Source organism: Oncorhynchus mykiss, chromosome 28, assembly GCF_057628025.1.
Source record: "Oncorhynchus mykiss isolate SJ-2025 chromosome 28, ASM5762802v1, whole genome shotgun sequence".
Lineage (NCBI taxonomy): Eukaryota > Metazoa > Chordata > Actinopteri > Salmoniformes > Salmonidae > Oncorhynchus > Oncorhynchus mykiss.
In genome coordinates, this window is record NC_143049.1 from 8,783,807 (window position 1) to 8,927,985 (window position 144,179).

The 144,179-nt window shown below is 44.4% G+C and overlaps 3 protein-coding genes and 2 long non-coding RNA genes across 11 annotated transcripts in view; 2 read left to right on the plus strand and 3 right to left on the minus strand.

Moving 5' to 3' along the window:
• Positions 1-3,587: 3,587 nt before the first annotated feature.
• On the minus strand, positions 3,588-106,081 carry LOC110508438 (receptor-type tyrosine-protein phosphatase S). Its single transcript, XM_090225701.1, has 37 exons — positions 105,555-106,081; positions 91,675-91,758; positions 84,399-84,611; positions 81,027-81,172; positions 80,554-80,695; positions 54,790-54,978; positions 42,618-42,728; positions 38,773-38,787; positions 37,056-37,325; positions 36,438-36,817; positions 35,709-35,910; positions 35,301-35,437; positions 34,598-34,742; positions 32,088-32,408; positions 28,185-28,378; positions 27,832-27,858; positions 27,422-27,539; positions 26,597-27,238; positions 25,209-25,303; positions 24,768-25,021; positions 24,576-24,663; positions 24,201-24,416; positions 23,771-23,928; positions 23,364-23,378; positions 22,972-23,084; positions 18,923-19,020; positions 18,503-18,638; positions 15,831-16,006; positions 15,036-15,155; positions 11,235-11,389; positions 10,708-10,993; positions 10,315-10,493; positions 9,999-10,125; positions 9,778-9,903; positions 8,732-8,886; positions 4,826-4,961; positions 3,588-4,027 (listed from the first exon to the last, which is right to left on the minus strand). Exons 3-37 carry the CDS (start codon positions 84,535-84,537, stop codon positions 3,959-3,961), a joined length of 5,880 nt encoding a protein of 1,959 aa, XP_090081827.1. The 5' UTR covers positions 84,538-84,611; positions 91,675-91,758; positions 105,555-106,081; the 3' UTR covers positions 3,588-3,958.
• LOC149970703 (uncharacterized) lies at positions 50,346-59,630 on the plus strand. Of its 2 annotated transcripts, none has more exons than XR_016492928.1 (3): positions 50,346-50,485; positions 50,854-50,915; positions 59,617-59,630. It is a non-coding gene; the product is annotated as an uncharacterized LOC149970703 (long non-coding RNA). The 2 variants fall into 2 exon arrangements; XR_016492929.1 differs by lacking the exon at positions 59,617-59,630 and adding an exon at positions 52,252-52,275.
• An 8,116-nt stretch (positions 106,082-114,197) lies between the features above and the next one.
• LOC110508442 (protein fem-1 homolog A) lies at positions 114,198-118,953 on the minus strand. The gene has a single exon (XM_021588959.3). The coding sequence runs from the start codon at positions 117,809-117,811 to the stop codon at positions 115,958-115,960; it is 1,854 nt and encodes a 617-aa protein (XP_021444634.1). The 5' UTR covers positions 117,812-118,953; the 3' UTR covers positions 114,198-115,957.
• The window catches only part of LOC110508443 (CUGBP Elav-like family member 5), a 51,136-nt gene continuing 25,909 nt past the window's right edge, over positions 118,953-144,179 (minus strand). Inside the window, exons 4-12 of one of the 4 annotated variants that reach the window (XM_021588962.3) lie at positions 137,077-137,205; positions 128,147-128,226; positions 127,890-128,039; positions 127,607-127,757; positions 124,783-124,989; positions 124,465-124,548; positions 124,128-124,271; positions 123,887-124,029; positions 118,953-123,643 (exon numbers count right to left, since the gene is read on the minus strand). In XM_021588962.3, coding sequence (XP_021444637.1) covers positions 123,902-124,029; positions 124,128-124,271; positions 124,465-124,548; positions 124,783-124,989; positions 127,607-127,757; positions 127,890-128,039; positions 128,147-128,226; positions 137,077-137,205 — 1,073 coding nt within the window. In that variant the 3' untranslated portion in view covers positions 118,953-123,643; positions 123,887-123,901. Of the gene's footprint in view, positions 123,706-123,886; positions 124,030-124,127; positions 124,272-124,458; positions 124,549-124,782; positions 124,990-127,606; positions 127,758-127,889; positions 128,040-128,146; positions 128,227-137,076; positions 137,206-144,179 lie in introns of all 4 variants that reach the window. The other 3 variants (XM_021588964.3, XM_021588960.3, XM_021588961.3) reach the window with 3 other exon arrangements.
• The window catches only part of LOC149970704 (uncharacterized), a 193,236-nt gene continuing 180,649 nt past the window's right edge, over positions 131,593-144,179 (plus strand). For 2 of the 3 annotated variants that reach the window (XR_016492932.1, XR_016492931.1), the window contains exons 1-2: positions 131,593-131,930; positions 132,299-132,360. This is a non-coding gene — a long non-coding RNA (uncharacterized LOC149970704). Of the gene's footprint in view, positions 131,931-132,298; positions 132,361-132,939; positions 133,007-144,179 lie in introns of those variants that run through there. The other variant, XR_016492930.1, reaches the window with a different exon arrangement.

A 144,179-nucleotide genomic window follows, 5' to 3' on the forward strand; every position in this document is an offset into this window, starting at 1 on the left:
CAGTTGGGGCGGCATGTAGCCTACATGTTGGGGCTCACCTTTACCAGTTGGGGCGGCATGTAGCCTACATGTTGGGGCGGCAGGTAGCCTAGTGGTTAGAGTGTTGGGCCAGTAACAGAAAGGTTGCTGGATTGAATCCCCGAGCTGACAAGGTAAACATCGGTTGTTCTGCCCCTGAACAAGGCAGTTAACCCACTGTTCCCCGGTAGGCCGTCATTGTAAATAAGAATTTGTTTCTTAACTGACTTGCCTAGTAAAATAAATTGAAATGTTCTTTCTAGATAGGTAGTTGGACACCACCTAGTGGAGAAAGATACACTTCACACCTTTCTTCTTGAAATGTATCTCATCACAAAGGCTTCCTCCCTTGCTTCTGCTGTGTTATCTTCCTATACTTTTACAGTGTATAATTTGCAGCCAGTTGTCAGACAATCACAAACAATGACAGAGGAACCAAATGACTCATTATGCTGTATCTTCAATCATCCTGCTTTTAATACAAAGTCAACATACAATACTATCTACAACCAGGGTTTTAAAGAAAATAACAGTTACTAGGTAACAGGATATATGTGATGCCATAGAAACTGGCCCTTACTTGATGTCACATGTTTAGTCTGTGGGTCTTTCATTTCAGGTATATTTATATTTTAATCATTAAAATGTTAAGTCACACCAGATAAACTTTTGGACCCAACTTAAATTTCATATTCGGATAACTGAATTGTTAAATACTTTCCCCACCATTTGTCCCAAAATGCTATCATATACTCCTTCGAGCTATAGTAGCACACTATAATTGAACAGTGTAGCATAGACTTTCAACAACTACTGTACTTTCCTCGACCGTTTAAACTCTCTATCTATGCCGCCGTATTGGCGATCGGATCGTACCACTTTAGCTATGATAATGGGGGTGGGGGGAGTCACTGAACTGGAACTAGGTCTGGCTCTAAGTATCTATCTATGAGGACATCAGTATCAAATAGCACTCTACACAGAGTGCTGTACACATTGTACTAAAGCAAATAAAAAAGACAATTAAAAAAACATTGACGATATCATACAGTAAAATTGGCTTGCCAAGTAAACAACATCTCATTGGTTATATTCGGTTATTTTCCCAAATAAAACTATGAATAAACAAATCAACCAATAGTAAAAAATCAAGTCTTAATAACAGTAACAAAATAGAATGATAATAAATATTAAAAAATCATATCAAATAAATATTTGACAAAGTCAACAATAACAATAAGGCTCTTTTTTAAAATAATACATAATTATGCGTGTTGTACTGTATGTACGCCTTATGCTCAGGCCTATGTACTATAAAGAACTCTATACGTCAGACGGTATGTACAGCTCAAGTTCATGTACGATAAACCATACTGTGCTCTACAATCACGACGTATCTGGGGAAGCAGATTATAGTACATCAAATCAATAAGAGAAGAGGACAACATCTCAAGGGATGGTGGGGAATGTCGGAGTGGACTTGAGGTGAAAGCATCGGGTTGTGTCGTTCGTTTTTTTTTTTTGTCTGCACAGTAAGACTACGAGCAGAGAGAAACCGGAGCGAAGATGTAAAGAGCCACTGAGCCGAGGGAGAGACTGAGAGGAAGAGAGTGGGTTGAGTTTGAGTTCAAACCTCTTTCTTCTACTCTCAACCCGTTGGGATTTACATTGTTTAACAAGCAAAACTAATTTCATCCAAAGCAACTCGCGGTTAACACACATATTCAGTACCATATACGTAGCCCCAAGCAGGAATTGAACCCACAACCTTAATGCTGTCATAACCCAGCTCCAACCCACTGAGCCATCAGGACCATTCCAATGTATAGTGACAATTCAAATAGGTGTTCAAATAGGTTCAATAGGTATAAGCTTCAAATAGGTGTTCAAATAGGTTCAATAGGTATAAGCTTCAAATAGGTGTTCAAATAGGTTCAATAGGTATAAGCTTCAAATAGGTGTTCAAATAGGTTCAATAGGTATAAGCTTCAAATAGGTGTTCAAATAGGTTCAATAGGTATAAGCTTCAAATAGGTGTTCAAATAGGTTCAATAGGTATAAGCTTCAAATAGGTGTTCAAATAGGTTCAATAGGTATAAGCTTCAAATAGGTGTTCAAATAGGTTCAATAGGTATAAGCTTCAAATAGGTGTTCAAATAGGTTCAATAGGTATAAGCTTCAAATAGGTGTTCAAATAGGTTCAATAGGTATAAGCTTCAAATAGGTGTTCAAATAGGTTCAATAGGTATAAGCTTCAAATAGGTGTTCAAATAGGTTCAATAGGTATAAGCTTCAAATAGGTGTTCAAATAGGTTCAATAGGTATAAGCTTCAAATAGGTGTTCAAATAGGTTCAATAGGTATAAGCTTCAAATAGGTGTTCAAATAGGTTCAATAGGTATAAGCTTCAAATAGGTGTTCAAATAGGTTCAATAGGTATAAGCTTCAAATAGGTGTTCAAATAGGTTCAATAGGTATAAGCTTCAAATAGGTGTTCAAATAGGTTCAATAGGTATAAGCTTCAAATAGGTGTTCAAATAGGTTCAATAGGTATAAGCTTCAAATAGGTGTTCAAATAGGTTCAATAGGTATAAGCTTCAAATAGGTGTAAGCTACATCATGACACTCAATGCTTAGCTCAGGTACATGGGATACAGCCTAAGCTGCAGAGAACCAACCAGGTGAAACATAAGGCAAAGACACCGAACCACAATGAATAGGATCCTTACAATTGTTTCTGCAGAAGCTGGAAATTGACCCCAAAAAAATACCATTATTTGAAATTCTGTTCATTCATCGAAATGGCCCTCCAAGAAAAATATAGACAACATTCAATTCATACATGGAACCTCTTGAATGACTAGCTGGGATTGACATGGAATTGCCTAATCTGTGTTTAACCTTTACTGTCATTAGGTTATGAAATATGATGTCAGCAATAGCAAGTAAGCATGGATGACTAAACATTGACTTGTAATAATATTGATCCCCACTTGGAGTAGGGTGAAGTTGCCCCCAGACACTGATCAAGGTCAATTTAGCTTTTTCAACCAAATGGTTTAGGTTACAATTTAAGGATGGTAAACTGATTCTAGATCTGTGAGTTTACTGCTCATGTATTGTAAGCTGGATGTACAGATAGTAGGGCACCATTCCTCCTCATCAGAGGTCAAAGTACATTTTCCATCTGCCCAGGAACAGCGTGGTTTCTCTTGGCACTGTGGGTAGGAGAGTCTGGCGTCCAATCACGGACATGCAGCTCAAACCGTCCCTCTAGTCCTACTTTGATGTCTAGGACTAGGTTTAGTCCTCTGTCTAAAACTGTGCTCAGGTTAAGCCAGGACTAGCTCTGGCAGCAACAGACACCAGAATGCAGAACGACAGACACATGAAAACGTTCACCTTTGCACTTTCACACCTCGTACACTTAACCCATAGATAGAAAGATAATAACACAAAAACCCATTTAGGGTGCAGCAAATATCCAGGCTTTTTGTGTCCTTGTATTTTTTTACACACACATATCACAACTCCTGTTTCTGAAGCAGTTTTTGTTTTTCACTGGTTTCATTTTTGAAATAGCTGACCACAACACACACAGGTATTATAAGTCCTCCACATTTTGAACACTGAGGTAAGAAGAATAAGCAGGATTACACATGTAGTAGTCTGTCTCCGACTCCCAACACACCCTTTCCAGGTCTTTCCTGAGAGCGCAGGTTTTCTTTGACATTCATCTCGTTGTTGTTGTTGTTGTTGTTTTGTTTGTAGCTGATGTTCTTGTAATAATTACTCCTTGTTAGTAGTGTCGTCCCTCAGGTGGGATTTAAGGTTCATTGTTTTGTCGTTTTCCAGCCTGCTTCTCTCGTTGGTTGTTCCTTGTTTCTCTGTGGACCTCTATCTGAGCAGAAGGAAGGAGGGATGACAGTTCCTCTCCTCTCTTAGGTTGCATAGTGGTCAAAACTCCCCAGGTACTCCAGGGCAGCCTGGTAGGAGAACTGGTACTCATCCTGAACAAAAATAAAGAATAGACAGATTTCTGTCTAGTGCAGTATATTGATAACTGACATGGACATGTAGCTAGTGTAGCTAGTGTAGCTAGTGAGGGGGTCTGCTATCTCTATGAATGAATGAAAAAAAAAACATCTAGCAATATCTGTCCATTTCTCAACAAACCATTTTATAATTGGAGAGGTAATCGGTGTGTCTGGGAAGTCTACCTCCGTCTGCACAGTGGCAGGGCGTTGTGTCTGTGAAACCTACCTCCTTCTGCACCATGGCAGGGTGTTGTGTCTGTGAAGCCTACCTCCGTCTGCACCATGGCAGGGCGTTGTGTCTGTGAAACCTACCTCCTTCTGCCCCATGGCAGGGTGTTGTGTCTGTGAAGCCTACCTCTGTCTGCACCATGGCAGGGTGTTGTGTCTGTGAAGCACAGTGGCAGGGCGTTGTGTCTGTGAAGCCTACCTCCGTCTGCACCATGGCAGGGCGTTGTGTCTGTGAAGCCTACCTCCGTCTACCCCATGGCAGGGCGTTGTGTCTGTGAAGCCTACCTCCGTCTGCACCATAGCAGGGCGTTGTGTCTGTGAAGCCTACCTCCGTCTGCCCCATAGCAGGGCGTTGTGTCTTTGAAGCCTACCTCCGTCTGCACCATAGCAGGGCGTTGTGTCTGTGAAGCCTACCTCCGTCTGCACCATAGCAGGGCGTTGTGTCTGTGAAGCCTACCTCCGTCTGCCCCATGGCAGGGCGTTGTGTCTGTGAAGCCTACCTCCGTCTGCCCCATGGCAGGGCGTGGTGTCTGTGAAGCCTACCTCCGTCTGCACCATAGCAGGGCGTTGTGTCCTCAGCATCTTCACTGTCTGGAAGATGTCCACAGCTCCCTCGTAACGCATCCTCTCCAGAACAATGCTCAGAGTGATGAAGACTCCAGTTCGCCCTACACCCGCACTGCACACACACACACACACACACACACACACACACACACACACACACACACACACACACGCACACACACACACACACACACACGCGGGTCAAACAAATACCAGCTCTGAACTTACCAATATGTCAGCCAGACTACTATTTTGTATTTTATTTCACCTTTATTTAACCAGGTAAGCCAGTTGAGAACAAGTTCTCATTTACAACTGCGACCTGGCCAAGATAAAGCAAAGCAGTGCGACAAAAACAACAATACAGAGTTACACATAAACAAACATACAGTCAATAACACAATAGAAAAAGCTATGTACAGTGTGTGCAAATGTAGAAGATTAGGGAGGTAAGGCAATAAATAGGCCATAGAGAAAACGGATGGCACTGTGAAAGACTACATCCAGTTTGCTGAGTAGAGTGTTGGAGGCTATTTTGTAAATGACATCGCGGAAGTCAAGGTTCGATAGGATAGTCAGTTTTACGACGGTATGTTTGGCAGCATGAGTGAAGGATGCTTTGTTGCGAAATAGGAAGCCAATTCTAGATTACATTTTGGATTGGAGATGCTTCATGTGAGTCTGGAAGGAGAGTTTACAGTCTAACCAGACACCTAGGTATTTGTAGTTGTCCACATATTCCACGCAAGTCAGAGCCGTCCAGAGGCAGCAATCAGTTGAAGAGCATGCATTTAGTTTTAAAAGCAGTTGGAGGCCACGGAAGGAGTGTTGTATGGCCTTGATGCTCGTTTGGAGGCTTGTTAACACAGTGTCCAAAGAAGGGCCAGATGTATGCAGAATGGTGTCGTCTGCGGAGAGGTGGATCAGAGAATCACAAGCAGCAAGAGCGACATCATTGATATATACAGAGAAAAGAGTCTGCCTGAGAATTGAACCCTGTGGCACCCCCATAGAGAATGTCAGAGGTCCGGACAACAGGCCCTCCGATTTGACACACTGAACTCTGTCTGACAAGTAGTTTGTGTTTCAGGCGAGGCAGTCATTTGAGAAACCAAGGCTATTGAGTCTGCCGATAAGAATGTGGTGATTGATAGAGTCGAAAAAGTTGGCCGGGTCGATGAAGACGGTTGCACAGTACTGTTTTTTATCGATGGTGGTTATGATATCGTTTAGGACCTTGAGCGTGGATGAGGTGCACCCATGACCAGCTCGGAAACCAGATTGCATAGTGGAGAAGGTTCGGTGTGATTCGAAATGGTTTGTGATCTGTTTGTTAACTTGGCTTTCAAAGATTTTAGAAAGGCAGGGCAGGATGGATATACAGTTGAAGTCGGAAGTTTACACACACTTAGGTTGTAGTCATTCAAACTTGTTTTTCAACCACTTCACAAATGTCTTGTTAACAAACTATAGTTTAGGCAAGTCGGTTAGGACATGTACTTTGTGAATGACACAAGTCGTTTTTCCAACAATTGTTTACAGACAGATTATTTCACTTATAATTCACTGTATCATAATTCCAGTGAATTAGAAGTTTACATACACTGAGTTGACTGTGCCTTTAAACAGCTTGGAAAATTCCAGAAAATTATGTCATGGCTTTAGAAGCTTCTGTTAGGATAATTGACATCATTTGAGTCAATTGGAGGTGTACCTGTGGATGCATTTCAAGGCCTACCTTCAAACTCTGTGCCTCTCTTCTTGACATCATGGGAAAATCAAAAGAAGTCAGCCAAGACCTCATAAAAACAATTGTAGACCTCCACAAGTCTGGTTCATCCTAGGGAGCAATTTCCAAACGCCTGAAGGTACCACCTTCATCTGTACAAACAATGGTACGCAAGTGTAAACACCATGGGATCATGCAACCGTCATACCACTCAGGAAGGAGACACGTTCTGTCTCCCAGAGATGAACGTACTTTGGTGCGAAAAGGGCAAATCAATCCCAGAACAACAGCAAAGAACCTTGTGAAGATGCTGGAGGAAACAGGTACAAACGTATCTATATCCACAGTAAAACGAGTCCTATATCGACATAACCTGAAAGGCCGCCCAGCAAGGAAGAAGCTACTGCTCCAAAACCGCCATAAAAAAAGCCAGACTACGGATTGCAACTGCACATGGGGACTAAGATCATACTTTCTGGAGTTATGTCCTCTGGTCTGATGAAACAAAAATATAACTGTTAACCATAATGACCATCGTTATGATTGGATTGAAGTTCAAGCTTGGTTGCAAATGAGTCTTCCAAATGGACAGTGACCCCAAGCATACTTCCAAAGTTGTGGCAAAATGGCTTAAGGACAACAAAGTCAAGGAATTGGAGTGGCCATCACAAAGCCCTGACCGCAATCCTCTAGAAAACGCCTGGCTACCCCTAGGCGTGTTAAGCATATCCCAGTTTAGGTCACCTAACAGTACGAACTCTGAAGATAGATGGGGGGCGATCAATTCACATATGGTGTCCAGGGCACAGCTGGGGGCTGGGTCTATAATAAGCGGTAACGGTGAGAGACTTGTTTCTGGAAAGGTGGATTTTTAAAAGTAGAAGCTGAAATTGATTGGGCACAGACCTGGATAGTATGACAGAGCTCTGCAGGCTATCTCTGCAGTAGATTGCAACTCCGCTGCCTTCGGCAGTTCTATCTTGTCGGAAAATGTAGTTGGGGATGGAAATTTCTGAATTTTTGGTGGCCTTCCTAAGCCAGGATTCAGACACGGCAAGGACATCAGGGTTGGTGGAGTGTGCTAAAGCAGTGAATAAAACAAACTTGGAGAGGAGGCTTCTGATGTTAACATGCATGAAACCAATGCTTTTACGGTTACAGAAGTCAACAAATGAGAGCACCTGGGGAATAGGAGTGTTGCTGGGGGCTGCAATAATAACTAACCAAAACAGCAGAAGACAAGGCATATTATTAACATTAGAGAGAGGCATGTGTAGCCGGGTGATCATAGGGTCCAATGAGCAGCAACAGGTGCATCAGGGAGCCGTTCAGTAGTCGCTACTACGCTAGGCGAGCTGGAGAAACGGCAATTCAGACAGCTAGAGGGCCAGAGATAGCAGATGTCGCAATGGAAGCGCCTGTTGAAACCACCTCGGACGATTACGTCGGCAGACCAGTCGTGATGGATCGGCAGGGCTATGTGTCGGCAATAAAGGGTCCTGGCCAATTGGCAAAAGAGGTATTGTAGCCCAATTAGATGGTAGACCTCTTCGGTTAGCTGGAAGATGGGCCTAGCTCAAGGCTAGCTCAAGACTAACTGGTGCTTGCTTTGGGACAGAGGCATTAGCCAGCAGTAGCCACTCAAATGCAGCTAGCTAGCTGCGATGATCCGGTGTAATGGACCAGGGCTTGTGGCAAGAATCTGGTGATGAGGTAGAGAAAAAGTTGTCCGATATGCTCTGGGTTGATATCGCGCTGGGCAGACTGGCAGGTATTGACCGAGCTGAAGCTGGCTGGTTTCCAAGTTAACGGTGAAGACCGCTAGCAGTGGCTAACTGACTACTAGCTACTAGCTAGTTAGCTGGCTAACTTCTGATTGGGGTTCCGATTCTAAAGTATAAAATAGCAGATCCATACAACATTGGGTGAGGCGGGTTGCAGGAAAGTATATTCAGTTTGTAGATGGAAAGTGAGATTAAAATAAATACAAAATATTCGACGAGGAAAACGACTATGCACAAGACGGGACAAGAGAAATACACATCCGACTGCTACGCCATCTTGGAAAATCTTTATACAGCAGTAATGGGGAATAACAGATGTGTGAAGTCTATAAGGGCAATGCATGGTTAATCAAAACCTATAGCTATTACCTGCAATGGACACTGATTGGGCCATCCTGACCAAACTGCTCCTTGGTTTTGTGCACCTGGCCAATGAAGTCGATGAAGCCCTCTCCAGATTTCGGAACTCCCTGCTCTGGCCAATCAGTGAACTGAAACTGACGAACTGTCCGCGATTGGCCATCCTGATGGGAGAGTGGAAGGAAGAAGAAGTGACATACACCCTTCCTTCCTCCTTATTGTTACCAGTAAACACTGCTCTCTGTACGTGATTGGAAAAGTGAATGCAAGATTTCCCTCCTACTGCTTTTACCAATCAAACTATTCTACTATCTATTCAGACAGAGTTCTGTTTTCTAGTAAGGTTGCAGGTCTGGTTCTGGTTTTTGACCACCTACCCTCCTCATCTTCTCTCTCTGATCTATGTGTGTATAAATCCTGTCTGCCTGGCTCTGGAGCCTGTCTGTCTGTAGCCAATTACATATTTTCTCTGCTCAGACAACCTGACTCCACAGAGATCAATACAACATCTGTTAATGGGCCGTCAGGAAAGGCTTATCAACACACACACACACACACACACACACACACACACACACACACACAGAGAGAGAGGAGGGCAAGCATGCACGCACACACACACACACACACACACACACACACACACACACACACACACACACACACACACACACACACACACACACACACACACACAGAGAGAGAGAGGAGGGCAAGCATGCACACACACACACACACACACACACACGTTCAGGGCGTTAGGAGAGGACAGGGTTGACTAGAGTAATCTACGGTGGGTCGATTGAACATGCTAGCTACCAGGGCCCTCACAAACTCCCCTGATAGATGGACAATAAGGGGGAGAGGTGACTGATTACAATATAAAATACCCTACAAAGGGGATAAGTAATTCGCAGTTACATTTACAACACACACACAAGCATAAATAGTCACGCGTCATTGACCTTGACTTGTCTGAGGAGGATAGAGAGTATTGTGGAAATGTTGCACACACAAAAACACTCTCACACACTCAGACTCACACACACACTCACCCTTGCGTCAGTGACTTTGAACTCTCTGAGGATGTACTGGGGCATGTTGTATTCAGCCATGGGATCCACTACAAAGTACTGGTACCTGGCTGAACGCTCCGCAGGCCAGTACTGATGGCACTTCTCCTGTAGAGACACACAAAGGAACAGAGATGGCACGTGTGTGCGTGTATGTGTGTGAGTAGGTGGGTGCTTGCGTGCATGTGTGTGCGTAACCTTACCCGTCCCATCTCTCTCAGTTTAGTGAGCATGACAACGATGGTAGAGTTGTGTTCCCACAGCATTCTCCAGAAGTCTTCTGTGGTCTCAGCCAGTGGACCCTGGGTGGCGATGTAACCTCTCTGCTGCCTATAAAGATAAAACTAGCAAGTTTAACATAGCTTATCAGACCTGGTCCAAGTCAAGATGGTGGACAGTTTGAGGCACAGATTAAACTTCCTAGGGTTTTATATCTATGCAAAAGCAATTTAGTAATGGAACAGTGTCTTGAATTGGGATGTCTATTCTACTATTTCTATTTCTATGGTTGAGACGTACCTGTATCCATCGATGTAGCTGGCGTTGATGTAGTCTGAGCCCTCCAGGCCTCTGATTGGCTGCAGACAGACACGGGTGGTCTCGTAGGGCATGATGTTGACCAGGCGGTTCTTGAACTTGTTACACGGCAGGTTGGCACTGACAAACCGAGACGTGTGGGCTTTTGTGTTGGCCAGACGCTGAAGGAGAGAGAGGAAAGTAGAGAGGGAGAGATACAGAGAGGATTGCTTTTTGAAGCATTGTACTACACCAAAACCAATTTTAATTCCAAATTACCAAGTATTTCTGATTGTGAACCTATTTCTGACTGGCATATCTCTGTATTTGAACTATATTTCTACATGTCTCTATTCTATCCACTATATTTCTATGCTACTGTGTTGATATGTTCACCTTGAATTCCAGCTCCATGCCGGTGACGTGCTCTCCATTCTCCACCTGGCCCAGCTTCTGCATGTAGGAGAACAGGCTCCTGGCCGCCACCTCCGTGTTGCCACAAGCCACTGCTTCCAGCAGCGCCTCGTGGATGAAGCCGTACTGGTCCTCCGTCTGCACCATGTAGTTCCGCTGGGACCTCATCAGGGTCACGTGACCGTAGACGTCGGCCGTGCGCTCGTGTCTGATTCTCTCCAGCATGGCGTCGATCACGATGAAGCAGCCGGTGCGGCCCACGCCCGCACTGAGAGAGAGAAACAGGGGGGGGGGTCTGAGCTATCAGTGGTCATTCGTCAGGACAGCCTGTCATATATGGCTGACTGGATCCAGGGTGCGCGTGTGTGTGTCTGTGTGTGTGTGTGTGTGTGTGTGTGTGTGTGTGCGCGCGCGCGTGTGTGTGTGTGTGTGAGTGTGTGTGTGCGTGCGTGTCGCAGGTGTGTGGTATATGTGTGTGTGGGTATATGTGTGCTTGTGTGTCCTCCTACCTGCAGTGTGCGATGACAGGACCTGCGTCAGGGGGGTTGCAGGCTTTAACCCTGCGTAGGAAGGCAAGGAACGGGGTGGGGTACTCTGGTACTCCGTGGTCCGGCCAGGCAGTGAACTGGAACTGACGCACCTCCCTCCGTTCACTACTACCACTCTGAGAGAAGGGAGAGGAGAGCATTATTAGTGCCATCACCATTACTACTGTATGAGACACAGCAGAAGGGAGAGAGGGGTACTTTCAGAAACCAAACAAAATAATCTGTGTTCTCCCCATGTACTTGATAATTATTATGCTTCCAAACATTACATAATATATGAATTGACATACAGTGTATTTGGAATGGATTAAATGGATTAAATACATGTTTTCACTCATCAATCTACACACAATACCTCATAATGACAAAGAGAAAACACGTTTTTAGATTTTTTGGCACATTAATTACAAATAAAAAACAAAAATACCTTATTTACATACAGTTGAAGTCGGAAGATTACGTTCACCTTAGCCAAATACATTTACTGATATTTAATCCAAGTAAAAATTCCCTGTTTTAGGTCAGTTAGGATCATCACTTTATTTTAAGAATGTCTGAATAATACTAGAGATAATTATTTATTTCAGCTTTTATATCTTTCATCACATTCCCAGTGGGTCAGAAGTTTACATACTCAATTAGTATTTGGTAGCATTGCCTTTGAATTGTTTAACTTGGGTCAAATGTTTTGGGTAGCCTTCCACAAGTGAGTCAGGTTTGTAGGCCTCCTTGCTCGCACACAATTTTTCAGTTCTGTCCTACATATGTTCCATAGGATTGAGGTCAGGGCTTTGTGATGGCCACTCCAATACCTTAACTTTGTTTTCCTTAAGCCATTTTGCCACAACTTTGGAAGTATGCTTGTCCAGTATCATTGTCCATTTGGAAGACCCATTTGCAACCAAGCTTTAACTTGCTGACTGATGTCTTGAGATGTTGCTTCAATATATCCACATAATTTTCCTTTCCTCATGATGCCATCTATTTTGTGAAGTGCACCAGTGCAGCAAAGCACCCCCACAACATGATGTTGCTACCCCTGTGCTTCACGGTTGGGATGGTGTTCTTCGGCTTGCAAGCCTCCCCCTTTTTCCTCCAAGCATAACGATGGTCATTATGGCTAAACAGTTCTATTTTTGTTTCATCAGACCAGAGGACATTACTCCAAAAAGTACGATCTTTGTCCCCATGTGCAGTTGCAAACCGTAGTCTGCTTTTTTATGGCGGTTTTGGAGCAGTGTCTTCTTCCTTACTGAGCGGCCATTCAGGTTATGTTGATATAGGACTCGTTTTACTGTGGATATAGATACATTTGTACCTGTTTCCTCCAGCATCTTCACAAGCTCCTTTGCTGTTGTTCTGGGATTGATTTGCACTTTTCGCACCAAAGTACGTTCGTCTCTAGGAGACAGAACTGAGCGGTATGATGGCTGCGTGGTCCCATGGTGTTTATACTTGCGTACTATTGTTTGTACAGATGAACGTGGTACCTTCAGGAGTTTTGGGATGAACCAGACTTGTCTACAATTTTTGTTCTGAGGTCTTGTCTGATTTCTTTTGATTTTCCCATGATGTCAAGCAAAGAGGCACTGAGTTTGAAGGTAGGCCTTGAAATACATCCACAGGTACACCTTCAATTGACTCAAATGATGTAAATTAGCCTATCAGAAGCTTCTAAAGCCATGACATCGTTTTCTAGAATTTTCCAAACTGTTTAAAGGCACAGTCAACTCAGTGTATGTAAACTTCTGACCCACTGGAATTGTGATACTGTCAATTATAAGTGAAATAATCTGTATGTAAACAATTCTTGGAAAAATTACTTGTGTCATGCGCAAAGTAGATGTCCTAACCGACTTGCCAAAACTATAGTTTGTTAACAAGAAATTAGTGGAGTGGTTGAAAAACGAGTTTTAATAACTACAACCTAAATGTATCTAAACTTCCGACTTCAACTGTAAGTCTTCAGACTCTTTGCTATGAGACTCGAAATTGAGCTCAAGTGCATCCTGTTTCCATTGATCATCCTTGAGATGTTTCTACAACTTGATTGGAGTCCACCTGTGGTAAATTCAATTGATTGGACATGGTTTTGTAAGGCACGCACCTGTCTATATAAGGTCCCATTGTTGAAGGAGCCTGAAGAACAGAGTGGCCTCCACATTATTCTTAAATGGAAGAAGTTTGGAACCACCAAGACTCTTCCTATAGCTGGCCGCCCGGCCAAACTGAGCAATCGGGGGAGAAGGGCCTTGGACAGGGAGGTGACCAAGAACCCAATGGTCACTCTGACAGAGCTCCAGAGTTCCTCTGTGGAGATAGGAGAACCTTCCAGAAGGACTCTGCAACACTTCACCAATCAGGCCTTTAATGTAGAGTGGCCAGACGGATGCCACTCCCCAGTAAAAAGCACATGACAGCCTGCTTGGAGTTTGCCAAAAGGCGCCTAGACGACTCTTAGACCACGACGAACAAGATTGTCTGGTCTGATGAAACCAAGATTAAACTCTTTGGCCTGAATGCCAAGTATCACATCTGGAATAAACCTGGCATCATGCCTACAGTGAAGCATGGTGGTGGCAGCATCATGCTGTGGGGATGTTTTTCAGGGGCAGGAACTGGGAGACTAGTCAGGATCGAGGGAAAGATAAATGGAGCAAAGTACAGAGAAATCCTTGATGAAAACCTGCTCCAGAGCACTTCAGGACCTCAGACTGGGGCGAAGGTTCAACTTCCAACAGGACAATGACCCTAAGCACACAGCCAAGACAACACAGGAGTGGCTTCGAGACAAGTCTCTGAATGTCTTTAAGTGGCCCAGCCAGAGCCCGGACTTGAACCCAATCAAACATCTCTGGAGAGACCTGGAAATAGTTGTGCAGCGCTGCTCCCCATCCAACCTGATAGAGTTTGAGAGGATCTGCAGAGAAAAATGGCGGAAACTCCCCAAATACAGGTGTGCCAAGCTTGTAGTGTCATACCCAAAAAGACTTGAGGCTGTAATCGCTGCCAGGTGCTTCAACAAATTACAGAGTAAAGGGTCTGAATACTTATGTAATGTGATATATCAGTTTTTAGCTTTGTCATTATGGGGTATTTGTTTAAATTCATTAAATTCAAAATGTTTAAATTCATTTTAGAATAAGACACTAACATAAAAAATAAAAAAAAAGTAAAGGGGTCTGAATACTTTCCCAAATGCACTGTATGTACTCTATATTCATGACTGATATATTAATAATGTACCTCAAAGCACTTAAAAGTCAGCTGGCCTAGTTTCTGTGTGTTTTGAGACACTGCTTGGTAGGGCTCTAGTTCCTAGATTAGTACAATATTCAGGAAGTAGTGTGATTCTAACAGTGATAATCTCTCTGTAACAGTGCATCATGACAGGTTCAGGCTGAAATGCTGACTGGATAGAACCAATGCTCCATTAACTACAGTGTAATCACCTTCCCCTTTGCTCCCTGCTGTTTTCTCACAGGGTGACAGTCGAGATTTGAATTCAAATCCCTTCAAATTGTTTCTGGTTCATTAGCTGGCTGAGAGTGTAGAAGTGTCATGGGGCATGACAGTAAATTAATCAAGAGCAAATGGCGATGGATTTACCAAGATGAACAGAAGAATAGAAAGGGGGGAGTGGGAGAAGATAAACGAGAACAGGGGAGGTGAGGTGGAGTTTGTGTGTGTGTGTGTGTGTGTGTGTGTGTGTGTGCTTGAGTGCCTGTGCGCGTACGTGCATGCATGTGTGTGTGTACTGACCTTGTGCAGGGAGAAGGTGCGCACGCAGAAGGTGGCCAGTTCCATAGTGTCCAGTAGGGTGACCTGGGTCATCCCATAGGTCTCAGAACCACGGGTCGGCCAGTACTGGTCACACTTTACCTACAGAAGGAAAAAAAAAACTTTCATCAGCATCATTGTTATCAAAATCATCCTTGTCAGTAATCTCATCATCAGCAGCAGAAGCTCATCTTCATCATCGTCTTCAATGTCGACGTTACCATCATCGTCATTGCCATTTTCATAGAAAAACATCTTCTGATAATCAAAAGAGACTAATCCATTAGCCTAATTGTCTTGACCTACTTAATTATCTAAATATGGCTCTGATGCTAAAATGACTGTCAGTTTCTTTCAATGGATGGCAGCAGATTACAGCTGATGACAGTACCCTATCATCCTCAGCGGATGACTCATGACTGTGACCTAAAAAGTGCCCTATAGTGGATGATAGCCTTCCAGTAACCTTCAGTGATTTACAGTATTGGATGATACTGAGTAGATGACAGTGCCCTACAGTGGACGACAGAGCCCTTCTGACCTACAGCAGGGAATGACAGCACCCTTCAATAGTGGATGACACGAGTGGATGACTGCACATTACAATGCATGACAGAGCCCTAGTCCCATTCAAAGTGGCTGAGTGTTGCCCTACAGTACACTCTTTGAAAAGAAGGTGCTACCTGGTACCAAAAAGAGTTCTCCTATGGGGACAAACAAAGAACCCTTATTCTCTAAGCGATTGGATGAGTGTTGCCCTGTCCCTCCCCCTCTCACCCGTGACTTCTCTTCCAGGCGAGTCATCATGACCACGGAGGCTGCTCTCTGTTCCCACACCATCCTCCAGAAGTCCCCGAACGTCTCCGCCAGCGGGCCCTGTGTGGCAATGTAGGCATTCTGCTTCCTGTAGCCGTCAATGTAGTTAGCATTGATGTAGTCACTACCCAGGATACCTGAATATGGAGAGGGGGAATGAGGGAGAGAGGAGAGTTGTTGAGATTTCTATTCACTTCAATTTCTATTCCTTTTAGTCAAGGACTATGCTTTTTCTGGGTCTGTCCATGTACCTGGGTCTGTTCGTATCTGGGAACAGATGTCGATTTATCAATCAGATGTCGATTTATCAATCAGATTTTTATCTATCAAACAATATCAGACATGTTATTCATAATTTACAATGATTTCATGTCTTACGCGTGAGGCCATCATCTCTAAAGCTGTACACTGTACCCAGAGGCGTCATGCCCATAAGGGGCACAGGGGCACGTGCCCCCTCAGATGAGTCCTGCATAATTTTTTTGAAATATATTTTTTTGAAATAATTGTATAATTTTTGGGTTACAATTTTTTGTTTCTGTTTCTCTGTAATACTACTAGCCACCTAGCAAATTTATGAAGTTGGCTTTAGCCCAATCATCTAAGCTCATAACTAGCTACCAAGAAGTAATTTCAGACTATCAATCAAGTTAGAGTAGCTAGCTTATCTAAATATCTTGCTGGCATGCCTGCTGGCAAGGTTGGCAGAATTTAGAAAAGCAAAATGTACTAAATAAGACATTTCTTTCAATCCATTCCTTTCAATCCTTTACCCAGATTTGAGCAAAGATCCAGAGAAGCATACAGTGCCTTGCAAAAGTTTTCGGCCCCCTTGAACTTTGCGACCTTTTGCCACATTTCAGGCTTCAAACATAAAGATATAAAACTGTATTTTTTGTGAAGAATCAACAACAAGTGGGACACAATCATGAAGTGGAACGACATTTATTGGATATTTAAAACTTTTTTAACAAATCAAAAACTGAAAAATTGGGCGTGCAAAATTATTCAGCCCCTTTACTTTCAGTGCAGCAAACTCTCTCCATAAGTTCAGTGAGGATCTCTGAATGATCCAATGTTGACCTAAATGACTAATGATGATAAATACAATCCACCTGTGTGTAATCAAGTCTCCGTATAAATGCACCTGCACTGTGATGGTCTCAGAGGTCCGTCAAAAGCGCAGAGAGCATCATGAAGAACAAGGAACACACCAGGCAGGTCCGAGATACTGTTGTGAAGAAGTTTAAAGCCGGATTTGAATACAAAAAGATTTCCCAAGCTTTAAACATCCCAAGGAGCACTGTGCAAGCGATAATATTGAAATGGAAGGAGTATCAGACCACTGCAAATCTACCAAGACCTGGCCGTCCCTCTAAACTTTCAGCTCATACAAGGAGAAGACTGATCAGAGATGCAGCCAAGAGGCCCATGATCACTCTGGATGAACTGCAGAGATCTACAGCTGAGGTGGGAGACTCTGTCCATAGGACAACAATCAGTTGTATATTGCACAAATCTGGCCTTTATGGAAGAGTGGCAAGAAGAAAGACATTTCTTAAAGATATCCATAAAAGTGTTGTTTAAAGTTTGCCACAAGCCACCTGGGAGACACACCAACCATGTGGAAGAAGGTGCTCTGGTCAGATGAAACCAAAATTGAACTTTTTGGCAACAATGCAAAACGTTATGTTTGGCGTAAAAGCAACACAGCTCATCACCCTGAATACACCATCCCCACTGTCAAACATGGTGGTGGCAGCATCATGGTTTGGGCCTGCTTTTCTTCAGCAGGGACAGGGAAGATGGTTAAAATTGATGGGAAGATGGATGGAGCCAAATACAGGACCATTCTGGAAGAAAACCTGATGGAGTCTGCAAAAGACCTGAGACTGGGACGGAGATTTGTCTTCCAACAAGACAATGATGCAAAACAGAAAGCAAAATCTACAATGGAATGGTTAAAAAATAAACATATCCAGGTGTTAGAATGGCCAAGTCAAAGTCCAGACCTGAATCCAATCGAGAATCTGTGGAAAGAACTGAAAACTGCTGTTCACAAATGCTCTCCATCCATCCTCACTGAGCTCGAGCTGTTTTGCAAGGAGGAATGGGAAAATATTTCAGTCTCTCGATGTGCAAAACTGATAGAGACATACCCCAAGCGACTTACAGCTGTAATCGCAGCAAAAGGTGGCGCTACAAAGTATTAACTTAAGGGGGCTGAATAATTTTGCACGCCCAATTTTTCAGTTTTTGATTTGTTAAAAACGTTTGAAATATCCAATAAATGTCGTTCCACTTCATGATTGTGTCCCACTTGTTGTTGATTCTTCACAAAAAAATACAGTTTTATATCTTTATGTTTGAAGCCTGAAATGTGGCAAAAGGTCACAAAGTTCAAGGGGGCCGAATACTTTCGCAAGGCACTGTATTTAGTTAAAAAAAATAACCACCAGTTTGGAGTATACAGACAGCTCAAGAGGTATGCTTAGATAGGCAGAAAAATAAGCATATTTTTATATGGAATGAAGCATAATGAAAAATTATCCAACTTACCATACCCCTTACCCCCCCCCCCCCAGCCATCCTCACATACTTTGTGCCCACTCAGCTTTTTGGGGTGCATGTACCTGGACTTGAACCCTCTATGGGAGCGAGGACAACGCGAGTGTGATCGTAGGCGATGACGTTAGCATAGCGGTTCTTGGGCTTGTTCACCTCCAGGTTGGAGTGCTCCCAGGTAAACTGCTGACCAGGGTCAATGGACTGGAGAGACCAGGAAACAGAGATGAAGAGTTACAGGATTTCCACATCGGTTGCATTTTTTTCTCCTAATTTATAGTTGATGGCATCTAAAATCTAATTGAGAGCACCCATTAAGTAGAATTTATGAAAATGCTACGATGAAGATCAAGGAGTATAGGATAGGATACCATCTTAGTTTGCAAGAGGCAATTGGTACACTTTGAGGAATAACCCTATCCCTAGGTACTGTATAGTATTGTATGTAAGAGTGATGTTCATCCGTTCCTCCATGCTGCATCTCTCACCTCGTACTCCTGAGACAGACGCAGGTTGTCGTTGGCCTTGAGCAGCTCTGTGTGTTCAGCCAGCTCTGTGATGGGGATGGGAGGGTGGCTCATCATACCTACAGGACAGGGACAAGGGTTAAATGTAGGAGGTCAGACGTCAAGGGCCATTATGAGGGCTCTCTGTGTGACTTAGCGGGTTTCGAACCCAGTTTGTCAGTGCGACTCAAGACTGAGTTAAGCTCAATCCTGCATAGGCATTAGCCTTGGAAGCTTACACAAGACTGAGGGGCAGACTCAGTGATTTGGAGGCCCCAAGCAGAGGCCAGTCTAAAGCCCCCACCCCTCTTTTATAGTAAATACAGTGGGGAGAACAAGTATTTGATACACTGCCAATTTTGCAGGTTTTCCTACTTACAAAGCATGTAGAGGTCTGTGATTTTTATCATAGGTACACTTCAACTGTGAGAGACGGAATCTAAAACAAACATCCATAAAATCACATTGTATGATTTTTAAGTAATTAATTAGCATTGTATTGCATGACATAAGTATTTGATCACCTACCAACCAGTAAGAATTCCGGCTCTCACAGAACTGTTAGTTTTTCTTTAAGAAGCCCTCCTGTTCTCCACTCATTACCTGTATTAACTGCACCTGTTTGAACTCGTTACCTGTATAAAAGACACCTGTCCACACACTCAATCAAACGGACTCCAACCTCTCCACAATGGCCAAGACCAGAGAGCTGTGTAAGTACATCAGGGTTAAATTGTAGACCTGCCAAGGCTGGGATGGGCTACAGGACAATAGGCAAGCAGCTTGGTGAGCTTGGCAATTATTAGAAAATGTAAGAAGTTCAAGATGACGGTCAATCACCCTCGGTCTGGGGCTCCACGCAAGATCTCACCTTGTGGGGCATCAATGATCATGAGGAAGGTGAGGGATCAGCCCAGAAGTACACGGCAGGACCTGGTCAATGACCTGAAGAGAGCTGGGACCACAGTCTCAAAGAAAACCATTAGTAACACACTACGCCGTCATGGATTAAAATCCTGCAGCGCACGCAAGGTCCCCCGGCTCAAGCCAGCGCATGTCCAGGCCCGTCTGAAGTTTGCCAATGACCATCTGGATGATCCAGGGGAGGAATGGGAGAAGGTCATGTGGTCTGGTGAGACAAAAATAGAGCTTTTTGGTCTAAATTCCACTCGCCGTGTTTGGAGGAAGAAGAAGGATGAGTACAACCCCAAGAACACCATCCCAACCGTGAAGCATGGAGGTGGAAACATCATTCTTTGGGGATGCTTTTCTGCAAAGGGGACAGGACGACTGTACCGTATTGAGGGGAGGATGGATGGGGCCATGTATCGCGAGATCTTGGCCAACAACCTCCTTTCCTCAGTAAGAGCATTGAAGATGGGTCGTGGCTGGGTCTTCCAGCATGACAACGACCCGAAACACACAGCCAGGGCAACTAAGGAGTGGCTCCGTAAGAAGCATCTCAAGGTCCTGGAGTGGCCTAGCCATTCTTCAGACCTGAACCCAATAGAAAATCTTTGGAGAGAGCTGAAAGTCTGTATTGCCCAGGGACAGCTCCTAAACCTGAAGGATCTGGAGAAGGTCTGTATGGAGGAGTGGGCAAAAATCCCTGCTGCAGTGTGTGCAAACCTGGTCAAGAACTACAGGAAACGTATGATCTCTGTAATTGCAAACAAAGGTTTCTGTACCAAATATTAAGTTATGCAATAAAATGCAAATTAATTACTTAAAAATCATACAATGTGATTTTCTGGATTTTTGTTTTAGATTCCGTCTCTCACAGTTGAAGTGTACCTATGATAAAAATGACAGACCTCTACATGCTTTGTAACTAGGAAACACTGCTGATTTTGCAGGTTATCAAATACTTGTTCTCCCCACTGTACATGCAATTTAACTGTAAAAATATATGCCCTTTTAATGTGCCATGAACACAACCAGAACACAACATTTTCATCTGATTATTATAAACGATCACTTCAAAAAGTAGGTTACCTTCGCACATTCATCCAAACAGTGCTCTGTGCACCCGCCAACTGCCTTAAATTAGCAAGTGGCTGAACCTCTCTCACCGGAGAAAACATCCGAGCTAGCGAAACAGCACCACTCTGTCTTACCATATGTACAACATTTATCTGATGCTGTCTGGCCAAAAAGAGCATGACATGCCATAATACATGGCAGTATTTTAACCAGCAGCAGCACCTGTCTTTTTACTAAAGAAATGCTATTGCATCTCGCTAGATGTATGTAGGAAGTATGTTTTGAAGTTTCTGTCTTATATCAGAGATAAAAAAGCAAAAAAACAAAAAAAATGACAGTGGAATTACCCGTATACCTTTTACATGGAAATGCCCTATTCACTTCACATAAATGTTTTGGCCCAGTACCATGTTACCGTCAGATGACGGTTGTAGAGCAAAACCAAGAACGCCATCATGTTCGTGAGAGTCTCATCTTTCCATAGAAGGTTCATATTAGTGTGTAGCCCAAAACCGTACAGATTTTTCTGTGAGAAGATCCATTTCTGGGATGTCTCCTGGTCTGACAAACACCGCTAAATCTGGGCCACCTTCCACCGCAGACGCTGATATCTCTGTCTTAACCAGAAAGACTTTGATGGGGATGTTTAAATGTCTTATTATGAAGCCTCTTGGTTATGTGAGGCCCGAGGCAGTTGCCTCTTCTGCATAATGGTAAGTCTACCAGTGACAAGACTGCATAGAGTACACCTACACACACCACTCTGTCATTGCACAAGATTAATTACAGGTTCTTTGTTAGATGGCAAAATACAATTACAGAGTAAAAAAAAAAATGCATATTACACGAATAGCACAATGGAGAATCAATATTAATCCACTTAAAAGATACAAAGTCTGCGATTCGGTTGGTTTGGAAATGTTTTCCTTTGATATGGAAATTACTTTTCTGAGCGATTAGGAGCGCAAGCGATGATTCAGAGAAAAAAAAAAGACAGAGTGTTAATTAGGCCGAACGGCACCCTGAGTATCTCCACGCACACAGTGGGTGGTAATGGTGTGGAGGTCGAGTGTTAGCCCCCATACAATGTAAAACACTGTCAGATGTAGGGGAGAGTGCTATACAATATCATTCAATATCATCATGCACCATGAGCAGTGTTGCAAACTATAGGCCTAATTGTAAGAAAACAATCTGTTAAAGCAAATATCAAACGGATGAATTACATTGAACAACACCTGTGTGGCATGAATAATGTTAATATTGCCACAAATAACCTAATTATACAATATACTGTATATTTTACACAATAACATCCTCCTCATTCTCATCTAAGTTCCTTCTGTGAGGGGGAAGCAGTATCTCGTAGTACAGAGGGTAACAGGAAGTGGCGGAGGCGTAGCCTGGGGGATTTAACACCAGGGCAGCTGGAGGTGGGACTCACAGAGGGTGTGGAGGCGGAGTGGGTCTGCCTTGTCTGGCCACGCTAGGAAAAGCGGAAGATCTACACCACGCATTCTAGACAGAAATATAATTCTATTAGCTAAAAATAACTTTAACTCTCACCTTTCATCTTTTCAAGAACAAATAGGTCATGTAAGTGTTTTTCAGTTCTGACAGTGGTGACACCTCTGTCCTCTCTGGCATGGCTATCTAGCGCCTGCCAGGTGGGACTGTGGGCGGTCGGGCAGACACTGAGACGGTTACAGTGTTTGGGCAGAGTGCCGTGCCGCCCGTTGCACAGGTATGACTCACGGACGATGACTCATCTTAACTGTACTAACCTGGAGGACAGCCATTTTGATCTCAGAAGGAAATGAAACCCTGGTGGAAGCTTCAGAGGGTTATAAAACCTGACCCTGTGTGGTGTGTTTTCTGTGGTAACTTTCTACACTTGAAATGCACTTTGTTCTTTATTGCAGTTCCTCCCACCATATAAATTCAGCAACTTTTCTTTCTTTTATCAAGAACAAATGTGCTATCGAAAAATGTGTGTGTGTGTGTGTGTGTGTGTGTGTGCATGTGTGCATGCGTTTGTCTGTGCATACCAGGGGTCTGGAAGTTGATGCGTCTCATCTCGACGGGGTCTGTGGGGTGGTGGGCCATCATCTCAGCGTTACCCAGAAGGCTCTTGGTGCCTGGCTCAGAGTCCTTCCTCTTACTGCTCAGGGACCAGGGAGACGGAACACAACAGGACAATCACCAGACAAGAGACAGACCAGAGAGAGTAGAGGCGTTAGAGGTCATGACTGACCTAACAGTATTCACCACAATATATTGGTTCAATGAACACAAGTTTTAAATACTTTAGACTGTATTATTTCTATAAATTGCTGCACTGCCAATTAGGCATTTGAATTGACACTGTATCATTTGTCCTTAGAGATCTAAATATGTCACCAACACAATATACCAAGTAATTAGTATGGCCGACACTCACCTGTCTGGCTTGCTGCTTCCGAAACAGGAGCGAGCGAGGGAGTGAATAATGAAAAGAGGAATGTGATACATTTGTATTCAAAAGCTTGATGGCTGGGTTACTAAGGATGACACATCTCTTTGGCTGGGTCAGTCTAGCTGCCCTTACAATCTTGTCCCTTGTTTCTATGCCTGTTAATATGCCAGTATACTGTGTAAGTTGAAACAGACACATTTCAATGGCTGCCATGTGATAGAACCATACCGTATGTGTTAGCGAGGTATAGCGCGTTAGAATGTTAGAGACGAATAGCATATTGTCATGTTTGCTGGTTATAGCAAAGCAAGCAAGCTGATTTGAGTGTGTTATACTTGTTAGATATACAACCCCTGTGTAAGTTCAGTGCTCCCTCCCCGGGTCTCACTCACTTCTTGTAGAGCAGGATGGCGATGACGATGCAGATGATGAAGACCACGGCCAGGACGGGTCCCACCACCCAGATCAGACCGTCCCCCGCGTCCAGGGGCTGGGGGTCTGAGTCGGGGGCTATCACTGGGTCTGTGTAGGGGCTGGCTCCGTACATCTTCTACAATACACAAACAGAGCACATTGAGGAATACATATCGCACGAGGGGAAATGAACATTATTGCCTTTTCATTCTCCATTCGTCGAGTGATGTACTGTATATTTCATTGCCTTAACAGTGTTGTTCATGGCCATGCCAAAGTAGCTTGTCTTTTGAGAATGAGGGAGAAGACGTGACTATGTGAGAGAGATACACACTGTCCTACAATACCTATATGCAATCACACAAAAACAAAACAAACCAAAAAAATCCTCATTGGATTTCCCCGTACCCCTGTGGTGCCGTTGAGTTCTGCCAGGATGAAGAACACGTACTCCTGTCCCGGTTCTAGAGCGCGGTTCTCAAAGCCTCCGTAGTCCAGCTGGTCCCCCAAAGTGAAGAAGGCTGGCAGGGTATCAGGGGTGAAGCGGGCAGTGATGTAGGCTCGACGCAGGTCAACCTGTTTTTGCTGTCTAGAGTCCCTCTGTCTTTGACTGATGTCCAACAACTGGGAAGGAGAGGAAGAGAAAGAGAGATGGATGTTATTGATACGTTTTTTTAAATTTTTTTATGTAAACATTAAGAAACCAAATCTAAAAGAGCAAAGGTTCTCAGAGAGAGGACCAGCCATGTCGTGTGTTCCCAAATGGGTTGCCATAGCTCTCACCTCCTCCAGGTCCATCTCGTCTGGGCTCTTGAGATGCCTGATGACCCCCCTTGCCCTCCTCAGTGGAACTACCACCACATAAATGTTCCTAGAGGGAGACACAACCAACACACAGGACATCAGAAAATATTGCAAATTCTAAACACCATTAAAATCAGTTAGATATAGATAGAAATCCAGGTAGGCCTTTACTTGACAGGGCTGCGGTTCTCCAGTGAAGGCAGAATGATGGTGATGGTGGTCTCCGTGTCCCGGGTGTGGTCTATCTCCGGACGACGGATGCCGATTAGTGGAGACGTCTTGGCTAGGATGCGGTGCCTCAGCCGGCCCATGTTGCCCTCGGGGGAGGTGATCTTGAAGTCATAGTCGGTATCGGGCTGCAGGTTGGGGATCACTGCTTTCCTCAGCCTGGCATCCACCTCCATCTTCTGATGATTATACTCCACCTGGGAGGAATGGGATAGGGGTATTTTACGGCTAAGATCATACTGTACATACGTTATATACACACGCAGCGACATACACACTCATGCACGCACAATTGTGTTTACGCACACATGCACACAGACACACACACACACAAACAGATGTTTATGCATGCATGCACACGCACGCACACACGCGCACACTCACAGTAAAGTGGTATGGGTAGGGGCTGTCGGGGAACTCCCAGGTCAGCAGAACACTCGTCTTGGTCGCCAGGTTCACTGAGAAGTTCCTCGGGACATCTGATTGGAAGATGGAGAACAGACAAATGATCAGTTGAGGTGTAGTCCGCCCTATTCACATGTCTCAACGGTCCACAACCCTTTGTGGAGAGGCTACCAACCCATTCTAGTAGGTTCTATAACAAAGGATCCCAATTCCTAAAATAAGATGAAGAAGGACACGACAGTGATGTCATACATCTCAACATTCTTTAGGAAGTATGTATATGGGCACTGGGTACCAACTAAGAGTGAATAGAATTGAAGAATAGAAGAGATAAGAACCGTTGGCTCCTGTGTGCACTGTACTTCCTCTTTACTACGACATCATCTGCCTAATCCTACTTTATCTCATTCTAGCCTAATTCGCTCTGGTAGATTTCCCAGAACAGAACACACAGAATATGTAACTTCGAAATAACTATATTCTCAAAGGGTTATGGGGTCGCTGTGAAGGGAATGAGGGGAGGTTAGACGCACATCATTCTCCTGTAAGATACATATAGACACAGTCAAGGCAGGGTCAATCTAGACTGCCCTGTGCCAATCAACCTCTCCACTCCTCCGTTTCCACCCTGTAGACCTGTGAGTGGGTGTCTGTGTGAGTGACGGGGTAGAAGCATGTCTTTAGACTGATCTGAATTCAAGTTAGTGGGAACGATAGATGAAGGTTTGGAGGAGGAGGAGGTGAAGAGGTGGATTGATTGATCAGAATGAGGAGTGGAGGGTGAGAAACAGAACTGAAGAATGTGTGTGTTTAGTGGTTTAGTGCCTGCTGGGAGTGTTAGGGTTAAAAAACACACCAACGACATGTCAACAAAGGTTGGAATAGGTTCAGTCAATCCAAAAGGAGGTGAGGGATTGACTGATGTAAAAGCTTACCTTTAGATACCAACCATGTGTCTAAACTAAAGCCTCGTTCAGCCAATGAGCCAAGACTCAACACTTACCTCACAGTTCACAACCAACCCGGCTTTTCTGCTGACTTTTACCTGTGGGTGTGTGAGAGTGTTCTCCATACATTCATTCCTGTGGCATTCAGTCCATTTTCCTTGGAGGTGAGGGGTAGGTGAGGGAGGAGGTGGTGGGTGTGGGTGGTTGGAGGAGACTGGGATTTTCCAGTGGACTTTGTAGTTTTCAACCACTCTGTGGATGAAAGTCACTCCTTAGAACTGGCCCAGAGTCAGCTTTGCATTTTGGACTATGATATTCAAGGTTCAGATTAAGGCAGACAACTATGACTCTAGACCAGTGCTTAGAGTGAATAAGGGGGTTTCTCCTGAGCCCTGTGCACAGGCCCCAGGCCAGCCCTACCTGTCTCGAAAGTCATTGTGCGATACAGCAGCGGGGGACTGAAGGGGCCGGGACCTACGCTGGTGTGAGCACACATCTGCACCTCGTACCCAGTGCTGTGATTCAGGCCCAGGATGGTGTAGCTGGACTCACTGGCTGGGAGCGTGATCTGGCGAGGAGGACCGAGAGGGTCAATGCCCATAGGGTCAAGACCCCCCTCTTCCCGGTAAGCTACTGTGTATTCAGTGATCACGCCGTTTCGCTCGCTTGGCACAGGGGGTAGCCAGGAGAACTGGAGTGAACAGCAGGTGGCATTAATGGATTCCAAGATTTGGGGGTACCCCCTGGGTGGGTACTCGGGCATCTCGAGTTCCTCCCACGACTCATCTCCATACCCCGACCGGCTTTTGGCAGAAAGAGTAACGACATAGGTCAAACCTGGAATTACGTCTGTGAGCGTGTACATTCGCTCCCTGGACGAAAACTCCACTATAGTGTCCGGAGTGGCATTCTTCAGCCCAAACTGTAGCCGGTAACCCTGGATCTGAATTTCAGACCCTTTGGCACCTGAACCTGAGTCTGACCCCCTTGAAGGGGGCCCCCATCTCACCACCACGGAGGACTCAGATCCCGGACGCACTGACAGGGAGGGGGCACCAGGCACTGCAGACAAGAGCAGGAAGGACAGGCACAAACATGTCAGTTAGGCATTGTACGTTTAATACATGAATATACTGTATAATATGTGTAATATGCTATTGTAGCCTGGGTGTATTGTGTGTGTATTATGGGTGTGTGCATTTTTAAGTGATCTCATCCTTTTTTGAGTGTGTGTGTGATGCTCACCAATCCCCAGTGTCTGCACCACCCTGGCTTTACTGTGTGTTCCGTCCCCTTTAGTGGTGTAAGCAGCCACAGACACAGAGTAAGAGGTCTCTGGCTTAAGACCCCCCACAATCATCTCCTACAGGGTAACACACACACACACACTTTTCAGCTAAACCTCTATAAAACCTCTCTCTCTCTTCTTCCCTCCCGTCTCCGTTCCTGCCTACCCCTTCCTTTCTTCTTGTCCTATCTCCACTAAAACATCAATGAGCATGAACTTACTCTGCCCTATTACTTTCACATAGAGACATGTTACAAACTGGCTGTCTCTCAGATACAAGGCATCTCCTAATGAGGGTTTCATAACTTCCTTATGCAACATACCACATAAGGTTCAGTTTAATACTGACAGAATGAGCCATACTCACGTATTCAGTAAAGTCATCCTCCACAAACTGATCCCACGGGAAGACGCGGAGGGGAGAGAAAGAGAGGGAAGAGAGAGAGAGAGAGGAGTGAATGAGTCAAGAGAGGAGATTAGATATAGGAGGAGGAAATAAGAGCGTAGGGGGAAGTCATTTTAACTACAAAGTCTCAAAGTGAGATAAATGTAAGGCGAACAATTTGCTTCACTTTAGCGCTACAAACCTGACGTGATCTGCAGAGGTGTGACAGCTGGCAAAGGTGTACGTTATCCTTTTAAGTGTGCACTTCACTGTTGCGAAGATACTCCAATTAAATATTTTAAAGATAGTAATAGTAAGATTAGTGATGACATCACCTGGCTGTCGTCCAATAGCAGGTCTTTGATCCGGGGAAGGGTGCGTGATGAGCCGCTCTCCACGTGAGCATAGTGCACCTGGTAACCACGGATCTGGCCTTGGCGTTGCCTTGCCAACACAGATCGCCAGGTGACCCTGAGGGCCGTGGAGTTGAAGGGCTGGACCTCCACCTGCCGAGGGGCCGCACCCGGGACTGAGGAACACACACAAATCCAATTGTATTTGTCACATGCGCCGAATACAACCTTAGAGTGAAATGCTTACTTAAAAGCCCTTAACCAACAATGCTTTAAAAAGTTCTAAGAAAAACAAGTGTTAGGTAGAAAAAAACACATAAGTAAAAAATATAAAGTAAAAGTGACTTGAAGGCCAGAATCCCCGAGTCTCCTCTTCACTGTTGACGTTGAGACTGGTGTTTTGAGGGTACTATTTAATGAAGCTGCCAGTTGAGGACTTGTGAGTCTGTTTCTCAAACTAGACACTCTAATGTACTTGTCCTCTTGCTCAGTTGTGCACCGGGGCCTCCCACTCCTCTTTCTATTCTGGTTAGGGCCAGTTTGGGCTTTTCTGTTTTAGGGTGTAGTACACAGCGTTGTACGAGTTCTTCAGTTTCTTGGCAATTTCTCGCATGGAATAGCCTAAATTTCTCAGAACAAGAATAGACTGACGAGTTTCAGAAGAAAGGTCTTTGTTTCTAGCCATTTTGATCCTGTAATCGAACCCACAAATGCTGATGCTCCAGATACTCAACTAGTCTAAAGAAGGCCAGTTTTATTGCTTCTTTAATAATCAGGACAGTTTTTAGCTGTGCTAACATAATTGCAAAATGGTTCTCTAATGATCAATTAGCCTTTTAAAATGATAAACTTGGATTAGCTAACACAATGTGCCATTGGAACACAGGAGTGATGGTTGCTGATAATTGGGCTTTGTACGCCTATGTAGATATTCCATAAAAAAATCTGCCATTTCCAGCTACAATAGTCATTTACAACATTAACAATGTCTACACTGTATTTCTGATCAATATTATGTTATTTTAATGGACCAACAAAATGTGCTTTTCTTTCAAAAACAAGGACATTTCTAAGTGAACCCAAACTTTTGAACGGTAGTGTACGGTAGTGACTATGCATACATAATAAACAGAGAGCAGCAGCAGGGTAAAAGAGGGGTCTGGGTAACCCTTTAAGTAGCTGTTCAGGAGTCTTATGGCTTGGGGGTAGAAGCTGTTAAGAAGCCTTTTGGACCCAGACTTGGTACCACTTGCCATGTGGTAGCAGAGAGAACAGTCTATGACTTGGGTGACTGGAGTCTTTGACAATTTTCAGGGCCTTCCTCTGACACCGCCTGGTATATGGGTTCTGGATGTCAGGAAGCTTGGCCCAGTGATGTACTGCGCCGTACGTACTACCCTCTGTAGTGCCTTGTGGTCAGATGCCGAGCGGTGGTGCAAACAGTTAGGGGACTGCAGCTGCAGCTGTCGAACATTTTGAGGATCTTTTCAGTCTCCTGAGTTGGAATAGACGTTGTCATGCCCTCTTTATGACTGTCTTGGTGTGTTTGGACCATGATAGTTTGTTGGTGATGTGGACGGCAAGGAACTTGAAGCTCTCGACCTGCTCTACTACAGTACTGTCGATGAGAATGGGGGCGTGTTCGGCCCTCCTTTCCCTGTAGTCCACAATCACATATTTTTTCTTGATCACATTGAGGGAGAGGTGGTTGTCGCGGCACCACACTGTCAGTGTGATCTCCTCCCTATAGGCTGTCTCTTCATTGTCGGTGATCAGGCCTACCACCGTTGTGTTGTCGGCGGACTTAATGATGGTGTTGGAGTCGTGCTTGGCCACGCAATCATGGGTTGCAGGGAGTACAGGAGAGGACTAAGCACGTACCCCTGAGGGGCCCCCGTGTTGAGGATCAGCGTGGCAAATGTGTTGTTACTTACCCTTACCACCTGGGGGCGGCCCATCAGGAAGTCCAGGATCCAGTTGCAGAGGGAGGTGTTTAGTACCAGGGTCCTTAGCTTGGTGATGAGCTTTGAGGGCACTATGGTGTTGAACGCTGAGCTGTAGTCAATGAATAGTATTCTCACATAGGTGTTCCTTTTGTCCAGGTGGGAAAGGGCAGTATTGAGTGCAATAGAGATTGCATCATCTATGGATCTCTTGGGGCGGTATGCAAATTAGAGTGAGTCCAGGGTTTCTGGTATAATGGTGTGGATGTGAGCCATGACCAGTCTTTCAAAGCACTTCATGATTACAGACGTGAGTGCTACGGGTCGGTAGTCATTTAGGCAGGTTGCCTTAGTGTTCGTGGGCACAGGGACTATGGTGGTCTGTTGAAACATTTTGGTATTACAGACTCAGTCAGGGACAGGTTGAAAATATCAGTGAAGACACTTGCCAGTTGGTCAGCGCATGCTCGGAGTACACATCCTGGTAACCATCTGGCCCTGCGGTCTTTTGAATGTTGACCTGTTTAAAGGTCTTACTCACATTGGCTATGGAGAGCGTGATTACACAGTCATCCGGAACAGCTGATGGTCTCATGCAAGTTTCAGTGTTACTTGCCTTGAAGCGAGAATAGAAGTAATTTCGCTTATCTGGTATGCTTGTGTCACTGGGCAGCTCGCAGCTGTGCTACCCCTTGTAGCCTGTAATAGTTTGCAAGCCCTGCCACATCCGACGAGCGTCAGAGCCTGTGTAGTACGATTCAATCTCAGTAGTGTATTGACGATTTGCCTGTTTGATGGTTTGTCTGAGGGCATAGCGGGATTTCTTATAAGGTTCCGGGTTAGAGTTCCACTCCTTGAAAGCGGCAGCTCTACCCTGTAGCTCAGTGCAAATGTTGCCTGTAATCCTTGGTATGTACGGTCACTGTGGGGACGACGTCATCGACGCACTCATTGATGAAGCCAGTGACTGATGTGGTGTACTCCTCAATGCCATCGGAAGAATCCTGGAACATATTCCAGTCTGTGCTAGCAAAACAGTACTGTAGCTTAGCATCGGCTTCATCTGACCACTTTCTTATTGACCAAGTTACTGGTGCTTCCTGGTGTTTTTGCTTGTACGCAGGAATCAGGAGGATTATGCCTGTATACAGCTCATTGAGTGCGGTCTTAGTGCCAGTATCGGTTTCTGGTGGTAAATAGACAGCTACGAAGAATATACATGAAAACTCTCACGGTAAATACAGCTTATCATGAGATACTCTACCTCAGGCGAGCAAAACCTCGAGACTTCCTTAGATTTCGTGCACCAGCTGTTGTTTTCAAATACACATAGACCGCCACCGGTTATCAGAGGCCGTTGTTCTATCCTGCCAAAAAGCTTAAAACCCGCCAGCTGTATGTTATTCATGTCGTCGTTCAGCCACGACTCTGTGAAACATAAGATATTACAGTTTTTAATGTCCTGTTGGTAGGATATACGTAATCGTAGTTTGTCTATTTTATTTTCTGTTGATTGTGAAGGGAGATTATCCGTCGGTTCTTTACAAGGCACCCAGACCTTTGTCCTCGATTACCTCCGTCTCTTTCTCCAGCGAATGATAGGGATGAGGGCCTTGTCGGGCGTCTGAAGGAAATCCTTCCCGTCCGACTTGTTAAAGAAAAAGTATTCCTCCAGTATGGGGTGAGTAATCGCTGTCCTGATATCTAGAAGATCTTTTAGGTCATATGACGCAGTGGCAGAAACATTATGTACAAAATAAGTTACAAATAACACGAAAAAACACACACAAAAGCACAATTGGTTAGGTGATCGTAAAACGGCTGCCATCTCCTCCAGCGCCATCATCTACACACAACATATAATTACTCTATCAATACATTGATCAGTTGATCAATGTACACACACACACACACACACACACACACACACACACACACTCACCGTCGTCGTCCGTGCGGCAGAGCAGTGCCGGGCTCTCCGGTCCGGACCCCTCAGTAGTGAAAGCTGCCAGGATAACACGATACCAGGTCCACTTTTCTAGCCCCTCCAACACCACTTGCCCCTGCTCTGGGGGGATGGGAGGCCCCTTCACCTCCGGACCCTGACCTTCGACCCTGGCCCCAGACACCATTTGCTGGTAGCGCAGCTCATAGCCAGTCAGCACGCCATTTTGGGTCTCAGTGGGTGGTGGTTTCCAACTTACCCTCAGGGAGGTGGACCTGGGGCTGTCACAGGACACGCCTAGGGGCGCAGCCGATGGCTCTGATTGGACGAGGGGCAGGAAGAGGAAATTTGCAGGGGCAGGGGAGTAAAGGAACGCAGCGAAGAAAGAGAAAGCAAAGAGACAGTGACAGAGAGAGGTTGAAAACACCAAGCAAAACAAGAATATAAGAAAATGGTGGAAAAAGGAATTGAAACTAAACCAAGGAAAACTCAACTATAAGGGAAAATAATACAAAACTAAATTAAAAGAGAAGGCCTCTAAAGACAAACAAACATGACTCAGCTAAACAGAGAAACAAAGGCTCCAACACGGAAGACAAAGTCATTATGGCGGAAGAAAGAAATTAATAATGTTAGCTAGGTAATAAGATAAAGGAGAAGGCAGGGGGTATCCATGCAGAGTGGACAACTTAATTACCGCCCAGGAGGATATGCAACTGATACCGGATGAAAGGCTTTCACTTGTCTGCTCTGACCAATGGCAGCACAATTATTTATGACTAGCTTAGTGGGGCTGGATAAGGACAGAGCTATACTGCAGGTCAAGGGTTCTTATACCTTTTCAGCCTGGGACCCAACTTAGAAATTCATTGTTTTCCTGGGATCCAAGCTCATTAAAACATGCCCCCTAGGCTGGGACTAGTAGGAATGTTGATTGAATGATCTGCTTTCGAATTATTAAATGATAGGGAGGATTCATTTCAACTGTTTTTTCTACATCTGCGTTGCTTGCTGTTGGGGGTTTTAGGCTGGGTTTCTGTACAGCACATTGTGATATCGGGCTGATGTAAAAAAGGGCTTTATAAATAACCTTTGATTGACTGACTGATGAACTTCAACGTGCTCTTTATGACAGAATGTAAACATTTGGTGAAATAAATATATATTCTTACCAAATTACACTACCTAAAAGTCAGTCTATTGGTGGAACGACACAGATACTGTATAGAGTTCAGCAGTTAATCCTCTGTCTTGCTACCAAAAGTTCCTTGACCTCCTCAGTGGAATGTAATAATTGTATTGGAACTTTGCCAAACTCTTTATATCTTTTAGTGCTTCTTTAACTGCCCTGTCTCATGTCTTAAAATGAGGTTCGGGGATTTGAAATGTCATAGAAGAAGGTGGAGAGCAGGGTTTGAAACTGGAACCAAAAACAAATACTTTCATGAAAGTTGACCTCGTGCAACGTCAGAGGAACTAGGAGATAGAACAAGAGTGAAGGCACATGACAGAAGAGCAGTAAAGATAAAAGACATAAACAGGCACTGTTTGAGACTCACCCGCCTCTCCGACTAATAGCAGACAGGACCTTCTTACCACGCAACCAGAGACACCACACATCACACTGAACCGAAACATTGACCAAATAAAGGTGCAGAGGGAAAAGTGTGCATTTGACTGGAGTAGTTTTGGATTTTGACGGATATGTGTGTCTGACACTTGAGCTGCAGTCTTAGTACCAGTAGCCTGGGGGAACATTCACGACGTGCACCAAAGCCAAGTGGCACGCTAACTGTGCCAAGCTGAGTGTGAAATGCATTCTGCTCCATGAAATAAAAGGCATTCAGTCACTCCCCAGCCTGCTGTCTCCTCAACAGCCACCCACGGGTCTAACCTCCGTTTGTAGGTAAGGCATGTAGAAAGATTCGGTTGGTGAATGTACGTTCTATGTAAGTCATAAGGTGTACATTTTTCCCAGGTAACAAATACATAATTAAATATTAAAAATGAATATTTTACCTTTAAGGCAGGATACAGAACTATTACTGCCTCCAACACTTACCTCTAATAAAGGCAAAACATATACGATATCCTCACGACTATTGACATTTGACCTGTAACAGTGAGCTGACCTGAACTGGAGAAAAAAGTCCACTTTTGACCAACTTTGAAGGAAAGGAAACCGTATGAAGGAGTGAAGAAAGTGAAAGAAGAGGGAAAAACAGAAAGCGGCGTCCGCTTGGGACTTTTCACCGTGTGAGACAAATGAAAGTTAAAACCAAAATGCTGGTGCGCTGGACGTCAGGCTCACTCGAAACACAGAGGAGATGGATAAGGGGGATGGACGAGTGCACAGGATAAAGGAATGGATGAGAGGACAAGAAAGTGTGTGGACGACTCCCAGGGTCCAGTGACTCTGGCGCTGTGTGGGATTACAAGCAGCAGGAGTGCAGAACACTTTAACGTTACATAGTGTGTCTTTGCAGGTGTGACAAAGGAAAACATACTGGCTTGTGATGTCCTCTGGACCAGCTCGTTGGTGAAGGCTCCGATGCCTTTGTTGGAAATGGCTGCCAGGGAGAAGGAGTACTCTGTATTAGCCCTCAGACCCTCCACTGTGTACGACGCCCTGGGCCCGAATGTCAACTTCTCCTGTTGGAGAGAGAGATGGGGAAGAGAGAACATGAATAAAATAAAGAGAGAAGGGGTAGAGAAAGAAAGAAAGAAAGAAAGAAAGAAAGAAAGAAAGAAAGAAAGAAAAAAAGAAAGAAAAAGAAAGAAAGAAAATAAAAGAAAGAAAGAAAGAAAGGGAGGGATGGATTACTCTGGATTATCTGTGTGTATTATATCAATGTAATAATCGTAGTTCTTTCCTGCAGTCTTTGGAATGTTATTAATATATTTCATAATTTCATAATTAACAAATTTCATAATTAACAAAGATGAATCTGGTGTTTCTATGTCAAACAATGTTGTTCTATTTCAGTTTTCTGTGATGTATATCAAGTGTAATATTGGGATGCAAACTCCAAACTGATTACATTTCTATATCTGACATAGTACAGCTGTCTTCTTTCTTTGAAGCCAATAACCATGTGTGTGAGGTGTACTTGATCAAGACTACCAAGAATCAACTCTGTGTGACCCTGATGTAGCCCACTGCAGTAAAAGGTTAATGAAATGTACTTCGTATGGAAGAAGAAGTCTTACCAGGCTGCCAAACTTGACAGGTTTGTAGAGCAGTTCGTAGTTGACGATGCCCTCCTTGATGTAGGACGGTTCCCAGGTGAGCTGTATACTGGTGTCTGTCACCTTCCCCACTTTGAACTTCCCTGGCTGCCCTGGAACTACAGGGGACAGGACAGGAGAGAGGACAAGAGTTAGAATTCACCTCTCTAGCATTCAGTCAATTAGTAGCTTCTAGACTGTTCAATGAATCCTTTATTTAAACAGACCAGTCTTACTAAGATGGAAGACTCTACGCAATATTTATGTGACTAACCTTAAAAATTACTGAAGCACTTTGACATGAACCAGGTCAGAAAATAGTGTACGCACACACTTACGCACGCACGCACTTACGCACGCACACACACACACACACACACACACACTCACCTCCGGGCAGAACTTTGACATGGACGGAGTCAGAGAAGGGTCCGTCTCCCACAGAGGTGAAGGCCAGTACTCTGACTGTGTATGTCTCAGAGGGTACCAGGCTCTGGATGGTGGTGATGGTGCTGTCCTGGACATTATGGATCTGCCACAGACTCATGGGCTGAGATGGGTCCATGGTGTAGTACACCCGGTAACCTTTCACCTGGATGGAGAGAGTGAAGGAGGGTGGTTAACCTCTCATGTCTGGTCCATGTTTGTTTGTTTGTGTTTGGAAGCTATTATATATTGTGACATCAATCCACATTCCATTATATTGGACCTATGTTGCTAGCTGAGCTAGATAAACATTGCATTAGCTTCAAGGTTGACATGACCGTTATAATTTAATAACTAGATGACCTTTCAACTGACCTCTACCTAAAGCCTAACCATTATAGTGTGTGATTTAAACTGTAATATGTATGTCGCATCATTTGTATTATCTGTTTATGATGCATTGCCCTCATCTTGTTATTGTGATTATTGTTGTTTATGTTGATTCCATTATTCAGCTTGTTATTTTTAGACTGCCCAGGGAATAGATGTTTATCTAGCTAACTATTGCGTATTGCACCTCAGTGTTCTGAGACGTTCATTATTGTTTGAGAAGTGGATTACTGTGAATTATCCCTGCTACTTATTCTCTTAATAAAACAACAGATTCATTCACTCATTTCAATTGTATTTTACCTGTCCGTTGGGCTCCTCCGGTTCTTCCCAGCGGACCATGACAGTGTTCTGGGAGATGATCCTGGCCTGGACGTTCCTGGGGGGGCTAGCCGGGGCCTGTTCCCCTGTCCTGGCCTCTACCCGGGTGGACGAGGGGCCCTGGCCGATGCTGTTGAAGGCCGACACCCTAACTTCGTACTCCGTGTTGGGGTAGAGCCCTCCGATGCTGTACCTGGTGGTGGTGATACCGTCCACCGCCTCATACTTGCTGTCCGGGGTCTTGGCCCGGTACTGGATGATGTAATAGGACACTGGGTCGGGGTTACCGGAGTCCCAGGTGATGGTAACGCTGGTGGCGGTCGTCTCTGTGACGATGGGGGTACCGGGAGGCTTGGGAAGAGCTGTGACGGTAGAAGCAGATATTTTTTAAACTGTCTTTAATAATGTCTTAAGGCAGATAGGGGGAGACTAGTGTCCCTTACTCTTGGCGGACACCTGCGAGATCATAGGTGGCCCTAACTATCTAATATAAATGTTTAATGTGGCTGTTAGGGGCAGATATGTTTTAATGGGAGAGAAGAAAGCCAGCGAGCGGGACACAGTGGAAGCACAGTTAGAAAACTAAAGGATGTCCCTTACTCTTAACTGACACCTGTGCGGTGGCCTCTATAATCCCCAGACTGCTCATGGCCACGCAGGTGTAGTTGGCCGACTCTCTCACTCCGTTGAGCTCCAAAACATTGCGTCCCACCGGCATCTCGTCTTCCGGGGTCAGGTCCTCAATACCCAGCATCCATTTGACATAGGGCATGGGCGAGCCCACTGCCACACAGGTGATGTTGACGCTGCCGCCAGGCATGATCTCATGGTTGGCGGGCAGGATGGAGAAACGAGGGGGCACGCGACGCACTGGGAGAGGAGGAGAGGGGAAAGACAGGGGGAGGATGGGGAGAGGGGAATGAGGAGGGGGAGAGGGAGGGACAGGAGAGGGCGAGAGAGAGAGAGGGGTAAGAAAGATTCAGAAAGAGAGAGAACGAAAGAGAGAGAGAGAGAAAGAGAGAGAGAGAGTGAGAGAGAGAGTGAGAGAGAGAGAGAGAGAGAGAGAGAGAGAGAGAGAGAGAGAGAGAGAGAGAGTGAGAGTGAGAGTGAGTGTGAGAGAGAGAGAGAGAGAGAGAGAGAGAGAGAGCGAGAGAGAGAGAGAGAGAGAGAGAGAGAGGGGTAACAGAAAGGGTAGAATGATCTTCACTGCTTTTACAGAAGTTCTATAAAGGAATATTTCACGTTTAATCAAAACCACATTGGTAGTTTTGAAAAGGCTAAGGATTGCAATTGAAATACACAGATCCCATGTTGAGAGACTGCTGACTATCTCAAGTTACATTTCACCCTGCACATGAAATCTATTGTGCGATTCTCATGTCTTAGCCACTGTGCAACAACCCATTGTATATTTCACAAGACATCATTTGCTATACTGGACACATCACTGTAGATGCCAAACAAGAAAACGCCCTCTTCCCCAATCCCTGTTACAAAACAAGATCTACAATACAAATATTGGAGCTCTGGGATGCACAAAATACCATTGCCATTTTCTCTGAAGAGATAAGATGAGCAAAATCAAACTGATGTGAAGATCTAAACTACAGCTGAACTCCCCCTGCAGTGAAGCTCAAGGCTACTGAATGAAAAAGAGAAACTTCGCCAGAAACTTGAGTGAGAAACTTCAAAGAGACTTCTGTGCCTCCAGGGTAAGTTCTCCACTGCAGATGAGGGCCCTTTAGATACGTGGCGCTGGCCAAGCCAATCAATAAAACCTGCTATCAGCCAGACAACATGCACAGAGTGCTCCTGTTAACTGTAATTGTGCTGAATCTGAATCTACTAGCTATCTGTCAGGTCTATCTTATATAAGATGCATAGAAAGATAGAGCTCATGGGTCACAAGCATTCCTGGACGACTTTAAAGAGTTAACTATGCTCATGAAGAACCCGTGGGAGAAGAGAGGGGGAAGAGCGAGAGAGAGAGAGAGAGAGAGAGAGAGAGAGAGAGAGAGAAAGTATTGTCTGGTTCCTCTTCCAGACAATGACATTCAATGTGGCAAATCACAGCCTCATTGTACAACCAGAATACCAGATGAACACAGCAATGTTGGAAATAAATAAGCAATGTAAAGAAAGAGTGGATGATGGATATATAAATAGGTGTCGTTGCAATTACAAGGTACGCTTTGAACACGTTAAATAAGGAAACATCAAGGCATCCATCATGACAGAGAGAGAAAGAGAGAGAGAGAGAAATAGAAAGAGAGATAGTATATGTGCATGCTTTTATTAACAAAAAAAGAGTATGCACATTTGTCTGTTGATCCTAAACACCAGGGTACAGATGGAAATGTCAGAATGCAGAAGAGAGAGAAAGAAGGGCGGGAGATTAGAAGAGAAGGATGGGGACAGAGAGGGTAAGAGGGGAAGGAGAGGATAGGAAAGGGGGAAAAGGACAGAGGGGGAAGAGGAGAAGAAAGGAGGATGGGGGGGGGGTGGGGGAAGAGAAAACACATGGTGCTCTTGAAACTGCTGTTTGGTTCTTCAAAATCAGGCTTTTATTGGTGGATGTCATAGGAACAGAAAACTAGGTACCCCAAGGCTGCAACACAGAGGGCTGACGTACAAAATAGACAGATAGACAATCAGACAGACAGACCAACGACTCTAGATGGGCAGGAGTGGATGCAAGGTGAGGGCAGACAGACAGACAGACAGTATAAATATTGGCTAGCATCAAGACTCAACACGGTATCTGAATCAGCTGTTTGAATCATGTGTTTGACTCACAATACAGGAATCTCCACTCACTCAGTGGGAGTAAAACAGGGGGAAACAGCCTTTATAGAATCACTGGCCTCAGTCTTCGCCCAAATGATTCTCAGCCGATCCATTTCATGTAAAATAGCCATTTTTAGATCCATCACTAAACTTCACTTAGTGTTGAAATATCTTCTCTAGGTTCCATGAATTTCACAGTATTTCTAGTCTTCCACAGATAGAACGCAAACAAACTATTCACCAAAACCAAATACGAATGAACATTTTGGCATCTTCAAATGATTCAACAGTTCAGTGGACATGACCCCATTTCTCCATAACAGTGCCATACATTTGGAGTGATCCTAGAATACCAACAGATACCCAGAATTGGACACCAAAGTTCAAGACGAAAAAAGAGACATTTGAAAAAAGATATATATAAAAAAAGAGACATTTGTCTAAAAAAAAAAGAGACAAAAACAATTTCAACTGTTATAACCGATATCAAATCAAAAAGGCAGGCAGATTTCTCTCCAGAGCATGCAAGAACGAGACAGAGACAAACAGGGACAGAGTGACCAGCATGCAGCAGATAAGAGCAACTATCCATGCCATTCAGCCTGACCTTTTATAGGACAAAGACAAAACTCTTAAAGTATGTGTAATGTCGCCTATTTATGTGTAGTGTACTTATCTAACTACTGCATTTTGCCTAGACGTTCTCTTAACGTTTGGAGACTGGTTTACAATGTGTCCAATTCAATCTGAAGAAGAGCACATTGATATTGACAGTAGGCTACATCCAGCACTGCAGGTATTAATACAAGAAGGCAGTACAATATTCAAGCGCATGCTGAACAGAGAGCATCTGAGATTAGGACAGCCACAAATGATGAACCTAGTCCATTATGTCACCGTGGATAGGGGGCTTCAGTAACATGCATCATAAACACCTACAGACGTCTATGTGGATGTAGCATCACTAAAACAATGTAGTATTTAATATGATGGAATATACAGTTCATTCGCAAAGCATTCAGATAAAGGATGTATCTCTGGTCAGAATGTTGATGGAGAAGCATATCTCCTAGAAGCTCCCGGTTTTGTTAATAACGTAGCCTACTATATGGTCCAAGGCGTTCGCTGTAACGCAATGATGTATTCTATTTCCCCTCCAGCATCAATAACAGGCTTTTCTACAGGGAACAGTTGATCAGGTTGTGAGACCATAGCAGGCGGTGACTGGGAGCTGGGATACTGTTTCATTTCAGCAGCACAGCACACTAAAGCCCAGTTGGCATTTTCACAAGTTAATCCTGCCTCATCTAATATAGAAGTGGAGAGGCGTTTCATTAATGTGTGCATTAATATATATATATATATATATATATATATATATATATATATATCAATATAGAGGTGGGTAAATCTTTCATTTCCACTGCTGATCAATGGAGGTCATCGTATCGTTTCATTGGCACAGCAATGCGCTGTGTAGCAGCTGAATATCCATATAATTACATAGGATCTCTTTGTGACTAACACTATACTGGGCATGGACATGATGCACTGAAAAAAACGTTCACGTTTTGTGCAATGAAATACTAGTGTTCATTTTGTTTACCTGCATATAATAAACACAGATAGTGTACATAAAGAAGTACTGTGCGTTGGCCTCTGGATGTGTTGTGTCAACCTGTGTCACCGGCAGTGACTTAGTCTTTGCTGACCAAACGAGTGTGCAAAAAATGACAAGTTACTTCTGTGGCTCTTTAAACGCCACTTAAATAAAGCATGATTTGACTGCTTTATTTTCCCTAGGGGGATATGAAGACCACTCAACCAATCAGAAAACAAGCTACACTGAGTAGGCAAACAAACAGTAGCAGACCAAGAGGACACCACAGAGACAGAGACACACACTGGCAATGTGACACACAACATGCCGCAAGTGCAGAAGCACGGCAGTGACATAACACAGGCCCACACAGACAGAACAGTACAGCACGACCAATACAAGACAAGGGACAAGACAATACTGAGATCAATCGATTCAACACACACACACAAGCACGCACGCGCACACTACAAACAAACGGAGCCGCGCACATACAGAGTTACACGGTCAGGATACAAGGCATGCAAGCGCTGCCACCGCTCTCCCTCCATGCGTAGATAGCCTCGTTTAATTTCCAATTCCTGGGTCTCCATGGCAACAAGAAACTTTCCATGCAGAGAATGTCGGGCACGGAGTGAAAGCAATAACAAAGGTCTGCAAACAAGGCCTCACAATGCAATCAATGCAAACGACTGTGTAGGCAGGTAGCCTCATTAGAGCTCAGTGAAACGTCTTCAGTCAAAGAAATGTGTTCATCAAATCAAAACCAATTTAACATGAGGGTTATTCATACCTCTGTCCTAGACTGTTTCAGACCGTTTTCTCTCTCCTTACTTTGGGAATTCTCCTAACTGTAGGAGTAAATTTGTTATAAAAAGGAAGTAACGAAAGACAATAAAGGACGCACCAACCTTCTCGTAGCTCTGGGGGATGTAAGGGGGTTGATGTAGAACACAATGACGTGAGGGGGAGAGAGAGAACGGGGAAACACAGAGAGAGTAAAAATGGCCAGCTCAGAGCCACACACACACACACACACACACACACACACACACACACACACACGTGTAAACACACACGCACATACACACTGGTTCTCACAGAACCACAGAACCCACTTAAAATGAAGAATCAGGAACTTCGAATTCAAGGGCCCAAGAGCTTAGAACAGCGAGTCTAGAACCCATGAAACTGAATCCAGAGATCCCGGTCTCCCTTACCCCAGTCGAGGAACCTAGAATAGGGGTCTTAAACTTCTGGAGGGCCACAGTGTCTGCATTCTTTCTTTTTCATATCTGATTTAGACTTGAGAAACCAATTGTATTCCCTAGCAAATCAGTCCATTAAAGTGGAAGATAGAAGCATAAACCCTGTGGCCCTCAATTTACAATAAAATAAAGAGGGATAGGACAATAGTGATGTCATACTGTAGCAAAGGCCCTCGAACTGCACAGTGCAATAATACTTCCTGAAGAATCTGGACATGTATGACGTCATTGGCCCATCCCTCTTCGTCTACGTCCATTCAGTGGCAGTTATTATAAAATAGAGCACCTTGGTGTTTCACTTGGTGGTTAGGTTTGGTTGTGTTTGGTTAGTAGATGCCAACAGGAAGAAAATAAATAACAAAACAACATGTAAACAAACTAGCACTTAACACCTTGCTACATGTATAGTATAATAGTGACGGCTGTTACATGTGTGTTTGTTATAGTGGTGTGTGTGTGTTATAACGCATGTGTGTGAGAGGTCTTACACCCGGGTTCAGTTCCTACCTCGCACATACAGGTTGGCTGGGGAAGAGTAGCGTACGCCCTGAGAGTTAGTGGCCACACACTCATACTTCCCCTGGTCGGTCTCTTCACTGTTCTCTATCTGCAGGGCACCTGAAAGACAAAGAGAGAGAGATAGATAGATCGATTGAGAGAGAGACACAGAGAGAGAGAGATGGGGGAGAGAGAAAGACAAAGAGGAAGAGTGGAAGAGAGAGAGAGAGAGAGAGAGAGAGAGAGAGAGAGAGAGAGAGAGAGAGAGAGAGAGAGAGAAAGAGGAAAAAGAGACATTACAATGGGTTAATTATTGATAAGTTCATAAATGAAATGTATTTTTACTCATCAACCCTCATGCATCACCTAAAACTGATTAAAACTACCATTTAAAATGAGGGATTTTCCATTACTGGTTCATTTCTGCCATGAAAAATCCATGTTCCCCACAGCAAGCTAAATGAGAGTAGTTAACGATGCACTATAGGAGTCCCTGGAGCATATCTGAAGTCAAACAGAGGACTCAACATGGCAACACTTGAAATCCCCATTCAGCCTTCTCCCCCCCTCTGTTTCTCTGCACAATTCACTGAGATGTATAGCAGCATTGTACATTATTATCCCAGGCTCCTAAACCATGTTATTAAGGCACATTATTATTATTATTCCATTCATTTTCTCCTGGAGCATGTTCTGCTGCAAACCCTTCACAATGCTTACAAGGCCCTTATCACAAACTGTGTGTGTTTGAAATGGGGCTAGGGGCGGAACCAGTGTGCACAAGCAAATACATTTGCACGCACACGCCAACCACCCACCGGACACACACACCTTATCAGAAGAAGTGTGTTAGACATGGAGACAGAGGAGGGGTCACAAAAGCAGGGGATTACTTAAATCTACTGCACAGTGGGGGGAAATGAAACAAGACAACGACAAAACAACTCTCTCAGAAACAAGCATGCACGTGCACGCACACGCACACACACGCACACACACACACACACACACACACACACACACACACTGGGCTGCTTTCAGACTCACAAAGGCATAGCAGTGTGACGGAAAAGCGTACTACAGACAATAACAGTGTGGATATGGTAGGGTGGGTATTTCTGTTTAAGACCTGTAACTGTGTATCCGTGTAGAGAGGGGAAGAAAACAAGGAACTAGGTGAGTCACTGAGACACATTTGCAGATATGCTGTTCAACAACATGGCTCAGAGGACGGAATACTTCAACTATATATTTTTCTTCTGGGCAGCGCAGGGGCGGTTCCAGGCATAAGTGACATTAGCTGTCACTTAGGGGCGACCGGTGGTTGTTATTCTTGATGATATTTTTGGCCTTCCTTTGACATCAGGTGCTGTAGGTGTCCTTGAGGGCAGGTAGTTTGCCCCTGGTAATGCTTTTTGCAGACCGCACCACCCTCTGGAGAGCCCTGCGGTTGTGGGCGGTGCAGTTGTCTTACCAGGCGGAGACGCATCCCGACAGGATGCTCTCAATTGTGCATCTGTAAAGGTTTGTGAGGGTTTTAGGCAACAAGTCAAATTTCTTCAGCATCCTGAGGTTGAAGAGGCGATCATCTCCACAATCATCTCCTTTGTTTTGTGACGTTGAGTGAGAGGTTATTTTCCTGACACCACACTCCCAGAGCCTTCACCTTCTCCCTGTAGGCTGTCTCGTCGTTGTTGGTAATCAAACCTACTACTGTTGTGTCGTCTGCAAACTTGATAATTGAGTTGGAGGCGTGCATGGCCACGCAGTCATGGGTGAACAGGGAGTACAGGAGGGGGCTGAGCAGGCACCCTTGTGGGGCCCCAGTGTTGAAGATCAGCGAAGTGGAGATGTTGTTTCCCACCTTCACCACCTGGGGGCTGCCCGTCAGGAAGTCCAGGACCCAATTGCACAGGGCAGGGTTCAGACCCAGGGTCTCGATCTTAATGATGAGCTTGGAGAGTACTATGGAGTTGAATGCTGAGCTATAGTCAATGAACAGCATTCTTATATAGGTATTCCTCTTGTCCAGATGGGATAGGGCAGTGTGCAGTGTGATGGTGATTGCATCGTCTGTGGACCTATTGGGGCGGTAAGCAAATTGAAGTGGGACTAGTTTGACAGGTAAGGTGGAGGTGATACGATCCTTGACTAGTCTCTTAAATCACTTCATGATAACAGAAGTGAGTGCTACAGGGCGATAGTCATTTAGTTCAGTTACCTTTGCATTCTTGGGTACAGGAACAATGGTAGCCATCTTTAAGCATGTGGGGACAGCAGACTGGGATAGGGAAAGACCAGCCAGCTGGTCTGCTCATGCTCTGAGGACACGGCTAGGGATGCCATCTGCGCCGGCAGGCTTGCAAGGGTTAACATGTGTCGGTGGCACTGTGTTATCATCAAAGCAGGCAAAGAATGTGTTTAGCTTGTCTGGAAGCAAGACGTCTGTGTCCCCGACGTGGCTGGTTTTCCTTTTGTAGCCCATGATTGTCTGTAGACCCTGCCACATACGTCTCGTGTCTGAGCCGTTGAATTGCGACTCCACTTTGTCTCTATACTGATGTTTTGCCTGTTTGATTACCTTACGGAGGGAATAACTACACTGTTTGTATTCTGCCATATTCTGAGTCAGCTTGCCATGGTTAAATGTGATGGTTCGCACTTTCAGTTTTGCACAAATGCTGCCATCTATCCACGGTTTCTGGTTAGGGTAGGTTTTAATAGTCACAGTGGGTACAACATCTCCTGTACACTTCTTGATGAAATTAGTAACCGTCTCAGTATACACGTCAATATTATTCTTGGAAGCTACCCGGAACATATCCCAGTCTGCGTGATCAAAACTATCTTGAAGCATGGATTCCGATTTGTCAGACCAGCATTGAGTAGTTCTTAGCACAGGTACTTCCTGAGTTTCTGCCTATAGGAAGGGAGGGGCAAAATGTAGACGTGGTCAGATTTGCCGAACGAAGGTTGGGGGAGGTCCTTGTATGCATCCCGGAAGTTGGAATAACAATGGTTGAGTGTTTTTCCAGCGCGAGTACTACAGTCAATATGCTGATAGAATTTAGGTAGCCTTTTCCTCTTTTCCTCTCCTCCTTTTTGCTTTGTTAAAATCCCCAGCTACAATAAATGCATCCTCAGGATATATGGTTTCCAGTTTGCATAAAGTCCAGTGAAGTTCCTTGAGGGCCGTCGTGGTATCGGCTTGAGGGGGGATATCCGAGGCTGTGACAATAACCGAAGAGAATTCTCTTGGGAGATAATACATTTGATTGTGAGGTATTCTAGGTTGGGTGAACAAAAGGACTTGAGTTCCTGTATGTTATTACAATTAAACCATGAGTCGTTAATCATGAAACATACACCACCGCCCTTCTTCTGTCGGCGCAATGAACTGAGAATACCGATGGCTGGACCGACTCTGACAGTATATCCCGAGAGAGCCATGTTGTGAAACAGAGTATGTTACAATCCCTGATGTCTCTTTGGAAATAAATCCTTGCCCTGATCTTGTCAACTTTGTTATCCAGGGACTGAACATTAGTGAGTAATATACTCGGAAGCAGTGGGTGGTGTGCGCGCCTCCTAAGTCGGACTAGAAGACCGCTTCGAGTCCCTCTTTTTTGCAGGTGTTGTTTTGGGTCTGCCTCTGGAATCAGTTCAATTGCCATAGGTGGTGCGAACAAAGGATCTGCTTCGGGAATGTCGTATTCCTGGTCATAGTGCTGGTGAGTTACCGCCGCTCTGATATCCAATAGTTCTTCCCGGCTGTAAGTAATAACAAATAACATTTTCTGGGCTAACAATGTAATAAGAAATAACAAAAAACTGCAAAGTTTCCTAAGAACTAGAAGCGAGGCAGCCCTCTCTGTCTGCGCCAATTTTTAGGATATGTAAGTTATAGCAGTTGTAGCATGAGGTAACATGTGGAAAGTGGGCATTCATCATTGGTATTCATGTGAGAAGATCGAGGTGACCCCTGGTCTTCTGCTTGTCAAGTTAGGTAGAGTTAACATGGACTCAAGTCAACATGTTTTAAAGTTACATTTAAATAAACTTATTTCAATTCAGAATAGGGCCTAGGGAGAATATTTTTCTGTGAAATCCAACCTTTATTTGTTTCTGTCCTTTATTTAGACAGATTAGAAACAGGAGGAGACAGATGAAAGTGTGACTTAAACCCCCGACTGCTGGGGTAGTAAGATGACACATTTCTTTAGAATTTTACCCACTGAAGCACACAGCCAACCATTTCAGAAGACAAATGTTTAAAGTCAAAATGTGAACTACAAACATTGTGTGGCCAAACTGTTCAGAATTCAGGTGGAGAGAGGGCATTGGTGGCAGGTGTGTCCTCTAGGAAACTCTATGGTCAAGTAAAAGAAAAGCAGGCATGTTTCAGGTCTTCACGAACCCAGATAGGTGAGAGCACACCAAACGTTCAGATGAAACTCTACAAAACAATTCAAGAAAGTATATGTCAAAGAAAACGTGCGTCCAAAATGTTATCACATTGTAGCATTTCAGATGCTAAATTCTAATAGTCCAAGTCAAACAGCCATTTTGATTCATTGATATGTTTTCTTGATGCTACATGCATAGTCACTGCCAATTTAGCCTGCTCTAGTTTTGGCCTTCCACACCACATTTAAATTTTTTTTTTTTAACACAATATACCTGAAGTGAAGCCACTCAATAACTACATCACATTAGTCATCTAACAGACACACATGGAGAGCAACACACAGAAGCAACCAGGGTCCACACCACATGTTATCGCATCCCACTTTTGACATGCATATTTATATCTTGTTGCTATATTTGCATAACTTAATCACATAAGTATTTTGCATATTGCAATTGATATGTTTAATAATTGTATATTTATATTGTAACAATATTATAGAATGTGATAACTTAATTATGCATATCATTATTCCTTGTTAATATTTCTATTTCTTTGTCTCCCTGCAGAAAAACAAACATACATACTAAGTTACCCACTGGCTGGCCAATCCTAACAAGAATTATGCCAACTGTGAGTCATATCATCGGATTTACACCTTAATTTAACTAGGCAAGTCAGTTAAGAACAAATTCTTATTTACAATGACGGCCTTGGAACAGCAGGTTAACTGCCTTGTTCAGGGGCAGAACAACAGATTTTTACCTTGTCAGCTCAGGTATTCCGATCTCTCAACCTTTCGGTTACTGGCCCAACACTCTAACCACTAGGCTACCTGCCACCCCGTATTGGGATTCAATCCATCTGAACAACATTCCATGCCATGTATCATCGTCTGAATACAAAGACTCAGGTCAGAGACATTAGCATAATGGATAATGGATCGCATTGAGCCCTGGGCTAAACTTTGTATAAGTGCTACTGCTAACATTAGCAGTCATTGCCATTATTTTATCCCATAAATTAGAAATATAATGGCATATTTCCGTTGATTTTGAAAAATATGAATATGATTAATACCTCACAGATCTTTGAATTGTCTTACTTTATCAATATAAAAGTGTGAAAGAACTACTCATGTGTTGTCGTCATTTGATAATTTGCAAAGAAAATGTGAACATTTGAAGCTTCAAAATCATGTCTTGAAAAAGTAATCTTGTACTCATTAATTATTATCCTGAACAAACGTATTCATTTATATTCTCACAAAACAATCTTTTCTCGTGTCCTCTGTTTAAGCATAATACTACTCATGACTAAAAAAGGAATTATGAGGAGTTTATTAACACACCATATAATAGCAGGGAATCTAAAAAAAGAGAAGGGATCTAATTCTGCACTAAACAGGGTTGGAAAAACCATCATAGTGTTTAAGAGCTTCAGAGAAAGAGGAAAGGACACCAAAAGAGAAGGTAACAGTGTTTTCAACCTTTTCCGGGTTAACGCTCCCAGGCTCAGGCAAGGTGTCGCACAACTTCATTATGTGGCGTTCCAACACACCATGTTAAGTTTCAGAACACCCCGGGATGAATGTTTCAATAAACCTTCAATCTGTCCCAATACCCTCATAACTATGTGTTTCAATGCTGCAGCAAAGGTAAGGTTTCATCTCCTTTAAGGTGGTGGCAGCTCAGTTGCCACTAGTTTTAGTGTTACAAAGCACTTCATTTCAACAGCGTAGAGACAGACGGACATACAGTAAGACAGCGCAGGAGAGGTGCGATCGATCCAGACACTGTGTGTATGTGGGAGAGAGATAGAGACAAAGAGAAAGAGAGAGAGGGAGAGAGAAAGAGGGAGAGAGAGAGAGATAGATTGAGACAAAGAGAAAGAGAGAGAGAGAGAGAGAGAGAGGGAGAGAGAGAGAGAGAGAGAGAGAGAGAGAGAGACATGAGAGAGGGAGAGAGAGAGAGAGAGATAGATAGATTGAGACAAAGAGAAAGAGAGAGAGAGAGAGAGAGAGAGGGAGAGAGAGAGAGAGAGAGAGAGAGAGAGACATGAGAGAGGGAGAGAGAGAGAGAGAGAGAGAGAGAGATAGATTGAGACAAAGAGAAAGAGAGAGAGGGAGAGAGAGAGAGGGAGAGAGAGAGAGAGAGAGAGAGAGACATGAGAGAGAGAGAGAGAGAGAGAGACTCCTCCACAGGAGTAGTGTATCTACACCTGGACAACAACTAATCTAGAAAGGCTGAAGTTACAGTAACACTCTGGAAACTATGGGGAGTTTTCTTGTTAGGGAATGTATGTGTGTACGTTCCTGCGTACATTCCTGTTTGTGTTTATTGAGCCCGCTCTCTCGCTGCAGCTGACCTCTTTGCTTCTCTCTCCTGCAGACACATGAAAGGCAAACGAGGCAGAACTCCCTTTCCCTCTCTCATTCGCTCCCTCGCTCTCCCGTCCCCATAGAACAAAGCAGAGCTCGGCGCAAAACAGGCATAACTTATCTGTGCAACAACCAAGCAGGAGAGCAGGGGAAAGAGAAAAAATAAGGAGAAAGGGAGGAAGATAAAGAGTACTCGACAGCACTCTCTTTGAAACAACAGATCCTGAAATGCAGACACACACGCACACTCATAGGCTCACACAGATGGAATCCAACTGATGGATTCTGTCAAAATGTAACATGCTTCATGTTAAACTGTAGTTTGTTTGTGTTCTGTTTAGTGAATGATTACTGTTAGAGCTCTAGGGGCGCTATTTCATTTTTGGATAAAAAACGTTCCCGTTTTAAGCGCGATATTTTGTCACGAAAAGATGCTCGACTATGCATATTCTTGACAGTTTTGGAAAGAAAACACTCTGAAGTTTCAGAATCTGCAAAGATTTTGTCTGTAAGTGCCCCAGAACTCATTCTACAGGCGAAACCAAGATGATGCATCACCCAGGAATTAGCAGAATTTCTGAAGCTCTGTTTTCCATTCTCTCCTTATATGGCTGTGATTGCGCAACGAATGAGCCTACACTTTCTGTCGTTCGCCCAAGGTCTTAGCAGCATTGTGACGTATTTGTAGGCATATCATTGGAAGATTGACCATAAGAGACTACATTTTCCAAGTGTCCGCCTGGTGTCCTGCGTCGAATTCGGTGCGCAATTGCCAGCTGCTTCTACTTTACCATTTGATTCAGGGGAGAAAGCATGTGTCCAAGAACGATGTATCAATGAAGAGATATGTGAAAAACACCTTGATGATTGATTCTAAACAACGTTTGCCATGTTTTCAGTCGATATTATGGAGTTAATTTGGAAAAAAGTTTGCGTTTTGAGGACTGAATTTATGGATTTTTTTTGGTAGCCAAATGTGATGTATAAAACGGAGCTATTTCTAATACACAAGGAATCTTTTTGGAAAAACTGAGCATCTGCTATCTAACTGAGAGTATCCTCATTGAAAACATCAGAAGTTCTTCAAAGGTAAATTATTTTATTTGAAGGCTTTTATGTTTTTGTTAATGTTGCGTGCTGGATGCTAACGCTAATGCTAACGCTAAATGCTAACGCAAAATGCTAACTCTAGCTAGCTACTTTTACACAAATTATTGTTTTCCTATGGTTGAGAAGCATATTTTGAAAATCTGAGATGACAGTGTTGTTTACAAAAGGCTAAGCTTGAGAGATGGCATATTTATTTCATTTCATTTGCGATTTTCATAAATAGTTAACGTTGTGTTATGCTAATGAGCTTGCTGATAGATTTACACAATCCTGGATACAGGGGTTTTTTCATAGCTAAACGTGACGCAGAAAACGGAGCGATTTGTCCTAAACAAATAATCTTTCAGGAAAAACTGAACATTTGCTATCTGAGAGTCTCCTCATTGAAAACATCTGAAGTTCTTCAAAGGTAAATGATTTTTTTGAATGCTTTTCTGTTTTTTTGTGTAAATGTTGCCAGCTGAATGCTAATGCTAAATGCTACGTTAGCCATCAATACTGTTACACAAATGCTTGTTTTGCAATGGTTGAGAAGCATATTTTGAAAATCTGAGATGACAGTGTTGTTAACAAAAGGCTAAGCTTGAGAGCTAGCATATTTATTTCATTTCATTTGCGATTTTCATGAATAGTTAACGTTGCGTTATGGTAATGAGCTTGAGTCTGTATTCACGAACCCGGATCCGGGATGGGGAGATCAGAAAGGTTAATGGAGTTCAGGCCATGAAACTGTGTGTGCTAATTTAAAAAGGTTGACCTAATCAGATAAGAGGAAATTGCCTAGGATCAGAGAGTAGGGTCAGGCCCAGAACCTGTATAGCTGGGCAGGTGACGTCTACACGGGAAGAGAACTTTCTAAATGTATGCACTCTGCTGACTGTATCCTTGGTATTAAGCACTTGAAACTTCTCTTGAGCTTTTAGGTCTCAATTCCTTATTGCAAAGAGGTTTCTATAGCATTTTTATTTTTAACAAAACATGTTCACACACACACACACACACACACACACACACACACACACACACAATGGTAAGCTATACAGGTAACTAGGGTGGACAAGCCCTGCACATGATTATTTGACTACTCCATGTGTTCACAAAGCTAAGCTTGCGTGGTTACAAAGATTTAGCTACTCCTAATCTAAAGTGTGCTTTCAGTGTCCCTCTACCATGCCCAAAATTAGGAGGAGAGATGTCTGTCCATCATCACTAATCCGAGAAAAACTTAAAAGGTTCACCCCAAAAACCAAAGTTTGTTTGGTAATTTCACATGTCAAAAGTGGTGTAAATGTCAAACTGAGTCCATATTGCACACCATATGTTGTGTGGATCTCACGTCGTACATTAGGGGGAATTCTGTAGGCCTCAAACCCAAATTAATGAGGAGGATTGGCCTTCAGACTTCTCCAAATGCGTATGGCAGGACCTACACAACAGATGGTTGTCGAAAATGTACACCACTTTTGAGTTATGAAGACTCTTGACAAACTTTGACTCTTGGACCATATGCCTCACTACACCTCCTCAGGAGATGATGAATGGATGGATGTGTGTGTGTGTGTGTGTGTGTGTGTGTGTGTGTGTGTGTAGACACTGGAGGGAAGAGAGGGATCAGGGAAAGAGAGTGGGGCCGTAGAGATGCAGAGAAGGATCTTCAGTGTCTTCAAGGGACTATAATGCAGAGGTTCTCAAAGTTGTTTACTCTTTAACCCATTAAATCAACAAAACCATGTTTCTACTCACAGCCGCCTCTAGTCAGTTTCTGTGACCCCAAAAGGACTGGCTGTGACACACCAGTGGGTCCTGATCCACCATTTGGGAAAGACTGCTGTAACGGTGTAGTGACCGTAAGTTGTCTAAGAGACATACAATGAAAAGGTATGTGCATGGCTATGGTTACAGTAATACTTACTGAAGGCTGTTGACGATTATGGAGAAAAACAAAAAGGACGCAAGAAGCAGGTGAGGGATGTGTTATTAACATATTCTCAATGTGGAATGACCATGTTCTCCATGTGGAATTACCTTGCTTACACTCTGGTTACATGCCCATAATGCTGTACTACACTACCCATAGTTCTGTGTGTATGATTAAATATTGTTCTGTGTCTACCAATCTGGCACCTATAATTTCTCCTACATCATGTTCTTTATGGCAAAAATACTTGGATTAGTGTTTAATAGCTTTTTTTGTATAAGTCATATAAGTGTATGTGTACATATCTTTCTCTGCAGACACTAGGGTTATTCACACTATAGTATCCCTTTACAGAGTAAAATATGACACAAAACAAACAAACACAAAAAGGCAGAATGGAAAGATTGGGAAGTATGACAAGCTGAAAGACCACAGTCAAACCAGCTTGACATAAAAAGGGCAGGACAGGGGAACTGAACGTAGAAAACTAAAGAATCCCTTTTTGTCCTGTTGTCCTCCCTCCTCCTTTCTCTCATGTGCATCCCGAAAGTATCCAGATCCCTTCACCTTTTTCCACATTTTGTTGTCACAGCCTTATTCTAAAATGGATTCAATTACTTTTTTTCCCCTCATAAATCTACACACAATACCCCATAACAACAAAGCAAAAATATGTTTTTTAGAAACAAATAACAGAAATACCTTATTTACATAAGTTTTCAGACCCTTTGCTATGAGACTCGGAATTGAGCCCAGGTGCATCCCGTTTCCATTGATCATCCTTGAGATGTTTCTACAACTTGATTGGTGTCCACCTGTGGTAAATTAAATTGATTGGACATGACTTGGAAAGGCACACACCTGTCTACATAAAGTCTCACAGTTGAAAGTGTATGCCAGAGCAAAAACAAGGTCATGAGATCGAAGGAATTGCAATTAGAGCGCGGAGATAGGATTGTGTCAAGGCACAGATCTGGGGAAGGGTACCAAAAATATGTCAGCATTGAAGGTCCCCAAGAACACAGTGGCCTCCATCATTCTTAAATGGAAGAAGTTTGGAACCAGCAAGTCTCATCCTAGAGATGCCGCCCGGCAAAACTGAGCAATCGGGGGAAAGGGCCTTGGTCAGGGAGTTGACCAAGAACCAGATGGTCACTCTGACAGAGCTCCAGAGTTCCTCTGTGGAAATGGGAGAACCTTCCAGAAGGACAACTATCTCTGTGGCACTACACCAATCAGGCCTTTATGGTAGAGTGGCCAGACGGAAGCCACTCCTCAGTTAAAGACACATGACAGCCCACTTGGAGTTTGCCAAAAGTCACCTAAAGGACTCTCAGACCATGAAAAACAAGATTGTCTGGTCTGATGAAACTAAGATTGAACTCTTTGGCCTGAATGCTAAGCGTCACGTCTGGAGGAAACCTGGTACCATCCCTACGATAAAGCACGGTGGTGGCAGCATCATGCTGTGGGGATGTTTTTCAGTGCCAGAGAGACTAAGTCAGGATCGACGGAAAGATGAACTGAGCTAATTACAGAGAGATCCTTGATGAAAACCTGCCCCAGAGTGCTCAGGACCTCAGACTGAGGCGAAGGTTCACCTTCCAACAGGACATCGACCCTAAGCACACATCCAAGACAACACAGGAGTGGCTTCGAGACAAGTCTCTGAATGTCCTTGAGTGGCCCAGCCAGAGCCCGGACTTGAACCCGATCGAACACCTCTGGAGAGACCTGAAAATAGTTGTGCAGCGACGCTCCCCATCCAACTTGACAGAGCTTGAGATGATCTGCAGAGAAGAATGGGAGAATCTCCCCAAATACAGGTGTGCCAATCTTGTAGCATCATACCCACGAAGACTCAAGGCTGTAATCACTGCCAAAGGTGCTTCAACAAAGTACTGAGTAATGGGTCTGAATACTTAAGTAAATGTGATATTTCAGTTTTTTACTTTTAATACATTTGCAATAATAAAAAAAAAACTGTTTTTGCTTTGTCATTATGAGGTATTGTGTGTAGATTGATGAGGTAAAAATCGATTTAATGCATTTTAGAATAAGGCTGTAACGTTACAAAATATGGAAAAAGTTAAGGGGTCTGCATTCATTCCGAATGCACTGTTTGCCAGACATGCCTAGACAATACGTCTGGTCTCTCCAGAAACATTTATAAAATGACATTGAACATGAAGAGGGCTTCAAGGAGTGTGCTATGAACATCAGTTCTAGCTTGCTCTGTAGTAGACAAACCTCCCCAAGGACATACTGAGGAATCCCATGATTCATATCACTACTGTATTCCTCACCCATTTCTTTCTCTCTCTCTCTCTCTCTGACTGGCCTCTCTCTCTCCCCTCCATCTCACCTGAGCGTAGTTGTTTGATGCGTCCCAGGCTGGACCTGGGTTCTACAGGTAGGAAATCTTTGAACCAGGAGATCTCTGGGTCAGGGATGCCGCTGGCAGCACACAGCATGGTGGCCGTCCTGGTCCTCTCCACCACCTTCAGCTGCGGTCCCATGTCGATGCTGGGGAAACCAAACGGCAACAGATCCTCTGGAGGGTTAGGAATTGGGGAAGGGTGGGATGGAAAGAGGGGAAAGGAGAGGGAGAAGAGATATTGTTAAGTCACTTTGATGACAAGTCATTTTAATTTGTCTCGTAAGTCAGTTCCACAGAGAATGTGAATTAGAACCATGGAAGGTTGGATGTTTGGTACCAACATGGACGATAGATTGCAGAACCCCAGTATATCATGCCTTGGTTTGATCAATGTGGTTAACACAAACCTACAACACATAAGCAGTGCTGAGTGTTATGACACCATTCTCTCCATCTAAAATCATTTGGAGTCTCCTCAAAAACACCACATCACACCACACCCACAGATGGTGGTTAGACTCCCAAGCACACTTCAAACTACAATCCCTCTTGATGAATTGTTGGCCAACAGTGTTGGCAAACAAACAAATGATCCAGTAGGCCTTCAGTCACTAAGCCTGAAATGTCGCTGGTTCGAATCCCCGAGCCAACTTGGTGAAAAATATTTTGAGGTGCCCTTGAGCAAGGCACTTAAACCTAATTGCTCCTGTAAGTCATTCTGGATAAGAGCATCTGCTAAAATGTAAAATACCTGGAGCCTGGCCAGCTCATTGCTCCTACATGGCCTGTTGACACACATACATGTATTCCTGTGTTGTTCAGTTGGTAAGGCCAAGGTCATCGGAATTCAATTCCCGCAGGGAACATATACACAACCTACGGGAACATATACACAACCTAGGGTAAAATGTACAAGCTCACTGTACTGTTAGTCGTTTTGGGAAAAGCCTCTACTAAGTGGCATATATTATGATGATATATCATATCCACAGTACAGACAGTGGGCTACCCCCTCCTCCATTCCTTCCCCAGAGGCCTGGGCAGGTAGGAGGTAGTAGTGTCAGCTCTAATAGCTATGCACAGAAAACACTGGTATCCTCTGTGTTTCTCTGTGCCGTGAGGTGTATAGTAATTATAGCTCTAATAACTATGCACAGGGTTCCTTCTCAGATACAGCAACGTCAATTAGGCAGTCAGATAGCAGGGAGAGGCAGGGCACAGGGGGTAATAACGACTTGTTAGCAGGCTAATTATTAGTGTACAAATGATTAGGAGGAAAGACGTCTGTGACTGTGTCCGACTGCGTTGGGGCTTTGTGTTATTGCCAATGTGTATGTTCATGCTAATTATATCAAGGTATGGGGAGAAATACACAATGGGACACATAGAGAAAATCACACACAGGTGCCTACACACAGATGCATGAGACAGGGCGCACGTACACACACACACACACGTACACACACACACACACACACACACACACACACACACACACACACACACACACACACACACACACACACACACACACACACACACACTTCCTCTGGTGAATTGGCTTCAGCTCTCTTTGACTGCAGTCCAGATGGCCAGCCACATAATCATCCTTCCATCAGCCCTCCCTCGTTCCTTTCTTCCCCCCTCTTCCTTTCTCTCCCCTTCTCCTCCACCTGACACCCTTCTCCTGCACACACACACACACACACACACACACACACACACACACACACACACACACACACACACACACACACACACACACACACACACACACACACACACACACACACACACACACACACCATGCTAGGTATCCCTTTTCTCTCCCTTCTGAGATAGATCATCTGTCACCATGACAACCAATGGAGTGTCAAACAGATCCCACTGAATATTAGTTTATAACTAATGCAGAGTTTCTAACTAATGCTTTCTAACAAACACAACTATGGGCAAAACAGTCTGATTTAAAACCAGAAATATGATCTAGCTGTTATTTCTTATCTCAACGGTTCCCCCTGCCAGCCATCCAGTAGTGTGTCACTGTAACATCTGTCTTCACCTGACTGTATCGCTATCTCCTCAGAGATAGGCTGCAGAGAGCCTGTCAGATAGGCCGCACTCAGGAGAAAAGAACAGGAGGAGACAGAAATAGGATGAAGAGAAGAGATGAGAATGGACAAGAGGAGGACTGAGGAGATGGGCAGGTGTGGAAGTAAGAGAGGGGGAGAGGAGGAAAAGGACTGGGAAGAGAGGAGACAGGGGGAATGGAGGGACGGGGAGGGGAATAGAAGATGATAAAAATAAACGAGACGAGACTCAAGTATACTCAGTAAAACTAATTTCCACGTTAGATGCCCTGTCACCACCATTGCCTGGGTTCTGACCACATCCTGGCTAGCTGTCCAGAGGACACCCGTTTGAGGGGGATGCAAAACGAGCCGCAACACCCCCAGCCCTATCTGATCAATACTAATAACCTGGCTGAATGGAAGCTAGCGATACCTCATCGACAGGAGGGAGAAAATTAAAGAAAGGAGAGAGAGAGGGATCGATAGACAGGTCGGGAGGCAAGGCCCTCCGAGGAGGAAAAGAGAGAGAGAGGCAGAAAGTGTGGGAGGGGGAGGGGTTGAGAGAAAGAGAGGGAGAGAGAAGCTCACATGGGGCGAGAGAGAGAAAGGAAGAGAGAAAAAGTGTAACATTTAAATGTTATACTAAATTTTTAACAGCTAATAATATAATATTTTAAATGTCCTTATTCTCTTCAAACATTTAGTTTGCCTAATGTTTACTCTTAATGTCCGATTGTTTTTGTCTTTGTTTAATTCGCTTTGTTGGCTTTTGTAATTTTTTCTTTCATTTTTACCACTTGCTTTGGCAATGTAAACATGTTTCGCATGCCAATAAAGCCCCTTTGAATTGAATTGAGAATGAGATAGGCATACAGGGGGCTTTCCATCACCTCAGGGTCTATTCTGCTGGCTGTTTGCTGCTGCATGGTGTAACTGATTGTTTATGAGACCAGGCCACTGCAGTAGAGCACAGAGATAGAGAGAGAGCTTTTATGTATTCCTCTCTGCTCGCTGTCATTAGATGTACAGCATATGAGCTCTCCACATTATACATGGGTGTCACGCCTACTCCCGCTCCTCCCCTCTGGCGCCCGACTTCTCCGGAATACTAACCACCGGTCCTGGATCCATCATTACGCACACCTGGCATCAATCATTACGCGCACCTGCACGTCGTCATGAGGCACACCTGGACTCCATTACCTCACTCATTACCTCCCCTATATCTGGCACTCCCTTAGGTTCCTTCCCCAGTCAGTATTGTTTATGTGTTTCATGTCTATACACTACTCGTGTTTGTTATATTGTTCCATGTTCCGTTTATTATTAAAGTCACCACCTGCACTTGTTTTCCGACTCCAAGCGTATACGTTACAATGTAGGAGAGTTTATGCACAGTACAGTGTGTGCCTAAATATACAGTGCCTTCAGAAAGTATTTACACCCCTCGACTTTTTCCACATTTTGTTGTGTTACACAGTTTTTAAAGATTAATGAACAATGAAATACTAATATACCTTGATTAGATAAGTCTTCACCCCCCTGTTAGAAACAACTTTGGCAACACCTTTGGGTAGGTCTCAAAAGAGCTTTTCACATCTCTATTGTGTATACTTTTCAAGTTACAGTATTGCCTTTATAACTTTTCTAATGACATCACAAAATAACATTATTATTCTTTAGATCGCCTCTGACCATTCCCCACATTCTATGTTAGAAATATTGTTCCAGTATTGACTTTAGAACATGTAAAGCTTCGGCGGGAAAAGTCTGTGTAGACAAAAGCACATTTCTATGTGAATTTGGAGATAGCTGAAAGTCCTTGATTTACAACAGGGTGTGAACTGTCAATTCCCCACCAGCTACCCTTTCCCCCCTATGCAGGGGAGAGGGGCCTGGCCGAAATCAGCCACTGCAGAGCTGATCCGGCCCATCTGGATCCTCACAGGACAGTCATGACACCTTCTTAATGCATTTGAGCCCATCAATTGTGTTGTGACAAGGTAGGGGTGGTATACAGAAGATAGCCCTATTTGGTAAATGACCAAGTCCATATTATGGCAAGAACAGCTCAAATAAGAAAAGAGAAACAACAGTCTATCATTACTTTAAGACATGAAGGACAGTCAATCCAGAAAATGTCAAGATTTTCGAAAGTTTCTTCAAGTGAGGTTGCAAAAACCATCAAGCGCTATGATGAAACTGGCTCTCATGAGGACCGCCACAGGAAAGGAAGACCCAGAGTTACCTCTGCTGCAGAGTATAAGTTCATTAGAGTTAAATGCACCTCAGATTGCAGCCCAAATAAATGCTTCACAGAGTTCAAGTAACAGACACATCTCAACAACAACTGTTCACAGGAGACAGGCCTTCATGGTCGAATTGCTGCAAAGAAACCACAAATAAAGGACTCCAATAATAAGAAGAGACTTGCTTGGTCTAAGAAACACGAGCAATGGACATTAGACTGTTGAAATCTGTCCTTTGAGCCCAAATTTGAGATTTTTGGTTCTTTGTGAGACGCAGAGTAGGTGAACGGATGATCTCTGCATGTTTGGTTCCCACCATGAAGCATGGATGGGGAGGTGTGACGGTGTGGGGGTGCTTTGCTGGTGACACTGTCAGGGATTTATTGAAAATTAAAGGCACACATAACCAGCATGACTACCACAACATTCTGCATCGCTACGCCATCCCATCTGGTTTGCGCTTAGTGGGACTATAATTTGTTTTTCAACAGGACAATGACCCAACACACCTCTAGGCTGTGTAAGGGCTATTTAAAAAAGAAGGAGAGTGATAGTGTGCTACAACTGATAACCTGGCCTCCACAATCAACTGACCACAACCCAATTGAAATGGTTTGGGATGAGTTGGACCGCAGAGTGAAGGAAAATCAGCCAACAAGTTCTCAGCATATGTGGGAACTACTTCAAAACTGTTGGAATAGCATTCCACATGAAACTGGTTGAGAGAATGCCAAGAGTGTGCAAAACTGTAATCAAAGCAAAGAGTGGCTACTTTGAAGAATTATAAAATATATTTTTATTTGTTTAACACTTGTTTGCTTACTACATGTGTTTAATTCGGGAGATGGTAACTCTTTAAACAACCGCTCTCGTGGTGCCCCAAATCCTAATGAGTTAATTGTTACATGATTAATTAAATGGGTAACAAATAACATAGTTTGTTGATTAGATAAATAACAGTCATCAGATTAATGAAAGTAATGTCATGACAATGGAAAGAAATTCCAAAAATGTACTTTTAACAAGGCACACTTGCTAATTGAAATGCATTGCAGGTGACTACCTCATGAAGCTGGTTGAGAGAATGCCTAGAGTGTGCAAAGCTGCATCAAGGCAAAGGGTGGCTTCTTTGAAGAATCTCAAATCTAAAATATATTTTGATTTGTTTAACACTTTTTTGTTTACTACATGATTCCATATGTGTTATTTCATATTTTTGATGTCTTCACTATTATTCTACAATGAAGAAAATAGTAAAAACAAAAAAACCTTGAATTAGTAGGTGTGTCCAAACTTTTGACTGATACTGTATGTTGAGCACTGCTTATATTGTCTCAGTCTTCCTCTGATAGTTCTGGCTATATTCAATTCATTTTCCCATTTTGCTTTAATATAAAGAGTTGAGTCTTTTCTAAAGGTTATCATGCCATGACAGAGTGAAGATATTGTCTTGGACGTTGCCTGTTTATATGCATTTCAGATCACATTCCTTCATTTTTTAAATCATAGATACCTGGTTTAAATTATGGATCAAACTCAAACCATTTCTATATTCTGATTTCCTCTTCCAGTTAGTGTTGTTTCACCATCAGAGACCAGAGGTCTAGTGTAAATTATGATATATAAGGTTCAGTATTCCTGTTAATGTCCAAAATGTTTCTTTATCCCCAGCTACAGACTGGATTAGGCGACCTTGAATGACAGGCTTAATATCTTTCCGAATAGCACTGTATTGTGAGTCACACCAACACAGCTAAGTAGTACCCCCCCCCCCCCCCCCTTGTCTTTAGGGAGCTGTGGAGTCAAATATCTAATCCTTGGTTTCCTGCCATCCCAAATGAACCATGATATTAACTTGTCTCACAGATTAAATTGTTTCAGGGGAACCTGTCTTTGCAGAATCAGAATTAGTTAGGCAACATTGATAAATAAGATGTTTTATCTACTTTCATAAATATGCCTATATGGGAAAAAGTTACTTGGGCCCCAGAGTTGGGAGAGGTCAGGCTTGTCTTCATATGTGAACGTATCTTTTAAACCATGTGAAGGGATGATTGAGGGGGAACCAATTATCTCTTGGCTCCACAATGTCTCTGTGCTAGTCACTCCCTACTTTTCCCATTTGGGGAAGAGTATGGCCATGTCTGGAACCATTGTATGTCCCTTCTGATGTTGCCCTTATCTTGACCTAGAGACTCACTCTCCTCTCCGTGAGCTTGTCCAGGAGGGATGGTATTTGAGATGGGAATATCTAGACTTGACAATTGATATATGCCATTGGATGAGGTAATGTTTTGGTACTATGTTGTACCAAGAACGAGATAAGAACTTCGTTTAGCAGACCAAACTGAACGATAATTTATAGCTAATGCTGTCTGGCTATGGGATACTCCTCTCTCAAGTAAAAGTCTTCCTTTGTGCAGTTTTCCTAAGACCTGTGGTTCGTCATTGTGAGTTGGGAGGGGTGGATCTTTGCTATTAAAGATCTCAGGTGCCATTATGTTGACACTCTCAGAATTAATTTATAGACACTGAATTGATCTGAGAGTCAAAGGGCTATGCTGAAGCTCACATTATTAAAAGATGTAACTCTTAAAGTATAACTCTGACTTGTGTGTGGTTTGTAACTCTCCTTATTTAGTAATACAGGAAATTTCCACGACAGACCTCAACTGGTAAAGACTGGAATCTGGGGAGACTATTCATTTGAACTTTCTCTATTCTAGAGCTGAAATCTAAAGGAAGGGACCATGTCTATTTATCTTTATGAATATTTCAGATAATTGGTTTATATTTAGTTATATATAGCTTTAAATTATCCTTTGTTAGGTTTACCCCTAGATATGTAACCTTTTCTGAATTTCAGTTGAAACCAAATGTATATTTTATTTCCTCTAATAGGGTGTAATTAAAGCATAGAATTTGTGTGTTGTGTACATTAAGTTTGTATCCTGAAAAATACCCATATGTTAGTTTTTGGAGGCAAGTGTTAGGGTCAGTCATGTGAACTAGCACATCATCAGCATATAAGGCCAATACCAATGCCAATACCATGTAATTAATCATTTTGCCTTATTGCTTGAGCAAGGGGCTCAATATACTGTTCCTGAGTGGGACAGTGGTCTAAGTCACTGCATCTCAGTGCATAAGGTGTCACTACAGTCCCTGGTACCAATCCAGGCTGTATCACATCTGGCTGTGATTGGGAGTTCCATAGGGTGGTGCATATTTAGCCCAGCATCCTCTGGTTTTGGCTGGGTTAGGCCGGCATTGTAAATAAGAATTTGTTCTTAATTGACTTGCCTAGTTAAATAAAGGTTAAATAAATCAAATAAAAATATATACACAAGGCAAATAACGCAGGTGAGGCGCAACATCCCTGACGCGTAAAATTATTTCATTTATCAGATGGCCATTCACTTGAATTCTACCTGTAGGCTCATGGTAAATGGTTTTAAAACATTGGATTGTGTCTTTTTTTAAGCCAAATCTCTCTAAAATGTGATAGAAATGTGTCCAATTAACACTGTCAATTTCTGTATCTAAACTGACTAATAGTGCTTCTGAATTGTTTTCCTTAATCTGATTGATGACATGTAGAGATCTTCTGGTGTTTTGGGTTTGATGGCCTCTAATAAACCCGGTTTGGTCCAACTCAATTAGATCCAGCATAAAGTCTCCTGATGCTATTCGAGATGTATAGTTTATAGTCATAATTCAGAATTGAGATTTCTCTATAATAATTACTGAAATGTTCTTTGTCTTTACCCTCTGTTGGTATGACAGTAATGATGGCTTCCTTTCATGAGGGAGGGGCTTCACCCTGGGTCCAATTAAATTAGGATAAAAGTAAAGGAATTAATTCTTCCCTATTTGGGGAGTTTTCTTCTCTGCAGATCCTTTGAAGCTCTGTCAGGTTGGATGGGGAGCGTGGCTGCACAGCTATTTTCAGAACACTCCAAAGATTTTAGATTGGGTTCAATTCCAGGCTCTGACTGGGCCACTCAAGGTCGTTTCGAGACTTGTCCCAAAGCCAATCCTGTGTTGTCTTGGCTGTGTGCTTAGGGTCGTTGGGCTGTTGGAAGGTGAATCCTCTCCCCTGTCTGAGGTCCCGAGCACTCTGGAGCAGGTTTTCATTAAGGATCTCTCTGTACTTTGCTCAGTTCATCTTTCCCTCCATCCTGCCACCACCATGCTTCACTGTAGGGATGGTGCCACGTTTCCACCAGACGTGACGCTTGGCATTCAGGCCAAAGAGTTCAATCTTGATTTCATCAGACCAGAGTTTCTCATAGTTTGAGAGTCTTTAGGTGACTTTTGGCAAACTCCAAGCGGGCTGTCATGTGCCTTTTACTGGGGAGTGGCATCCGTCTGGCCATAAAGCCCAGACGGATGCCATAAAGGCCTACCATAAAGGCTTGATTGGTGTAGTGCTGCAGAGATGGTTGTCCTTCTGGAAGGTTCTCCCATCTCCACAGAGGAACTCTGGAGCTCTGTCAGAGTGACCATCGGGTTTTTGGTCACTTCCCTGCTCCCCCGATTGCTCAGTTTGGCTCTAGGAAGAGTCTTGCTGGTTCCAAACTTCTTTAATTTAAGAAAGATAGAGGCCACTGTTCTTGGGGACCTTCAATGCTGCATAAATGTTTTGGTGCCTCGACATAATCCTGTCTCGGAGCTCTACGGACAATTGCTTTGACATCATGGCTTGGTTTTTGCTCTGACAGGTGAGTGCCTTTCCGAAACATGTCCAATCAATTTAATTTACTACAGGTGGACAAATTCTAGAAACATCTCAAGGATGATCCGTGGAAACAGGATGCACCTGAGCTAAATTTTGAGTCTCATAATTAAGGGTCTGAATAATTATGTAAACAAGGTATTGCTGGTTTGTATTTGAAATAATTGTGCAAAAATGTCTAAAAACCTGTTTTCACTTTGTCATTATGGGGGAAAGTGTGTAGATTGATGATTTATTATATTTATTTAATCTATTTTAGAATAGGCTGTAACGTAACAAAATGTGGAAAGGGGGAAGAGGTTGGAATACTTTCCAAATGCACTGTAACTCCATTCTTGTGTATTTTATTCTTATCCTTTTGTGTTACTATTTTATTTGTATCTTTAAACTGCATTGTTTAGCGCTCCTAAGCAAGAATTTCACAGTATAGTCTACACCAGTTGTATTTGGCGCAAAAAAATAAGTATTCTTGCGTTCTAACTACCCGCAATTCAAAGTGCTCTGAACAAATAAAGGGAATCATTCACAAACATAGGCACATTCGAAAGATCTGATAATCGTATCGGTAATGTGTTTTCGGACCCTCCCTTGGTCGTATTCTCACGGGGCAGAAATCTCAGAGATCAATTGGTAAACTCTGATTTAGATATCCCTGCACAATGTGTATTTGCTCCCCTACTGGATGGAAACTACAAGTGTAATGGCTGTGCTCAATGCAATGGCACTTATAAATGTAGATCCTTCAAACACCCCCAAACAGGGAAACAGATCCCAATTAAAGGTGTTATCATGTGCCTCACTAAGGCAGTTATTTATCTTATAACTTGTCCTTGTGGTTAAAATTGTGTGGGTAAAACAAAGTGCGAATGAAAAATACAAATCTTGGAGCATTGTAGCACAATTAGCTGCAAAAACTTGACTTACCCATGTCACGGGGGTGTTCTAGTTCAATATTTCTATATTGGTGTTTTGTATGGTTCCTTTGGTCCGACTCTCATAACAACCATGACAGAATATCCCACCAAGCAAGGACCAAGCAGTGTGATGGAGGTGAAGGAGTTTTGGACCTGGGAAGAAATTATGTGAGGTTGTGAGACCCTTCCTTGGAAGGAGACACCAATGAAGGTGGAAGGACAGCGACGACGCAGGGGACCACGTCCACAGAAACCCCGAGATTTTTTTTTTTGGGGGGGGGGGCACGAGGAGTGGAAGAGCGGGTCATCAGTCCGGTGCCATCTGTGCCGGCTCCCCGTACTCACCGTGAAGAGCCAGAGACCATCAGGGTGGCGATGGAGAAGTTGGGAGAGAGAGATGTTATGTAGGTGTGTTCTGCATGGCATCCGACCTGAAGAGCCTGTCAGCAGTCTGGTGAGACCTGTGCCAGCTCTCTGCACCCTTGCTGAAGTGCTTGTCACCAGTCCGGTGCCACCTGTGCCGGCTCCACGCACCAGGCCTCCAGTGCGTCTCCCCAGCCCGGTACTTCCGGTGCCAGCTTCCTTCCGGTGCCAGCTTCCTCTGTGCCGGTGCCCAGTCCAGGCACAGCGTTCAGCCCGGCGCCATGGTCTGATCCGGGGTCCAGGGGGGGGGGCTACGACCCACACCGGAGCCGCCACTAGTCACCCCCCCTAATTAGGTTATTAAATTATTGCATCTGAGCTCCTAGAGTGTGTCAAGTATTTGGCGCAAATTACATTATTTAGTTTTTTATTTGATTTAGCCATTGTTTGCATTCAAGACCAGGTTGTTTTTATTGATCTCATTTCGTCACTGTCAGAGTAGCCATTAATTTTGGTCATTTCTGTGGTATTAAAAAATACTTTGTTAATTTTTATACCATCCTATCATGTAAACTACACCGAATTGCATGAAATGCGTTTATCAAAGGCAAAAAATGTCCAGACCCTGCTAAAAGATTTTCCCCATGTGTGGAAATCCTAAAAACACGTCTGCTGAACAGTGCAAATGCGATTATAGGTGCATGCAATGTAGATAAAATAAATAAACCTAACCTACTGTACCTACCGCCATGATACTGCCATGATATGATAGCACCATGGTCATGTTTTAAACCAATGCATAATTCATCAGACACACACATTCCACAAATCAATGTCAACCCATGTTGGTTCAATGTAATTTCACATGAAAACAACGTTGATTCAACCAGTGTGTGCCCAGTGGGCTGCTTCCGCTGGTTATTTTTCACCCAATGCCTGTTAGAATAAAAAATGTATAGGACACTAGAACATTTCAGGGATTTTTCTGCCATAGAAACCCTTGGGCAGAGGGCCTCCCAAGTGGCATAGCAGTCTAAGGCACTGCATCCCAGTGCTAGAGGAGTCCCTACAGACCCTGGTTCGATCATGGGTTGTATCACAACTGGCTGTGATCGGGAGTCCCATAGGGCGGCGCACAGTTGGCCCAGCATCGTCCGGGTAAGGGGAGGGTTTGGCCAGGGGGCTTTACTTGGCACACCTCGTGGCGGGCCTGCAGGCTGACCTCGCTCGTCAGGTGAACGGTGTTTCCTCTGACACATTGGTGCAGCTGGCTTCTGGGTTAAGCGGGCAGGTGTTAAGAAGCACGGTTTGGTAAGTCATGTTTTGGAGGATGCGTGACTTGACCTTTGCCTCCTGAGCCCATTGGGGAGTTGTAGCGTTGAGACAGGATCAACATTGGGGGTAAAAATAAATAAATAAATAAACCCTTGGGTGGCCTGCCTAAGCGTTGTTTCGTGATGCATAAAAAAATTCTAGATATATAATTTTGGGGGTTGAAATACATTTTCTGGATTGAAAAATGCTTTCAGTGTAAACTTAAATGACTACAACCAAATATAAAGTATGTAGAAAAGATAATGGACCTATCACTTTTTTAATAATCTTTGAGATTTAACAATCACCAAAATAAAATCTAAACAGTCAGGGGAATAGAAAATTCCCAAAACAATACATTCACCCGTATTGATTTTGTTATTAAGTCGGAGAAAAATAACAGCATTAGCCATGGCAAAATGCATAGAATTGCAGGAAATTATCTTTAAAACTGCAAAATGTTCTCTCAGCTACATGGCAGAATTTGTCAAATTCCTGGAAATTAGCTATAGCTCTCAGCTACATGGAAAAATGTGTAGAATTGCAGGAATGTATCTTGGCTCCATGGAGAAATTCAGAGAATTGCAGGAAATTGGCTTAAAAACTTGCTGACCGCACCCATTGCCATGGCCACCATCATCCAGAAAAAACTTGCATTTTGCAAGGACTTGAAAGTGTCTGTGTGTGTGTATGCGTGCGACAGCAGTATTTCAGTGAGAAATTATGGCCAATGTTTTTCTCCTGGGGTTCTGTTACGAGGCTAGCAGCTATAATCCTAGTGTTTGCACAGCGACGCATACATGGTGCTACAGCCAGGATATGGCACGCACACACACACACACACACACACCTACACTGTATTTCCCAGAAACAAACTCAGCACCAGAGTTTAGGACCCCTCTATCACCTTCATCTAAAATAAATATCTTACTTAGTTTCAATGGAAAATGAGCCCGCCTAAGAACAAACCTAGGGTAAACCCTGAATGACTATGATCCTTCCCCACTTAGGTACGATTTAACTGTCATCTGGGGTAATTCTCTACCTCCTAGTGTTGACATAAAAGAGCCTAAAGAGATTTAGGGAAACACTTTAAATGATAATGTCCCTTTTATGGTAATGGGCCTTGACATGATGCTCTGAGTCTTTACTGTCCGACTGTATATCTATCTGTCTACAACCCGCCCCCTCCCCACCCCGACTTAGCCCCTACTGCTACAGATAACACATGCCGACATGCACATATTAATAGCATATTATGTTGCCACATACTGACTCGATTGAAATTGAAATCGGTCTGCACACATAACACGTTAGTCTCGTGGAACCAAACAAGTGGTGTCTGCCGCGTGCAAGATTAATAACATAAGCATCTGAATCTCTATAGTATCAATTGAATGTTTTGGTGCTTGCAGTCCTGAATGCTGCATCAGGGACCTCTGCATCCCAACAAGGAACACTCTGGGGGAATCACTTTTAACATCACTTTTACCAACACGTCTCCTGCACCACAATAGGCTCTAACACTGGAGCACTTATTCTCTACCCACAGAAACGCATACAAGACCGTCCCTTGCCCTCCCTTCGGCAAATCTAGTGCAGAAGTGGTCTGACAAAGCGGAAGCTAAGCTATAAGACAGCTTCACTAGCACAGACTGTAATATGTTTAGTGATTCATCCGATAACACTGAAGGGTTTACCACATCAGTCACAGGTTTCAGCAATAAGTGCATTGATGACATCATCCCACACAGTGACCATACGTACGTACCCAAACCAAAAGCCATGGATAACAGGCAGTGTCCGCACCGGCCTAAAGGCTAGAGCTACTTCTTTCAAGAAACAGGACACGGACATGAATGCTTACAAGAAAGGCCACTACGACCTCCAACGTCAATATAGGACTAAGATACAATCCTACTACACCGGCTCCGACGCTCGTCGGATGTGGAAGGATTTGCAGACTATTACGGATTACAAAAGGAAACCCAGCCGTAAATTGCCCAGTGATGCAAACCTCCCAGATGAGCTGAATGCCTTCTATGCTCGCGTCGAGGCAAACAACACTGAGCCAGGCATGAGAGCCCCTACTGTGTGATTTTGCTCTCCGTGGCCGATGCAAGTAAGACTTTTAAACAGGTTAACACTCACAAGGTTGCTGGGCTATGTCGCATTCTCAGAGCATGCGCAGACCAGCTGGCAAGTCTCTTCACGGACATTTTCAACATCTCCTTGTCCCAGTCTATAGACGACCACTGTCCCTGTTATAAGAACTCACAGGTAACCTGCCTAAACAACTATTGTCCCATAGCACTCACATCTGTAACCATGAAATGCATTGAAAGGCTGGTCATGGAGGACATCAACACCACCATCCCAGACATCCTGGACACACTCCAATTTGCATACCGTCCCAATAGATCCACAGATGACACAATCTCTATTGCACTCCACACTGCTCTCTCCCACCTGGACAAGAGGAATACCTATGTGAGAATGCTGTTCATTGACTACAGGTCAAGCCAATCACCAAGCTCGGGACACTGGGACTGAACATCTCCCTCTGCAACTTTCTGACAGGACGCCCCCAGGTAGTGAGGGTAGTTAACAACACATGCTGATCCTCAACACCGGGGCCACTCAGGGGTGTGTGCTTAGTCCCCTCCTGTACTCACTGTTCACCCACAACAGCATGACTCCAACACCATCATCAAGTTTGCTGACGGCACAACAATAATAATACAGCCTACAGGGAGTTGGTTGGTGACCTGGCAGTGTGGACAGAGACCACAATGCCAGGACCACAACCTCTCACTCAGCGTCAGCAAGACAAAGGAGCTGATCGTGGACTACAGGAAACGGAAGAGCAAGTACACGCCCATCCACATTGGCGGGGCTGTAGTGGAGCGGGTCGAGAGCTTCAAGCTCCTTGGTGTCCACATTACTAAGGACTTAACATGGTCCCTTCACACCAGCACAGTCGTGAAGAAGGTGCCTCTTCCCCCTCAGGAGGTTGAAAATAATTGGCATGGCCCCTCAGATCCTCAAAAAGTTATACAGCTGCATCTTTGAGAGCATCATGAGCAGCTGCATCACTGTTTGGTGTGGCAACTACACCTCCCTCGATCGCAAGGCGCTACAGGGGCCAAGCTCCATGCCATCCAGGACCTCTATACCAGGCGGTGTCAGAGGAAGGCCCGAAAAAAAAGCCACCCAAGCCATAGACTGTTCATTCTGTTACCGCACACCAAGCGGTACCGAAGAGCCATATCTGGGACCAAAAGGCACCTGAACAGCTTCTACCCCCAAGCCATAAGACTGCCGAACAGTTAATCAAACGGCTACTCAGACTATTGCATTGACCTTTTTTTGCACTGAGTCTCTTACACTGACTAAACTCCAACGCACAGAGACACAAACAGACACACACACACACACAGACACACACACTTTCACACTGTCCACATACGCCTCTGCTACTCCGTATATTATCTATCCTGATTGCCTAGTCACTTTTACCTCTGCCTAAAGTACATCTACTGCACATATTACCTCAATTACCTCAACTGCCTCATACCTCTGCACACTGACTGGGTACCGGTACTCCTTGTATATAGCCTTGTCGTGGTTATGTATTGTGCTACTATTTTCTATTTTTATTTGCTAATTTGTTCGTAATTTTAACTCTGCATTGTTGAGAAGTAAGCATTTCATGGTCAAGTCTACACCTGTTGTATCCGGCGCATGGGACAAATACAATTGGATTTGATTCTACTTGATCAGACAGTCTATGTCATAGCATATTTGTCATAGTGGTAGAAAATCATTCTCTAACACCCTTCTTCCTAGACCCCTTTTTCTGAAAATGGGGCAGTGGGAGGTGTTGGTAATCATGGTTTAGCAAACACACACACACACACACACACACACACACACACACACACACACACACACACACACACACATATTACTGCAGTGATGAGAATCTCTCGCCCACCGGAGGTTTAAAACACGCAGAACTGCAGATACTAAAACCTCCCCTAGGCTAGGCTACAAAACCGCAGTGTCCAGAGGGAGAGAGAGAGGGGAGGAAGAGAAATACATATGGAAAGATATGGTATACTGTACATTGGTAGAGCTAGCTAGATGGAGAGAGAGAGAGTGATGGCGAGAGATGTAGCGAAGGAGAGAGAGGGAGGTGTGAGTGTCTAAATGAGATATCTCCTCTGCCCGACCCCAGTTACCCCAGCATGCTACATAAGCTTCCCTCCATTAGCAGTCAGGCTGAGGAGTAGCTCACTCCTGTGGCCAACAACAAGGCTTCTGTGGAGTAAATCTCGTAGGGAGACAGAGAGTACTGAGTGGCCAACCATTACAAAAAGATGCTACCCTACATGATCTTATAAAGTCTTATGTGGCTTCATAAGAGAGCTGTAAATGTAACCCATACCCACCCAGGGACAGATTAAGAAATCATAAACCCTGGGGCTTTATTTATAAAATTCTTTTAAAAAATAAGCCTTTTTTAAAACACATTTCATGCAATTCTATATAATTTACATGACAGAATAATATTTTTTTATACCATACAAATAACCAAAATGAGTGGCTACTCTGATCAATCTGGTATTGAATTCAAACAAACAATAGCCCAGGCCAATAAATCAACACACAGATTGTACAATATTAGGAGGATATACTGTGCCTTTGGAAAGTATTCAGAGTCCTTGACTTTTTCCACATTTTGCTAGGTTGAAAAACAAATGATAGTCCCACTAAGAGCATACCAGATGGGATGGCATATCGCTGCAGAATGCTGTGGTAGCCATGCTGATTAAGTGTGTCTTGAATTCTAAATAAATCACTGCCAGTGTCACCAGTAAAGCACCCCCATACCATCACACCTCCTCCTCCATGCTTCACGGTGGGAACCACACATGTGGAGATCATCCGATCACCCACTCTGCGTCTCACAAAGACACTTCTTCTTACTGGTGACCTTTAGTAGTGGTTTCTTTCACCATCGTTACACGCACCTGCACGTCATCAGACGCACCTAGACTCCATCACCTCCTTGATTACCTGCCCTATATATGTCACTCCCTTTGGTTCCTTCCCCAGGCGTCATTGTTTCTGTTTGTTTCCTGTCTGTGCGCTGTTTGTGTTTCTTGTTTTGTTCAATTGTTTATTAAATTATGCACTCCCTGAACATGCTTCCCGACCCCCAGCGCACACATTATACGTTACTTGAACTCTGTGAAGCGTTTATTTGGGCTGCAATCTGAGGTGCAGTTAACTTTAATGAACTTATCCTCTGCAGCAGAGGTAACTCTGGGTCTTTCTTTCCTGTGGTGATCCTCATGAGAGCCAGTTCCATCATAGCGATTGATGGTTTTTGCGACTGCACTTGAAGAAGTTCTTGAAATATTACGGATTGACCGACCCTCATGTCTTCAAGTAATGATGGACTGTCATTTCTCTTTGCTTATTTGAGCTGTTCTCGCCATAATATGGCCTTGGTCTTAACCAAATAGGGCTATCTTCTGTATACCACACCTACCTTGTCACAACACAACTGATGGGCTCAAACGCATTAAGAAGGAAATAAATTCCGCAAATTAGATTTTAACAAGGCACACCTGTTAATTGAAATGCATTCCAACTGAAGCTGACCTCATGAAGCTGGTAGAGAGAATGCCGAGAGTGTGCAAAGCTGTCATCAAGGCAAAGGGTGGCTACTTTGAAGAATCTCAAATATAAAATATATTTTGATTTGTTGAACACTTTTTTGGTTACTACATGATTCCATATGTGTTATTTCATAATGTTGAGGTCTTCACTATTATGCTACAATGTAGAAAATAGTCAAAATACAGAAAAACCCTTGAATGAGTAGGTGTGTCCCTATCAAGGCAGGGCCCCTCAGTTACCCACGTGGGCCCCCCTACCTCCCCCCCCCCCCCCCCCCTTCTGATGATTATCAGAGCGGCAGCAGCTGTCTACACTCATTGACAGCAGGATCCTGAGTCCTTCTGTGGTAGGCGGTTGAAGCATATATATATATATATACAAATCTGCATTATTATTTCATTATTTAAGTCTATGGTGCAGTCAAGGTCTCTGAGACAGATTGCAAAGTATCATCGAATGTAAGTCTACACCTCTGGCCACATAAGGGGCTTAAGTTCAAATTCAAATTCAGAATATACACAGCTCTATTGAGGAAAAATAGCTTATGATTTAATGGCTCACACAAACACACTCACGCACGCAAGCACGCACGCACGCACACGCACACACACACTGAAGGGCTATAGGGTTTATGTAGTAATGTCCCTCAGACACAGAGTGGGGGGTTGGGTGTGTATGTATAGATTTGACAGGCCTGTGAACAGATGGACAGGAGGCTATTCCCCAGGCTACCAGCCTTCTGCTGAATACCACAAGCCTGCCAAATCTACCCCTCCCTCCTTCACTCCTCATTATTTTCTTCTATACCTCCTCTCTTATTTCTCTCCCCTCCGCCTCTCTCCACTCCTTCTCCTGCTGTGTCACTACTCGCCCTCCTCCCCCACCAAGTCCCCGTCCATCTTTCCCTATATCCCCTCTGTCTCTCTCCTCCCTACATCCTCCCGTATATCCCTCCCTCAATCCCTCCATCCCTCTCGTCCTTGTCTTCCCTCCTGCAGAACTGGGTCCCTGTCCAAGCCCAGTTCTAATCCTCTGCTTTCCCATGTAAAAAGGAGTCGTTATCCCATCCATCCCGCTTCTCCCTGACTCTCTCTCTCTCTCCCTCCATCCCCCTCTCCTGTGTTGGGCCTAAGCCCAGTCCACAGCTCCTAGGCTTACAGCCAGGCTTTACAGCCAAACTCAGCTACATTAGATTCACACCATCTCAGTCTGGGAACCGAACAAATTAAGTGATTATGAGAGCGAAGCTGTAGTCTAAATCACATGCTAACTGGTCCTCAACACAGCCAAATCACACTAACTCTCAGGCTAAAAAAGAACAGCTCCTTCTGTCCTGCTATAGAAGGGTGTAAAGCAGGGTGTTTGTCACGTCTTGTGTTGAGAGGGAAGGGAACAAAGGGAGAGACTGTGTGTAAGCAGTTGTGTGAGCAGGTGTGTGAATGTGTGTGCAAGATGTGTGTGCTTAAAATAGACAGTATTACAGTTTTTTTTCAATTGTAACAAGCATTGGTCAATACTAAAGCCACTTTTTCAAAACGCTTCACACAGTCTGCATTACCAATGTGCATCTTGGCCAAACAGTTCATCGCACCTCCAAAACTCACTCAAAACCACCAAAACACTTCATACATGTCTCAAAATAAGCTTGTTCGACCATAACACTGGCAAGAGTTCTCACTCAGAAAGCATACACCGCCACTCATAACACACTGACCTTGAAAACACTAACAACAGGGAGCATTACATGAATTATGAACTTCTCTCTGAAGTTTGAATGATTTTTCACAGACATCAGTATTTCATTGTAGAATAAAAATGCCATCTTTTCACTTTATTGACTGTACTGAAGTATATGTAACAAGAATAAATCAGACATGCAGCAATTTTCTTCAATAGTGTAACGGTTTTCTTCTATCTCCTCCTCTGATGAAGAGGTAGAACAAGGATCCGACCAAAATGCAGCGTGTAGATTGCGATCCATGTTTTAATGAACAAACGTAAAACACGAATCAATACAAACACTACAAAATAAAGAACGTGATGAACGTAACGCAAACCTAAACAGCCTATCTGGTGAAAACACATAGACAGGAACAATCACCCACAAACACACAGTGAAACCCAGGCTACCTAAATATGGTTCCCAATCAGAGACAATGACGAACACCTGCCTCTGATTGAGAACCATATCAGGCTGAACATAGAACTGGACAAACTAGACATGTAACATAGAATGCCCACTCAGATCACACCCTGACCAACCAAAACATAGAAATATACAAAGTAAACTATGGTCAGGGTGTGACAGTACCCCCCCCCCCCAATGTGCGGACTCCGGCCGCAAAACCTGAACCTATAGGGGAGGGTCTGGGTGGGCATCTGTCCGCGGTGGCGGCTCTGGCGCTGGACGTGGACCCCACCCCATAATAGTTTTAGTCCACCTCCTTAGCGTCCCTAGATAGGTTACCCTCCTAAATGACAGCTCGGGACAGAGGTAGCTCGGGACTGATGGGTAGCTCAGCACTGAGAGGAAGCTCAGCACTGAGAGGAAGCTCAGCACTGAGAGGAAGCCCAGGCAGGTAGTTGGATCTAGCAGATCCTGGCTGACTGGAGAATCTGGAAGAGTCTGGTCGACTGGCAGATCTGGAAGAGTCTGGTCGACTGGCAGATCTGGAAGAGTCTGGTCGACTGGCAGATCTGGAAGAGTCTGGTCGACTGGCAGATCTGGAAGAGTCTGGTCGACTGGCAGATCTGGAAGAGTCTGGTCGACTGGCAGATCTGGAAGAGTCTGGTCGACTGGCAGATCTGGAAGAGTCTGGTTGACTGGCAGCTCTGGCTGCTCCATGCTGACTGGCTGCCCCATGCTGACTGGCAGCTCTGGCTGCTCCATGCTGACTGGCTGCTCCATGCTGACTGACAGCTCTGGCTGCTCCATGCTGACTGGCAGCTCTGGCTGCTCCATGCTGACTGGCAGCTCTGGCTGCTCCATGCTGACTGGCAGCTCTGGCTGCTCCATGCTGACTGGCTGCTCCATGCTGACTGGCTGCTCTGGCTGCTCCATGCTGACTGGCGGCCCTGGCTGCTCCATGCTGACTGGCGGCCCTGGCTGCTCCATGCTGACTGGCGGCCCTGGCTGCTCCATGCTGACTGGCGGCCCTGGCTGCTCCATGCTGACTGGCGGCTCTGGCTGCTCCATGCTGACTGGTGGCTCTGGCTGCTCCATGCTAACTGGCAGCTCTGGCGGCTCCTTGCAGACTGGCAGCTCTTGCGGCTCCTTGCAAACTTGCAGCTTTGGCGGCATCCTGCAGACTGGCAGCTCTGGCGGCTCCTTGCAGACTGGCAGCTCCTTGCAGACTGGCAGCTCCTTGCAGACTGGCAGCTCTATGCAGACTGGCAGCTCTATGCAGACTGGCAGCTCCTTGCAGACTGGCAGCTCCTTGCAGACTGGCAGTTCCGAACAGGCGGGAGACTCCAGCAGCGCTGTAGAGGTGGAAAGCTCTGACAGCGCTAAACAGACGGGAGACTCCGACAGCGCTGAAGAGGAGGAAGGCTCTGGCAGCGCTGGACAGGCGAGGCGCACTGTAGGCCTGATGCGTGGTGCTGGCACTGGTGGTACTGGGCCAAGGACACGCACAGGAAGCCTGGTGCGGGGAGCTGCTACCGGAGGGCTGGGGTGTGGAGGTGGTACTGGAAAAACCGGACCGTGCAGGCGCACTGGAGCTCTTGAGCACCGAGCCTGCCCAACCTTACCTGGTTGAATGCTCACGGTCGCCCTGCCAGTGCGGCGAGGTGGAATAGCCTGCACTGGGCTATGCAGGAGAACCGGAGACACCGAGCGCAAGGCTGGTGCCATGTAAGCCGGCCCAAGGAGACGCACTGGGGACCAGCTGCGTAGAGCCGGCTTCATGGCATTAGGCTCGACGCTCAATCTAGCCCGGCCGACACGCGGAGCTGGAATATACCGCACCGGGCTATGCACCCGCACTGGAGACACCGACGGTGCCTGTCCGGTCTCTCTAGCCCCCCGGTAAGCACAGGGAGTCTGCCCAGGTCTCCTACCTGGCGTAGCCATACTCCCTGTTGGCCCGAAAGAAATTTTTGGGGCTGCCTCTCAGGCTTCCATCCGCGTCGCCGTGCTGCCTTCTCATACCAGCGCCTCTCTGCTTTCACCGCCTCCATTCTACGATAACCTTCCTCGCACTGCTCCAGCGAATCCCAGGCGGGCTCCGGCACTCTCCCTGGGTCGGACCTGTCGATCTCCTCCCAAGTAGTATAGTCCATACTCCTGCTGTCCATAACGTCCTCCCATGTCCATTCCTCTTTACGCTGCTGTTGCTGCCTGTTGACACGCTGCTTGGTCCGTTGGTGGTGGGTGATTCTGTAACGGTTTTCTTCTATCTCCTCCTCTGATGAAGAGGTAGAACAAGGATCGGACCAAAATGCAGCGTGTAGATTGCGATCCATGTTTTAATGAACAAACGTAAAACACGAATCAATACAAACACTACAAAATAAAGAACGTGATGAACGTAACGAAAACCTAAACAGCCCTATCTGGTGAAAACACATAGACAGGAACAATCACCCACAAACACACAGTGAAACCCAGGCTACCTAAATATGGTTCCCAATCAGAGACAATGACGAACACCTGCCTCTGATTGAGAACCATATCAGGCTGAACATAGAACTGGACAAACTAGACATGTAACATAGAATGCCCACTCAGATCACACCCTGACCAACCAAAACATAGAAATATACAAAGTAAACTATGGTCAGGGTGTGACAAATAGCCTTTATTTATTTCTATATCTTTGCATATTGTAACGGCAGATTTCCTCCTCTTCGTCTGAAGAGGAGTAAGGATCGGACCAAGATGCGGCGTGGTAAAGTGTTCATGACGATTTTAATAAGAAAAGCACTGAACACTATGAAATACAAAAACAATAAACTAATACGTGAAATAACCAAACCGAAACAGTCCCGTGTGGCACAAACACTGACACAGGAAACAAACACCCACAAACCTACAGTGAAACCCAGGCTACCTAAGTATGATTCTCAATCAGAGACAACTAACGACACCTGCCTCTGATTGAGAACCATACTAGGCCGAACACAGAAATAGAAAAACATAGAAACACAAAACATAGACTGCCCACCCCAACTCACGCCCTGACCATACTAAATAAAGACAAAACAAAGGAAAATAAAGGTCAGAACGTGACAGTACCCCTCCCCCCAAAAGGTGTGGACTCCGGCCGCAAATCTGAACCTATAGGGGAGGGTCTGGGTGGGCGTCTGTCCGCGGGACGTGGACCTCACTTCACCATAGTTTTGGTGCGCCTCTTAGCCCGCCTCCGTGGCCTCTTCAGAGCGGCGACCCTCGCCGCCGATCTTGGACTGGGGACCCACACCACGGGTCCCGAATGGATGATAGACTCCGGCAACGCCGGACAAGTGGGAGACTCGGGCAGCGCCGGAGAGGCGGGAGACTCCGGCAGCACTGGATAGGCAGGAGACTCCGGCAGCTCCGGAGTTAAGGGCGGCTCCGGCCGCTCCTGGCTGGCTGATGGCTCCGGCAGCTCCTGGCTGGCTAACGGCTCCGGCAGATCCTGGCTGGCTGACGGCTCCGGCAGATCCTGGCTGGCTGACGGCTCTGGCAGCTCCTGGCTGGCTGACGGCTCCGGCAGGTCCCGGCTGACTGACGGCTCAGGACAGACTGGCGGCTCAGGACAGACTGGCGGCTCAGGACAGACTGGCGGCTTAGGACAGACTGGCGGCTCAGGACAGACTGGCGGCTCTGACGGCTCAGGACAGACGGGAGACTCTGGCAGCTCAGGACAGACGGGAGACTCTGGCAGCTCAGGACAGACGGGAGACTCTGGCAGCTCAGGACAGACGGGAGACTCTGGCAGCTCAGGACAGACGGGAGACTCTGGCAGCTCAGGACAGACGGGAGACTCTGGCAGCTCAGGACAGACGGGAGACTCTGGCAGCTCAGGACAGACGGGAGACTCTGGCAACTTAGGACAGACGGGAGACTCTGGCAGCTCAGGACAGACGGGAGACTCTGGCAGCTCAGGACAGACGGGAGACTCTGGCAGCTCAGGACAGACGGGAGACTCTGGCAGCGCTGGAGAGGAGGAAATCTCTGGCAGTGCTGGACAGGCGGGAGACCCTATAGGCAGAAGACGGAGAGACAGCCTGGTGCAGGGGGCTGCCACCGGAGGGCTGGTGCGTGGAGGTGGTACTGGATAGACCGGATAGACTGGACCGTGCAGGCGCACTGGAGCTCTTGAGCACAGAGCCTGCCCAACCTTACCTGGTTGAATGCTCCCCGTAGCCCGACCACTGGGCTGTGCTGGCGAACCGGGGACACCATGCGTAAGGCTGGTGCCATGTACGCCGGCCCAAGGAGACGCACTGGAGACCAGATGCGAAAAGACCCGGCTTCATGGCACCTGGCTCGATGCCCACTCTAGCCCAGCCGATATGAGGAGCTGGAATGTACCACACCGGGGACACCGTGCGCTCCACAGCATAACACAGTGCCTGCCCGGTCCCTCTCGCTCTCCGGTAAGCACAGGAAGTTGCCGCAGGTCTCCTACCTGGCTTCGCCACACTCCCTGTGTGCCCCCCCAATACATTTTGGGGGCTGACTCTCGGGCTTCCAACCATGCCGCCGTGCTGCTTCCTCATACCAGCGCATCTCTGCCTTCGCTGCCTCCAGCTCTGCTTTGGGGCGGCGATATTCCGCTGGCTGTGCCCAGGGTCCCTTGCCGTCTAGAATCTCCTCCCGTGATGCTGGCCGCTGCTGCTGCCTGTTACCATGCTGCTTGGTCCTCTGTTGGTGGGTGTTTCTGTAACGGCAGATTTCCTCCTCTTCATCTGAAGAGGAGTAAGAATCGGACCAAGATGCGGCGTGGTAAAGTGTTCATGACGATTTTAATAAGAAAAGCACTGAACACTATGAAATACAAAAACAATAAACTAATACGTGAAATAACCAAACCGAAACAGTCCCGTGTGGCACAAACACTGACACAGGAAACAAACACCCACAAACCTACAGTGAAACCCAGGCTACCTAAGTATGATTCTCAATCAGAGACAACTAACGACACCTGCCTCTGATTGAGAACCATACTAGGCCGAACACAGAAATAGAAAAACATAGAAACAGAAAACATAGACTGCCCACCCCAACTCACGCCCTGACCATACTAAATAAAGACAAAACAAAGGAAAATAAAGGTCAGAACGTGACACATATAGTAATGTACTTGTGAAAAATAAAAAGCTGAAACAAAAAACTAATTCCTGAAATTCCAGGGCGGCAATAATAATAATTAAAAAAAAAACATCAACAACATGTATAGTATAATCACTCATACTGTACAGTACTGTGAGGGTTCTAGTTCTCCCTCTCTCCTGCATTTGGCCACAAGTTCTCATCAACATCACATCTTATGTCTTCTCTGGCGATGCATCTTGGAAAGTGTCTTCTGGAATGCCTAATCCAACCCTGCCACTCTTCTCTCCCCAACAACCTGTCTTCCTTGATCCATGTTTCCAAACTAAATTATTCCGAAGCCGTCCTCTTATGTCTGTTTGGTAACGAGACTAAATCCAGGACACTTGTGTAGGCTTTCAGCTGAAATTGCAATCAGCTGTGTTTGGAATGATTATATATTCTGCTGAGATTTTCTATATATTTCGATCTGGTTACTGCAGACATGCACGACATTTGCCATCATTCTGTTTTGAATGTGTGTTTTAACAGTTTTGGAAACAGTGTGTTAGCATTTGAAAACATGTGCTGCAAATATATAGTTTTGCAGGTGGCGGAGTACCTAATGACAAAAGGGTTCATGGATTTCGGAGAATGTGGTCATTGAATGCATTTTGTGTGAAAGCAATGAAAAATGATTCACAGTTTGGTCCACATACACTTCTGTTTCACTGACTGTAGCCACAAGGCTACTTTGACCAATGCATGTTAGCAATTGTACTGTAATGAAGATGGTCATAAAGAGGAACTCAGTCGCACACGCACACACAGTCCTGTTTAAATAACCTTGTGGGCACACACAATTTATAACCATTCAAAATCCTATTTTCCCTAACCCTAACCCTTACCCTAACCCTAATTTTACCCTTAACCCCAAAACCGAACCTTAACCCTAAACCTAAAATCCTAATCCTAAAACTAACCGTAACTCCAAAACCTAATTCTAACCCTAATTCTACCTTAACCCTAAACCCCCTAGAAATAGCATTTGACCTTGTAGGGACTAACAACATGTCCACAGTTGGTAACATGTCCACACACACACACACACACACACACACACACACACACACACACACACACACACACACACACACACACACACACTCACCTCGTATGATGGCTAGCTTGGCGGTGGTGGCCACCTCTCCCTCAGTGTTGCGGGCCACACACTCATAGACATTCTCATCTCGGGGGGCCCTGAGAGGCTGGATCCTCAGCACGGCCCCTGCTCCATCATCAAACTCTATCGTCTAGGGGAGAGGAGGAGATAGGGAACAGTCAGGAAACAGAAAGTGGAGAAACAGTCAGGAACCGTTTGGAATGAGGGGGAAAACAAGAGGAGACAGAAACCCGGACAAAGAACCAGGAAGAGACAGAAACCAGGACAAAGAACCAGGAAGAGACAGAAACCAGGTGAGTAACCAGGAAGGAGACCAATTGGGAACGAAAGGAAAAGGCCAGTGTTCAGGGGAATAAAAACAAGGAGAGAAGAGCAGGTCCAACAAGTAACAAAACAAAACCCCTAAAAATGGCTAATAGACAAATATGATCTTTACAGAGTGGAGAATGGAGTGAGCTCACCTCTATGCGTTGGGAGTTGACCTTCTTGCCTTTCTTGTTCCAGTTGACCATGGGCTTGGGGTCACCTGACGCCTGGCACACAAATGAGGCCACGCCTCCCGACACCCCAATCTGGTCTCCGGGAATCTTGGTAAACTTGGGCGCCGCTGGCATAGACAGACAATTCAAATCAATTAAAACTTTATTGTCCTCATAGGGAAAATCTGTAGCCAGGAGTCCAAGACATAATGCAGTTCAGAAAACAAACATCCATAAGCAGATAGATAGACAGACACATCCAAATGATTAAACATTAATTTAGAATGATGGTACTAAAATGATTTTGCTTAATATTTTCTCAATGTAAATATACATTAATCATAATTGACATTTTAACAGATGCTCTTATCCAGAGCAACTTACAGCAGTAAGTGCATACATTTTTATACTTGGTCCCCTGTGGGAATTGAACCCACAACCCTGGCATTGCAAGCACAATTCTCTTCCAACTGATCCACCCAAAGATAGACAGCTCTCTCTCAAGAGATGCTAACTAGCCCAAAGCCGTGGACAGGAAGAGAGATACATGACATCACTGAGTCGTGATGGACATGGTGATTGGCCGCTAAGTACAGTTCACTTCCTGGCTATCATTTAGAGGACATGACCAAGGACTTCCTGTGTGTCATCTATAAAAGATGTGCTTCAGCTTCACAGGAGAAGGTTTTTTCACTACCCTGGGGCACGCTACTCCACTATGCAGCACAGATTGTGAGAACACATGGGTGGGTGCTACACGGGTGGATGAAAAGGTGTGGTGGAAATTCACAGCAGATAATTGGCTTTAATGTATTAATATCACACATACCCCTTTTCAGCCTCTGCAGTAAATTACAATGAAACAAGGAGACCATTTTGAGTACAAGGATTTAGGGATTGCATTAGCACATACATTTGGCTCTTCATTTATACTCTTTATGTTTCTAAAGTCCAGTTCTAACAGACAAGACAGTTGTATGCAGTTTTAGAACACAGTGTGCTTGATCTGAACGGTCTAGGTTTAGTTTTAGAACACAGTGTGCTTGATCTGAACGGTCTAGGTTTAGTTTTAGAACACAGTGTGCTTGATCTGAACGGTCTAGGTTTAGTTTTAGAACACAGTGTGCTTGATCTGAACGGTCTAGGTTTAGTTTTAGAACACAGTGTGCTTGATCTGAACGGTCTAGGTTTAGTTTTAGAACACAGTGTGCTTGATCTGAACGGTCTAGGTTTAGTTTTAGAACGTGCCATGTCGGCTGCTAGAGTTTCCGAAATGCAGTAATGCTTATTACTAACAAGCAAATAAAAATCTATTTCAGGCACACAAATTCCATCATCTTGTCAAGCTACTTCATACACTTTTCTCTCCTCTCTCTCGCACACGGTCTTATACTGTCCCTCCCTCCCTATGTCTCTCTGCCCATCTTAGAATGTCAGACTCTTCCTCGGCAAGCCCAGAGTTCTATCCCTCTGCGTCTGTTACCATGGCAGCCAGCTTCACTCCTCCTCCGTGGCGGAATCAGTTCTATCCATCAGGGCCAAGCCGGCCTGACCCTCACCATAACAACCTCCCTTCCTCCCTCTCTTACCGCTCTCCCACCTCTGTCTGTCACTCTATCACTGGGCCAGCTCCTCCTGTGTTGATTCAGTTCTACAATAGAGAGGCAGAGCAGCTGAAGAAGAAAAAAAACACTGCAATAACTCCCCCAAAAATCACCGAGAGACGGAAAAGCTCTCTGGCTTTACTCCCTCCCCTGCTAACTTCACACTTCAGTGAGTACCAGTCACACAGCAGCCAGCCCACCTCTGAGCTGTGAGGTAAAGTGCCTGAGCAGAAACCGAGAGAAACCTCAACGATACTTTTCGGGGGGAAAAAACAGAGTATTATTGGAGCCTTTTTACCATACACCGTCACACACTCTGTCAGTTGTGAAGTGTTGCACTTGGGAACAGGCAGCACTTTGGGGAGCTGTGTTAGAGGGTTGATTTCACATTCAACATTGGTTTACATTTCTGCACTGTCACTTTCAAAGACATTATTGTGCTATTCCCGCTGCACACTAGAACCAATTCTAATTACATGGGTGCAACTACCGGCCTCCAGCTGCATTCTGTTCTGGTTAGAGCCTTTGGTTCTGATTCAAACAAGACATACATATTGGTTTTCCTTTCATGAAAAATTCCCCCGAATTTGGTGAGGATAGTCAAGAATGCAGTCCGCCCCTTTAAAGGCTGAGTAGCCTTGACTCCTTGACTCCCTGGCTGCCAGTGGGATATAATGCTAGACTTCAGACTTACATGTATCTGGCCTATCATAATGAAACACCACATGGCTATGATTATCTAATAGCAGTGCTGGGAAGGTGTAATGTGCAGATGTGCGTCAGTAGGTAGCAAGTGGGTGTCATGATACTATAATCACCCCCACTACGACTGGAGGCTGGAAATTAGATCCGTCCGGACAAGTCTGACCAGATCACTCAGGTTCACTGTAAATCCATACCAATTACAGAAGTGGCCTATAATTAGGGTCCAGGGTTTTTCCTGGTCAGGTTACATGGTCAAGAAAAATGCAAGGTCCTAGCCACCAACCAAAACAAATATTAACACGGGCACTCCATCAGTGTAAGAAATATGGTGGTTCAGACTGCTCTTTTTGGGATGCTATTTTCTTTGAGTCACAGAGCAACACTTGGCAGTAATACCTCTAGGTAACACACTGTCCTTAAAATGTTGAACTGTAAGACATATCAAGGCATGCTTTCATAAAGTAAGTGCAATGTGATGACTAACTATAGGCTGACTTCCCCTCACTGCTCATCAGTGTCAAAAAACCATTCATGCTCTTCAGTGCCACATACTTCCGTAGCGTTTTCTGTGCTGCAGTGTTAAAATGAGATGTGTTCTCTGTTCACCTGTCTTACTGTCGATCCATAAGACAAGACATCTGTTGGCATGCTTTGATGAGGGTGACAATCGGATAAGCGCTGACGTGTGTGTGCTGCTTATTGGTGTAATAAAACCACCACGGCCCTGACAGATCTTGTTAAACACCCATCACCGCAGAAACAGACAGGCAGACACACCTTCACCGGTCCACCTCCAGCACAACACCACGTCACCACTCACTGCAGCTAGCGTTGACCAACACAACTCACTGTTACAGACGCTTGTCAGCATAGAGGGAGAGAGAGGGATAGAGAGAGGGTGAGGTAGAGAGATAGGATGCATCGACGGCCATGCAGACAAACGGACAAACCTACACATAAACAAATCGACCAATTGGAGGACATACCATACAGACACATGAACTAACACACCCACACAAACATAAATCTGTAGTGTGTTACTTACCTAAGGCATCAGAGAGGTTAGGCAGGGAAGTGAGCACCAGCAGCAGTGGCAGCAAAAAAGGGGGGTAGAGGCAGAGGCAGTACCCAGGGCGAGGCACCCTGGACTGGGCTACGGTTCCGCTAGGACTGGAGGGAACCATGGTACCTCCGGCGACTGGGGATGGAGGTGGGGGATGGGGGGGGGGGGGAACTTCACTCAACAGGGCTTGGCACTCTGTGGAACAACAAACAAACCCATAAAAACAAATGTGTTCAAATAAATACGGGGGAGAGAATATCCTTTTGAAGAACATTAAACCGAGTCGATGATCATACCGGATTTGGTCAGTTGAATAAAAAACACTTTTGACTTTGGATTGACAGGTCGAGCGAGCCTCTGCATGTGTATACAGTAAACACCCATAAATAAAAGGAAGGTGTTGAGCCCAGTACAGACAGTATCCTCAGTCTATCCACCCACCGTTCTTCGAGCCTTTCTACTGGCACAGTCTTTCCTCACTGGCCACAAACATACACACAAACCGCACATAAAACTCTAATATGGAAACACTCAAGCAAAGATGATATAGGAGCAGAATGGGTGTTCATGCCATCTCGGCACCGTGCAATATTCAATAAGAGCGTAATATCTATAATGTTAGATGGCGAAGGCCCCCTATAATAGATGTCCTGTGGGTAATCCTAGTCCAACCAGGGGGATCAGGCCTGACTCTTCTTTGCCTGGGGAGGATTTTTTTTTTTATCCCTGACAGGAGAGGAGATATTCAGCCGAGCTCTGCAGAAGCTCCCCTTCCAGGAGTCGATAACTCCTCCAGTCGCATCGATCCCTCCCTCTTTCCTTCTCTACCTCTATTCCTACCTCACCCCCCCCCCCCCCCCCCCCCCCCAGTGTGGGAACGCAGGTGTGAAACCAAATGAGACAGGCTTCTTTGTTCCATCCTGTTCAGAACGGATGGAAGACACACAGAGACACAGATAAAAGTGCGCACATACTTATATAGATACATACAGATTAGAGGAACACACATGTTTACAAGGATGTTGACAAGCAAGTGCACACACATCCTACACTTCCCACAGTTATCTACAGTTTCCCACATCCAGTGAAAGTGTTGAACGTGGTTCCCTAATACAGGGACTTTCTACCATTTCCGGTCGAGAGTTCCATATTAAAACGTATATGGAATTCTCTAGCTCTTATCTGACACGCTTAAAGGCATTGGAGTCTGGCTCTTTAACCCGCCGAGCTCTAAATATAACCGGTCTATAAACATATCTGCCCATCTGACATATATTTCATGGAGCGCTACTTCCCTCCTTCCCCCCTCTCTTATCTAGGCTTGGAGAGAAGTTCCTAACAGATAGGGAATCGAAGAGCTTTCAGGATCTATTTTTCAATTCAATAACCTAATAGCTACAACCTAATCAGAGATCGTCCAAGTGCCATTCCATCCACCACGATGAAGTCTCCTCTTAAAGAAACTCAATTTGTTAGCTAGCATCATCAGCATGATGCAATGGATGATAAGAAGCATGTGGGTCCTGTTGAACTGGGCTGACTCAGTAGGGTAACATTGTAAAAGGGTTGAAGAAAGTCAATGGGATAAATTTCCTTTTTGGAAATCGCTCTTTCCCACTATGGCGACTTGATCCTGATCTAATTCAATCTTGAGTGGTCTGTCACTCGAATCAAGCCCCTGTTCTGGTCTACCCTTCTCTCATCTCAATCCCTCATCTCACACCTGTCTACTTCTATATCCCCCTTACCTGTCCAACCCATCACATGTCTCACCCCCCCCACCGTCTCTACCCGTCACCCCATCTTGTTCTCCCCGGCTCCGCCTTCCCTGTCTCTTCCTCCCCATCTCCTTCTATTGTATTTAACTGGACATCTACGTGAACCTGTGATCCCTCATTTCCCCACAAGGCTCTCCTGTCTCACCCCTCCCACCCTGTCTCACCCCCCTCCACCTCCCTGTCTCCCCCGTCTCGCCCTCCCTCTTATATTTAACCTGCTATCAAAACCTTTGATCCTTCTCCTTCCCCCACATTACCTGTTCCCCAGCTGCACCAGCTGCCCGGCTGTGGTCCATAAACACAGTTAAACAAACGGGCTTACTGTGAGTCTGGGAATGGAGAAAACAGTCCCATCTACATACTGTACTGCAGGCCTTGCCAGGAGCGGTCGTAACAGTTGTTAAAGCCGTAAAACTAATCTCATCTCTACTACCCCTGCATTGACCCTGTTGGCTGGGAAACAATGTCAGATTTGCCTCTGGGTTCTTATGTTCAGCCTTGGCACACGTCCCTTACTGTACTGTACCTACAGAGAGCATATACTATAGCATACATCACATCTACAGGGTGTTTGGAGCAGGGCCATATACAGTGCCTTCGGAAAGTATTCAGACCCCTTCCCTTTTCCCGCATTTTGTAACATTACAGCCTTATTGTAAAATGGATTAAATACATTTTAAAAACTCAGCAATTTACACACAATACTCCATAACGACAAAGCGAAAAAAGGTTTTTAGAACATTTACAAAAGTAATTCAAAATAAAAAACATAAATACCTAAGTATTCAGACCCTTCGCTATGAGACTCGAAATTCAGCTCAGATGCATCCCGTTTCCATGGATCGTCCTTGAGATGTCCACCTGTGTTAAAATTCAATTGATTGGACAGTATTTGGAAAGGCACACACCTGTCTATATCAGGTCCCACAGTTGAAAGTGCATGTCAAAAACCAAGCCACGAGGTCGAAGGAAATGTCTGTAGATCTGAGGAAGGATACCAAAGCATGTCTGCAGCATTGAAGGTCCCCAAGAACACAGTGGCCTCTATATTTCTTAAATGGAAGAAGCTTGGAACCACCAAGACTCTTCCTAGAGCTTGCAGCCCGGCCAAACTGAGCAATCGGGACAGAACGGTCTTGGTCAGGGAGGTGACCAAGCACCAGATGGTCACTGTGACAGAGCTCTATAGTTCCTCTGTGGAGATGGGACAACCATCACTGCAGCACTACACCAATCAGGCGTTTATGGTAGAGTGGCCAGATGGAAGCCACTCCTGAGTAAAAGGCACATGACAGCCCGCTTCGAGTTTGCCAAAAGGCACCTAAAGACTCTCAGACCATGAGAAACAAGATTCTCTGGTCTGATGAATTCAAGATTGAACTCTTTGGCGTGAATGCCAAAAGTCCCATCTGGAGCACCATCCCTACGGTGAAGCATGGTGGTGGCAGAATCATGCTGTGGGGATGGTTTTCAGAGTTAGGGACTGGGAGACTAGTCAGGATCGAGGCAAAGATGAATGGAGCAAAGTACAGAGAGATCCTTGATGAATCCTTGCTCCAGAGCTCTCAGGACCTCAGACTGGGACAAATGTTCACCTTCCAACAGGACAACGACCCTAAGCACACAGCCAAGACAATGCAGAAGTGGCTTCGGGACAAGTCTCTGAATGTCCTTGAGTGGCCCAGCCAGAGTCCGGAAATGAATCCGATCGAACATGTCTGGAGACTCATGAAAATAGCTGTGCAGCAATGCTCCCCATTCAACCTGACAGAGCTTGAGAGGATCTGCAGAGAAGAATGGGAGAAACTGCCCAAATACAGGTGTGCCAAGCTTGTAGCGTCATACCCAAGAAGACTTGAGGCTACCAAAGGTGCTTCAACAAAGTACTGAGTAAAGGGTCTGAATACTTATGTAAATGTAATATTTCAGTTTTTTTTAACATAAATTAGCAAAATATTCTAAAAACCTGTTTTTGCTTTTTCATTAAGGGGTATTGTGTGTAGATTGATGAGGGAACAAATAGTTAATCAATTTTAGAATAAGGCTGTAACATAATAAAAGGTGAAAAAAGTCAAGGAATTTAACCTCCAACGTCGTTTTGGCAGTGTGTCCAACCGGCCTCACAACCACTGCACCTCCACATCCGGCTTCTTCACCTGCAGGATCGTCTGAGACCAGTCACCAGTCACCCAGAAACTGAGGACTATTTCTGTCTGTAATAAAGCCCTTTGGTGAGGGAAAACTCATTTTGATTGGCTGGGCCTGGACAGTGGGTGGGCCTGGCTCCCAAGTGGGTGGGCCCCTGCCCAGTCATGTGAAATCCATAGATTAGGGCCTAATTAATTAATTAAAATGTACTTATTTCTTTATATGAACTGTAACTCAGTAAAATCGCTTAAATTATTGCATGCTGTGTTCATATTTCTGTTCAGTATATACAGTATGTCTACTGCAGAGGGACGAGACAAAGCCGTGAGAAAACAAGTTTTGATCAGTCACGGGAAAAAAAACTTTGAAAAGAAATGGCCTCCCAATTTGAAAATAAACAGGAGAACAAGCAATGAAAGAGTTATATTGCATTAATTATTGCATGAATTATATTGCGAAATTGTCAATACGATATGATATATCGTCAAAAATAATATCCCGATATGTAATTGTAGCGATTTTTTCCCCCCATCATTAGTGTTTGTGCACATGCGTGTCTGCATGTGTACAGTCGTGGCCAAACGTTTTGAGAATGACACAAATATACATTTTCACAAAGTCTGCTGCCTCAGTGTCTTCAGATATTTTTGTCAGATGTTACTATGGAATACTGAAGTATAATTACAAGCATTTCATAAGTGTCAAAGGCTTTTATTGACAATTACATGAAGTTGATGCAAAGAGTAAATGCTTGCAGTGTTGACCCTTCTTTTTCAAGACCTCTGCAATCTGCCCTGGCATGCTGTCAATTAACTTCTGGGCCACATCCTGACTGATGGCAGCCCATTCTTGTATAATCAATGCTTGAAGTTTGTCAGAATTTGTGGGTTTTTATTTGTCCACCTGCCTCTTGAGGATTGACCACAAGTGTTAAATAACCTGTATTAACGAACCTCCAGACGAACTTCGATGCCATACAACTCTTCTTCTGTGGCCTCCAACTGCTCTTTAACGCAAGTACAACTAAATGCATGCTATTCAATCGATCACTGCCCGCACCTGCTCGCCCGTCCAGCATCACTACTCTGGACGGCTCTGACTTAGAATACGTGGACAACTACAAATACCTAGGTATCTGGTTAGACTGTAAACTCTCCTTCCAGACTCACATTAAGCATCTCCAATCCAAAATTAAATCTAGAATCGGCTTCCTATATCGCTACAAAGCATCCTTCACTCATGCTGCCAAACATACCCTCGTAAAACTGACCATCTTACCGATCCTCGACTTTGGCGATGTCATCTATAAAATGGCCTCCAACACTCTACTCAACAAATTGGATGCAGTCTATCACAGTGCCATCCGTTTTGTCACCAAAGCCCCATATACTACCCACCACAGCGACCTGTACGCTCTCATTGGTTGGCCCTCGCTTCATACTCGTCGCCAAATCCACTGGCTACAGGTTATCTACAAGTCTCTGCTAGGTAAAGCCCCGCCTTATCTCAGCTCACTGGTCACCATAGCAGCACCCACTCATAGCACGCGCTCCAGCAGGTATATCTCACTGGTCACCCCCAAAGCCAATTCCTCCTTTGGTCGCCTCTCCTTCCAGTTCTCTGCTGCCAATGACTGGAACGAACTGCAAAATTCACTGACGCTGGAGACTCATATATCCCTCACTAGCTTTAAGCACCAGCTGTCAGAGCAGCTCACAGATCACTGCACCTGTACATAGCCCATCTGTAAACAGCCCATCTATCTACCTCATCCCCATACTGTATTTATTTATTTATCTTGCCCCTTTGCACCCCAGTATCTCTACTTGCACATTAATCTTCTGCACATCTACCATTCCAGTGTTTAATTGCCATATTGCAATTACTTCAGCACCATGGCCTATTTATTGCCTTAACTCCCTTATCTTACCTCATTTGCACTCACTGTATATAGACTTTTTGTTTTCTTTTTTCTACTGTATTATTGACTGTATGTTTTGTTTATTCCCTGTGTAACTCTGTGTTGTTGTATGTGTCGAATTGCTATGCTTTATCTTGGCCAGGTCACAGTTGTAAATGAGAACTTGTTCTCAACTAGCCTACCTGGTTAAATAAAGGTGAAATAAATAAATAAAAAAGTTCTCAATGGGATTAAGGTCTCGGGAGTTTCCTGGCCATGGACCCAAAATATCAATGTTTTGTTCCCCGAGCCACTTAGTTATCACTTTTGCCTCATGGCAAGGTGCTCCATCATGCTGGAAAGGCATTGTTCGTCACCAAACTGTTCCTGGATGGTTGGGAGAAGTTGCTCTCGGAGGATGTGTTGGCATCATTCTTTATTCATGGCTGTGTTCTTAGGCAAAATTGTGAGTGAGCCCACTGCCTTGGTTGAGAATCAACCCCACACATGAATGGTCTCAGGATGCTTTACTGTTGGCATGACACAGGACTGATGGTAGCACTCACCTTGTCTTCTCCGGACAAGTTTTTTTCCGGATGCCCCTAACAAGCAGAAAGGGGATTCATCAGAGAAAATGACTTTACCCCAGTCCTCAGTAGTCCAATCCCTGTACCTTTTGCAGAATATCAGTCTGTCCCTAATGTTTTTCCCAGAGAGAAGTGGCTTCTTTGCTGCCCTTCTTGACACCAGGACATCCTCCAAAAGTCTTCGCCTCACTGTGCGTGCAGATGCACTCACACCTGCCTGCTGCCATTCCTGAGCAAGCTCTGTACTGGTGGTGCCCTGATCCCACAGCTGAAACAACTTTAGGAGACGGTGCTGGACTTTCTTGGGCGCCCTGAAGCCTTCTTCACAGCAATTGAACCGCTCTCCTTGAAGTTCTTGATGATCTGATAAATGGTTGATTTAGGTGCAATCTTACTGGCAGCAATATCCTTGCCTGTGAAGCCCTTTTTGTGCAAAGCAATGATGACGGCACGTGTTACCTTGCAGGTAGCCATGATTGACAGAGGAAGAACAATGATTCCGAGCACCACCCTCCTTTTGAAGCTTCCAATCTGTTATTCGAACTGAATCAGCATGACAGAGTGATCTCCAACCTTGTCCTCGTCAACACTCACACCTGTGTTAACGAGAGAATCCCTGACATGATGACAGCTGGTCCTTTTGTGGCAGGGCTGAAATCCAGTGGAAATGTTTTTTTGGGGATTTAGACTTTGCAATTAATTGCAATTCATCTGATCACTCTTCATAACATTCTGGAGTATATGCAAATTGCCATCATGCAAACTGAGGCAGCAGACTTTGTGAAAATTAATATTTGTGTCATTCTCAAAACTTTTGCCATGACTGTATGTGTGTGAGTCCTTACCTCTGTGTGTTTTCTACAGCCCTGACTGAGGCTGAGGCATCATGGCCTGCTCTGTGGAATCCTCAGTGTGACCATCCAGCGGACCTGCAACAACACAGGAAGGAGGGAATGAGTCAACATGACCTGCGGGTATGTGTGACTTCACAACGACACACAGTAAAGCATCCTCAGACAGACAGTCAGACAGACACATTCACGCATGCATGCACGCACACACGAACACATGCACACACAGAGACACCACCTCCCCCACACGCACGCACGCACGCACACACACACACACACACACACACACACACACACACACACACACACACACACACACACACACACACACACACACACACACAGACAGACAGACAGACACATGCAGCCTTTGTGTGAGACCCACCCCGGTTAAGGTTAAGTTATCTTCAGTTTGCCAGACATGGAGTATACCTCGTGGGGAATCTAAAGAGCAAATCAAGGGAAATTACTCTATTATGATTCTAAGCATCAACACATTGAACTGAGGAAAACAACCCTTTCCCGTTCCACTGTGGGTGAGATAACATGTTTTGTTTTTATCACCTCCCCCTCCCTCTTACCCAGCATGCTTTTCACCACAGTCGGGCTGAGGCAGCCTCTACGGGCCCTGTCTCCATGACAACAAAGCAGCCAGTGAGATCTGAGATCACAGGCAGGATCTGTTTCCTTGGGCAGGTTTACAGCCCATCAGTAGCTGGGAGACAGCTAGCTAAAGCAGTTAATAGCTACAGGATAGTCTCTTTAGACCAATACAGTTGAACAGATTTCTGAGTTTAGTGACAGAATATAAGGATACACAAAACCACACACATACAGTAGTACGCATGCACACACACACACTGTTGGAAGGTGCTTCGCTTTCATTAGAGATTTCATATTTTAGTATGTATACAGTACACATATTGTGAAACTATTAATATACACACATGTATAGTTCCATACAATACAAATCATTTTTAGCACAGGAAATGTGTATTTGTGGGTTATAGAATCTCCTGTGGTGGTGGAGCAGGCTGTTGGAGCAGCACGATCTACATGACCCAAGACCCTGTTGGCAAAGAGACAGCCATTCATGCATGCACGCACACACACACACACACACACACACACACACACACACACACACACACACACACACACACACACACACACACACACACACACACACACACACACACACACACACACACACACACACACACACAGGCACGTAAGGATACATACACATACAAACACACATACACACACACTAACACACCCATGCCCGCAAGCAGGCAGGCAGGCACGCACACACACCCACACCACACACACACGCAAAAGCACAACATTCACTTTCTCTCTCCCTAACACACAAACACACAAACACACAGAGAGAGAAGGAGCCAGGGATGAGAGTGGCGCAGGATGAGGCACGACTTACGGCAGGCCCGGGTGCTGCTGCATCAGGCTCGGTTACGTTTTCAGCAGGAGAGCTGCTGTCTTTATGTTCCTGTGATCCCCACTTCACAAGTCATCCAAGCCCTTTCTGACAAAATGACATAACCGCCAGTCTCCTAGTACCAGCACTGTTCACTTTGCTGCATATCAATGAAGCTACAGACCAGGGTGCCTGAACAAAGCGTCTATATTAAGGTTTTTTTCCCACTGAGTTATATAGCAGTATTTAGAAATCCGAAGTATTAGCTATTCCCACTGGCAATAACATATTCGTTAGACGAACTAATACCAGTTCCTACAGGAAGGAATGTTTGGGAACGAGGAACGTTATCAACCTCAAACATTCGGAACCAGAAGCCGTCAAGAGATTACCCCATTTACTCATGTTAAGCTACGAGCCAGGATGAGTGATCCTCAAATCATACTTCCGAGAATGAATATGGGGAAAAAAACAAGTTCCCCCACAACCGTAGGGAACGTAAGCTTGGCTTGTGGTGGATGCTGCATTTAGTGATCGTCCCTCCCTGGGGTTTGGTGAGGCGGAATAGGCATTGTAGGGCTTAGAACGACTGTGTGTTATGCTTCCTGAGTAACTTTGTGTGCGTGCATGTGTGTGTGCATGTGTGCGTGCAGGCGTGTATGCTATACGCCTCGTTTTTCTTCAACCAATTTCAGAATTCGATTTCCTGTCAACCACTTAAGTAACCATAACAGGAGCCTTTAGACCTCCCTGCCTGAGGCTGAGCTCAGCAGTGGCTGTAGCCGTGTTGTCAAAAACGGTATAAACTGTACTCTCTTGGCTGCATTCTCAAGCTATACTCATAGTACCTGTACAAGCCTCCTCTTATTGCCCCGTGAAAGAGGGACTCAAACCAGGGACCTTATCCATATCAGACCCAAACATCCCACACAAACCCACCAAAGGGTTTAACCTGATTTGCATAGGTGGTGGAGTCAAGTGCTTAGGGCAGCGATGTGGTCACTGGTCATAATACCTCCAAAGGAGTGGTGTACTGTACTGTACTGTACTGTACTGTACTGTACTGTACTGTACTTTACTGTACTGTACTGTACTGTACTTTACTGTACTGTACTGTACTGTACTGTACTGTACTGTAAGCCTTCTCAGCTAAAAGGGGACACAGAAGAACAAGTGACATCTGCTCATTGACCGTGTGTGCCCTCAGAATGAAGCTAACAGATGGACTGGCAGGAAAACTTAGCACCAAATGGTATTAAAGTACATATAGGCCGGATTACAAGAGCGGAAGGGAAACAATTTATTCACACGCAACCAGGCCTTATATGCAGAATAGGCAAAAACCACAATATGACTGTTCAATTGAAGTGGTGGCCTGATGGTAGACTGTAGCATATAATGCGGATTGGATAAATATGACTTTCCAATCAAACGGATTGGTCCAGAATATGATGGTGACCTTGTGATGTCTGTTACCATGGTAACCTAGCTTTGGTCAATCCCAGATTATCCCCTTTTAACCTGTTAACATCACAGTGAAGAGGGAAGATGATATGCTGTTAGGAGTACAGATTTTAGGATGAATGAGATAAGTTATTGCACTCAAAATGATCCCAGATAGAGGTTAGCTGCTGGTGCCTTTTAGGTCAAGGCTCACAACGGGGTTAGTCAGTCCTTGGTAAAAAAAAAAATATATATATCTACAGTGCCTTGCATTGTATTCATCCCACTTGGCGTTTTTCCTATTTTGTTGCATTACAACCTGTCATTTAAAAGTATTTTTTATTTGGATTTAATGTAATGGACTTACACAAAATAGTCCAAATTGGTGAAGTGAAATGAAAAAATTCTTTCAAATAAATAGAAAACGGAGAAGTGGTGCGTGCATATGTATTCCCTTTGCTACGAAGCCCCTAAATAAGATCTGGTGCAACCAAATTACCTACAGAAGTCATATCAATCGTTAAATAATGTCAACCTGTGTGCAATCTAAGTGTCACATCATCTGTCACATGATCTCAGTATATATACACCTGTTCTGAAAGGCCCCAGAGTCTGCAACACCACTAAGCAAGGGGCACCATCAAGCAAGTGGTACCATGAAGACCAAGGAGCTCTCCAAACAGGTCAAGGGAAAAAGTTGTGGAGAAGTACAGATCAGGGTTGGGTTATAAAAAAATATCCAAAACTTTGAACATCCCACGGAGCACCATTAAATCCATTATTAAAAAATATGGCACCACAACAAACCTGCCAACAGAGGGCCGCCCACCAAAACTCACAGACCAGCCAAAGAGGGCATTAATCAGAGAGGCAACAAAGAGACCAAAGATAACCCTGAAGGAGCTGCAAAGCTCCACAGCGGAGGTTGGAGTATCTGTCCATAGGACCACTAAGCTGTACACTCCACAGAGCTGGGCATTATGGAAGAGTGGACAGAAAAAAAGCCATTGTTTAAAGAAGAAAATAAGCAAACACGTTTCGTGTTAACCAAAAGGCATGTGGGGGACTCCCCAAACATTTGGAAGAAGGTACTCTGGTCAGATGAGACAAAAATGTAGCTTTTTAGCCATCAAGGAAAACGCCATGTCTGGCGCAAACCCAACACCACTCTTCATCCCCACAGTGAAGCATGGTGGTGGCAGCATCATGCTGTGGGGATGTTTTTCATAGACAGGGCCTGGGAAACTGGTCAGAATTGAAGGAATGATGGATTGTGCTAAATACAGGGAAATTCTTGAGGGGAACCTGTTTCAGTCTTCCAGAGATTTGAGAACCCATCCAACTTGAACCATCCAACTTGGGACGGCGGTTCACCTTCCTGCAGGACAATGGCCCTAAGCATACCGCTAAAGCAACACTTGAGTGGTTTAAGGGGAAACATTTAAATGTCTTGGAATGGCCTAGTCAAAGCCCAGACCTCAATCCAATTGAGAATCTGTGGTATGACTTAAAGATTGCTGTGCACCAGCAGAACCCATCCAACTTGAGGGAGCTGGAGCAGTTTTGCCTTGAAGAATGGGCAAAAATCCCAGTGGCTAGATGTGCCAAGCTTATAGAGACATACCCCAAGAGACTTGCAGCTGTAATTGCTGCAAAAGGTGGCTCTACAAAGTATTGGCTTTGGGGGAGGTGAATAGTTATGCTTGCTCAAGTTTTCTTGTTTGTTACACCCAACAAAATATTTTGCATCTTCAAAGTGGTAGGCACGTTGTGTAAATCAAATGATACAAATCCCCCCAAAGTCTATTTTAATTCCAGGTTGTAAGGCCAACAAAATAGGAACAATTTGAAGGGCGGTGAATACTTTCGCAAGCCACTGTATATAGAGGCTCATACAGTATAAACACACTGCTGTTGGCTTGGTGGGTGGCCAAAAACTCCCATTGGCTTTAGGTGGGCCACACCGGAAAAAGGTTCGGGAACCATTGCTGTTTTCAACATGCTTAACAGAAATGGACCTGAAATGTTATCATAATTGTAAAGAGAAGTTTCTAATCATATACAGCTGTGCATGAACAATAATCATTATCACAACATTCACATTCACACATAGGCGTATCCATACACACAAACCGAACACACACGCCCACACTAAAACACACTCTCACCGACAGAGAGAGATTATGCTAATTCCTGTGACTAAACATCACTTTCTTGGGGGATAAACAGCTTTAACAGAGAGAAACAGGCAAATCTCCCCTACCGACAACCAGAGACACACTTCAGTCCTGTCATCCTCCACATCCCTGCGATCTCTATCACTAAAACAGGCCCTTGGTCTGTCTAACTCTGTCTGTCTGTTCATTGGCTCATTAAGCAGCCTGATGGCTGAGACCTTGTCAGCTCGTGGGTCAATTACCATATCTGAGCCTGCCAGATACCTCCATACAAGCTGGGTGCAGTAGCTACAGTACCTACTGTATGTTCTGCAGATCTAGCTACATGCAACTCATGCAGATTATCATTTATTATGCAGTATTCCTACTGCCAGAAACCTGGGTCCATGTACTACATACTGTATTCTAGATAAGGACTGGCTACATGCAGTTCATGCGGATGCTGATCTGTTTGACAGTACTCCTACTGGTTCAATGAGTAAAAGTAATCAGATAGACTAGTGAAAATGGTGTATATTAATATCATGTTTATGCAATATTCTGGTATTTTTGTGAAAATAGATGTATTCATCTGTCAATCCACCCCCCCCCCCCCCCCCCACACATCCCTCCCTCTCTCTGGTTTCCACCAGTTACCACAGCCACAGACTGAAAATGGCTATGTCGTAGAAATTAGTGAAAACTCAAATGTAATTTAAGGTTAGGGCAAGGCACAAGGTTAGCAGTGGGATCAAGGTTAGGGTTAAGGTGAGGTTTAAAATCACATTTTAAGAAAATAAATTGTTGAAATAGGCAGGGTTTATGACTTTGTGGCTGTGGTAACTAGTGACGAACCCTCTCTCTCTCTCTCCCTCCATGTTTTTAATAACCAAGATGGCGCCGGGCCCTGTCTCTCTCTGTCTCTGTCCCTCTCTCTACCACTGCCTCCCTCCCACCCGCGCCCTCCATTTTAGTTTTACAGTAGAGGCTCAGTCAGTCCTGTTCTGTTCTGCCTGTCTGTCGTGTCTCTCAGGGGAGTTAATGAGATGTCCAGGCTGAGCTGAGCGGCCGCCATACTCCTCAGAGCTCTCGTCTACATCCCAAATGGCACCCTATTGCCTATGTAGTGCACTACTGTTGGCCAAAGCTCTATGGGCCCTTGTCACAATGTCAGAAGTAGTGCATTATATAGGGAATAGGGTGCCATTTGTGAAGCAGGCCTCCCCTCATTCCTGAGCAAATGAACGATTAAAAACCCATCAAGCGAGCCACATAGTGAAACCTGAGATGCTTCTGACGGGAGCAACAGCAGCCAATTAGTGAAGTAGCTTCTGGAGGAGGGGAGAAGAGATGGAAGAAAGAACAATAGAAGCTCCCTGACAACAGAGACGGCCTTGATCATCTTCACTCACTTCCATGTCATTATTAAGACACATCAAGCTTTTCAGGAAGATGAGGACTATTTATCAGATAGGCACTGCAATAACCGAAAAGTCACTGGTTCGAATCCCCGAGCCTCCAATGTTGAAAAATCTGCCGTTCTGCCCTTGAGCAACATAGTTAACCCCCAACATCAACAACTGCTCCCCGGGTGCCGATGACGTCGGTTCAGACAGCCCCCCCCCCCCCCCCCCGCCAACTTTATTCAGTAGTGCTTTTGGCCTCTGCTGTCCAGATCATGCAGGCTAGATTTAGATTATTCTAATTGTAAAACCACTGTCATCGATATTCTGTGTATTAATTCCTTGGTATAACATTTGTATGTTTACCCAGCTCCGTCCCTCCTGAGTACACACACTGTCATGGCGATATAGACTGTCATGGCGACACCTGGCTAGGCCTGGTCACATGATCCCTGTCCTCTCCTCTGAGATCTAATTATCCCTGGCGCTGCTGGCTACATGGTCTCGCATAAATTAAGAACCACCCTGATGTCATTGTCGCCTGGTCCCAGATCTGTTTGTGCACTTGCCAACTCCATTGCTGTCATTGTCAAGGCAAACATGAGAGCAGGAGCAGACTGGCACCCAGGCTAACATCATTGTAACTGCAGGGGAAAAAAACAAAAAAAAAACGTAAATACTCATTAGAGGTGCACTAAAGTGTATGATTATATTTAGATACCATGTGTTTGATGTATTTGACACCATTCCACTCATTTCGCTCCAGCCATGCCCACGAGCCCGTTCTCCCCAATTAAGGTGCCACCAACCTCCTGTGTCATGCACCCATCTTGAGCAATTCTACTAATAGCGAGCCATTCATTCTATTGGTTCCTGATGGAGATGAGAGATTTGTGACGCCACAATGAGTTTTGCCTTGAGGGACAGAAAAGATGTGAATCGAATTGAAAGCCAAAGTAATGACGTAGAAAAACAGACATTGCGCAAAGATGGTTCTGTCCTGTCTGTCAGTGGGAGGGAGACTGAGAGAGTGTTTGTGTGTGTGTGTGTGTGTGTGTGTGTGTGTGTGTGCATGAGTGTGTGTTGTTGCAGCCGCGCAAGTGTGGGTTGCGTGCATGTCCGTGCTCTCTGTTGTTAATGTGTGTGTGTCCTTGCGGCTGTGTGTGTGCAGTGTGTGCGTGCCCGTATGCACTTGTGGGCAAGTGTGTGTGTGTGTCTGTGACAAATTAAAGAGCTGCCAAAGATAACAGACTGACAAATCACCCCCGTCCTCACAACGGCCAGACATCTCAGCCAGCCTGGTGCATACCAACTACCATCAGACTGAATAATGGTTATCATACTGTCTTTTGATGATAGACTAAAATGGTTCACAAAAATAGAGTGCACCGACGTACAGTGAATCACATACATGAAGCAGGCAGGCAGACATCAAGGTATTCAATTACTTTGACCTAAGCGACTTTGAGCGTGGTATGATCGCCGGTGCCAAGCACGCCGGATCCAGTATCTCAGAAACGTCCGCCCTCCTGGGCACGACAGTGTCTAGGGTTTCTCAAGAGCGGTGCGACAAACAAAAATCGAATCCAGTCTCAGTCCCGTGGGCGAAAACAGTTTGTTGATGAGAGAGGTCGAAGGAGAATGGCAAGAATCGTGCAAGCTAACAAGGGGGGGGGGGGGGGGGCGACAAACAGAAAAAATAATGACGCAGTACAACAGTGTTGTGAAGAATGGCATCTCGGGAACTCAAACAACGTTGGTCCTTGTCCCGGATGGGTTATTACTGCAGACAACCACAATGGGTTCCACTCCTAACAGCTAAAATCAAGAAGAAGGGGCTCCAGTGGGCACGCGATCACCAACACTGGACAATTAAGGAGTGGAAAAGCGTTGCCTGGTCCGACGAATCCCGGTTCCTGTTGCATCCTACTGATGCCAGATTTGGCGTAAGAAGCATGAGTCCATGGACCGATCCTGCCTGGTGTCAACGGTACAGGCTGGTGGCGGTGGTGTACCACCGTCAAATCTGCAGCAACTGCATGATGCCATCCCATCAGCATGGTCCAACATCCCCGTGGAACGTTTACCGACTTGTAGAATCCTAGCCCCCGAGAATTCAGGCTGTTCTGGAGGTAAAGGGGGGTCAAACCCAGTAGTAGATGGGTGTACCTAATAAACTTGTTGGTGAGTGTATACATAATTACACAATCATAAGCTTCCTATTCCATCTGTTTCTTATGGCTGCCTGAATAAATATTTAACTTAGGTTATTTAAGAACTCATAATGGTAAAATAGGAAATAGGAACTCAATGTTATTCATTAACTAATTAATAAGTGCTTATAGCATACTATATTTTGATGGTTATGTAAAAAAAATATATGTTTATTAATATGTAGTTGTAATAAGCCTATTATTGTAGCCTATATCATTGTAGCCTATATCAATGTTGGAAAAGATTTGTTTCATTTGGTTTTGTATTCAGTTAGCACAGTTTTTTATTCATTCTTAAGATCTCATTTTAGAAGTGATGTTCTCTACCCTGATGGAATTACCACGTTTTCTCCCGTGTTTGAAAATATCAATTCATAATCGCAATATCTGGCCCAAAAAAATGACAATTATATATACTCCCCCACCACTCTTGCAGGACCCAAATCGTCTCCATCCCTCTGACCTGTAGTCGTGAGAGGTGATGTTATGCAAATAGAGTCATAACCTTTGAAATCTGCCCAGCCCACACAGATAGGGATATGAAATAATCATGTACAGACAGACCAGTGTAGACAGCAGTAGCCATAATCCATAGCTGATAGTGATACAGTTGAGGTCAAAGCATTAACATGGACAGATTTCATCAAAACAAGTCATTACTGTCTGGATACTGATTAATTTTCTCTTTTCTTCTAGGTCTCGGCAGCCATCCAGGAGACATTAATGAGTTTACTAGCCTTACTCTTGAGCCAAAAAGGGATTCTCAATCAGAAAGAGGATTTTCTTTTCTTTGTACAACGGAAATAGCCTTGTTCTACAGCCCAAAAACCAAAGAAGCTTAATTCTCTTTCCCAACACTTTCCTTGCCCAAAACAACAGGCAAATTCATCCGCATTCTTTAGAACGTTCTCCAATATTCTTTGCCAACCACAGCCTCCATTCCACGTCTGATGAGACAGCCTGCAAGTTTCTATCACGTCAGCCATCTTGTCACTCAATCTCCCTGCCCTTTATAACTTGTGTCAGTCGGTGACACAGCAGCAACAGCACCTCAGTGCGACCACTTCGCTACTTCCACGTTAGAGCGTTTCACAGTGGCTTGCAAATCAACACATTAACATATACATTGCCTCTTCAACAGAGCTAGAGTAAAGATCTGATAGGAAGAATATTGCAAAATTAAGAAAAAAAAATCCTAATGTAACAGTGGATAGGGAAAGAGGAGAGATAGTAGAAAGGGGAGGAGAGGGAGAAAGGGGAGGAGAGGGAGAAGAGAGGGAGGGAGGAGAGATAGTAGAAAGGGGAGGAGAGGGAGAAAGGGGAGGAGAGGGAGAAGAGGGGGAGGGAGGAGAGATAGTAGAAAGGGGAGGAGAGGGAGAAAGGGGAGAGAGGAAGAAGAGAGGGGGAGGGAGGAGAAAAAAAAGGAGAGAGGAGGTGGAAGTGATAGAAAGAAGAGAGAGAGAAATAACAGGAGAGGAGAGAAGACAGGAGAAAAACACGAATGAAAGAACATGAAAGGACAGGGTGGAGAGGAGAAAAAAAAGAGGGAAAAAACAGAGAGAGAAAGGTAGATAAAAGAGAGAGAAGTGGGATAGAGAGGTAAAGGAGAGGTATATTGAAGCAGTGTGCATTATTAATCTGTGCTGACACATCACAATCTCTGATTCATCTGGTGAAGGGCATCAATCAAGTCACAACCCATCTCACAGCTTTCACTCATCCACAGTACACTCCAGACCCCCACACTCCTCTACTCATTCTCTCCCCTGTTCTCCTCTCCTGTCTTCTAATCTACCAAGGAGGTCCTGTAGAGCTGTGTAAAAACAAAAACAAAAAGTATTTTATGGTGTGCTTATAAACCCCATTTTTGGATGAAGTACAGAGGTCCTGAGCATATAAACTAGGTCTAAGATTCTGGTCACTGGATCTGACTGGAAACAAACCTGCAAACTATTTGCTCCATGTACAGGAGAACTGACTACAGTGCCGTTGGGTTAACCCACATGGCAGTGGTCTTGTGATATACACTACCGTTCAAAAGTTTGGGGTCACTTAGAAATGTCCCTGTTTTTGAAAGAAAAGCCATTTTTGTTGTCCATCAAAATAACATCAAATTAATCATAAATACAGATAAGACATTGTTAATGTTGTAAATGACTATTGTAGTTGGAAATGGCAGATTTTTAATGGAATATCTACATTGGCCGTACAGAGGCCCATTATCAGCAACCATCACTCCTGTGTTCCAATGGCACGTTGTGTTAGCTAATCCAAGTTTATAATTTTAAAAGGCTAATTGATCATTAGAAAACCATTTTGCAATTATGTTAGCACAGCTAAAAACTGTTGTTATGATTAAAGAGGCAATAAAACTGTCTTTTTTAGACTAGTTGAGTATCCGGAGAATCAGCATTTGCGGGTTCGTTTGCAGGCTCAAAATGGCCAGTAACAAAGACCTTTCTTCTGAAACTCGTCAGTCTATTCTTGTTCTGAGAAATGAAGGCTATTCCATGCGAGAAATTGCCAAGAAACGGAAGATCTCGTACAACGCTGTGCACTACTCCCTTCACAGAACAGCGCAAACTGTCTCTAACCAGAATAGAAATAGGAGTGGGAGGCCCCGGTGCACAACTGAGCAAACGGACAAGTACATTAGAGTGTCTAGTTTGACAAACAGACACCTCACAAGTCCTCAACTGGCAGCTTTATTAAATAGTATCCGCAAAACACAAGTCTCAACATCAACAGTGAAGAGGTGACTCTGGGATGTGGCCTTCTAGGCAGAGTTATGAAGAAAAAGCCATATCTCAGACTGGCCAATAAAAAGAAAGGATTAAGATGGGCAAAAGAACACAAACACTGGACAGAGGAACTCTGCCTAGAAAGGCCAGCATCCCGGAGTCCCCTCTTCACTGTTGACATTGAGACTGGTGTTTTGCGGGTACTATTTAATGAAGCTGCCAGTCCATTAAAAATATGCCGTTTCCAGCTACAATAGTCATTTACAACATTAACAATGTCTACACTGTATTTCTGATCAATTTGATGTTATTTTAATGGACCAAAATTTGTTGCTTTTCTTTCAAAAAACAAGGACATTTCTAAGTGACCCCAAACTTTTGAATGGTAGTGTAATATGCCAAGAGCATGATGGCTACAATATTGAAAGATGCAACAAAAGATTCCTCTGAGTCTGGATGGTACTGTGGATAAACTGTTCAACAGACAAGTAACATCTTATTGTAGTCTTTTGACTCACACACCCTCACGCTGGTGCCCCTGACATGCACAAGTCCTGGGGTTGCAGATAACCAGGAACATGGGCCTCTGACTAACCAGCAGCAGCCCACAGGATTTAAAGACACAACATGAGGAGGAAAAATAGAAATAGAAGCGTGTGATCAGCTGTTGTAAATCAATGCTTCCCGGCCAGGACCTGGGGAGACACAGCAGCAGGAAGTGCATTCTGACCTGAAATCCAACTTTCCACAGGGCTCACTCATCACTTCAATGTTGACATGATTTTGATGCGTGTCTGATGGAGCTGATGACGTGAAAGAGATTGAAGGCAAGTGATGGAGAGAAAACTCAAATTGGAAATGGATTACTGCAAATCCAATCCTATCTGTTTGGTATGTAGCGTGTTGCTTCTCAGGTTTCTTGCACAGGATTGGTTCACATTTTATACTGAAGACTACTGAGAACCAGGTCCACGTTCTTCAGAACCAATCTAAGACCTAGGCCTACCCAGAGGCATTGGTTTCGGTTTCACCAGCTGTATCTGTCTACCCATAAAAAAAAGTCAACAAAAACCAATCTGCGAGAGAGATGGTTCATGGGAGAAAGCTCCTACTAGAAGTGCAGTACACAGAGTTGTAACATGTAATCTCAGTGTAACTGTAAAAACACTTCTCTGTATTACTGTCTGAGTAGGTTCACTTTGTGCGGTTGATATCTTCATCTCTTTACAGGGAAATGGAGAAAAAAAACGCCTAAATATAGCTGGTCATAGTGTCTCATTTGCCAGATGTAAATATTTAGTAAACATCTATCAGTTTAAAAATCTAATCTAATTCAGAATATGAATGGGTGCATGGGTGTGAATTTGAACCAATTAGAGACGTGGAAAGTGGTTGGAATGAACACCAGCCTACATATGATGCCCCTCAAGGGATGAAGAGACCATCTGTTTAAAGAGAAAGGAAGGGGGGGGGGGGGGGGGGGGCAATTAAGCCTAAACTTGGATTTGATATGATAGGATCTATCCAAACTGCTGCCTGAAGGCCTGGTGGTTGCATTGTCTGCAAGGAATTAAAACACCAAGAGAAGCATGGTGGCTAGTTTAAGTATTCAAGGTGCGCTTTTTATTTTGTCAATGCAAGCACAGCCTGCGAAAATGTGTCAAGGTAAATCGATGCCAGCATTATATTTCAGAAGCATAGACGCTTCCTGAAAGTGTGGTCGCATTTTTCTGGCCTTATAGGATTTTTTAAATGGGTCAACACATCATATTAACGTGTGTTAAAAAAAATGTTTTTTTTTCCAACAATGCTAATGGGAAAAGCAGGTGCCTAATAGGCGAAGCGACCCAATAGTCTGTAGAGTAATCTAAATAGACTATCCGCCCCGCCACCTGGTGTCATGTCATCGCCCGATTTATGGCAATTGGGTGAATTGACGCTCGATATATGCCTATAAAGGAAACAAAAAAAACTAGCATAATATAGGCGCGATTGGTTATTAAGAATAAATGAAGAATAAGTACGATGACAGACGTGCCGAAAGCACCGGCTGGTGTCAAAACAAACTGATGAGGAACAAAGGGGCGACATATCGCCAACCAGCGAGGGGTCCCTTAGAAAGCCTCTCCGGTGAACAATGAGGCGCAGGAGAGAAGCTGGGTTGCAAGAATGCTTGGTACCGCCGTCGACAACCTGCAAATTATATTATTCTCAACCAGAAAACCCAAGCTCAACAGTTGCATGCAAAGTCTAAAGTAACCCAAAACAACACAAAACATAGCATTATTGTTTGAAGGAGAAATTATCCAAATTGACCCATATGTTTTAAAATCGAGTCGGTAAACAGCAGCCGAGCACACGACAGCCAAACTGCCTACCGAGCTACACCGATCAGGGCGCGGTGTTTAATAATAAATAAAGGAAATGAATCCCTCGTGCATATGGCAAAACAACCTATTTTTAATCGATTTCATTTTTACCTTTATGGAGAAAGTGAGTGCTCCGTCTTGTTTTTGATCGGATAAATTAATGTGCATGGACTTGCAGCTGGCAGCTTCCCTTTAACCCCCGACAGAAATAATAATCCCATTTGACAGAAGAGATCCTCTGAAAGGTTAGATTTTTCGGAAGTGAACGCATGCATCGCCGGCGTCCTCGGCTGTCCTCTCGCCTCCTCAGAAGCCTTGCACGACCACTATTCTGCGCCCGTGTTTGGGGGGACCATCTCCGGTCGAGCGCCTTTAGACACTGCTGGTTGTCAATTGATACTCACTGTCTTCCTCCTCAATGCCCTTCCTCCCTCCCTCTCTATACCCCCCCCCCCCCTCTCTCTCCTGTTCGCTCTCTCACACACGGATGAGCTCCCCCTCCCTCCCATCATGACGTGATGGAGTCAAGATCTCCAATAGCAACCGCATCCCCCTCATCACCCAAACCGTTTTTTGTCATCTCAGTGGACCGCTGACTGGTGCTGAAAAGATGGTGCTGGTGCTGAGGTAGCCTGTCTACTGTAACTCGTATGCTAGAGTGAGCTCTTACGTGTCACGATGGACTAGATGAGGTTATAGAACAATAAGAACAAGGGATAATATTCAGAACTTGAATTTAAGAATCATTAGGGTTACATTCACTGGAGTAGCATTTAAACTGTCTCATTAGAACAACTCACCTCTCCACTGCAAATCATCCGCAGCTCCTTTCTTTTTTTGTTGCAAAAGTAGGTCCTTTTGAACTATGAAAATATGTATAGAAGTAGCCTAAGTGTTTTTATAGAATCGAACATTCAGAGTCAAATATATAACACTCAAACCTATAAACATATTGCCTTCATAAAAAAAGAGAGAATAAGTGTTGTCTTGTCTTGACACTGGGCCGGAGGAGATGCAGAGAACCAGGTGGATGTTGAAGCTCGTGAGGGAGGCGAATCTCGTTAACCCAGAAATAAAGTCTCGTGTAATTGGTCAGCTGCTCGATTAAGTTCTGGGTCCATACTTGTTGAGAAAGGGGATCAAGAGATGCGGAACTGGAACCGGAACGAGGAGATCCACCCTCTCTATCTTTGCAAATTATGGGCTGAATGTCCCCTCCTCTTCCGAAATTCGAGAGACGCTAACACCTGCGAAATTGTGATTTGTCCAAATAACCAGAGACGAAAAACCCAAACACCGGAATTGACTGCTGCTCGTTAGCCCACGCATCCCATTCCTTCCCGACAGATTATACGATACCAGGCTTGTTTATGTAGATATATCCACTAGAGGGAGCGCAAACCTTTCCCGACTTTAGCTGTTTACACGCATACAAACACGCACACAACCTTTCAATTCATGATATGAGTGAGATGCGGAGCACACACACATATTCAAACCTGTATGCCCTGACACAGAATCAACCCAACTAAAACACACATTGTCTTTTCTCCATCAGCTAGGCATAATCTGCTTTCACAAGACCAATTCTTTATATGTGTTTATCTCTTCACCTAACCATCATTTATCCATGTAGTCTCCTTAATGTCAGGGACAGAAGGTAATTAGATGAAGAGGGGTTTAGGGGAGCCCTTCAATGCCATATTGCTATCTATCCAGTTCCTTCAGGTCTGCTAACACAGCAAGCTTGGGGGCTAGTGAAGATGGTAGGGGCTAGGGCAGGTGGTACCGGGTTGGTTTTTGGACCAGGTCTCTTGTCTAGCATGACTGAATATGACCATCTGAGCTGTTCTCGAACAAAGGAGGCTAAGCTGTATTTCCTTTGTTACTGCTGACACCTTGTGGGTGAAAAGAGAAGTACCACTGTAGTTACTTCAGCTTTCCATATTGTCTCACATTAGTCAGTAGTGCTGTACGTTCATAACGTATAATGAATCAAACAAATGTCATTCTAACACATGTAATGGAGAAACGAGTCTGCTCTATATATAATGTACGAAGTGTATACATATCGCCTATAAACAGAAAGGTTTCATCAGAGGTCTTATATGGGTATTTCCACGAAATGAGTCCCTTTTGCATCCATATTTTAAGTAGAAATTGTGCACCAATATTAATTGTAAAAGCCTGTTATATTAAATTAAGTGGTATTTAATATAGATCACAAGGGAAATTCTATATTTTTGATTATTGTGGCATAGACAAAAGTGGCCTGTGCGCTCTACACGACTAGGAATACTTTAGCCCAATTAACCTCAAGATTTCTCCAAGTTTTCACCATCACTAACCACATTTCTATGCACAGTTGTTATACGAGTAAAGTGTTTTCTGGTATTTTATTCCACATCCCCGTATGCTGCTGCCAAGGCAGAAGCTACTCTTCACGCAGTCCAATCACAATTACAAACAATAAAACATTACATGACACATTATTACACACTACTCTACCATAACACATCTACAATACAAAATCAATACAGCAAAATAACAATATTTAACGTGTGCAGTGGAGGAAAAAGTACCCAATTGACATGCTTGAGTAAAAGTAGAGGTACCTTAATAGAAAGTTACTCAGGTAAAAGTGAAAGTCACCCAGTAAAATACGACTTGAGTAAAAGTAGAGGTACCTTAATAGAAAGTTACTCAGGTAAAAGTGAAAGTCACCCAGTAAAATACGACTTGAGTAAAAGTCTAAAAGTATTTGTTTCTAAATATACTTCAGTATCAAAAGTAAAAGTATAAATAATTTCAAATTCCTTATACTAAGCAAAGCAGACGGCACCATTTTCATGTTTTGAAAATGTACGGATAGCCACGGGCACACTCCAATACTCAGACGTCATTTACAAAAGATGCATTTGTGTTTAGTGAGTCCACCATATAAGAGGCAGTAGGGATGACCACTTGTTCTCTTTATAAGTGCGTGAATTTGACAATTGTCCTGTCCTGCTAAGCATTCAAAATGTAACAAGTACTTTTGGTTGTCAGGGAAAATGTATGGAGTAAAAAGTACATTATTTTCATTAGGAATGTAGTGGAGTAAAAGTACAAGTTGTCAAAAATATAAATGCTTAAGTAAAGTACAGATACACCCAAAAAACGACTTAAGTAGTACTTTACACCGCCGTGGGCGTGTAGAGTGTGTGCTAGCATGTGTTTTTGAATGCTGTGTGTGTGTGTGTGTGTGTGTGTGTGTGTGTGTGTGTGTGTGTGTGTGTGTGTGTGTGTGTGTGTGTGTGTGTGTGTGCCTGCGTGTGTCTCTTCACAGTCCACGCTGTTCCATAAATTGTAGTTTTATCAGTTTTTTTTAATCTGATTTTACTGCTTGACGAAGCTACATGATTTGGAATAGAGTTACATGTATTCATGGCTTTATGTAGTACTTTCCCATAGTCTGTTCTGGACTGTGAAGAAACCTCTGGTGGCATGTCTTGTGGGGTATGTATGGGTGTCTGAGCTGTGCGCTGGTCGCTTCAACAGACAGATCGGTGATTTTAACATGTCAACAACTCTCACAAAGACAAGCTGGCTCCACCCTGAGCCAGGAGAGTTGCTGGCTCTCCGTGTACATCTAAGGGCCAGCCGTACTGTTCTGTTATGGGCCAATTGTAATTTGCCTGTGTCCCTCTTTGTGGCACTTGACCATATGATTGGACAGTAGTCCAGGTGCGACAGAACTAGGGGCATAAGTACCTTTTTTTCATAGCAATGTCAAGAAAGCAGAGCTGCACTTTATTATGGACAGACTTCTCCCCATCTTAGCTACCGTTGCAGCAATATGTTTTGACCATCAAAGTTTACAATCCAGGGTTATTCCAAGCAGTACAGTCTCCTCAACTTGATACTTTTCCACATTATTCATAACATGATTTAGTTGAGGTTTAGGGTTTAGTGAATGATTTTTCCCAAATACAATGCTTTTAAAAAAAAAACAATTATTTATTTAGGAACAACTTATTTATTGCCATTCTGAAACTGACTGCAACTCTTTGTTAAGTGTTGCAATGATTTCACTTGCTGTGGTAGCTGATGTGTACAGTGTTGAGTCATCAGCATACAGTACATAGACAGACAGGCTTTACTCAGTGCCAGTGGCAGGTCATTAGTGAAGATGGAATGAAGTAAAGGGTCCTTGGGAATGCCTGATTCTACCTGAATTATGTTGGAGAGGCTTCCAATAAAGAACACCCTCCGTGTTCTGTTAGACAGGCAACTATCGATCCACAATATAGGAAGGGATAGAAAGCCATAAGACATACATTTTTCCAGCAGCAGATTATGATCGATAATGTCAAAAGCTGCACCCAAGTCTAACAACAACAGCTCCCACAAGCTTAGCAATTTCTCTTAGCCAATCATCAGTCATTTGTGTAGGCTAAGTGCCTCAGGCCTACATTTGGAACGCCTTTCCCTATAAGCATGTTGAAAGTCTGTTGTTAATTTAGTTACTGTGAAATAGCATTGTATCTGGTCAAACATAATTTTTTTCCAAAAGTTTAGTAAGGGTTGGTAACAGACTGATTGGTCAGCTATTTGAGCCGTGCGTTGCTATTCTCAGGTAGCAGAAGTACTTTTGCTTCCCTCCAGGCCTGAGGACACAAACTTTCCTGTGGGCTTAGATTGCCATCTCTTCAAAGTCATATCGTATATAAAAAAAAAGAAATCACAACAGCTGTGATGGAAATTGGAAGTTTCGGTGCAATTTTAGAAATGCCGACAGATAATTTGTTGGTTCAACATGGTGGGATCTTTCTAGTTCAGTAAAATTAATTATGAGGGAAATGGTGGTGGAAACATCTTCCTGCACAAATATTGATAAAATAAGCATCATATCGAAGTAAATTTGGAGTCACCATGATATGGTGAGTGGTCCTCCCAATACGACTCAGGAAACCATGTTGTTATTAAGCTACAGATTAAACAAGTTATGAACTTCACAGGGTAGAGAGTGCACAGTGGTGAGCTTGATGCTGCTTTCCAATAAATATGGAGCGTTCTGGTGACATGATGATCAATGCTTGACTGCCATTTGACAAAAACAAATATTCTCACTTATCCATAATAAACTCATCATGTAGACTAGACCAGTTGTTCGCAACCTTTTTTGGTTACAGTACCACCAACTGAATTTTGCTCTTCCCGGAGTACCCCTGAAGTACCCTTCATGTCCCATTTGACCAGTAAGCCTATGGTCTCATAAGTCTTCTCAAGTACCCCCTGTGGATTGACCAAGTACCCCTATGACTCCCAGTACCACTGGTTGGGAAGCACTGGGCTAGACAATCTGCACAGTCTACCCACACGGTGTCTGCAAGCTGCTAGAGTGCAGGTGACAAGACCAGAGTAGGCACATTTGCTATTTATTTGTTTTTGTTAATGAAAAACTATAGCTAGAGTTGAAAATGTGATGGAAACATATTGAACTTTAGATTTGTATTAGTTACATGAAAAAATGTCCCGAAAAAAGTACATTTTGTGTGTACTACATCATCACGCACTGATTTTTATCCGCAACAAGTCCGTTTGGTGGAAACACACCACTGGTGGGAAAATGGGCATATTTTCTTTTATGCGGATTGTAGAATATTCACATTAAAATCTATTGCCAAACGGATGAAAACCTAGCTACTGTAAAGCCCTAGTTAATTTGTTTTGCTTAAAAAAAGTATTTTCTGAAGATTATTTCATGTGATTAGTGATTCATTTGAAGGAAAACAAAAAAAACTGTCCCTAATTTTAAAGTCGACCCTGTTTCGTGAACTAACTTCTCGATTCAACATGGCAAAAGTTCCTTTTTAAAACGTGTTTTTCAAAAGGAACATTGAATATCTAATAGTCAAATCATTGTAAAATCAGGTGAGCTGGTTGAATTAGATTTTTTATTTCTATTTTTTGTTTTGTTTTTAATTTTCAGGTGTTTTGTGGTGGAAAACTGAATGGGTTCAAGCAGAACAAGTCAACCCTGTTACCCATAACAGACAGATCAACCCTGTTACCCATAACAGACAGATCAACCCTGTTACCCATAACAGACAGATCAACCCTGTTACCCATAACAGACAGATCAACCCTGTTACCCATAACAGACAGATCAACCCTGTTACCCATAACAGACAGATCGACCTTGTCACAATCAACCATGTTACTTCATTTAGACAATTACTAGTCATTTTTGAATTAACCTCTTGAGATGGGAAAATGTTTTTTAATAAGCTAAACATTAGCTCTTCAAGACAGAATGTTAAAATGAGTTACACTATACCCAAAAGGGACTCATATACCTAGACTTGATGGAATGTATCACAAAATATCAGCCTCATATTTTTTACTCAAGACGAAGGCCCTCTACAAAACAGTCCCGTCCCACAGCCACTGGTGGAGAGTCAGTCAGGCAAGTGAGACTACCTATAACAGTAACCTTCCAGGCTACTGCTGTTTCCTAAACGCGGTCTGAGCAGATATAGTGTGTCCAGTCATAAATGGAAACCCTAGCCCTTCTCCTAAGCCATAAGGGAGTCAGCAGGCTCGGGGGGGAATTCCATTCCAGATCAACTCAACTCAGGAGGTGAATGCAAATTCCCAATTCAATAAGTCCTTACTGACTGAATTTAACTTGAATATATTGTAACCCCAGGTGTCAGAAATAGGCCTATGGTGGAAACACCTTGCATACCAGAGAGCTAGCTGCAGGAGCAATTAGCATATTGTTTGCCTCAGATTCATTTTCTTTCTCTGCTTTCTAGGGGTTGACTGGACCAGGTAGGTCTATGGGCAGAGAAGACCATCAGCTACAGTATCCTGTCCAGTTCCACTAGATCTGCAGACGCCACAGGGGAGCAGGGAGTCAGGGACTGGGGGTTGTTGTTTCAGGCTGGGGTTTATTGACACTCCTGTGACCTCTCTAAAGTTCAACTCCATGGCCTCTGACCTTTCAAAGAAAACAGATACTAACTGTGAATTTAACAACAACAACAACAACGGTTTAACACTGAATAACAATAATAAATCACTAACATGAGGGATAGCCCCATAGCAATTACACTGTAGGCAGTGGAAGCGCAGAGTAAAATATGGCAGTGTCATAAATGTGATGATCAATAATCATAATTTTCAAAAGACTAATGTCCAGTAGAGTCAAAAATAGATATTTTACAGAATTGGTTCAACAAAGGACCAAACTCATTGGACTGGTTCCGGGACATTGTCCCTGCCAGTCGTCCAGTGACCTGACTGACTGTGTGTATTACCTTAGTGTAAGCCTGTTTACAGGGCAGAGACTGGGGTGAAAGGACCCTAAAATAGCAGTGGAAATAGCCCTGTCTCCACCGCTGCCCCGCGGTGATGTCGATTGCACTCTATTTATACTTTTAAGAGCTTGGCCCACTGGAAGATCAAGATTTTTACACCTCACGTTTTGTAACCACAGAGAGTAAGAAAGGGAGAACAAAGAGTATGTTCTGTTTGTCACTGTAGGAAAAAAAATATGAGTAATAAACTGTTTAAGGGATACACTCGTTTTTACTGGAATTTTAGAAACATAATAAAAATATAGAGATACTTCAACGCCTAAAAACCACAGGCATTGGACTGCGATGACAACCCAAATATGACACTCCGGTTATTTGCAAAGTGCTGTGGAAAAGGGTGGGGGGGGGGGGGATATATAGAGTCAGGTGTTATTCCTTACCATGTGACCTAACCAAGGGGAAATGCCTAGGACACCTGGCAATAGACTATAACTAGGGCCCTACGTTTTTCCTGGGCAGGAACGAGCACGGAAGGCCCAGCTCAAACCCGCATCAGTGAAAGGCCAAATGCAGCCATTTTTAACTCAATATCAAATCATTTAAAAAATAAACAAAAATAGCTTCTTAGCAAAAAGCAATTTCTCAAGCAAGAATTTAGCTAGGACTATCTGGGAATAGGGAGGGGAAAACTGAAAATGAGCAATTATTGGCAGAGAGGTTTGGAAATCTTTCTTATTAGTCTAGTAACCAAAACTCCATCCCATCAAAATAGGAAGAAATTTCAGGCAGTCTTTTCAAACAGCTCTTACACTGAAAGGGCATTATCCTTTTCATAATATTATTCCAACCACATAGTGTGGGAAATATATAGAAAACACAGGTAGATCAAGTTTTAATAGGCAAGCTGCGTGGGAACCCGGTGAGCAGGGAGGGATAGTGTGTTCTTCCATCACACCTATTTCAATCCATCTAAGGGCCTCCGTAATATGAGTCAGTGTTATGAGTTAGTCCAGCTGTCTATTACACCTTCATATACACTCTGCCCAGCCCTCTCACAGCAGAGCACTGGGGTGGTGCTAGCCTAGACAGCCATGTACATGCTGTACACAGTAGAGACAGGAACACAGCGAGGGCTAAAGGTGAGAGGTGATTACAGTCCACTGCTAATGAACAGCGGCTTGGGATTGTTCTAACAGTGTGAACTAAGCAGTTATCAGAAGCAATTAAAAATACTGTAATTGAATTGGGACTGGAGTACTGTATCGCACTGAGATTTTGCACTCACGTCAGAGTTTGTAACATTAGCCTAACATCTAAAAGACACCTATGAAAAATAAATATATTTTCTCAAAGGCTCAACAACAACACAGTGACAGAGAAAAGGGGAGGGAAGAGAGACACAAAAGAGATTCAAAGCCTTCTCTAGGCAACACACAAACCCACTTGCTGCAGGGACACTGAATTTTATTCAAGTATCTCAACACAGTTTTGTTCTGAAGTTATCATCATCAGTTAAATTAATCAATCCATTGAGAGAGAGGCTGCGACAGTCCATAGCCTGGATGTTGTACAGGGACACTTTAGGATTCAGGGAGGTTTTTCAAAGTGCATTCAATCAGGTGTTTTTTTGTTTGTTACATAGGGACAGACCAACAGAAAAAAATAAAAGAGAGCATGTATGAAAACACAAATCTGAAATTGTAAAAAAAATAAAAAATAAAAAAAAAATGCAGTGTGCGATTTGTTCCACATCCTTATCACCTGCATCTGTGCTTAAATCGGGTCACCCCTGGGTTTTGATATTGTCACACTGAGTGACTGCATAGATTCCAATTGTTCTGCATGGACTGTAGATAGACTAGAATATATGATCTGATACTGGGATCAACATAAACTTTCACTCAAGAGGAGATGAAGAGAAATCTCCATCTTTCCTTTCCCACTTTGTCCAAGTTGTCCAGAGGGAAACTTCACGACATTGACCAGGTTGTAAAACACACACACAGTCTAAAAAAATACAGAGTAAACTAAGAGATGTAGGCTAGGCTAAAACAAACTGTATCCTTATGAGAGTTCCCATGCTAGTCTGCGCTCTACAGTTGTGAGTTGCTCCATTTGTAGTAAGTTAGTTCAGTAGGTTCAGGCTAACCTGCAAGATTACACGTGTAGAGGAACGATATAAGGCTGAGTTTTGGCACAAATGGGTTTTCAAACACTCCTTAAAATGTCAAAGTATGGGGCGGAGGATTAAATAACGCTAAATGAATTATAAAAAAAATAAAATCCATTGATACCAGGCAGCCAAGCATACAATGTGTACTTTGTTTGTTCAAAGGATGCTTCTGGATAACCTTGCAAAACAAGACCGATTTAACAAACAAGCTATCCTATTCACTCTTAAGCCTCTCATGCAGTTAACTGTCAATATTTGATCATGTACTATCAAGTAATACAGCTTCCATTCCCACCTTAAAACAAGCCACCACCCAATAGATATATAGGCACTGCCATTCTTTCCTTTCTGTTAGGAGTCTTCCTTGCTTATCAAGAGAAACAGGAGAAGAAAAAGAAAGCATCAAATCCTAAAATCAAGTCCAAAAGGTATTTTTTTCCCCACCTGCAAACAAATAGCAACCTAGCACTTAGAAAGTGTCCATGTCTTAATAACAGATAAGGGCAAATCCACGATACAAGAGCAATGCTCAAGATTCTTCACTGTTCTTAAGAGTGAATATGTTCTTGTAAAATGTTCTGTGGAAATTGTTAAAACTATTCCTTGTGCAATTGCGTTATTGTTTAACTTTGCTATCATAGTTTTTTGTTTGACATACATTTTAAAAGTGAAAAATCTGAATCTCAGCATCACTCTGTTACCGTGGAATTGCCCATAACCTAAAGAGAGATCACTGACCGGAGGCATCTAGCCACAGCTAAAATGCTCCCAGTCTGTTGTTAGTGTAACGTTTAGAAGCCAGGAGGATTATTGCTGCGATTTGGTCTGAGACAGAGCTAATAGTCTGGTGTTAGAAGGGGTACTGAGAGGGGAAAGGCCATGGGGAAAGGAGGTGGGCTGGGGTATGGTGACAATGAGGGGGAGTCAGGTGGGACATGGGTGAGGTGGGGTGAAGGGGGTCATTGTTGGGTGGTTTAGAGGGGTCTGAGGGAGAGTGTGGGGACAGGGTGGGGATTTTAAGGGGGAGGGGCGTGTCAGTGCAGCTCAATGAAGGTCTCCATCTCCTCTGAGATGAGGCCCTTGTAGGGCAGTCTGTGCCTCTCAATGGTGCGCGCTGCCAGGCACTGCAGAGTGACGTAGTTGAGGGGGTAGAGGGCCGGGTGTCCACTGCTCTGATCCTCCAGCAGCTCGTACGCAGTTTTCCTCTGTGCATTGGTGGCATCGAAGTGTGCCCCTGCCCTCACCAGCAGCGCCATGATCTCCGGGCAACCGTTGCTAGCAGCGACGTGCAGGGGCGTGTTGTTGTCGCAGTCCCGGGAGTCCACGTCCGCTCCGCACTCCAGCAGCAGCGAGGCCACGGTCTGAGAGGGGAAGCGACCCACAGGGTAGCGGCCCACCGACGTGGTATCCTTGTCCACAGACATATGCAGGGGGGTGAAGCCACTCCGTGCCCGCGGGTTCAACTTCAGGAGGCGGTACACCGTCTGCTTCTTCTGGTGCTCCTGCTCCGTGGTGCACTCCAGCTTCTCCAGCAGGAACACCAGGTGGAGGATGATAGACAGGGCTTTAGTGAACTGGGGGGCTTCGGGGGGGCTGTCCCTCTGGGCCACCGCCCTCTCCACCTCCCTCACACTCTTCCCCAACACCCCCATCAGGTCGTGAAAGGTGACGCGAGTGGCCAGGGTACCTTTGGCCCGGTCCTGCAGCACGAAGGAGAAGAGCTCAGCGAAGGACAGGAAACTGCTGGCCGTCATGGGGCTGAGGGGGTCCAGGTTACTCTGCTGCATGTCCAGGGCGTACTTCCACAGGCTGATGCAGCGTTCAAAGTTACCAGAGTCGGCGTAGACGGCCCCTCTGTAGCGGATATAGTAGGAGGTGTCGGGGTGCGAGGGCCCCAGGATTCTCTCACGGACCAGCAGGGCCTGCATCCGCATCTCGTCAGGGTCTGTGATCAGAGCCTCCAGCTCCTCGGCTGTGCTCACCTCTCGGGCACAGTCGTAGGCAGGGACAGGGGGACCCGGAGGGGGCTTGGCCAGGAGTCCCACCTTGTCAGCTGGTTGTCTCAGCTCCATGGCTCTCCTCCAGTATCTCATGGACCCCAGGAGGTCTCTCTTCTTATCTACAAAGGTGGCCCCCAGGAGTTCGAGTGCATCAATGCGTTCTTCTCGTGAAGAGCGGGGCTGGTGGGCGAGGTACTCCACGATGTTGGTGTGCCCCGTGACGCTGGCAGCTAGAAGAGGGGTCATGCCGTATCCATCCCTCTCCATGCGGGCATTACATTTCAGCAGCATCTTCATGATGTCCAGGCTACCGGACTCAGCGCAGTCGTGGAGAGCGGTGTTGCCTTTCACACTCTTACGGTTGACATCGGCACCACGCTCCAGGAGGAACTTTGCTATCTCTTTGTGGCCCTTGTAGCAGGAGATCATCAGGCAGGTATGGCCGTGGCGGTTAGCTACCTCCATATCGGCTCGGTGCTCCACCAGGTAACGGACAATCTCCAGGTGACCATCGAAGCAGGCAGCGCGTAAGGGCGTTGAGTTGGTCAGCGTAGTGTTGTTGACAGAGGCACCGTGTTTGAGGAGTGTGCGGACGACAGGGAGGTGACCAGCCGCCGAAGCCGCCCATAGCGGGGGTGCCCCTTCAATCGTCTCGCCGTCAAAGTTCACCGAGCCTCCTAGTTCCACGTTAGCTTTGCAATGTTCAAGCAAATAGTCCACAACCTCTAAGTGTCCGTGTCGAGAAGCAATGAGGAGAGGTGTGCCTCCCTGCGTTTTCTCCTCGGCGAGAGCTTCCAACTCCTCCGGACTTTTGTTGCTCAGCAACTTCTGGATAAGTTTCAGCTTACCATCTCTGGCCGCGTTGAAAACCGCCGTCGTGATATCCATTTTAACGTATTTCGTCTCTCTCACTGGCCATCAACTCCCTAGCTACGTTTTTAGAAAAACAGGGAAGGGACAGTCTTTTCAAAATAAGAAAATAAACCCTGTCCGTAGTTCGGTTTCTCCCTGGCATTTTTCTGCCATTTTAAGGCTGCTGTCAAGATGGCGTTTGTGTTGTTTGACAGCTCTATGTTGACAATTTACGCTTAGCATCTTGGTTATTGTAGTCTTTAATAAATCATTTCACTAAGATGAAATTGCACTTTCCTTCTGATTATAAATATAATTCCCATGAGGCATTTCGAACACGTGAACTCAGCAATAGTTGAAACGGGAAGAGTAGTTTTTAGGCGAACGTGTGTTCCATTCACTGGAATGCATTACTAGCGTGTAGTTAAACGTATTTAAACTACAATCCCCAACCACCCCGAAACACAATGCGCAGGATCAACGCAAACCTCAAAATGAAAGTGGCATCACTTCTAATCTTACAGAAATATTAATGGTACTGTATTTCTGTTGCCTGGCTTTTAAGCATAACACCCTTCCCATATCTACACTGATACAAAACATGTTTCAATAGAGTGAAAATAGTATCTTGTTCCGTCTGTCAGCGAGTATGTGGGTGTGCATTAGGCCCCCACAGATCATTCCCAAATACTTGTTTTTGTTAATTAACCATGACATGCAAATACAATTTTTTTTATATTTATATATATGCCATCAATTCACGACACTAATGAAAAGCAGCGTGGCATAGCTTGGCTCTAATTTAATGATGTGTGGGTAGTAGATCCCTAGGCGGCACTATAGTCCATTTAAATCAAATAACTGGTGCATGTATGACAGATATACAATAGGTTGTTGGCTATTACCATACAGGCTACTTATCCAGTCTGCGCATGTAGTCCAAAACAAGTTATGGAAAAAAACATGTTCTTGTGTTTTCCAAGTTGTGCTATAACTGTGCCATAATAAGCCCATAACATACTTTATTTTATGTTGAGAAATTGATGTCACTGGCCCGTTGTAATGTAATGCATTGTAAACTGGTAGATAGTAAACAGCAGAGGGCAGCAAAAACACATTTATTCACTGCTGGGGTTAATGGTCACTGCAGAAAGGATTTTGAGATGAGATATTAAGGTACTATTAGAATATTTTATTGTAAAATTGAAAAAGGAGAAAGAGAAAAAAAGTCCCAGTAAGCAATCTGTATCATTCATATCTGAAGAAAAGAAAAAAAACATGAAATAAAAATAAATATCATAATAATGATAGGTAATAATAAATAGAAGGACACATTTAATTAAATATGACCTAATAAATAAGTAAATAAATTAAATCATATGAAAATTGGAATTGTCAAAGCAGCAAGTATAGAAGAGACATGGGCAAGATAAGAGAGCTGTGGTTTCTCAGACATGATCATGTCCACCTTTTCTACCCTCAGCATTACCCACAAGTGTCCTTGTCCCTGTCTCTCAATCATCTATACATTTTGTATATTGTGCTAAGAAACCACTGAAGCTAGACACCATCTTCAAATGTCAACCCCACCCACAGACAGTATCTCCTTAAACACCCCACCCCCTCTCCATCCCTCTTCCACGCCTCGCCCCATTACCTGAAAAGATTTGTGTGCTGACAAGATTATGAAATTAAACAGATCTCCTATTTACATCAAGCTATATTGTATTTTCCCACTGCATTCAAAACATAATACATGATCATACAGTGCCATTCATAAGAATGTCATGACCCCCTACTCCCTCCTGTCATCCAAGCCTCCAGTTGAGCAGTAAGAATGGACGTAGGTGGATTTTGGCAGTAAACACATGAAAATCCATCATCTTAAAATGAAAATTGAGGTCTTGTTTTTTAAAAAGATTTATACACATCACCTTATAGAGGTAGTGCAGTAGGAATGTTAAGTATACATGAACCCACTGAGAACAGACATCAGTTAAACGTCAAGTTTGGATTTACATTTAGTTGAGTTGTCAACTAACATGAATTCAACCTGAAATCAACAAAAAATGTCACCATGTCATTGGATTTAGGATAAAGGTTGGATGAAAAAAATGACAAGATTCCCTTACTTTGACGACTTTTTCCAAATCCAATAAGATTTTCACGTTGATTCAACCTCATCACATAGATTTTTTTTGGGATGAAATGACGTGGAAACAACGTTGATTCAACCAGTTTTTGCCCAGTGGGTAGTCATTTGATAGAAAGTAACATGGCTTCATTCAGGTAGTTGTTAATAAATGTATATAGAAAAAGCACAGTAAACTATCTTTATGTCCCCCAACCCCTGAAAAAGCACATAACACCAGAACCTGAATAGAACATAGAAATATACAAGTACATTTCCAACCAGCTGCTTGGCAATAATAGCATTCGTTTTAGCCTTTAGGCTACTGCTTTATGTTTATAGGACAAGCAAAGGTCAAAGGACTTGTCAGGGTTACTGTAGTGCACGGCTTGTCTCTTAGTGCAACTAGGACTATTGCTGTTACCTAAGGATCTAGATCAAACATTAGACTGACTGTCTTCCTGCATCAGTCGCAAGCCAAACTCTGCTTACCGTAGAAATATAATCCCGAGAAGGGTTAAAGCCTGTCAGACCATAGCAATTTGACAAATGACAAACTCTCGATTTCGATGCTGCTAACAGTGGTGAGAGGCTGCTGGTCAGTAAACATTTCACAGAGGCATCATCAAAACCAACATTGGTGTCTTTACAGTCAATATAGGAATTTTAACTACATTCCTATAGAGAAATTATAATGGCCAGTTCAACTGACAAGTGATTGAAATGGAGTTGACCCTTGACTCTAATCAAAATGGCCGTTTCTTCCTTTGAATACATCTGTGTGAGGGGAAACAACATGCAGATAAAAACGAATAGGCTGGCAGTTAGCTAATGAGAAGTAGGCGAAAATTTAGACAATGATTCAAATCCATGAAAATAATTACAATGTGCATTGGTATATCCATATGTCTGGTTGGTTTAGGATTCTGTGCACAGTGAATAAACTAATGTCGATAAAACTAAAATAGCTACTTCATATTTATCGCTCGGCTGCCAACTGGCCTGGAATGTTACAAGATAATTAAATGTACATATTAGAATTCATAGAACGATTAAACATTACTTGGCAAATTCACTTATATGAGGGTCAGGAATGGTCTGTAAGTAAAATAGACAGTAACATTCACTAGGAGTTAGTGAAAATATGGTTCACTATTGAATATGTGATGATGACCAAAAAAATGAAGGAAAAAAGAGAGAAAACATCCCTTCCTTCCCTCCCTCCATCCCTGCATTCTAGAGTGTCTCTTGGAATCATCCTCCAATGTATTCTAGAGTGTGTTTTGATGTTCCTCCATTGGTTTCTTGTGTTCCCTGAGGGAGGTACTGTGACAGCATTCCCAACCTGTCCTGCACAGCACAAAGAATGACTTGTGCTCAACATTTGACCTTGTATAGCTATTTAAAAGCAGATTTGAAGTCTACTCCCAGTAAAGTAGTCTCCGCTCCCTCTCTCCATACTGAATAAAACATTCACCCAAATGCAAGTGAGAGGGGACTGCAGGCACCCCCTTAAAATCTAATGGAGTCAGACTCAAATGGATCAGAAGGCTTTCTACTCTAATGCTGCACCGCTCTGTGCTGCTGACGATGACGCCTCCCCTCACAAGATAACTGGCTGATATTCAACCAGTCTTCTCCATCAAAACGGCACACATCTACGTGAGGGGAGGCTTTCTAGCATGAGCATCTATGTGAGAGGAGTCTGAGTTACTTGAGAAAAGCTAGTCCTGTTTTATGTGTGTGAATAGTACTGCAGTGCGGACTCAAATTGATATGAGCCATACAGTTATATATGTTGAAAAGAAAAAGTCACAGTAGCGTTATACAATGATAAAATAGCTTGTGCCATAAACAAATTCTAACCTGTGCCATACAGATGTAGGATCTTAATTTCATCACCCTGTTGCAGGAGAACTTTCCTGCAATGCGGTACATTTGAGGTTTAAAAAGGCTTCTGAAGTTTGTAATTTCCTCTTTGAAATTTCAGACTTGATTTTCCCTTACTACAAATGTTATCAACCCCTACAAAAATGTCCATTAATTACAGTATAATCCACATAATAATTAAAATCTCCTGTTGCTGCAGGACTATTCTCCTGCTGTAGAAAACTGGCTCAAATTAAGATCCTACATCTGTACTAGTGGTTTTTTGTGTTATGGTAAGGTAAAGGAGTTTTTCCGGAGCATGTGACCTGACCAGAAAAATCCCCTGGCCCTCGTTAAAATAATCCCTGAAATGTAAATACACAAATACTTTCTTTGTCACAAAACAGACCCAATGAACGAAGCAATGCATCCTGCAAAATCTACTGGCTAATCAAAGTGGACACACAGATCTTGGATCAGCTGGCCCTCCCCAAATCCTAACTTTAACCATTAACCACCTTAACCAGAAAACTGACTTAAGATCAGTTTCTATGGACAATCTCATCCGAACATTAGGCACACCTGACTCGAGACCTTTTAACCCCTGAGCCGAGAACTGTAGTAAGCTTCTGAAACGGAATGTGAGCCAATGGCCTTTGCTTTATAGGCAGAATAGAATGAAGTAGGATGACATAGCCCCTTCAGACTGATCTAAGTACAGTTTAGCATTTTCTTCCTAATGCTTAAGGTTAGTATTTGGGCAAAGTGAGCTGATCCTACATCTGTGCCTATGGGCAACTTTGAATAGAATGGAGGCTCAGAGTGGTTGCTGCACAGAGGGAGACAAAACTAAAAGTTCAAGGGTCAAACTGAGTGCCCAAAGAGGAAGTGTAGCCTATCAGTAAAAGGATGATAAAAGGTGGCTTTCAAACAAACAAACAAACAAACACTTCATAATGTATTCCATCCCACAGAAAGAGCTCGGGGCAACATTCTTCTTCACTAACCTCTCCAACTGAATTCTAAATGATCCCATTTCACATTTACATACTCCTTAGTAGTCAGCAGTACACTGATGGTGAATAAATCCAATGCCGACCTGAAGTACTTCTCTGTCACTATTATGTGTACTAAACTAAAGGTAGAATACTGCATTTAAGTATTTAATGATTGTTAATTTGTACTAGACTAAACATTATACTGTATTGTATTATATGATTGTTAGTATTTTGTACAAGCCTGTTAAAGAGAAAAACATTTGGTCCTCAGATCCCAAGGGGGTGCAGTTTGTTCGGTTGCTATGGAAACTTGAGAAAGAGCAGGTTCAGGACTCACAGAGAAAGAAATATTTTTTTCCCCAGATATACTTAGAATCCTCAGATCAAGTTTCAACCCTCATTTGTCCATTTCATGGTAGGAAAAACCTGAAGTCTCTTTTTGTTCACTAGACTCTTCTGAGTTCATCATAAATCCATATTATTTTTTAACACAGTTTCTCAGTCTGTCTGTGGTGTTCTTCTTCACTCTCAAGTCTCCAAAGATTCTAAATTGTGTTTTTTTTGTGTGTTTGTATCTTTAAAAAAAAGTTTTCTGTTTGTTTTGAAAGTCTTGTTCTATCCTTATGCATCATCCCATTGCTCTCTCATCTGTGATGCCAAACCTTCACTGGTGCAGAGCTGTGAGTCCTCCCTCTGCCAGTCAGATATGATTGAAGATAAAAAGAGATCTCTTCCCAACTCCCATATGAAGTCTATTTTCCATTGTCTTAAAAACAGAATAACTTTTTCCTTTTTTCCTTTCACAAAATGTCTTATTCAACACAAAATGCCTTATTCAATCAAAGACGTCCTCCATACCTCTGATTAAACCTATGGAGGAAGAGAAAGGAAGAGGGAGAAAGTGGAAAGAAGAGGGAAGAGAAATACAGATACTGAGAAAGGGAGGGGAAGGGAAGAGAGGGAAATAGAAACACTTTAATCTGACTCGAGAGACTACTGTGGAGTATAACTTTGCTATATAGTTTTTGATCAATATAAAATCAGGGTGAAACAGCATCGATAACAACAGTAAGAACTTCATTACATTATGTATAACTGTGGACAGTATCTTACCTGTACTGGGGGGTGTCAGTAAGGGCGGCTGGCGTCTTTGGGACGTTTGAGTTGCACCTTGAGTCTCTTCATGCCAATCTGGAAACCATTCATGGCTTGGATGGCAGCCTGGGCACTACCCGGGTTATCAAAGCTCACAAAGCCTGCATACATACAGACACAGACAGATGCTCTGAATGGTCAGTGGTAGTGTCAATCAGCCAGGTGCTTGCTGCGACTGTTTAGAAGTAGTGTCACTCACCGAAACACTTGCTCTGATTGGTCGCTCTGTCCATGAATACCTTGGAGGAGATAACATTGCCGAAGGGCAGGAACATCTGCATCAGTTCGTTATCGCCAAACTCCTGGGGCAGGTGGTAGATGAACAGATTACAGCCCTCTGGTCCTGGAATACAGACACACACAGATAGACACACAGGCACACAGACACACACTGTTGGAGGCACAGACACTAGAATCATGATGGTGCAGTATATTTTTAATACACACAAAATCACAATGATGACGACACTCATGACATTGTTGACAATGATGATCATGATGACAAAGAATTAGTAAATATAGTTCCTCACCCTCACCTTCCCTCTGCTGTTGGCCAATGACCTGAGGGTGCTGTGAAAGTGACTGACCTAGAGGGGTCAGTGTAGTTGCTGGGTAGATGGCTACAGAGGAGAGAAAGTGTGAGAGAGACAGAGACCGAGAGAGAGAGAGAAGAGAGAGAAGTAAATGACAAAAGAGGAAAGAGAGATAGAGAGGCATGAAGGGGGGATGAAGTGAAAAAGAAAAGAGAGTGGGGATTGAGTTGATATTTTATGAGTCACATTCAACAGACTCTGGTGAAGACCTGGAGGTATCAAGGTCAGGGTTAGAGATCAGAGATGTGTACTGTACTGTACCTGTGTATTGCTGTACCCCAGTAAAGGCCTGTTGCAGTGTGTCCGCAGCAGTAGGGCTCTGGGTGGAGTAGGTCGGCAGGCCATTGGTGTAGAGGGTTTCTAGAGGGTGCCCGTTAGCCTGGTGGGTGAGGCCGGTGTACCCGTTCATCATTGGGGCCACCAGGCTGGTCAGGGAGGAGGGCAGGGCGGCTGGAGGAGAGCTCAGACCTGCAGGGGGGAAATAAAAATTCACTACACCGGAGACAGAAATGTTCACTGCACCGCACAGGGATTGGACTTAATGTCTATGAGAGAGGAAGGGAGAGAGAGAGAGGGATAAACAGAATAGAGAGAAAGAGTGTGCATGTGTGTCTCATGTACAGTATGTGTGTGTGTGTGCGCGTGTGCGCGCGCGGGTGTGTGTGTGTGTGTGTAACAGCAGGCATCTCAAAGCTCACATGGTGATAAAATCACTCTGCGATGTCAGAATAGCAACACAATGATATGCTGCTGTAAGACAGAGCAACCCAGCTCTGCTCACTAAGGCAGCAGCAGGGGCATTTTACTGTGCTCACTGCTCACTCACTGCCTTATCTACAGCTGGGACAAATAAAGACATTCTCCCACAGTGAAGGGGATTGGATGTTTGTCTGTCCTAAACTGATACAGCCTCGGGAGGGAGATAGGGCCTACAATTTGCATTGTAATTCGCCTGCACGATTCTGTGTGTACTGTGTAGGCATCCCAAATACTGTATTTGTGATAGGATAGTCTTTAGCGATGTGTGTGTAAGAGAGAGGGAAAGACAGAGTGAAAGCAATACAGTAGAGTATAGGGAGGAAGGGACAGAGAGAGAGAGAATGATAGAAAGCGTTAACGAGATACAGTATCTGTTCATTAATGGACTATAAAACATGATACACTTTCAAGGACCACAGAGATTCCCCCACAGTAATATGAACCATGTGATCTATAAAACCAGACTCCTATTTGGCTCAATACACACAGAGAGAGAGAGAGAGAGAGAGAGAGAGAGAGAGAGAGAGGGAGAGAGAGAGAGAGAGACAGAGAGAGAGAGACAGAGAGAGAGAGAGAGAGAGAGAGAGAGAGGGAGAGAGAGAGAGAGAGACAGAGAGAGAGAGACAGAGAGAGAGAGAGAGAGAGAGAGAGAGACAGAGAGAGAGAGAGAGACAGAGAGAGACAGAGAGAGAGAGAGAGACAGAGAGAGAGAGAGAGAGAGAGAGAGAGAGAGAGAGAGACAGAGAGAGACAGAGAGAGACAGAGAGAGAGAGAGAGAGACAGAGAGAGAGAGAGACAGAGAGAGACAGAGAGAGAGAGAGAGAGAGAGAGAGAGAGAGACAGAGAGAGAGAGAGAGAGACAGAGAGAGAGAGAGAGAGAAACAGAGAGAGAGAGGGAGAGAGAGAGAGAGACAGAGAGACAGAGAGAGAGAGAGAGAGAGAGAGAGAGAGACAGAGAGAGAGACAGAGAAACAGAGAGAGAGAGAGACAGAGAGAGAGAGAGACAGAGAGAGAGAGAGAGAGAGAGAGACAGAGAGTAGGCTGTAACAACCATAGTAGAATACATTTCACTAAAGGTATTTTCCTGGACATAGTTTATAGACCACATTGTCTGCTGGTTCTCAGAAACTGATTTAAACCTAGAAACCAGGTGTGAACACTCTCTCAAGCAATTAATTGATCACAACTGACTTGAGGGAGAAATCTCAAACGGTCACACCCTGGTCTGTTTCACCTGTCCTCATTGTTATTCTCCACCCCCTACAGATGTCGCTTGTTTCCCCAGTGTATTTATCCCTGTGTTTCCTGTCTTTCTGTGCCAGTTTGTCTTGTATGTTCCAAGTCAACCAGCGTTTTTCCCCCCATTCTCCTGCTTTTTTCTATTCTCATTTTTCTAGTCCTCCCGGTTTTGACCCTTGCCTGTTTCTGGACTCTGTACCCGCCTACCTGACCATTCTGCCTGCCTTGATCACAAGCCTGTCTGCCACTCTGTACCTCCTGGACTCTGATCTGGTTTTGACCTTTCACCTGTCCACGACCATTCTCTTGCATACCCCTTTTGGATTAATAAACATTGTAAGACTCCAACCATCTGCATCTGGGTCTCGCCTTGTGCCATGATACAAACATCTACAGTACACTAAGTAGGAGTACAAAAGCAGTCTGTCTATAATGTGTCTCCAGTGCAGAATTACACTGTATTGATTCTGTGGGATCAATGGTGAATTGTAAAACTACTAGGGTTTGACGGTATCTAGATTTTTATACCATTTCTGTGCCTTACTAGGGTTTACGGTGTTACTGGAAGTGCACACAAAGGGGCCATTTTTTTTTAAAGCAACAGGGATCTTGATTCAGGAGGGGATTGAATTTCTCTGCTGTAACCAAGAAGCTTGATCTTGACATCGAGCCACTTAGCTAGCCAGTTAGCAAACCACATGCATAGCTGGACCCCTGAGCTGGATATCAGTTATTTGATACATCTTAGATTTCTTATAGTTATAAGCAGTAGCATAGCACGCACCCCCCAACCCCTAATTTTGTATTATATATTTTGAAATATACTGTATAAACGGTATATCTCCCAAGCCTAAAAACTACCCCCAGTCAGAGCGATAGATCCCAGGACTGCGCAGTGAAATGTGATATCACACATTTCCAAGACTCATATGTAACTGACCAGGTATTGAACCCAGGTTGTCTGAGCACCTCGAGACTGTTAGACCACCGAGCTACAGCCTAGCACTAGCTCTGGTAGCTAACATGGGTTTCCAGGTCTCCCACCTTACTCATCGCGAATATTGCTGATTTATCCGACATGACTGACCTGACACGAGATTGAGGGGGTTGGGCGGCAGACCGTTCATTGCTAGCGCCCCCACCTGGTGGATCTGGGCGGAGGGGAAGGAGAGGCTGGGGGCCAGGTAGCCCCCCTGAGACATGGCCATCACCGCTGCATGCTGCTGCTGCTGCATCAACTGATAGGGAGAGGAGGTGGATCGGGGGAGGAAGGGGGGGAGAGGGAGGGAGAAGTGGAATGAGAGCAAGCTGTCAGTGAGGCGTCAGAGTGACAGATACCAAATTGCGTGTATGTGTGTGTATGTGCTTACGGCGTGTGCATAGCTACTGTAGCTGCTGAACGTAGGTAGGGCGACAGAGGGGTTGAAGATGCCAAACTGTCCAGCCATCTGCTGCATGCGCCGTATGGTCCTCTCCTTATCTGTGTCTGCAAACTTCACGACGAGGCTGGACGACGCTCCCTAGAGAGGAGAGGAACACAGCATGGATGTGTGTGTGTGTGTGTGTGTATGTGTGTCTGTGTGTGTGTGTGTGTGTGTGTGTGTCTGTTTTCGTGTATTGTACTTACCGGCATGGTCTGACTCCCATGAAGGGAACTGATGGCAGACTGCGCTTCAGAATGAGTAGAGAACTTCACAAATGCACAACCTAGAGAGAGAGAGAGCAAGACAAATCCAATAATTACAAGCAGACAACCTAAGAAAATGAACAACATGACAAATGGTTTGATGAAGAATGCAAAAACCTAAGAAAGAAATTGAGAAACCTGTCTAACCAAAAACATAGAGACCCAGAAAACCTGAGCCTTCATTATGGTGAATCACTAAAACAATACAGAAATACACTACGGAAAAAGAAGGAACAGCAGGTCAGAAATCTGCTCAATGTAATTGAAGATTCCATAGAATCAAACCACTTCTGGGAAAATTGGAACACACTAAACAAACAACAACAACACGAAGACTTATCTATCCAAAACAGAGATCTATGGATAAGTCACTTCTCCGATCGGTTTGGCTCTATAACAAAGAACAAAGAACAAACAGCAAAAACATATACATGATCAAATGCAAATCTTAGAACCGACTATTAAAAGACTACCACAACTCACTGGATTCTCCAAATTACATTGAATGAACTACAGGACAAAATACAAACCCTCCAACCCAAAAAGGCGTGTGGTATTGATGGTATCCTAAATTAAATGATAAAATATACAGACCACAAATTCCAATTGGCTATACTTTTTAAAAACTTTTTTCATCCTCAACTCTGGCATCTTCCCCAATATTTGGAACTAAGGAGTGATCACCCCAATCCATAAAAGTGGAGACAAATTTGACCCATACAATAAGCGTCAACAGCAACCTTGAGAAAATCCTCTGCATTATCATTAACAGCAGACTCGTACATTTCCTCAGTGACAACAATGTACTGAGCAAATGTCAAATTGGCTTTTTACCAAATGGCCATATGACAGACCTCATATTCACCCTGCGCTCCCTAATTGACAAACAAAGAAAATAAAACAAAGGCAAAGTCTTCTCATGCTTTGTAAATTTCAAAACAACTTTTGACTCAATTTGGCATGAGAGTCTGCTATACAAATTGATGGAAAGCGGTGTTGGGGCAAAAACATATGACATGTACAAAAACTACAAGTTTGCAGTTAAAATTGGCAAAAAAACACACACATTTCTTTCCACAGGGCCGTGGGGTGAGACAGGGATGCAGCTTGAGCCCCACCCTCTTCAACATATATATCAACTAATTGGCAGGACACTAGAACAGTCTGTAGCACCCGGCCTCATCCTACTAGAATCTGAAGTCAAATGTCTACTGTTTTCTGATGATCTGGTGCTTCTGTCTCCAACCAAGTACAGCCTACAGCAGTACCTAGATCTTCTGCACAAATTCTGTCAGACCTGGGCCCTGACAGTAAATCTCAGTAAGACAAAATAATTGTTTTCCAAAAAAGGTCCAGCTGCCAGGATGGCAAATACAAATTCCATCTAGACACTGTTGCCCTAGAGCCCACAAAAAACTATACATACCTCGGCTTAAATGTCAAGGCCACAGGTAACTTCCACAAAGCTGTGAACGATCTGAGATACAAGGCAAGAAGGGCCATCTATGCCATCAAAAGGAACATGGCTAAAAATAATTAAATCAGTTATAGAACGTATTGCCCTTTATGGTTTTTCTGGGGTCTGCTTACCAACCAAGAATTAACAAAATGGGACAAACACCAAATTGAGACTGCATGCAGAATTCTGCAAAAATATCATCTGTATACAAAGTAAAACACAAAATAATGCATACAGAGCAAAATTAGGCCGATACTTGTGGCAGAAAACCTGACCACTGTGACTGAAAAAAAAGTAAGGAAAGCTTTGACTATGTACAGACTCAGTGAGCATAGCCTTGCTACTGAGAGAGGCCACCGTAGACAGACCTGGCTCTCAAGAGAAGACAGGTTATGTGCACACCGCCCAGAAAATTAGGTGGAATCTAAGCCTGCACCTCCTAACCTCCTGACAAATATACAGTGGGTTGTGAAAGTATTCACCCCCCTTCACATTTTTCCTAATTTGTCACCTTAAACCCTCAAATTAAAATAGATTTTTTGGGGGGGATTTGTATCATTTGATTTACACAACATGCCTGCCACTTTGAAGATGCAAAATATTTTTATTGTGAAACAAACAAGAAATAAGACAAAAAAAACAGAAAACTTGAGCATGCATAACTATTCATTCCCCCAAAGCCAATACTTTGTAGAGCCACTTTTGTAGCAATTATAGCTTTAAGTCTCTTGGGGTATGTCTCTATAAGCTTGGCACATCTAGCCACTTGGATTTTTGCCCATTCTTCAAGGCAAAACTGCTCCAGCTCCCTCAAGTTGGATGTGTTCCGCTGGTGTACAGCAACATTTAAGTCATACCACAGATTCTCAATTGGATTGAGGTCTGGGCTATGACTAGGCCATTCCAAGACATTTAAATGTTTCCGCTGAAACCACTCAAGTGTTGCTTTAGCAGTATGTTTAGGGTCATTGTCCTGCTGGAAGGTGAACCTCCGTCCCAGTCTCAAATCTCTGGAACACTGAAACAGGTTTCCCTCAAAAATGTCCCTGTATTTAGCACAATCCATGATTCCTTCAATTCTGACCAGTTCCCCAGTTCCTGCCAATGAAAAACATCCCCACAGCATGATGCAGAGATGGTATTTTCGGGGTGATGAGAGGTGTTGGGTATGCGCCAGACATAGTGTTTTCCTTGATGGCCAAAAAGCTAAATTTTAGTCTCATATGACCAGAGTACCTTCTTCCATTAGTTTGGGGAGTCCCCCACATGCATGTTGGGGAACACCAAACATGTTTGCTTCTTTTTTTCTTTAAGCAAAGGATTTTTTTCTGGCCACTCTTCCGTAAAGCCCAGCCCTGTGAAGTGTATGGCTTTCAGTGGTCCTATGGACAGATACTAAAATCTCATCTGTGGAGCTTTGCAGCTCCTTCAGGGTTATCTTTGGTCTTTTTGTTGCCTCTGCCTGGTCAGTGAGTTTTGGTGGGCGGCCCTCTCTTGACAGGTTTAATGTGGTGCCATATTCTTAACCTCTTAGAGCTCTAGGGGCGCTATTTCATTTTTGGATAAAAAACGTTCCCGTTTTAAGCGCGATATTTTGTCACGAAAAGATGCTCGACTATGCATATTCTTGACAGTTTTGGAAAGAAAACACTCTGAAGTTTCAGAATCTGCAAAGATTTTGTCTGTAAGTGCCCCAGAACTCATTCTACAGGCGAAACCAAGATGATGCATCACCCAGGAATTAGCAGAATTTCTGAAGCTCTGTTTTCCATTCTCTCCTTATATGGCTGTGATTGCGCAACGAATGAGCCTACACTTTCTGTCGTTCGCCCAAGGTCTTAGCAGCATTGTGATGTATTTGTAGGCATATCATTGGAAGATTGGCCATAAGAGACTACATTTTCCAGAGGTCCGCCCGGTGTCCTTTGTCTAAATTTGTGCGTAATCTTCAGGTGCAGGCATTTTCTCCTGGGATTCAGGAGAGAAACCATGTTTCCAAGAACGATGTATCAATGAAGAGATATGTGAAAAACACCTTGAGGATTGATTCTAAACAACGTCTGCCATGTTTTCAGTCGATATTATGGAGTTAATTTGGAAAAAAGTTTGCGTTTTGAGGACTGAATTTATGGATTTTTTTTGGTAGCCAAATGTGATGTATAAAACGGAGCTATTTCTAATACACAAGGAATCTTTTTGGAAAAACTGAGCATCTGCTATCTAACTGAGAGTATCCTCATTGAAAACATCAGAAGTTCTTCAAAGGTAAATGATTTTATTTGAAGGCTTTTATGTTTTTGTTAATGTTGCGTGCTGGATGCTAACGCTAATGCTAACGCTAAATGCTAACGCGAAATGCTAACTCTAGCTAGCTACTTTTACACAAATGATTGTTTTCCTATGGTTGAGAAGCATATTTTGAAAATCTGAGATGACAGTGTTGTTTACAAAAGGCTAAGCTTGAGAGATGGCATATTTATTTCATTTCATTTGCGATTTTCATAAATAGTTAACGTTGTGTTATGCTAATGAGCTTGCTGATAGATTTACACAATCCTGGATACAGGGGTTTTTTCATAGCTAAACGTGACGCAGAAAACGGAGCGATTTGTCCTAAACAAATAATCTTTCAGGAAAAACTGAACATTTGCTATCTGAGAGTCTCCTCAATGAAAACATCTGAAGTTCTTCAAAGGTAAATGATTTTTTTGAATGCTTTTCTGTTTTTTTGTGTAAATGTTGCCAGCTGAATGCTAATGCTAAATGCTACGTTAGCCATCAATACTGTTACACAAATGATTGTTTTGCAATGGTTGAGAAGCATATTTTGAAAATCTGAGATGACAGTGTTGTTAACAAAAGGCTAAGCTTGAGAGCTAGCATATTTATTTCATTTGATTTGCGATTTTCATGAATAGTTAACGTTGCGTTATGGTAATGAGCTTGAGTCTGTATTCACGAACCCGGATCCGGGATGGGGAGATCAGAAAGGTTAAAAAAAATTTATAATGGATTTAATGTTGCTCCGTGGGATGTTCAAACCCTGATCTGTACTTCTCCACAACTTTTTCTCTGACCTGTTTGGAGAGCTCCTTGGTCATCATAGGCCGCTTGCTTGGTGGTGCCCCTTGCTTAGCGGTGTTTCAGACTGGGTCTTTCAAAAAAGGTGTATATATACTGAGATAATGTGACAGATCATGTGACACTTAGATTGCACACAGGTGGACTTTATTTATCTAATTATGTAACTTCTGAAAGTAATTGTTTTCACCAGATCTTATTTAGGGGCCTGATAGCAAAGGGGGTGAATACATATGCACGCTGTAACATCTCTCGCAGAAGGCATGGACCAAAACGCAGCGTGGTAAGTGTTCATGATAATTTATTACTCAAAAACACAAACAACAAAGAACAACAAAACAAAGTGAAAAACAAAACAGTTCTGTCTGGTGCAGACACTAAACAGAAAATAACTACCCACAAAACACAGGTGGGAAAAAGGCTGCCTAAGTATGATTCCCAATCAGAGACAACAATAGACAGCTGCCTCTGATTGGAAACCACACTCGGCCAAAACATAGAAATAAAGAAACTAGAATGCCCACCCTAGTCACACCCTGGCCTAACCAAAATAGAGAATTAAAGCCTCTCTATGGCCAGGGCGTGACAGTAACCCCTCAAAAGAGAGGACTCCGGACGCAAAACCTGACTCTAAAGGGGAGGGTCCTGGTGGGCATCCCTTCACGGTGGCGGCTCCAGTGCGGGACGTAGACCCCCCCCCCCCCCCCCCCCGCCTGCAGATCCCTCCGCTTTGGTGGCGGCCTTGGTGCATGGACCTTCACTGGAGGAACTGGGCCGCAGATCATCACCAGAGGAACCAGACCACTGATCATCGCTGGAGGCTCCGGACTGGGAACTGTCGCCGGAGGCTCCGGACTGGGGACCGTCGCTGCATGCTCCGGACTGGGGACCATCGCTGGAGGCTCTGGACCACAGATCAACGCTGGAGGCTTCGTGCCATGGATCATCGCTGCAGGCTCCGTGTCATGGATCATTGCTGCAGGCTCCGTGCCATGGATCATCGCTGGAGGCTTCGTGCCATGGATCATCACTGGAGACTTCGTGCCATGGATCATCGCTGGAGGCTTTGTGCCATGGATCATCACTGGAGGCTTCGTGCCATGGATCATCGTTGGAGGCTTTGTGCCATGGATCATCACTGGAGGCTTCGTACGTGAATCAGGTCTCACCGGACAGGTCTCACCGGACTGAGGAGACGTACTAAAAGCCTGGTACGTGGAGCTGCCACAACGCGCCCTGGCTGGATACCCACTTTAGCTCGGTGAGTGTGGAGAGCTGGCACAGGACGCACTGGGCTATAACGGCGCACTGGAGGCATAGTGCGTAGAGTCAGCGCAGGACACAATGGAACGTGGAGGTGCACCGGAGGTCTGGAGCGCAGAGCTGGCATAACTTGTCCTGGCTGGATACCAACCTCAGCCTGGCAAGTGCGGGGAGCTGGAACAGGCCACACTGGGCTTTGCTGGTGAACCGGGGACACCGTGCGTAGAGCTGGCGCAGGATAACCTGGGCCGAAGAGATGCACCGGAGGCCTGGAACGCTGAGCCGGCACAATCCGTCCTGGCTGAATGCCCACTTTAGCACGGCCACTGCGGGGAGCTTGCACAGAGCGCACTGGGCTGTGGATGCGCACTGAAGGCATGGTGCGCAGTACCGGATAGCATGGTGCTTGACCGGTCACTCGCTCCCCACAGTAAGCACGAGGAGTTGGCTCAGGTCTGAACCCTGACTCTGCCACTCTCCCCGTGTGCCCCCCCCCCAAAAAATGTTTTGGGGCTGCCTCTCGTGCTTGCCTCATTGCCGTGACTCCTGGTATCGCCGCCGTTCCTCCCTTGCTGTTTCCGCTTGTTTCCATGGCAGGGTCTTGTCCCCTGCCATAACCTTCTCCCATGTCCATGAGGTCCTCCACTCACTCTTCTTCCGGGCCCAGGATCCCTGCTCCTCCTGGCCACGCTGCTTGGTCCTTTGGTGGTGGGTAGTTCTGTAACGTCTCTCGTCAGAATGAGGATTGGACCAAAGCGCAGCGTGGTAAGTGTTCATGATAATTTATTACTCAAAACACTCGAACAAAATAACAAAGAGAAAAACGAACAGTTCTGTAAGGCAAATCAAATATACAGAAAACAACTACCCACAAAACACAGGTGGGAAAAAGGCTGCCTAAGTATGATTCCCAATCAGAGGCAGCTGTCTATCATTGTCTCTGATTGAGAATCATCCTTAGACAGCCTGTAATTTAAATTACAGGTTGTAACGCAACAAAATAGGAAAACGCCAAGGAGGGTGAATACTTTTGCCAGGCACTGTATGACCATATTGGAGACACATTTCCCTCAGATTACACAGACCCAAACAAATCCAATTTTGTTTAACTCCCATATCTATTGAGTGAAATATCATCGTGTCATCAACAGCAGCTAGATTTATGACCTATTGCCCTTTTGTACTTGAACTATTTGCACATCATTATAACACTGTACAGTATATAGCCATAATACGACATTTGAAATATCTCTATTCCTTTGTAACTTTCCACTTTGGTTTATTTTACATTTAACTTGCTTTGGCAATGTAAACATATGTTTCCAATGCCAATAAATTGAGAGAGAAAGAGAGAGCGAGAGAGCGAGAGAGAGAAAGAAAGAAAGAGAGAGAGCAAGAGAGAGAGAGAGTGAGAGAGCGAGAGAGAGAGAGAGAGAGAGAGAAAGACAGAGGGGTTAGTGGGAGGGAGAGAGAGAGAGAGAGAGAGAGAGAGAGAGTGAGTGAGTGAGAGAGAGTGAGTGAGAGAGAGAGACAGAGGGGTTAGTGGGAGTGAGAGAGTGAGTGAGTGAGTGAGTGAGTGAGTGAGTGAGTGTGAGAGAGAGAGAGAGACAGAGAAAGACAGAGGGGTTAATGGGACGGAGAGAGAGAGAGAGAGAGAGAGAGTGAGTGAGTGAGTGTGAGAGAGAGAGAGAGACAGAGAAAGACAGAGGGGTTAATGGGACGGAGAGAGAGAGAGAGAGAGAGAGAGTGAGTGAGTGAGTGTGAGAGAGAGAGAGAGAGAAAGACAGAGGGGTTAGTGGGAGGGAGAGAGAGAGAGAGAGAGAGAGAGAGTGAGTGAGTGAGAGAGAGTGAGTGAGAGAGAGAGAGAGACAGAGGGGTTAGTGGGAGTGAGAGAGTGAGTGAGTGAGTGAGTGAGTGAGTGTGAGAGAGAGAGAGACAGAGAAAGACAGACAGGTTAATGGGACGGAGAGAGAGAGAGAGAGAGAGAGAGAGAGAGACAGAGGGGTTAGTGGGAGGGAGAGAGAGAGAGAGAGACAGAGAAAGACAGAGGGGTTAGTGGGAGGGAGAGAGATGGGGTGGAGAAATTGCACATCATTACAACACTGTATATCTACATATTATATACATAATATATACATACATAATGTGACATTTGTAATGTCTTTATTATTTTGGAACTTCTGTGAGTGTAATGTTTACTGTTAATTTTTATTGTTTATTTCACTTTTGTATATTATCTACTTCACTTGCTGTGGCAATATGTTTCCCATGCCAATAAAGCCCCTTGAATTTAATTGAATTGAGAGAGAATAAAGTTGAGAGAGTCTGTATAGATGTAGTATTCACACTCTTTTCTTTTCCTCACTCACATGTTTTGCTTCTTTGAGCGATAGTGTCTTCACACAGTCCTGACTAGAATGTTGCTGTGGTATGTAACCAGTGTGTGTGTGTGTGTGTGTGTGTGTGTACGTGTGCTCTCATGCGATGCCTGTCAGGTGTATATCTCAGTGTGGTGTGTGAAATGACTTCTGTCACTGCAGAGTCAAGCCATTGTGTCAGCTGTCACGCAGACGGAACATCACTCTGACCTGGGAGATGCAGGTATGACACATCGGGAGAATGTGTGTGTGTGTGTGTGTGTGTGTGTGTGTGTGTGTGTGTGTGTGTGTATGTGTGTGTGTGTGTGTGTATGTGTGTGTGTGTGTGTGTGTGTGTGTGTGTGTGTGTGTGTGTGCGTGTGTGTGTGTGTGTGTGTGTGTGTGTATACAGGCAGAACAACATCATTGTGACATGAGAGAGACAGGTATGAGACAGGCAGAAAATTGAATATGTCAAACGTTTCTGTCCTGGAATACATCGGCAGATCATCCTAGTCTATCAATAAGACTGGTGTTAGACTGACTACAAGATGTTGCTAGAATGATGGATGAAGGGAAAGTAGTTAGTCCTTTTTTGCATATTCGACCCAACAACCCTAGCTAATGCCATGGAATCTACTAGAGTATCCCCTACAAGTGTGTTTGAAAGCGATAAAGTAATAGAGGATAAGAAAGAAAGCTTCATATACCTTTGCTGTTTCCGTCAGGACCTCTTAGTACGGTACACTCATCGATGGCGCCGTAGGGCTCAAATAGGCGGTACACATCCTCCTCTGTCTGCTGCTTGTTCAGCATCCCCACAAACAGCTTCCTGTCCTCTGGAGGGACAAGAGGAAGAGCCGTATGGTCAGAGGCACAGCCCAAAAAATACTGTAGTCTGTACTGTCAACAAGGGGATGAGAAATTAAGAGAGAGAAGGAAATGAGCCTCGGTGAAGGAAGGAGAGGAAACTACCAGAGTGAAGGAGAAGGTGTGAGTGTTTGTTTGCTCTATCCCAGCAGCACCCAGAGTTGTCTCTGCCAAGACAGCTCTCTGTAAAGGTTCATACCGTAACTGGGGTATAGGCAAGAGGGCTGTACCATAGCCTGCTTTGATACACACATACTAACCCCACATATGCAAACACACAATGCAGAGGACTAGGCACACTTACATGAATTCACTTTCATATTTAATCAGTGGATAAACCCAACATTAGGCCTAGAGCCTTGGTCATGTGCGGGGTGGCAGACACGTTTGTGTGCATGTGTTTTGGGGGTCGGAAGGGGTGAGGGAGGGGGTTATTTGTGTGTGGTAAAAGGGGGCGGTGGGAGTTGGTGTATGTGTGTGTGGTAGGGTTTTGAATAAGGCGACATGAAAGCGGAGGCCTGCTGTGCTTTGTGTTTTTTTGATGACTTCAGGGATCCGTGTTATCAGACCAACAGAAAGTGATGGGCTGGCACATTAAAGTTTGAAGCGCGAACAAGCTCACACACACACACACACACACACACACACAATAGTGTGACATCATCCGCCCCCTCACTCCACTGCTGCTATCAGCACGCCTGCTGACTTCACTGAACACATAAATCAGACTATTCACAAACCGAAGATAGAGAGAGAAATTGACACACGCATACGCTGGTTGTGGCAAGTGTTGCATCAGGAGTGTGGAACACACAAATACACCCAGTGCAAGGCGTTGCATCAGTAAAGTAAATCACACGGAGGGTCTATGGGGGCAAGAGTGATTAGATGAGAGTAGAGAGCTATTGGAGCCTAGACTCTTCTACAGCGTTATTACCAACTCTTTAGGAGAATTAGTTTCTCTCTCTTCCACTTTCACTCTCTATCTCTCTCTGTAAGCGTCTCTCTCTCTCTCTCTCTCTCTCTCTCTTCCTCTGTCCCTGGCTTTCTCTATTTCCCTGCATCCCTTTCTCTCTCTCTCTATCATAAACATATGCGGTAGATAGGATAATGCCCCTCAACACTCCACTGCAATCATTAGCTGCTTCTCATCAATTCATTCATTAAACGCTTTACTAGTAAATCCAGGCCCTAGGGGCTCAGGGCCGTGTGTGTGTGTGTGTGTGTGTGTGTGTGTGTGTGTGTGTAGGCAAGTGTGTCTGTGTTCTCGCCTGCTCTGTCCTAGAAACTAAAAACAGACTGTGAAATGCTCCTCTCCCCCACCAGAGCTCAGAGCGCATCAGAGAGCATCAGACGAGTGTAGAGAACAGGATTAAAGATTCATACGCACAATTCAAGTCAGATCATCCACTCACCCCTCCCCCTATCCGAACACACACACACACAAACACACACACACACACACACACACACACACACACACACACACACACACACACACATACACACATACACACACAAACACACACACCCACTGCTGACCCCAAAAACACAATTCGAGTGAGATCTTCCATTTTCCAATCTCGCTCATATTCACTTCACCCCTCTTCCTTTTCCTTACAAAGCCTCCCCCTTCCCACACACACACCGCTCTCTCTCCCCCAACCTCTTTTTATCCTCCCCCACCCCCGCAGTAGCAGTGCACACTTAGCTAACTCCAATCTCCCATCTCAGACTCTAGCATCTCATTTAGTGTTGGCACATTCAGTCTCAGCGTGTGACTGTGTATGTTTGTGTATGTGTGTGTGTGTGTGTGTGTGTGTGTGTGTGTGTGTGTCTGTGCGTGTGTGTGTGTGTGTGTGCATGCATGTGTGCTTTCATCTCCACACAGGGCTTAGGGCCATCTGGTATCAGTGCAGAGGCCAGGGAGATGAGTCCCTGTTCCAAAGGCCTGGGAGAAACTGATAGCGATGGAGCAGAGAGGGAACGTAACCGGAGCAGAAGAGAGGAGTAGAGGAGCTTCCAAAGGCCTAACCACCATGAATCTCTCATCTCTCTCATCTCTCCTACAATATATCTGGTATTAAGTGTAACTATTGGCCAAACTACTGTGATGAGTAAGCTTGGGAGAATCTCAACTGCATTTCCTTGATTCCTTGCGTCCTCTATCCTCACCTCCTTCTCAAAATCCATTGGATGATAAGGTCAAAGGTCCCTCCCCTCTGACCTTTTCATCTAATCGGAATCAGGAGAGGAACAAGGAAATGCAGTTGAGATTCTCCCCTTGTCTGAGATCTGTCTATGTTAGCTCCCAGAGCAAACACCTAGGCTTCTGCTCAATGGACTAATGCATGCGTTCAGTACAGGCGGGCAAGGCAGTTAGGTGCTGTCATGATGGACATGGATACTCATGTACTGAATAATTAAGGACTAGCTTGTGCTAAATCAGAACCTATGCGTCAAATTCTCTGCCAAACAAAATCAAGCAAAACATCTGAAAAATCATTATGAAAAGTAACGAAAAACATCAGCAATTTGAGTTGCAGACAGTGCTTGCTTAGATGTCTTAAAAGCAACAAACTTCCCTCCCACTCCAAATGCCATTACTGACCATTTCCATAAATTTATCCTAGGTTCAAAGGTGTTTTGGTGTTTGAAGTGTGTATGGGGTGTGGGGAAGACATCAAAGAGAGATGGGGATGCTGTGTGTGTGTGTGTTTGTGTGTGTGTGTGTTTGCGCGTGTGTGTATGCGTATGTGTGTGTGCGCATGTGCACGCACGCATGTTTGTGTATGTGTGTTACTGTGCACGTACATGCATATGTGTGTAAGTATGTGTGTTGTGGCCTTAGGCTGGTTGGTATCTAAGGACGGTGGTGTAGCAGTAAACACCTTGCCCTCCATCTCTCTGACGGTGTGGAGCAACAGCAGTCTGTCTGCTGCCTTCGGGTATTATCATAACATTTGAACTTCTTGGGGTAAAATAAGTTAGAAAGCTATGAGACAAGTTAAAAGTGACTTTGTGTTGGCGGGGGACAGGTTGTACATGCAAAACAGGTGCCTTTGTTGTGATAATGTTCATATCACTATTGTAAGTAGTTCTCTGGATGAGCTGAACATATAGGCACAGATGATGGAAAACAACCATCAAAGGCCTATGCGGTACTGATACACAGCCGAATCCTATGGAATTTCCTATTCCCCTTCCATCTGGTGTTATGCTCACATTTGAATGCATACTAGCACTTTACATGTACAGTACAGTGCCTTCGGAAAGTATTCGTACCCTTCGACTTACTCCACACTTTGTTGTATTACAGCCTGAATTCAAAATGGATAGTTTTCTTCTTCTCACCCATCTACACACAACATCCCATAATGATGAAGTGAAAACATGTTTTAAGACATTTTTGCTAATTTATTGAAAATGAAATACAGAAATATCTCATTTGCATAATAATCATACCCCTGAGTCAATACATGTTAGAATCACCTTAATCAGCGATTACAGCTGTGAGTTTTTCTGGGTACGTTTCTAAGAGCTGTACACACCTGGATTGTACAATATTTGCACATCGTTCTTTTTTAAACTAAGTTGGTTGTTGATCATTGCTAGACAGCCATTTCTATGTCTTGCCATAGATCTTCAAGATGATTTATGTCAAAACTGTAAGTAGGAACATTCAACGTCGTCTTGGTCAGCAACTCCAGTGTAGATTTGGCCTTGTCTTTTAGGTTATTGTCCTGCTGAAAGGTGAGTTTGTCTCCCAGTATCTGTTGGAAAGCAGACTGAAACAGGTTCTCCTCTAGGAATTTGCCTGTGCTTAGTTCTATTCCATTTCTTTTTATACAAAAAAACTCCCTAGTCCTTGCCAATGACAAGCATACCCACAACATTGATGCAGCCACCACCATGCTTGGAAATACGATGAGTGGTACTCAGTGGTGTGTTGTGTTGGATTTACCCCAAACATAACGCTATCCATTGCCCCCCCCCCCACCCACCCACATTTTTACACTGCTGCTACTCTGTTTATTATCCATGCATTGTCACTTTACCTCTACCTACGTGTACATATTACCTCAATTACCTTGACAAAACGGTGCCCCCGCACATTGACTCTGTCCCGGTACCCCCTGTATATAGCCACACTACTGTTATTTTATTGTTGCTCCTTAATTATTTGTTATTTTTACATTAAAATTTTTACATTTAAAATGTTTAATTGTTATTTTCTTTATTGAGAAGCTTGGATAAATAAGGTGCCCAGAGTAAACTGCCTGCTCCTCAGTCCTAGTTGCTAATATATGCATATTATTAGTATATTTGGATAGAAAACACTGAAGTTTCTAAAACAGTTTGAATGATGTCTGAGTATAACAGAACTCATATGGCAGGCACAAACCTGAGAAAAAAATCGAACCAGGGAGTGGGCAATCTGAGGTTGGTCAATTTAACTCAGCTCCTATTGAAGATACAGTGGGATATTGGTCATGTTGCACTTCCTAAGGCTTCCACTCGATGTCAACCGTCTTTAGAAACTTGTTTGATGCTTCTACTACGAAGGGGGGCTGAATGAGAGGGGAATGAGTCAGAGGTCTGCCAGCAGTCACGCGCTGGTCACGCGCATTTCACATGAGAGGTATCTCCCATTTGTTTGCTTTTCTGAAGACAAAGGAATTCTCCAGTTGGAATATTATTGAAGATTTATGTTAAAAACATCCCAAAGATTGATTCCATACATCTGACAAGTTTCTACAGACCGTCACTGAACCTTTTGACATTGTAACGGTTTTCTGTACGTGAAAGAGAGTCGGACCAAAATGCAGCGTGGCTATTGCGATCCATGTTTAATGAGACAAAGTAACTACGATCAAATACAAATAAACGTAACACGAAAACCAAACCAGCCTAATACTGGTGCAAAGTAACACAGCGACAGAAACAAGGACAATCACCCACAAAACCCAACACCAAACAGGCTACCTAAATATGGTTCCCAATCAGAGACAATGACAAACACCTGCCTCAGAACCATATCATGCCAAACATAGAACTAGACAAACTAGACATGTAACATAGAATGCACTGGCGGCCCCTGGCGGCTCCTGGCGGCACTGGCGACCCCTGGCTGACTGGCGGCCCCTGGCTGACTGGCGGCACTGGCGGCTCCGGGCAGACGGGCGGCGCTGGGCAGACGGGCGGCTCAGGCGGCGCTGGGCAGGCGGGCGGCTCAGGCGGCGCTGGGCAGGCGGGCGGCTCAGGCTGCGCTGGGCAGGCGGGCGGCTCAGGCTGCGCTGGGCAGGCGGGCGGCTCAGGCTGCGCTGGGCAGGCGGGCGGGCGGCTCAGGCTGCGCTGGGCAGGCGGGCGGCTCAGGCTGCGCTGGGCAGGCGGGCGGCTCAGGCTGCGCTGGGCAGGCGGGCGGCTCAGGCTGCGCTGGGCAGGCGGGCGGCTCAGGCTGCGCTGGGCAGGCGGGCGGCTCAGGCTGCGCTGGGCAGGCGGGCGGCTCAGGCGGCGCTGGGCAGGCGGGCGGCTCAGGCGGCGCTGGGCAGGCGGGCGGCTCAGGCGGCGCTGGGCAGGCGGGCGGCTCAGGCGGCGCTGGAGAGGAGGAAGGCTCTGGTAGCACCGGAGAGGGAGACTCCGGCAGCGCTGGACAAGCGAGGCGCACTGTAGGCCTGATGCGTGGTGCTGGCACTGGTGGTACTGGGCCGAGGTCACGCACAGGAAGCCTGGTGAGGGGAGCTGCTTACCGGAGGGCTGGGGTGTGGAGGTGGTGACGGATAGACCGGACCGTGCAGGCGCACTGGAGCTCTTGAGCACCGAGCCTGCCCAACCTTACCCGGTTGAATGGTCCCGGTCGCCCTGCCAGTGCGGCGAGGTGGAATAGCCCGCACTGGGCTATGCAGGCGAACCGGCGACAACGTGCGCAAGGCTGGTGCCATGTAAGCCGGCCCAAGGAGACGCACTGGGGACCAGATGCGTAGAGCCGGCTTCATGGCACTTGGCTCAACGCTCACTCTAGCCCGGCTGATACGCGGAGCTGGAATGTACCACACCGGGCTATGCACCCACACTGGGGACACCGTGCGCTTCACAGCATAACACGGTGCCTTCCCGGTCTCTCCAGCCCCCCGGTAAGCACAGGAAGACTGCGCAGGTCTCCTACCTGGCGCAGCCATCCTCCCTGTGAGCCCCCCCCAAGAAATGTTTGGGGCTGACTCTCGGACTTCCATCCGCTCTGCCGTGCTAGCTCCTCATAATGCCACCTCTCTGCTTTTGCTGCCTCCAGCTCGGCTTTGGGGCGGCAATATTCCCCTGGCTCTGCCCAGGGTCCTTTCCCGTCTAGAATCTCCTCCCAAGTCCATTTCTCCAAGTAGTGCAGCCTCTCCCACTGCTGCTGCTCCTGCTGCTGCTTTTGCCGTTGCCCATTACCACGCCGCTTGGTCCTGTTGTGGTGGGTGATTCTGTAACGGTTTTCTGTACGTGAAAGAGAGTCAGACCAAAATGCAGCGTGGCTATTGCGATCCATGTTTAATGAGACAAAGTAAACACAATCAAATACAAAAACAAATAAACGTAACACGAAAACCGAAACAGCCTAATACTGGTGCAAAGTAACACAGCGACAGAAACAAGGACAATCACCCACAAAACCCAACACCAAACAGGCTACCTAAATATGGTTCCCAATCAGAGACAATGACAAACACCTGCCTCTGATTGAGAACCATATCAGGCCAAACATAGAACTAGACAAACTAGACATGTAACATAGAATGCCCACTCAGCTCACACCCTGACCAACCAAAACATAGAAACATACAAAGCAAACTATGGTCAGGGTGTGACAGACATTTTATCGGCAACTAGTGAACACGCTTCGTGAGTTTTGATTTGTTTACCAAACGCGCTAACAAAAGTAGCTATTTGGACATAAATTATG

Bases quoted from the DNA above. Each gene is read 5' to 3' on its own strand.
- LOC110508438 (XM_090225701.1), bottom strand. From the start codon at position 84,537: ATGGTTCCCTCCAGTCCTAGCGGAACCGTAGCCCAGTCCAGGGTGCCT. The intron at 24,417-24,575 runs GTGAGAGCTATG...TCTCCTTCCCAG, and splicing joins ACGAGATGGACCTGGAGGAG to TTGTTGGACATCAGTCAAAG. The intron at 23,929-24,200 runs GTACGGGGAAAT...TGTGTATTGTAG, and splicing joins AACTCAACGGCACCACAGGG to AAGATGTACGGAGCCAGCCC.
- LOC110508442 (XM_021588959.3), bottom strand. From the start codon at position 117,811: ATGGATATCACGACGGCGGTTTTCAACGCGGCCAGAGATGGTAAGCTG.